This window comes from Pituophis catenifer, unplaced genomic scaffold (genome assembly GCF_029215685.1).
Source record: "Pituophis catenifer annectens isolate HBS135680 unplaced genomic scaffold, rPitCat1.0.hap2 SCAF_2, whole genome shotgun sequence".
Taxonomy (NCBI): domain Eukaryota; kingdom Metazoa; phylum Chordata; class Lepidosauria; order Squamata; family Colubridae; genus Pituophis; species Pituophis catenifer.
This window is the reverse complement of record NW_027256882.1, coordinates 192,562,118-192,685,253: the sequence shown is the minus strand read 5'-3', so window position 1 is coordinate 192,685,253 and position 123,136 is coordinate 192,562,118. Positions and strand designations below refer to the sequence as shown.

General features: G+C 39.6%; 2 protein-coding genes across 3 annotated transcripts; both read right to left on the bottom strand.

Annotated features, from left to right (window-relative positions):
- Window positions 1-25,754: 25,754 nt before the first annotated feature.
- LOC139311012 (3 beta-hydroxysteroid dehydrogenase/Delta 5-->4-isomerase type 1-like) lies at window positions 25,755-31,089 on the bottom strand. The gene is made up of 4 exons (XM_070935329.1): window positions 31,047-31,089; window positions 30,538-30,732; window positions 28,159-28,323; window positions 25,755-26,569 (listed from the first exon to the last, which is right to left on the bottom strand). The coding sequence occupies exons 1-4, from the start codon at window positions 31,087-31,089 to the stop codon at window positions 25,755-25,757; spliced, it is 1,218 nt and encodes a 405-aa protein (XP_070791430.1).
- An 8,601-nt stretch (window positions 31,090-39,690) lies between these two features.
- Window positions 39,691-65,239, bottom strand: HAO2 (hydroxyacid oxidase 2). Of its 2 annotated transcripts, XR_011599916.1 has the most exons (9): window positions 65,207-65,239; window positions 57,436-57,588; window positions 53,263-53,414; window positions 48,603-48,886; window positions 46,198-46,413; window positions 45,347-45,505; window positions 42,839-42,908; window positions 40,797-40,972; window positions 39,691-40,372 (listed from the first exon to the last, which is right to left on the bottom strand). XR_011599916.1 is itself a non-coding variant. In XM_070935330.1 (8 exons), the coding sequence occupies exons 2-8, from the start codon at window positions 57,564-57,566 to the stop codon at window positions 40,917-40,919; spliced, it is 1,068 nt and encodes a 355-aa protein (XP_070791431.1). In that variant the 5' UTR covers window positions 57,567-57,588; window positions 65,207-65,239; the 3' UTR covers window positions 39,691-40,916. The 2 variants fall into 2 exon arrangements, 1 of the variants encoding a protein (XP_070791431.1); XM_070935330.1 differs by having other exon boundaries at window positions 39,691-40,972.
- Between the last annotated feature and the right edge of the window lie 57,897 nt (window positions 65,240-123,136).

Genomic DNA, 123,136 nt, shown 5'->3' with positions numbered 1-123,136 from the left:
CCCCATGATCATGGTTCATACTTATGACGTTGCACAGTCCTGGGGTCATATGGTCACCTTTTGCAACTTTCTGACAAACAAAGACAATGGGGAAGCCAGATTCACTTAACAACCAAGTTACTAACTTATCAACTGCCGTGATTCACTTAACAACTGTGGCAAGAAATGTTGCAAAATGGAGCAAAATTCACTTAACAAATGTCTCACTTAACAACAGAAATTTTAGACTTAATTGTGGTCATAAATCAAGGACTACCTATATTGTGTTTTTAGCTTATTAGATGTACTTTCTAAATTTTTTTAATAACATCCCATAGAGTATGTTGAAAGTAGAAATGGAAATTAAAGAACCTTTTGAAATTAAAGTGCAAATCATTTATACACTGCAATTTTACTGATTTTTCTCTATTTATTCTATCCTATCCTAATGGTGCTAGCACATTTTTTCTTTGAAAGGTTAAAAAAGATTTGTCATAACAATTAGCATAGCTGAGGGAACTGCTTAGAATAAACTAGCAGAGCATTCTGGTTACATTTTAATATGTTACTTCGGATAGCAATTGGTGATACCTCAATTAGATATAAACAAAATATGTATTTAATTAAATGGCTACATTTCTGTGCCATTCTTTGCAAGTCAGGGACTAACAAAGTGTAAAGTGCAAAGATATATATTTAAAAAGCATTGTCTTCTGTAATGTACATGTATTGTTCCATGCCTAGAAAAGGACTAAAATTTTGCTGCTTCTTTTGCAGGTGGCAAAATAAAACACTCTTGGGTGCTTGCTTGCTAAGCTGAGCCTACCCCAAAATCAATTTTTATTTTCTGTCCTTTCATTTTGTATGTTTGTAATTGATCAGTGAAGATTGAAAGCAATCCCCTTAAGAGCTGAAACACTGAAAATGGCCTTGAGTGTGAATTGTTTTCCAAGGACCTTGCCCAATAACCACAAATACAATTTGTCTTTAATTCAAAGGCATTTATTTATATCATGTCTTCTCCTTTCAGGTGCACATCTGGAACTGGACTGGTCAGTCCCTGTGTACGGACTTATGTACCCTGAAGGCGGAGTCAAGGTAAGGAGGGGTCAAGGGAAGGGCTAGGTGATGAAGGTGGGGTTAACCCATGCACTGCCATATACAAAGTTAGGCATTTATTCATAACAAATCCCCCTCTAAATGTCTAACATTTGGAGTTGGCTCCGTACAATGCATAGCTACTCCTAGTTTTGATGTCAGGTATGTGTGTTGTTTATTTGGTAATGGTTTTGTCAGAATGTCTGCGATTTGTTCAGAAGTCTTGCAATGTACGGCTCTGATGAAGCCTACGTTCGATAACTGTCTGACGTGCTTGTGCTTGATGTCGATGTGTCTGGATCTTTGGCCTACTGCGTCCGCGTTGGAAATGTCTATGGCCGCTTTATTGTCCTCGTGAATTGTTATTGGATAAGCTGTTTCGGTCCATATGTTGGAAAGTAGATCATCAACCATACTAAATTGTTAGCCGCTTTTGACAGACAGATGTACTCTGCTTCCGCTGTGGATGTGGCAACCAAATTCTGTTTTCCGATGTACCAATGTACTGGGCAATTATTGATGAGAAATATATAACCAGAGGTACTTTTTCTGCTCTTAGTGTCACCTGCCCAGTCAGCGTCCGCATAGCAGGTCAATATGGGTTCTTTGGAACTTGTCGGTTCTAGACATAGGTATGCGTCTATGCTATATTTCAGATACCGTTTTACACCTTCCCAGTGGTATATTTTGGGTTCACTGACATGCCTGGATAACAGGTTTACTGCTAAGCTGATATCTGGCCTTGTCCAATTGGCAATATATAGGAGGGATCCAATGACGGATCTGTACAGAGTGTTGTCCTTAAATGACTCCCTTTCTTCGTGCATATGTTTCAGGAAGTCTGTTTGCATGGGTGTTTCACATGGTTTAGCATCCTTCATGTTACACCTGTGTATAAGTTCTAATATTTTTTCTTTTTGTGATACCTTGAACCCATTGTCTGTTTTCTCGATTTGTACCCCTAGATATTTGTTGACTCTCCCTAGGGTCTTGAGTGTGAAATGTTCTCCCAGTTTCTCGGCAAATTCATCACATTTCCGTTTGTGTTGTCCTAAGTATAGAATGTCGTCTACGTAAATGAGTGCGTACTTGACTGATGTGCCCTCCCTCTTGACGAAGAGGCAGAGGTCCGCTGAGGTGGTGGTGAAACCCATGTCCCTGAGCGTTTTGGCTAGACACTCATACCATCTTTTTCCTGACTGCTTTAACCCATACAGGCTTTTGTTCAGTAACCAAGTGTCTCCCTTTTTCGTGTCCTTCCCTGGGGGTGCCCTGACATAGATTTCTTTGTCTAGCTTTGCATGGAGGTAGGCAGTCTGAATGTCGAATTGATAGATTTCTAGGCCTAGGATGGATGCTATTACTAGGGCGCTTTTGACACTTTCTGCCCTAACTGTTGGTGAATAGGTATCCGTGTAGTCGTCTGGATACCTCTGTGCAAACCCCTGGGCCACGAGCCTAGCCTTATAGAGAGTCTTGTTGTCTTCGAGTTCCTTAATTTTGAAAACCCATTTTGTACCTATGAGTGTTTTGTCGGCTGGGACCTTAGAGGGGGTGTACACATTTAGTTCCCTTAGGCTAGCCATCTCCTTCTCCATAGCCTGTTCCCACCTATTTCTCTCTTCCTGTGGCAGACTGATTACTTCCTTGTATGAGTTGGGGGTCATTTTATTTGGGTGTATGGACATAACATAATCCTCAAATCTCTTTGGCATTCTATTTCTGTTGTGTCTTATGGGCCTGTTTGGTCGTGCGTCAGTGTCGTGCATGTATTTGGCTTCTTTTTCTGTGACTGCATCTACCTTAATGATGGGGTGATCTTCTTTCCACCCTTTGGTGACTATCTCTTGGTGTCTAGGTTTGTGCCTTTCTTGTGTTTCTGTTTCTAATGTGGTATGTTTGCCCTTATCCCTTATGTAGTCTGTGTCTTCCTGTCTGATGAGTTGTATCATCATACAACTCAACTCAATCATGAGTTGAGATGTATCTTTGACCAGTTGGTGTTCTCGTGGAGCACTGCGGTCCTGGATATGATGAACCTATTGTCCCTGTCGATGAATCTGTACCCTTTTGTGCCGGACTCATACCCCATGAACCTCAATCTCTTTGAGACCTTGTCTCCCTTTCACCTCAGCTGTCTGGGGATATGTACATCCGCCGTGACCCCAAATATGTGCAAGTGTGTTATTTTTGGCTTTCGGTCGTACATCATCTCGTAAGGTGTTTTCTCTACTACGCTAGACCAGAGCCTATTCAGTGTGTAATTTGAATAGGTGAGTGCTTCTGCCCAGAATGATTGTCCCAACCCTGCATCCTCTAGAGCGCATCTCACCATTGTTTGTAGGACTCCGTTCCTTTTTTCTACGACTCCGTTCTGGAACGCGGAAAAAGGAGAAGTCCTGTAATGTATTATCCCGTGCATCTTTAACCAGTTCGAGAAGTCCCTTGACAGGAACTCAGACCCCCTATCTGTCATTATCTGTCTTATTTTTGTATTGTGTTGTGTCTCCACCCGCTTGTAAAATTCCTTAAATTTTTGAAATACCTCGCTCTTATGGTTAATGGTATACACAAAGCCATAGCGGCTGAAGTCATCCACTATTGTCAGGAAGTATCTCTTTTTGTATTTTATAGAGGGCTTCATGGGGCCCACAATGTCCATGTGTACCAGGTGGAAGATGGAGTTGGTGGTGCGGGTGGCCTTCCTAGGTCTAGATTTGGTCTTTAGTTTAGAGGATTTACATACGGAGCACTCTAAGTAGTTTTTACAGCCTTTTATTTTCAAACCATTGGTACATTCTGTCATTTTTTGGATGACTGGGAAGCTGGCATGACCCAACTTTCTATGTAGCAAGTGGGCACAGTCATCGTGAATGGGCTTACCAATTAGCAACTTCCCTCTGTGTGTTGTGTTGCGGTTGTGTCTATCTTCAGTGGCGTCATCTTCCTTGTTCCCCTCTATCTCGACTTGGGCATCGGCCTTGTTCTCTGTGCTTTCTAGTTGAGCAATTATACGGGTCTGGCTATTCCCTTTAGGATGGAGGTATGTTAGCCCTCCATCAATGACTATGTTGCCGATGCTTTTCCTGCCCTTGGTCATGTAGGCCTTTCCTTCCTTGAAGGTGGTCTCTATACCCATGTCTTTGCTGAGTTTAAGCATTGCTAAAATATTGTGGGGTATTTCGGGTATGAGCAATACCCCCTCTATCTTGTCTATCCCGCTTATGAATGTATTTCCTTTCCCTGTCACTAGGACTTTGTTCTGATTGGCTACCTTAATGTGGTAGTTCTCCTCTGTAAATGAAGTCAGTATCTTTCTGTCATGAGTTGTGTGGTTGCTGGCTTCCGAATCAATGAGCCACGCTTCTCCCTCTCTCATTTGTGGGCGTGTGTGTGTGTTTTCCCCGATCCCATACATGGATCCTGGTTGGCTCTCCCTGGAGCTGTCTCTATTTCCCCTTCTGTCCCTTGGGTTGGGGGAGTCTCTGTGTCTATATCTGTTCTCCGGTGGGGATCTATCGGGGGGCCCTGGCTTCCGGCCTTCCCTTTCCTTGCGGTAGGTGTAATCCCTTCCCCTCGAATTTTTGGGACAATCCCTCTTATAGTGGTTCTTAGAACCACAGGTGAAACATTCTAGGTGGTCTTGGTTCCTGGTTTGGAACTCAACCCTCTTTGTTGGTTTGCTGTCCCTGCGGCTGATGGAGCGGTCCCTCCTTAAACTGTCTTCTGCTATTATTCTGTTTGTCGGTGACTCAAGTGTGAGGTGGTCTAGGCTTATGCTATCCAGCTGCATTATGAAGTTATCCCAGCTAGAGTCCAGGGAGTTAATGACAATGCTTTTCATACTTTCCTCTGATATATCCTCCCCCCTTTGTATCAACTCAGCCCTTGTAGCATTCAAGTTTAATATGTGTTCACCCATGGGAGTTCCTGCCTTGGTGTCTAGCTGAGTGGAATTCCCTGGATATCTTGGATGTGGTGGCAGCGCTTTTACTGTAGAACAAGTTAAATATTTTCTGCTGTATTTCAGATACAGTTAGGTAATGGCTAAGACTGGGATATATGCTTGATGAAATACTTGCTATGACTATATAATAAGCCCTGTGGTGCAAGCAGTCTATTTCTAAAGTCCAAGGTTTCATGGGGGGGTCATCAATTAAAAATAACATGTTCTCGGCTTCCGGTCTGGCTTCCGCTGCCGCCAGACGGTCCTTTGAGACCGCCAGCCCCGATGCCTGTAAAGAGCCGCCTTTACACCTGAAAGACGGCTCGAAAAACTGCATTTCCTGACGGAAATGTGAGTTAGAGCAGGCGAGGGCAGGTAGAGCCCTCTGCGAAGTCTCCAGAGTTTTTTTTTAACTCTTGGGGACGAGCAGGTAGTGGCTCCCTATTCCCGCTCGCCGTTGCTCCGGGCTTCGGGAGGACTCTGCCTTTTTTGCAGAGCAAGGCGCTGGAACCGGATCGAACAACGAATCTAACAGATGGATTATTTAAAAAAAAAAAGATGAGACTTGGACTTGGGACCTAAACTGCAAGTATCCTTAAAGAATTTATATGCATTTTAGAGTGAAAGAGAAAAAAAAATTAAAATGGTGACCGCTGAGGCTTGGGAAGTAGAAGAAAGCCGAAAGTGAGAGTCCTTCCGTAACAGCTACAAAGTAGCGGAATATATAGTGCTGGCTACAATTTGGAAGAAAAATAGTTATTTTAAGTTCCTTTCTTCTTGGAGATTTGTACTTGATCTTGTTTGGGGAAAAGTTTTTCTCTTATTAAAAAAATAAAAAGAGTTTGCTGTCAGGATGGCGTTAAAACTTATAAATCCTGATAGACAAGCAGTGGGGGGGGGGGGTGCTCCCCCACTTACAATTGTCTGAACAAGCTTTGAGCCTACAGACTCTGCAGAATGGTTTTAACTTAAAAGAATTTCTTCAGGAGGAAATGGCAAAATATTATGAGATAGTGAACCAGAAATTTGAAAAATTAAGGCAGGAAATTAAAGAAATGATACAACTAAAGTATGATAATCTGCAACGAAAGATTGTAACAGTGACTAATGGTTTTTCAGAAGTTGTTATAAAGTTGGACACAAATATTAAATTACTAGAGTCTAAAATGGAGGAAGTTGAAGATAAGATTTATAATTTGGATAATAAAATACAAAGAATTGAAAATGATTTAACAAACATTCAAGACAATAGTTTAGAAGTAAAGTCTAAAAAGGAAGCTGGTCACGTGATTTATAATGCAGAAGATATAAAGCAAGGAATTGAAAGAGAAGTTGTAATGATGCAATACAGGCTTACAGAATTTGCGATCAGAATGAGAGGTTTACAGGAAAATAACTGTGATGATTTAAGAAAAACATCTGCTCAAGTTCTGGCTGGGATCTTAAAGGTTCATCCTGAGGAGGTATCGTGTAAAATTGACAAGGCCTATAGAGTAAATTCTTGGATTGCAAAGCAAAGGCAATTGCCTAGAGATGTGGTGATATACTTTACAGATAAAGAAATAAGAAATGATATTGTGCAAAAATCCTTCAATTCTACTCCACAACTGTATGGGAGAAAAATTTGGATATTTAAAGAATTGCCGCCTAAGATGTTAAGAGATAGAAAGAAATTTGGACTTTTGGTGACTGAGCTAAGAAAACAAAATATTTTATTCAGGTGGGATGCTCCAGTGGGTATAATATTGAGATATCAAGGAGAAAGATATCAATTAAATACTGTTGAAAAAGCGGAAGAATTTTACTACAAGGTCCTTAAAAAGCAAAATCAACAAGAGATAGAAACTCAAGAAAAACAGAAGGAGATGGAAGTAATGAAGAAACAACAAATTACAGAGGTCTCCACAGATGAGCCACTTCTGGATTCTCTCTCAGAGGTCTCAGCTGGACTATTTAATATAAGAGAGGCGGTTCCGGATTCTAATGTAATGACTTATCAAGACACAAACCAGCATCGAAATCTATCAGTTGATATACAATTTATAGAACCAGAAAGATTTAAGCCACAAAAGCAAAACCAACAAGATCAAGTTATAGATCAGTATGAAAATCAAATAGTTGATACACAATCTACAGAAAGGAATTCAGGACGGAGATCTAACCCACAAAAAGTCAAGAAAAGAAGAAGCAGGTCTCACAAAAACAAAAACTTTTAAACTAAACAACAGTGTAATGCCAGTTATTTAAGAGATGATTGAATATATGAAAAGATAATGGGCAAAGTATTGGTTTATTTTATCCTGAGGAGAGTGACAGACCTCTGCAGTGCTGAACTTTTGGGATGTGAAAAGGGCCTTAAATTGAATGGATTGAAAATATCTTTTTTTGTTTTTTGGATTTCTTGATAAATATATTACGTTTATGCTGAGTTATATGGCAAGAGAGTTATTGGATTGGGGCACGCAGAAGATCTGGTTGTTACCCTATTATGGTGGTTGGAATTAATAATCTGGACAAAAGACACCTCTATAGACATTATATGGAATATAAATATAAAGTCACTTGGGTGGTTGTTTTTTTTTTTTTTAATATGAAGATATTTGTTACTGATGGGGGCAGATGGTAATTGAAGATACCGAAAATATTGTTGGAATTTGGATGTGATGTTACCCTAACATGGGTGATGGAGTTTATTATCCAGCTGAAAGACGTTACAGAAGATATTATATGGATTACAAGTTTAAAGTCTTTATAGGATTTTATTTACATAAGGTAATTTTTTTTTCTAGTGGAGTGGGCAGAAGAATAAAGATATTAAGAACAATTAACTATGGTAGTCTTGTAGGAAAGTGGGTGGAGACAGATTAGGTTACTGATTGTTTAGCTTAAAGAAAAGGGATATTATGTTTAGATGTGAATGTATGTAAAAGATTTGAGTTAAGAGATATAACGATGGGGGGGAAGGAAATGGGTAGCTGAATTGAATAAATGTTAAATTAGGATTTATTATATAGTTTTATAGTGGAAGGTTGCTTTGAAATGTTATATTAATATATATAAAAGATTTGACTTAAGAGATATATGTATGGGGGGTAGTAAAAGGGTAGTTTATGAGCAGTAATAGTTAAATTGGGAGGTATAATAATATTATTATGTTAAATTAAGAGTTATTAGATAATGTTATAATAGAATGTCACTTTGAAATGTATAGTATAGTATAGTATAGTATAGTATAGTATAGTATAGTATAGTATAGTATAGTATAGTATAGTATAGTATAGTATAGTATAGTATAGTATAGTATAGTATAGTATAGTATAGCATAGCATAGCATAAGGGGGATATGATAATTTTATTAAAAAGAAAGGGTCAGCATAGGGGGATGTGGCGCTCCCATGTGACCCCCCTCCTGCGCGAGCTGCACTGGCTCCCGGTGGTCTTCCGGGTGCGCTTCAAGGTTTTGATTACCACCTTTAGAGCGCTTCATGGCTTAGGACCAGGGTATCTACAAGACCGCCTTCTGCCACCAGTAGCCTCTCACTGACCAGTACACTCCCATAGAGACGGGCTCCTCGACTGGTGGCCCCCAGGGGGAGAGCCTTCTCTGTGAGGGCACCTACCATCTGGAACGAGCTCCCCCGGAGATACGGAGGATCCCGAATCTGTGCGCTTTCCGCCGTGCCATTAAAACATTTCTATTCCAGCAGGCCAGCCTGGCCTAACCTCTCTTTTAAATTGTTTTTAAATTTTTTTAAATTTTTAAATTTTAAATTTGTCTTATGAATTTGGGGTGTTTTAAATTCGTTTTCCGGGCCAATTATTTAATTGTATTTTAATGGTTTTTAACATTTGTACTATATGTATTTTATTTGGCTGTTCACCGCCCTGAGTCCTTCGGGAGTAGTGCGGTATACAAATTCAATAAACAACAACAATAACAACAACAACAACAACAACAATATATTATTATTAATTTATTATATTATATTATATTATATTATATTATATTATATTATATTATATTATATTATATTATATTATATTATATTATATTATATTATATTATATTATTATATTATTAATTATTATTATTATTATATTATTATTATTAATAATAATAATATTAATAATATTATAATAATTAATAATATAATTATATTATTATATTATTATTATTATTAATAATAATAATAATATTAATATTAATAATATTAATATTAATAATATTAAGGTCAGCTAAAGAACAAGCAGGTCAAAAGCAGCCTGGAAGCAAGATACGATCTGAGGAATAAGGAGATTGCAGTAGTAATTGAAGAGCTGAAGCAGACGGTTGTTGCCATCGCTGAAAAGATTAAAAGGTATGAAAACCGAGTAACTCAGTTCAAGGAAAACTCACAGTTCAGAGCAAATCAGCACCAGTTTTATAAGAGCTTAGAAAATGGAGATGGAGTAACAACAAATGAAAAGCTTGATAAAGAGAAAGCTCTGAAATTCTGGAAGAATTTGTGGGAAAACAACAAGAAGCACAACAGAAATGCAAAATGGATCAAACAGATTGAGGAATCTATTAAAGTGCATAAAATGGAAGACGTGAAAATAACAAAAGCAATGGTGCAAAGACAGTCAAGAAAAGTGAAGAACTGGAGTGCACCTGGACCGGATGAGCTGCATGGCTTCTGGTTAAAGGCACTTACAAGTCTGCACAAAAGATTGGCAACCCAGATGAACCAGATCCTAAAAACATCTGAAAATGATGAATGGATGACAACTGGAAGGACATTTTTGATCCAAAAAGATAAAGAAAAAGGAAAGGACCCTGGAAACTATAGGCCAATCACCTGTTTGCCAACAACATACAAGCTTCTTACTGGTATCATTGCAAACCAAATCTATGGATACCTGGAAAGAAATAACTTGCTTCCTGTAGAACAGAAAGGATGCTGCAAAAACTCAAGAGGAACAAAGGATCAATTGCTGATTGACAAGCTAATCCTAAAGAACTCAAAGAAAAGACGAAGCAACCTGTTCATGGCTTGGATAGACTATAACAAAGCGTTTGATTCAGTTCCCCATAGCTGGATCAAGAAATGCCTGGAAATCTTAGGCATCAGCAGCAACATACAAAAATTCATGGAATCTTTAATGAACCTCTGGAAAACGAAACTTATGCCTAATGAAGAACTGGGTGAAGTTGAAATTAAACGAGGCATTTTCCAGGGTGATTCCCTTTCACTCCTACGTTTTATACTCTCAATGCTACCACTGACAATCATTTTGAAGAAGATGAACTGTGGATACGAACTTGCAAAGAAAGGACTGAAAATCTTGCACTTGATGTACATGGATGATTTGAAGCTGTTTGGTAAAACAAAAGCTGAACTGAATTTATTAATTGAAAACACAAAAGAATTCAGCCAAGACATCAGTATGCAGTTTGGAATTGACAAATGTGCAACAATAGCAACCAGAACAGGCAAGATCATAGAAGAGGATGGAATAGAACTAGAGAATGAAGAAATGATAAAGGCAGTAAAATCAGAAGAAGGCTACAAGTACTTGGGAATTTTAGAAGCCTCTGACTTAATGCATAATAAAGTCAAGGAATCAACTTCAGCCAGGTACATTCGGCGAATTCATAAGATATTAATGTCCAAATTGAGTGGAGGAAACATCATAAAAGCCATAAATACCTGGGCTATACCTGTGATTAGATACTCTGCAGGAATAATTGACTGGACCCAGATGGAGTTAGACAATTTGGACAGAAACACAAGGAAGCTTATGAATCATGCCTTGCACCCTAAAAGTGATGTTGACCGATTATATTTACGAAGAGCAGAGGGTGGTCGAGGACTCCTACAAGTAAAGCAGACTGTGGAAGAAGAAAAACGCAGCTTGAATGATTACATCCAGAAAAGTGAAGAACCAATGATTAAGGAAGTAAATAAAGGAAGCTTTTAAAGACAACTAAAACAAAAGCAGAATATAAGAAAGAAGTAATTGAGCAGCAAGCTGAAAATTGGAAAAGCAAAGCTCTGCATGGCCAATACTTGAAAAGTATTGAAGGCAAAGCTGACCAGAAACTAACTTGGAACTGGTTAAGATCAGGAGTACTGAAAAAAGAAACAGAAAGCTTTATTTTGGCAGCTCAAGAACAAGCCCTAGCCACAAACTGCATGAAGGCAAAAATTCAACATGTTACCACCAACAGCAAATGCCGACTCTGCAATGAGAAAGATGAGACAGTTGACCACCTGATCAGTGGGTGCAGCAAAATTTCACAAACTGACTACCTACAACGCCATGTTGCTAAGATCATTCACTGGAAATTGTACCAGAAGTTTGGATTTGAGTACAGCAAAAACCACTGGGAACATCAGGTTGAGAAAGTTTTAGAGAATGAGAAACTCAAGATCTTGTGGGACTTTAGGATTCAGACTGAAAGGCACTTGGTCCACAACATACCTGACATAACAATAGTTGAAAAGAAAAAAGTATGGTTCATTGACATTGCAATTCCTGGTGATGCACGGATTGAAGATAAGCAGCAAGAAAAAATCACAAAGTACCGGGACTTGCAAATTGAAGTTGAGCGACTGTGGAAAAAGAAATCGTGTGTTGTCCCAATTGTAATTGGAGCCCTTGGAGCAATACCCAAAGGGCTACCCCGCTATTTAGAAATTCTAAATTTGCCAGGCTTGAACATTTTGACTCTACAAAAAACACCTTACTCAGAACAGTTTACATCCTCCGACGATACCTTAACAGTTCCTAGGTCCTTGGTTAGGACTCGAGCTGCTGAGCTATTAACCAGCCTCAAAGGCTGTGAATCTCACTAAAGATTAAATAATAATAATAATAATAATAATAATAATAATAATAATAATAATAATACTATATTTTAATATAGAAATATTATGTGTGTGTGTGTGTTATTTGAAAGCTATTTTAAGTTGCTACTATAGCATGACCACATCTATCTTACTGTAAGTAGGATTTCTGAGCTCATGTCTTGTGGATAGAATCAGAAGAGGAATTGTGCTCCCTTGTGCTCCCAAACACTTCAGAAAGAGAAGACTTTTATGAGATCATAGGTGAGAGATTCATTTCTCCATATTTTTTTCAAAAAAAGTTATTTCCACCTAGTATAACACTGTTGTTTTTACCTTATGTATGGTGGTGTTTGCTCATCCTTAATGGCAAATTCATTGACCACCTCACTGTAACCATTTTTTTCCTTACTTACGCTTTCTGTGCTTTTGGGAGTGGCTTGTCTGGCCAATTGTAGTTTCCGCTGCAGAATATGGCAGGATGGTGTAGTGATAGGACTTAGTGAACCTTCACTCGGCAACAAATCCTTTTCCCCTGGTTTTTCTGGTCAGGAATGGGAAGGAGTCCAAATTTTGCCCTGGCTTGAAAGCTGAGTAGAAATTATGACTCTTATTGCACTAGCTACAATGTGAGCAAATGACATGAAAAATATACGAGATCCGCTTTTCTCTTCCATCTTTCTTCTCTCTCTACTAACCTGATATGTGGCATATAACTCAGGGTAAAACACACTTGGAGAAGGAATTAAAAGCAGAAGCAGGGAAAAGGATAAACTCCCCACCTCTATCCTTTGCTCTCTACTTTAATATGAATCTTGCCTTTGCCTCAGTTTGCAAATATTTGGCAAAGAAGTTATTGGTTAACATAAAGAATATTTTTACACAGGAGAAAAATAGATAAGGTAGTGATACAGGATTATTTTTTTTATACACCATCATTAAATTCCAAAGTGTAGATTCCAGTCTGTTTTGAACTGCAACCATTTGGGGACATTTACTGTGTATTTATAAATTCCCTTTATATGCTTCAATCAGAGCAGCATGCCTTCCTTAGGGCAATGGGTACCTTTCTCATACAGCTATTTAATATATGCTTGTCTTGGGGGTGCTGGAATAGTTGCTAGGTTTCTCAAGGTGATATGTGAAATAAAACTGAAAGGAGGAGCAAAATTGACTTCATTCCCTTAAAGCAGTGGTTCTCAACCTTCCTAATGCCACGACCCTTTAATACAGTTCCTCATGTTTGGTGACCCCCAACCAGGGGTGGGTTCTACATTTTTTTACTATCAGTTCTGTGGGCATGGCTTATTTTGTGGGCGTGGCTTGGAGGTCATGTGACTGGATGGGCGTGCCTAGCTGGTCATATGACCGGGTGGCCATGGCTATGTATATAGGGACTACTCAGAGGGCTGAAAAAAGTCATTTCTGACAGATCCTCACACTTTTGACTGGTCCTCACACTTATGACCATCCTCACATTTATGCCCGTGCAGCATTCTTAACAACCATGTCAGTCATTTCACAACTGCTTCTCTTCACCATGGTGATAAGATAGGGCAAAAAACGTAAAATGTGAGGACAGTCGTAAATTCGAGGACTGGTCAAAAGTGCGAGGACCAGTCAAAAATAACTTTTTCAGTCCTCTGAGTAGTCCATGTGCACAAAAGGACTACCCAGAGGGCTGAAAAAAGTGATTTATGACAGGTCTTAGCACTTTTGACCAGTCTTCGCACTTATGACTGGTCATCATGCCCATTGTAGCATTCTTAACAACCGTGTCATTCATTTCACAACTGCTTCTCTTTCCCATGGTGACAAGATAGGGCAAAAACGTAAAATGTGAGAACAGTCGTAAGTTCGAGGAGTGGTCAAAAGTGCGAGAACCAGTCAAAAATAACTTTTTCAGCCCTCTGAGTGGTCCATATGCATAAAAGGATACAGTAATAGAGAGGGATGAAGGAAGGGAGGGAAGGGAAATTAGAGTAGGAGTGAGGGTAAGAGAGGGAGGAAGAGAGGAGGAGAAGGAGAAAGGAAGAGGAAGTAGGAAGGAGAAGAAGAGGGGGAGGAGAAAGTAAGAAGGAAAAAAAAGAGAGAGGTGGTAGGTTTGAGGAGAAAGATTGCTGTACAATAAAAAAGATGAAAGGGAAGAAAACCAACCCCAAACAAATATAAAGATATTAAGATAAAGAATGAATTGTTAAACTTTAAAGAATAAAAGAGAACAAATATGAATAAATAGCAATAATTAGAAACACACATACAAACATACAATGTATTTTCTTTGAACAGAGTATTTGGCCGGTTCACAAATTTAACCAGTGTTTAGTCATTTCAATTAAATTTACAATTTCTATATTTCCTTTTTGCCATATTTATTCCTCATCTATTTTTTTAAAAAACCAATATTACCCTTCATCCTCATCTCTAATCTTAATCAAATTCAATTTTTCCCTTCTATTCTATATTATACCCCTTTCTATTGTCATCTATTTTTATATCCATCCTCACATTGGTTAATTATGTAATTATGTAATACAGTTGTTTAATACAAATTCAACATTTTAATATAAATCAATTAGTTATATAACTCTTTTTTGTATATCAATCAATATGAACATGAATATTCCAATTATTTCCATGCAATCCAATTTCTTACAAATCAATTAATTATATTTACCAATAATAATAAACCAAATAATTTCCCCCATACATTCCTCCAAACCACAACTTAACCATTTCTGCTTTCAACACAATATACAATTAATAGTATCTCAATTATTACAATTCCCTAGTTAAGTAGAGCTTTTTTTCTTTTGTGTTTTAAAATCTTGAACCTCCTCTTTTGCCCTAAATTTCCCATCGTTTGCAGTTTTGCATCTACCTTTTTTGGTGAGGAAAAAGAAAAAGAAATATCTCTGCCTCATTTTGTCATGTTGCAACAGAGACCCTGCTTTACTTTCAGTTTTGTTTTTCAGCATAACTAGGGGAAAAAAATCTGCTCCTCTCTTTGCAGCTAGCAACAGAGCCCTCCGCAAAACAGCTGAGAGCAAATCAGCTGAGAGTCAGAGGCTGATCAAATCTACTTATGGTAATTAACCTATGCTGAAGCTGAAAGGGGCTGTTTTTTTCTATTTTTTCAGGTACCGGTCTTCTCATTTGTTTTCTTTTAACACTGATCAGATGTAGGGCGGCCCTTTGAAGCCCCACGGCAAGAATTTAAACAGTTTTTTTCCTCTAGCCATCAGCTGGGACTCAGGAGGCAGCAATAGATTGGGAGTGGGCGGAGTAAGCGAACGGCCGGCGATCCAACAGAGCAGAGAGTGAGGGTGAGTGAAGGCGTGGGGGGGGGCGAGAGAGGGCTTTGGCGACCCCTGTGAAATGGCCGTTCGACCCCCAAAGGGGTCGCGACCCCCAGGTTGAGAACCGCTGCCTTAAAGCTTTTCTATCATTGTTTATTCATTAATTGCAGCACAGTATGTGTTTTCATAATGAAAGAAACTTATTGTAGAAAATTAAGAAAATGTTTCTTTGGACACTTAAAGGACTTCATGTTATTTTGCTAATCTTCCTACCAGGTGTTTTTCTCTCTTCAAGGAAATTGTGCAATCCCAAATGAATATGATCAGGACATTCTTGAAAGGGATGGTCCAGACAATGTGCAGGAAGAGATTTTATCCAGACAAACCTATTTACCATGATACAAAAAAGATACTGAGACCCCAGAAAGGGTGTGGAAAAGAGCAACAAAGATGTTTAGGAGTCTGGAGACTAACCATATGATGAACAGTTGAGGGAGCTAGGTATGTCTAGCTTATCGAAGAGAAGAATTAGTGGTGCTCAAGCAACTTCCAGTGTTTGAGTGACTATCATAGAGAAGAGGGGATTGACTTATTCCCCAAAGCACCAGGAGGCAGGGCAAGAAGTAATGGGTGAAAGCTTGTTAAAGAAAAATCCAACCTAGAAGTAAGGAGAAATTTTCTGATAGTGAGAAAAATTAATTAATAGAATAGCTTGCATCCCAGAGTTGTGGGTGTTTCATCACTGAGGTTTTCAAAAATAGAGTGGACAACCATTTGATTGGGATGGTATAATGTCTCCTGTCTTGAGCAGATTGGACTAGAAGACTTCCAAAGTCCTTTCCAGCCCCATGTTCCATGTTCTAAGCCCTTGAGAAGCACATTGGGCAAGGCTGTTTCTTTGATCAATCACAGGTTGAAACAACTGATCCATCAGGAATCTTTGAGATTCTCCTTGATCTCATCTCCACAACTGGAACTCCTTTGGGGTGAAAATGAAAATGTCATAAGTGATAAGCAGTAACTAATGGCTTTGCAGAGGTGGCTTTTCTTTTATAGCACTTCCTGTAGAACCATGTGGTTCTACAAAGCATTTCATGTAAAAAGAAAGAAAAAGCCAAGAGCCATAATCATGTCATTCCTCTTATCTGTAAGCACAATTTATAAATAGTTGTACTTCTATCCATAAACAACTGAGGGAACTTTTCCTGGAATAGTTGATTACAAATCTAAGCAACTGTTTTCCAGTGTGCTGCTCTGATAATCCATGCATGGGTTAATCTCTCATCTATTTGCTCGAGACTGAGTGTAATTTTTTTTCATTTCCTTGTCCACGCCTTCTGTACTCTGTTGTCTTCAGTCTTTTTCACTCAGCCTAACTGTCGAGACCCAAGTAGCTTTCTCTGGCAAATAGGTTGTCAGATTTCTCTGCTTGGATTATCAATTCTTGGACTTTTGTTTCTTTATCTGTGAGCTATGCATCTGGACTCTGGTAGGAGAGTTGACACCATCTCCTTTTTGCTGCCGGGGGTGTGTCCGGTGTCCCTGGGGCTCCAGGCCACCTTCCACTGCCCTGGACTTCTTCTCTGGTAGCGTTCCGGAATTGTGTCCCTTTTAGGGCACCTCCGATGTTTGGATTGCCGTCGGTGGGTGAGCTGGTTCACCCAGCTGGGTCAGCCGGCAGAACTGCCACCACCATTGCAGCTCCGAATTTATTGGGCAGCTCGGAGTCACTGCCTGGGGATCCAGAACAAACTCCGACAACCAGGTATAGCTTCACGGCATTCAGAGGGCTCAGAATTGCCTTTGCGCCAATTTTAAACTGACAGTAGTCCATGGTGGCGCAGAGAAGTGGTTTGCTGCTTCTGCCTGCCATTTTGAATTGTGGATTCGGCCGTGGCAGCGCTTTGAGAGACCCAGCTGTCTCGCGCCTTCAATTATTGACAGTTTGCCTGGCTTTCAGCTTAGTTTCTGGCCATCAGAGTAGTGTTTTTTTGGCGAAGCGGCGCTTAGGGGGTCGGATTTGACTCCTGCGCTTTTTTCCCTGGTATTCCTGAGGCCTGGAGAAGTGCTGGTGAGAGTGAGGCCTTTAATCACCATTTCCAGCCATTTCGAAGCAGCAACGTCAGAGGACAGGTTTGCCTTTGCTACGCCAGGGCCTTTACTCTGCTGAACTCTAAGCCCAGTCTCTTTCATAGAGCTGGCAGTGTGAGAATGGTGTTCTTGGGAGCTGCCTTTGCCACCTTTCCCTGTGGGAGTGATAGTCTTTCTGGGCCTGTTGGGACTGCAATTCCCTAATGGTCTTTCATGTTTGACTTCTCAGCAGCCTTGCTACGTTGGTATCTATTATGTATGACTCTGCTCTGTCTTCTGATATGGAGCAAGCTGCCAACTCTCCCAAAGCCCATAGATCAAAACACGCTGGTTCTAAAAGGGCTAAAAAAATCCACCAGGAATAAGTCAGTCAAGGCCAGGCCCTCATCATCAGGGTCTTCTAAGTGACCTGCAGTGGTTGACAAGGATGCTAACAGGCATCACAAAGCCTTCGAGAAGCAATTTGATAAGGCACAACACACTGCTCAGGTTGCAGAACATCAGCATACTTTTACCACTGAAGTCATCTCGGCTGATCAGACTGTTATTGTACCCCTACAACATGTTGTGGCTGCTGGGGTCCAAAGTTGGGCTCCGCCTGAGGCTGGTATTTCTTCTCAGTCATTGAAGTTGATTGATGTTACAAATACAGACTCTTTTGTGGGCCAGAGTGTAGCGCCAGTAGAGCTACATAGACAAATAGTGGCTGGATACCAGGCTCCAGAAGTTACAGTCATCCCGACCTCAGCAGGGCTTCATGTGGAGTGTGTGTGTTGTCCTGACCAGCCATTGGATATTCAAGCCTTGATCTCAGACACCCTGTCCAGGATGCTGGCGGCTGGGTTTCAACAGAGCAGTCAGGTGCCATTAGTGGTGCCCAACCCATGGCCACAGTTTCCAGCGCATCTGGCTGGCAGATCCGTTTCTCCCTTGCAATAAGACTCCTCACACAGTGATGATTCTTCGCTGGGAGATGATTATCCAGAGGATTTGGAATTCTCTGAAGATAAAGGGTTGCGGCTAGATAGGCCAGCGTTTATGGGACTTTTCCATCCCTCTGTATTCAAGTCCTTATTCAATCAGGCTAAAGTGGCAACAAATCTTGGTATTGTTGAAGACCCTCCTGACCAACCTCAGGGTTCAGCTGCTCCCCATGACAACAATCATGTTTATGATATCAAAGCAGGAACAGGAATTCATTCCTTGTCCTAAGCTTTTTTCTGAGGTCATTCAAAGGCCATGGAGTCAGCCTGGTTCGCTTGCCACTCCTAGCGGGCATGACAAGAAACTTTATTGTTCTGCTCCCGAACTTGAGGAGCTATTGCAATTACCCTCTGTGGATGCCCCAGTAGCTAGTCTCAAGTCTTCCATTGTCCTTTCCAACGATATAGTGGAAGGCCTTAAGTCTTTTAGAAAAACGCACCAAGCAGCCTCTTGGGCCATTAGGGCTGCAATTTTGGCCTCATTTTTTAACTGGGCATCCCTGATATGGCTTCGCCAATTGCAAGAAAAGCTACCACAGGACGATATCGGGCTACATCAAACCATTAATAAACTAGTAGCTGCCACTGAATATTCAGCCGATGCATCCTTAGATGCAGTAAAATTTGCATCTCGAGCCTTGGCCTCCACAATAATATCTCACTGGCTCTTATGGCTACACAATTGGAGGGCTGCTTGATATGAAGTTGAAGTGGAAACTCACTTCAGTCCCATACAAGGGCTCAGCTCTTTTTGGTGAAGCTTTAGAGTCAATACTCATCGAGAACAAGGACAAAAGGAAGGTGCTACCTTCCTCTTACAGGAGGCCCAATCGCCGATATTCACCTTACTTGCAGAGGCAGCCCTTTCGGCCTGATTCTGGATCCAGCAGGTCCTATTTCCAGTGCTCTTACTCGCAAGGGTTTGACCGACACACCGATAGGCAGGCCTTCTGGGATCGGAACAGCTTCCAACAAAGAAGCCATTTCAAGGGGGCAGTACCAAACCTTTTCGACGTGGCAAGTGATGCCAAGCCGCCCCTCCCCATTGGTGGTCAGCTCCAACATTTCCACCACCAGTGGGCATCTTCTTCAACCAATGCTTGGATTCTTCAGATGGTGGAGTCCAATTTCACCTTAGAATTCCACTCCAGCCCTCCAAACCGTTACCTACAGTGCCCGATTTCTTGCCAGCCCATAAAGAAACAACATATGGACACCGAGATCCAACATTTGTTGAATGTATAGGCCATCAAACTGGTGCCAAGGGACCAAGAAAGAACTGGTTTCTATTCCATCTTGTTTCTGGTGCCCAAGAGTTCAGGGGGTTGGAGGGGGATCTTGAATCTCAAGCAACTCAATCGTTTTATCTTGTACAGGCAATTCAAGATGCAATCCTTAAAATCGATCCTGGGATACTTACGGGAGGGAGACCTTTTACAATCAGTGGACCTCAAAGAGGCCTAGTTACATGTCACGATCCACCCGGCACATCGCAAGTATCTGCACTTTGCGTATGCCAATCGCCATTTTTAGTATCAAGCCATGCCGTTTGGCCTCTCATCAGCCCCCCGGACGTTCACCAAATTGTTGGTGGTGGTGGCAGTGACTGTCCTCATGGTTCCAGTATGCATCCTCTTTTACTTGGATGACATTTTAATTCTGTCATCCTCCCCTTTTGCAGGCTGCAGTGGACAGTGCAACGGTGATCCACACACTTCAGAGACATAGGTTTTCGATCAACCTGACAAAGAGTCACCTGCAGCCTACCACTCACATTGTCCACCTGGGAGTGGTGATCAACTCGCTCAGCAGCCAGGTTTACTTGTCACTTGACTGCCAGCACAGCATCAAGGAGTTGGTGATGCAAGTTGTCTCCCACAGGTCAGTTCCCTTGCTTCTGTTGTCACAACTGCTTGGAAAGATGATTTCCTGTATAGCGATTGTGCCCTGGGCTTGCCAATATGCTCGTCCACTACAATGGTTCTTACTACCATTCCAGAAGACAGGGTACAGGAACTCCAGGGCCAAGTTCATTGTGTCAGCCTCGTGTTCATCTGTCCCTCAGCTGGTGGACGTCGGCAGCCCTGCACAAGGTTGTGTGTTCCAGGAACCCAGCTGCATCACACTAACATCAGATGCGAGTCTCTACGGCTGGGGCGCGCATCTCCTCTCTCAGGTGGCCCAAGGCCAATGGTCCCCAGTGGAATGGAAGAACAGCATCAATTGGCTGGAGTTGCGGGTGATACACCTTGCCCTAAGGCATTTTCGGGCTGAGGTGTTGGGTCAACATGTACTGATTTTAATGGACAATATGGCCACGAAGGTCCATATAAATTGAGAAGGGGCCACTCGATCCAAGATGCTGATGGCTGACGCAGAGAGGCTGATATGTTGGGCGGAGAAATACATGCTGTCGGTGAAAGCGGAACACATCTCCGGCGCCTCCAACATACAAGTGGACTGGCTGAGCAGGGCACACCTGGATCCGGCCGAATGGTACCTGCATCCTCATACTCGACCTTTTCGCCTGTCCGGAGAACACGCAGCTTCCTAGGTTTTTCTTGCGGTTTCCGAGTTCAGGAGCAGAAGGTTGCAATGCTCTTCGCTGCCCGTGGCCTCAGGGGCTCCTGGATGCATTCCAGCCAATACCACTCATTCCACGGGTTCTTCGGAAGCTGTTAGCTGAACGAGCAGAAATCCTTCTTGTAGCGCTTCATTGGCTTCATTGGTCCTGGTTCGCCGACCTCGTAAGCCTCTCCGTGTCCCTTCCCTGGAGGATTCCCCAGGACAGGATTTCTCTCAGCAAGGGGGTCATTCTCCATCTGGAGCCACAGTGGCTCCACTTGACCATCTGGCACTTGAGAGGATCCTCCTGAGGAAGGCTAATCTTTCAGGGAAGGTAATATGCACCATACAGGCATCCCGGCATACGTCAACGAACCGGATTTATGACACTTTGTGGCGAGCCTTCTGTCAGTAGTCAGTGGTCGATCCAACATCAGCTTCCATTCCTGAGGTGGTGGAATTTCTGCAAGTGGGACTCGACAGGGGATTAGCCCCAGTGGTGGGATTCAGCCAGTTTGCACCACTTCGGGAGAACTGGTTGTTACTTTTCTGAGCAATTTGGCAAACTGGTTGTTGGAAGAAATCATTAGGGGAGAAAACCGGTTGTTAAATTACTTGAATCCCACCACTGATTAGCCCCCACGATGCTACATCGGCAAGTGGCTGCCTTATCAATGATACTTACTTGTGACTCTCATCATACCCTCTCCCAACATCTGAGGGTCCACAATTTCCTTCAGGGGGCTACCAATCTCAGACCCCCAGTGGGGCATCACTGCCCCACATGGGAGCTGCCTCTAGTCCTTCAGACCCTTCCATTTCCACCATTTGAGCCACTAGGCTCCATCAGCCTCTGTTTCCTAACCCTCAAGGTCACCTTTCTCCTGGCAATTACATCTGCAAGGAGGATATCCAAGCTAGCGGCCTTATCCATACGAAAAGACCTCTGTATTTTTCATTTTAACAGAGTAGTACTGCGGATGGATCCCTCCTTTCTGCCCAAGGTACACTCTTGGTTTCACCATGCCCAAGAACTCATTTTGCCTGATTTCTGCCCAGCTCCACACCATCCGCTGGAAGAAAGATGACACACCTTGGACATTCGGAGGGCCCGAATGGTACATTAAACGGACAGCTTCCTTTAGACAGGCCAAAGCTCTGTTTGTGTCCTTTCACTCCTTCCGTATGGGTAGAAAAGTTTCCTCTTCAACGGTGGGTCGGTGGCTGAAGGCCTGTATTTTGAAAGCATATGAACTCAAGGCAAAGCTTTTACCTGGATGCATTTTGGTTCATTCTACTCGCAGCGCAGCCACTGCGGCTGCTTGGGCTACTCAAGCATCTGTTGCAGACATTTGTCGGGCAGCCACCTGGTCATCATTGTCACCATTCATATGACATTACAAATTGGACATTTATGCTTCTGCTGAGGCATCCTTTGGGAGGAGGGTTTTGCAAAATGTGCTTTCCATCCAGGACCCAGAGATCAGTCAGGCTCCTGCCCAGTGTCCTTAAGCTTCAGTATATCCCATGCATGGATTACCAGAGCAGCACACTGGAAAACAGACGTTGGCTTTCTTGAACGTCCATTTTCTGTGTGCTGCAATGATAATCCAACTCACCCTTTAGGCTTTCTGATCCTGCCGGGGGTGAGTTTCTTCTGTTTTCTTTCTCCTGCAGATTCTCTTGTGGACTGCGCCTTCGTGAAAAAGATTAAAGACAACGGAGTACAGGAGGCATGGTCAAGGAAATGAAAAAAATTACATTCAGTCTTGAGTAAATAGATGAGAGATTAACCCATGCATGGATTATTGTCGCAGCACACTGAAAATGGACGTTCAAGTTAGCCAATGTCCGTTTTCATTGATCTTCTTCAACAAATCCCAGGAACGTAGAAAAGGAAATGCCCTGTGCCTTATGCTGAATACAGCAATAGCTTCTTGAGTACCGATATTATTGAAATATTGTATATTTAGCTTTCTTAGACTCAAATCACTAGGAAGCTATTGAGAAATTACTAAGTGATTTCCATCAAATCAATATAAGATGTCTTGCTAATACCAAGTGAAAACAACTTGAAGCATATGCTGAAGGTTTTTTGTTTTTGTTTTTTTGAGGGAGGGGTTATGTTTCAAACTTAGAATAATCTTTTCAGATTTAAGCTTGTGGCAATTCATGAAGCAATAAATAATTTGGATTCTTCTTTTAGAAAATTCCAAGGAAAGTTCTGTATTAAAATATTCACTGAGGTTCTAGCCTTTGATCTGATTTAGAAATAAGATGTGCAGATTCTCAAAAGCCTGCAACATTACATTACCCAGTTTGGCAGGATGCTTTTTTAAAAATCCAGTACAGGTTTTGTGTGTATTTTAAAAAGAAAAATCTGAAAATATTTATCAATTTCTCAGGCAAAAATTGATTATGTGTTTTTAAATTGATGTAGACTTAGTGATTGTGTAGATTTTCTCTATGATGATTTCTCTCCAATTTGGCCCTTCAGGTCTTCAGGCAAAAATTAATTTTAAAAGGTAGAAAAGTATAGAGAGATATTTCCAGTTTTCTTTCAGTTTTAAAAAGGTTGTGCACTTACAGCAATTCTGGGCTGCCTTTCTTTCAGGGTTTTGATTCAGCAGAATTTAACAATAACAAAAATTAAAAAAAAACCAAATCATAAACCAATAAGCCACAATAAAATAATAAAATGACAACCCAAACAGAAATTACGACATTTGGGGCTCCAATCTATCAGGATCTACAGACCTGGGGCAACCACCAGTCTTGACAGCCTTTATAAAGGCCAGCAGGATTGGAGCTGATTTTGTGGCAGCTTAAAGATATCCCACCAAAGCCTCAAAAACCAATCATTTTCCAAAATGGCAAGGCATGCCCCTCCCTCCTATATCCATCCCCCCAACTCCCCCCCCCTTGTGAGCCTTCCTCCTGCATCTTGTATCTCAAAGGAAGCCTCCGCAAAGGGGCAATAGAAGCTCTGGTGATAATCTTGTGCCTGCAGTCTCTGATGTTCCTGAGATACTTGGAGCTGGGTGTGGGAAACAGAGTTGTATTGTTTTTATAGAATTGTAAGAAGACATGTTGGCGTGTGAAGAAAATACATTGCATATGTTTCTAATCTCATGAGCTAGGCTGAAGCTTGAGAATTGTACCTGGGAGCTAGGATCAGAGGTCTCTGCTATGCTAGAAACCAGTCATAACCAGAATTTATTAATATGATAGTTTCTCTAGAGACAACCCCTAGGAACTAGGACCATAAAAGGAAATTGTAAATAAGGGCAGGGGGAGATAGAATTAGAGTAGTGGGAGATGTAATCAGGGGCAGAGATAATGTATTCATTTTAGACACTTTGAATAGGTTGTGACATCACAATTACTAACCCAATGAAGAAGAAGTGGGAGGTAAATTTGTAAAGGTACTAGGGAATATAAGGCAAATGTATTGATGATTTAGGGTGTGTCCACTGTCCCTGTGTGTGTGTGGTCCACCCACTTTGCAAAGTGGAGAATAAAATTACCATTGTTTTCTTTTGGAAGTTTTGGCTGGTGATTGTTTATTTCCAAACTAGACAACGAATCCCACATGGGGACAGGCTTGTTGCATGGTGGACAAAGGGAGGGAGAGACACTCATAGTGGGTCACCACTGCTAAGCAGACAGGGTATTCACTAAATTGTTCTTGATCCTTATCCCCCAAGAAAGCAACTATTCTTCCTCATCTTCTCTCAGCTGCAGGAGGTACCTTAGCTTTGCTATCAAGACAGCTTACAAGAGAAGAAAGAAGGTCTCTCATAGAAGGGTAGCACTGTGAACTACAATAGCAGGTGGGCAGGCATATGGGTACCTTACTGCTTCTTCCTGCTTCAGCCTGAATTACTGCTTGGATAGGCAATTGATGCTATCCTAGCAGCGGAGTTGAGAGAGACCCCCAGCACTTCCAGCACCCCAAAGCAGGCCCAAAATTGCAATATTTTCTGGGTGAGGAGCTGCCATTAGCAGGAAAGGCTCTTTTCAGCAAGGAAAAAGATGGAGATTTGCTGCTCTATCATTATCCTTGTACTTTTGCAGAGCTCAGTGGAAACTACAGTAGTCCTTTTTTTTTTTTTTTTTTTTTAAGAGAGGCCTAGTGATGTTTTACAAGACAACAGTTTGAAAATTTCTGATAAAATGTTACCCTGGCAGTTGCCTGTGGAGAAAGCAGGTATTGAAGGAGACTGCACAATGACTGCAGGAGATGGAACATTCCCACAACAGGCTAAAATAGAGAATTGGAGCTGGCTAATCCTTGGCCAGCTATGTCATCACCAACATTGTTCCACATTGTATCCCTGGCAAAGATTGCCTCAGGAGAAGAGGGAAAACACTATAAGTGGAAGAGATAAATATGACCTCAAGCTGCCCCAGCTGCGGACTAGGGATGAAATTAAGGCAATGTCATGAGGTTGTGTCATATAAAAACAATTACCATAGCATGTTCGGGCCATGTCTAGAGACATGTGAGCATGGGATCCTTGGATAGTTGTTCATGATGTGCTAGGTCATTTGTCTGGTGTGTGTGGACCAAAATTGGTGTGAGTGTAAAACTATATGGACTTAAAGATGCTCAACAAATTGAGCCTATCAACACCTTTCTTCATTCCCAAAGGAGAATGAAATGTTTTCACAATACTCTGTTTGGATACTCTAGAATTAGGATGTCGAATGCTGACAGGAACTCAACTTAAGTGGATATAAAAAATGGTGAGACGTCAGGAGGGATGCTCATCTGATATTTTAATGTTGCAAATATATATACAACATGGGAAATTTATTCAAGGTTTCAGTATGTTTTCCCATTTTAAATATTTTGATACTCTTAGTAATGCCGGGCTGTGACCATAATAAAAAATTATTGATTGATTTGATTCTCTTATGCCTTCCCCTCTTTGTTTTAAAGAATAGATTTTTCTGGCATTCAGTTAGTCTTGCTTTTCAGGTATGCTGCCCTCAGGGGGGTTATGTCAGCAATCCATTGACTTGTGCGCTGCTTGGATTCTTCCCATGAGTAGCGAGGAGTATAGTTAAAATCCCTTTGTGCTTTCTTGTAAGAAAAACTGAAAGGGGTGTTGAGCAGGATTACAAGGAAATGATTAATTGAAGGAACATATTTGAAGAAAGGTTTGAGCAAGAAGCTCACAATCTCCAGGAACAGAGCATAATAATATAAAAGTGTGATGGGCATCACAGGTTTGGGTTCAACACCAAACCCCAACTCCTTTGTCAGCTCATAATTGAAGTCGGAATAGCTTGTGTGGGGAGAATCATCTGAGATGTAGTAGAAACGCCCTCGGATCTGTTTCATTTTTGTTGGGTTTCTCATGGCTTTAGCCACTTGAATATGAGCCCAAGCAATATTTCCCACATAGACAGGATTTACAATCGCCTCTTTCCTAGACAGCCTCAAAAATACATTATTGTTTAGGATGCTTTCATCGAGGTGACTTAGAAGGAAAGGACTTCCTTCTCCATAGATGTACATAGACCTCAAAGCACATGTCACAAAACTATTACCCCCCTTGAGCGGCAAGCTATCCAACTCCAGGACACATTTCTCTGCCTCTCTCTTAGTTTCAGCATAGGGCTGGCCTTGGGTCATCTGATATGGGGTGTCTTCATCACCATCATAGATGGGATCTCCTCTGTTGTTTGGACCTGTCACCTCAAGGCTGCTGGTATAAATAAAATACTGGACATCATTGCGAAGACAGGCCTCCAGCAGCAGCTGTGTACCTTCAGAAAAAGGGAAACGTTAGCAACATTACAAAGGCTGAGGTGGTTGCTATTCATCCTCCCCATCCTCCCCCCCCCCGGAGAACATCATCTTATAAATTGATGCCACAAAAGGCCTCTAAGCCCGTTTGTCAGAACTCCCACCTTCTAGACTATATCATCCTCAACAAATGGAGGTAAGGATCGTTTTTACTTGGAAGCCCACGATGAGGCAGGTCTGATACTGTTGTTTTTGCAAGTATTGCTAGAAAACCCTTCTTATTGTGCATTAATGGGAGCTAAGGTTCCCAGAAGAACTTTCACAGCCCCAGAACTACAGGGAAATATTTAAAGGAGGCTTTTATATTTTCCCTCGGTTTCTTAGTGTCCTCCTCCTTTTCAGGCTTTATGTCTGAAGGACCTCACTCAGGGGTGGGTTCTACTTACCTTTACTACCAGTTTGCATCGGGGCTTTCTTTGTGTGTTTGGACACACATGTACTGTAGTCCTCAACTTACAATAGTTAATTTAGTGACGATTCAAAGTTACAACAGCACTGAAAAAAGTGATTTATGATCATTTTTCACAGTTACAACTTTTGCAGCATCCCCATGAACATGTGATCAAAATTCAGATGCTTGGCAACTGGTTCATACTTATGATCATTGCAGCATCCTGGGATCATGTGATCACCTTTTGCAACCTTCTGACAAGGTCAAAGTCAATGGGAAAGCCAGGTTCACTTAACAACCAGCTCACTAACTTATCAACTGCAGTGATTCACTTAACAAGTGTGGCAAGAAATGTCACACTAAAATGGGACAAAACTCACTTAACAAACAGACATTTTCTGTTTCTGAACAACAGAAATTTTGGGCTCAATTGTGACCGTAAGTGGAGGACTACCTGTATATATAGAGAAAGGGAGATGGGTTGACTTTCTAACCTGTGGCTAAGTGCATCAGGTAAGAAACTGGGAGACAGAGAGTTCTAGTCCTGCCTTAGATACAAAGCCAGATGGGTGAACCTGGGCGAGTAGTCACTTTCTCTCAGCTCTAGAAAGGTGGCAAGGACAAACCACTTCTGAAAAACCTTTGCAAGAAAACTGCAGGGACTCGTCCAGGCAAAATGGAATAAAATAGATGCTGCCTGCTTTACGAGGTTTGTGTGGGGTCAGATTAAAGTTACTTGTTCTGGGTTTCTTATAGAATAAAGGATGTGCATGGGGTTACCTGATCCCTGTCTTTTTGCCATGTGAGATATTAAGAAAGATATTTTCCCCCCAGACAACTTTGTAGGGTTTGTGCAAATGCATATCCACGTGTGCATGTAATGTCTTCCAGAACTTTCTTCTTAAACAGACACTTATCCACACAGAGAGAACAATCCCAGCTATAGTGGAAGGAGGAGGTGAACCCTTCTCTCAGTCTGCAATCCAGACGCCCCCCATGAAGAGAGACACCTGACTGTTATCCCTAATAAGAACGGGAGCAGCCCATTCATCACCTGCCAGTGAGTGGCTGACCTCTCTCTGTACAGTCTGAGGAGAATTTAAAATTTCTTTGCAAGCACCACTCTCTGGCTCGGCCTCAAAAGTCATCCCACCTTACCCCTGACGTTGACATCCCAGAGGGTCTGTTGATCAATGAACCCCCGGGGGTCAATGATGCAAGCTGAATGGATGACAAGCGAGACTCCTTGGACTGCAGTTTCAAGAAGCGCCACATCCCGGATATCCCCTTGTATAACTGTCAAGAGGGTATTACTCTTCACTTCTGGAAGAAGAAAAACACCCAATAAGTAATGACCTATATTTACCTTCCTTATATTCACTATAAAGCAAACAACGCAGACCATCCTTAGAGCAGGGGAGAGAAATAAGCTCTCCCCCCTCTCCTCCTCTCTCTCCATGCTGCTAAATTTTATTTCCCATTAGCCATCTAGTCAGATAACATAGAAAAACATAGGACAGGCAGAACAGCAATGGACACCCCAGTTTAGCTGCCACTTAGCTGTCTTTGCCTTTGTGCAGAAAATACAATTTTCTTCAATGCCATTGAAAGACAAACCCTGACTCAAGCCTACAATGAACTGTGGCTCTCCATCTTATCTGAAGAGAAGTCACTACATGAAGATATCTGTGGCTCCATGCACAAGGACAGGCTTGGTCTTAGCCAATGAGTTTAAGGGCAAAGGACGTGTGCTCCAAAACAAGATGTCTCTTTATCTTAGCACGTTGACTGAAGGTTGGAGCAAGTAGCAGGATTTAAAGCTCTAAGGATCATAGGAATTGCCGAGCTTCTTTTCTTATTACAAAAAGTCAGAGAAAGAGACCTTGGGCCAAGCTAGGACCTATGGAAACTCGTTGATGGCAGGGTCTGAAGCTTTAGCCCTAGAACCATTACAGCTGCAATCTGAGGGAAAAAAATCTGTGGAACTCACTGAGCAATCAAACTGAGGTTTCTTTCTTACAACCCAGGCAGTTGATAATTTTGAATATGTTTACTAATCCTCTGAGGAAACATGCATTAAACTGAGCTGTTCTGTCAATAGCATAATATATACAATGCATATTCCATACTTATAAAAACATTAGTTATATTACAGTTTATAAATGATTGTACTGACTGCATAAAATACCCCATTTATGTTTGCTGACAAAATTTCTTAGAAATGAACAAGAATAAGGAATATGTCTTATTTAATAACATTAAATAAAAATATTAAGTACTGTAAAGCCCCAGTGGATTTACATTATATCCATAGTTCATATATCCATATATTCAGCATTCTGTCTAGGAAATATATTCCAAAAATATAAACATTTTTGCATTCCATTTTAGACATGATTTTTGATGCCTGCATTTCTCTTTCCGATTCCAAAAATAATAGCAAGCTACCTGTCACTACTGATTTACAGAGTTGCAATGTTCATGCCTGCCGGTGACTTGTTTCTGGACGCAAAGCAGAAGTTTGCCAGGATCCTTTTAGTTTTCCCCTTGTGAAGTGATAGCTTTTTACCAAACTACGGGCAGTTGCTGAAGTCAGAAATACCAATGAGACTCTTGAATTTTGCTAATGATATAATAATAATAATAATAATAATAATAATAATAATAATAATAATAATATGATATAATAATTATTATTAATAATAATAATGGACAAGTATATTTCCCTGGATCCCTTACACCAAAATAATAAGGTTTTGCCAGGAGTGGGAAGAAAAAAAGGAAAGCAAACCCATTTATAGTAGTTAACAACCTTCAGGAATATGAAGGCTGAGTAGGAGCTGTGGAAATCCATATACCCAGATATATTCCTATACTACTTTAAATACATAAAGCTTACTTTTAAGCCTTTTTTCTATTAACAGTGCAAACAATATTTGGTTTTCATTTTTTCTTAATCTGGATTTGTGTACAAGCTTATGCATACCACTATTTTGGGCATCACAGAGATGATGTCTATCCTTTCTTTAAAGCTAATCTTGTAATCCAATTTGCATGTGTACACGAATACTATGTACAGTTCCTTTCAATTAAAATTGAAATGTCATGAAAAATATCCTAGATATTGTTGACAGATTTCTCAGCAGAAATGTTATATAGACATATTAATAATAAATGTTAATTATTTAATTTAGTCTGGCTAACGTTAAGAAAGGGCGGGGGGGGCTGAGCTTACACTTCTTCAGACTTGAGGCTGAGGCTCAGCTGATAAAATGCTCCTCCATAGAAGAAACGCTTCTTCTAACATGCCGAGGAAATGTTTTTAATCTAGTTTATTATCTATTCTGTGTGTTTAAAAAACTGGAGACAAAGTTTCCATTATATGAATCTTCACCAGCAGTCTGAAGTGGCTTGGTTAAGAAACTGAGATGCCACCTGAACAAGGTGGGGTCCTCTACATAAGAAGCTTCTACAATGTGGATTTGGGTATTTCTTCCTGGGCATCCATTACTCTTTCCTTTCAACAACCTTACTTACTTTCAAAATCCTGGAGTGCTTCAATGCTGATGGTTTTGTCCAAGACTCTGACTTCGGCCAAACTCTCCTTTTCTGTCAGCAGCTGGCAAACAGTCCTTTGACCCAGGAACCCACCAGCACCAGTCACTAGACATCTCATTCCTCCCAGGGACATGATGATGAGCAAGGAGATGCTGTAAGAGCCTGCCGTTCCTCCTGAAACAAAAGAAACAGAAAGAACAAATGCAGCAGAAAGGGGGAGGTTGCAACTGGCAGTCTTTGGCCAAGTGGGAGTGTCTTCATATTCAAGGCTATTCGCTTCTATCTCTTATCTTCCCTCTGCCTACTACTGCTGAGTTATTACATGTTTTTGAAATGAAATGCAAGAACATTCTAATCTCTAAATGTTATTGAACTGCACAATCTTTGGGTTTTAAAGCTTGAGATGGTAGTTGAGGACACTTTGCATCTGCAGATTGCCTTTTCTTTCTGACGCCTTCTACCTGGTATCTAGTGAAGTCTCTTCTTACCATAGATCAGGGGTGTCAAACTCGATTGCATGGAGGGCCACATCAGGGCTATGGTTGACCTCAGGGAGCTGGCCAGACGTGGGTGACTGGGTGGGTATGGCCAACTGGGTGGGCATGGCTAGTTTGACACCTCTCACTGGGTGTGGCAGATTGGGTGGGCATGGGCAACTGGGTGGACGTGGCCAGCTTAACGCTCACTGGGTGTGGCTGACTCAGGACAGAACAAGTCTTACTGGCTAACTTGATGTGGGGACAATTTGGTGCCCCACAAGCTCCTCACCTCCCCAAACTGCTGGCATCCAAGTGCGTGCGTGCACACACATACACGCATTCCAAGTTTGGAGACTTTTATCCACATAGGAAGGAGAGAGCTTTCTCCCCAAGCCCAGGAATGATTGGCAGTTTGTAACGTCAAATGTGGATAACAGTCTCCAAACTTGGAATGGTGTATGTATGTGTGTGTGTGTGTGCACAGCATGCTAAAGGATATGTTCTTCTCCCAATCCCAGACATTGTTGGCATTTCCCTGTCTGGTGCACCCTCCCAGCAAAGGAGGAGGGGGAGGACGCTGCTGTGTGGAAACGTGGAGGAGAAAGTTTGCAGGAAGCAGTTTCCTCGAGTCCAACTTCTGCCTTGGCAAATCTCTGGAGAGCAAGAGGAAGTGGCAGGGGAGCAGTGTTCCCTGTTCCTGAATGAGGGAGGCTGGCCCTTCTCGAAAGTGAATCCCTGTTTCCAGTTATGAGTGGTAAAGATGCTACTTGTTGGGGCAACCTTTCCTCATGCTGCTCCCCCACCATCCTCTCCTCCTCTCCAGAGAGCTTTCAAGGCAGAAGCTGGAGTCAGAAGAAACTGCTTCCTGCAAACTTTCACTGCATCAGCATTATGGTTGCCCTCAAAGGGCCAGCTGCATGTAAGAGTATTATATCATATTAGTTCAGGAGTGTATTAACGTGGGCTGAACAGGATTAACATTTCAAATATGAATAAATATTTCAAATAAACCTGCAAAAATAAATTTAAAACAAAGAACAAACATAAGTTTTCAATGTGCAAAAACAAATTTAAAACAACGAACAAACATAAGCTTCACCCGTGCGCGCACTCACCATTGCCTGCTGCACCGGAGGGACCACGCTCTCACATTTGCGAACCGATAGGGAAGGTAAGTATATCCCACTTCTGCTCTTTCCTAGAGCTGAGAGAGACTGATAGGCTCACAGTTGAGAACCTCACAGTTTTCCAGTGTCTAGCCCAGTGCCATAACTTCATAACCAGACTGTCTTTCTTTAATCTCTCAGATGATTTTACCTCACTGTATATAAAATTCTCACCTTCCTTAAAGCTTTGGCTGATAATATTAAGGAAGCTCAAAGCAGTTTACCTTACTCCTGTTTCCTAAAACCATATGATGAATTCTTTTGTACAGTAAAGTCTATAAAAATTAATATTGCTGATCATTCATCCAAAAAGGAAACGAACAAACAAGGGAAACAAGGATTTGATTGTGTACAGGATTCAGAGTTGAATGACATTACACATAAGAAGAATACTTTTATTTCTATACCGCCCTTCTCCCGAAGGACTCAGGGCGGTGTACAGCCTATTAAAAGCACAAGACAAACATCAATTAAAATTATTTAAAATTATTAAATAATTCAGCTCAATTTAAAACCCCAGAAATTTAAAACACCCAATTTAAAATTATTATGTTGATAGCCCGGCCTGGCGGAACAACAGGGTCTTGAATGCACAGCGAAATGCCCAGAGGTCGGAGATCTTACGCATTTCCAGGGGCAGTTCATTCCACAGGGCTGGGGCTCCCACAGAGAAGGCCCTCCCCCTGGGTGTCGCCAGCCGGCATAACTTGGCCGATGGCACCCTGAGGAGACCCTCTCTGTGGGAGTAAACTGGCCGGTGGGAGGCTATTTTACGTCTCTCTGTGGTTATCACACAGATGTTTTATCATACGTACAGTAATGTTTCATTCAAAGTAATGGGTTGAAACTGCCATTAAATTTCATTCCCACATTAACATTTTTCTTATTTAAGGCATGTTGCTTTTTCACCCCACTGAGAAAGCTATTTTGATACATTTATCCCAAAAATGCTTTTTTCAATTAATTTTTTTCATTAATTCAGTTCTAAAGAAGTTTCTTGGATGAGAAGTGAATTGTCTTCAAGGAATAACAAAGAAAGTCCAGTTGCCTCTTGAAAAAGCACCTCTGGGACAACCATGACATGAATGACTGTCCATAGAGTTTTGATATATTTAGATTTAAAAATGTATAATGGGGAAAGACCAAATTAATCTATATGTCCCTCTCCTTCAGCTAGGCAGGGGTGTCAAACTGGCATCCTGTGGTCCAGATGTGCAGGCCATGTCAACCCCAGCTCTGTGAAGGGGAAAAAACATCGTGAAACGCAACAGGACATGGTGCGTTTGACATCCATGAGCTAGACAAAGGATTATCCCAGGATGCTTTTGGATGAAAAATAATCAAAGTATAAGATTCTTTATGTTTACCAGTGTTATTACTGCTCATAGCTCACCAATCCCTTTTTGAACAGTTGGCAGAGTTTTTAATCACTGTCCTTGACTTCTGTCTAGTATTACAAGAATTACAGTATTTCTAGTATTACAAGAATTACAGTAATTATCTTCCATCCAGAGCTATACCCGATGGAAATCATAAGTGTATAGTTGGGAGATTAGAATTCATCAGAAAGGTGGATGTTTGGAAAAGTTTCCCAAGGCCAGTTAAAGAAATAATTAGATTGGCCAGAATCTGAACCATATTCTGCAGCCTGCAGAAAAGCTTGCATCTCAGGAGTGAAATACTCCTCTGGAGCAATTACTCTCTGAATTAATGATATTATGACTCAAGATAAGAGTCTTGAAAATAATCACATACTTTGTAATCCTACTCATACATGCTGCTTCTATCACCTGACCTAATGCAGCTGCTATGAAATGCTCCCACTTCCTCAGAATTTATATTGCCTGGTCAACCATTATAAATATTCACCAGCCATCAAAGGACATGAACTTCATTAGAAATTAATTCTAAGAAAAGGAATTCCAATGGAAAAAAAATAGGGTGACTGAAAATCAAAGGGAATTTCAGAAGTATGCCAGATCTAATTCCTAAATTGGAGGAAAACAAAATCTGGTGACAGATGCCCAATACACCTTTTGTATGTACAAGAAAGAAGGAAAATCTCGTTACATTATTATAAACTCCCCAGATTGAAATAAAAGATATTTACTGGTCCATCAAGTGAGGTGATGGAAGAAAAAAAATCTGTCAAAAACAGTGAGTCCTCTGAAGATTCTGGGTTCTTTCCCATGCAAACTGTTGCTTATTATTTCTGTTATTAAGTAAAGGAAAGCTGAGACAATAGTGATGAGAGATAGGAAGCCATGGCAAGTAAGGCCTTGTCATCAAACCCTCCCAATATCCTGGAATGGCAGGCACTGTCTATTCTGGTCAGTATTCCATGAAGTGTTTTCCATTATCTTTAACTGGGCACAATCCAGCTAAAATTAAGCACTATAAATTATAAATTGCACAGCATTAAATAAAAAAACAATAAATGAAAACAACAAATAAGGAGGAATGTCCTAACAGTGAGAGAAATCCACCAATGGAACAACTTGCCTTCAGAAGTTGTGGGTGCTCCATCACTGGAGGCTTTCAAAAAGAGACTGGACAATCATTTACCTGGAATGGTATAGGGCAGTGATGGTGAACCTTTTAGAGACCAAGTACCCAAACTGCAACCCAAAACCCACTTACTTATCGCAAAGTGCCAACACGGCTGTGCTGCACCCTCATGCCGCATGTGAGCCACCCGCCTTACCCCAGACAGGGGAGGGAGGAAGCGCTCCCATTGGACTGCTGGGCAGAGGGGCCACTGTGCTTCCATTTGCAGAGCACGCCTTCCACTGCCCACCCTCCGCTGGCACCCACTCCCCTGCGCCACTCCCAAGCACATTGGCCCTGCTTCCCAGTTCCAACTCCATCAGGGAATCGTTTTCCCCCCCTCCCCCCTCCCAAAGGGGGTAAGGAAAGACAATAGGCTAGGGGAGAAGGGATGGCCTTCCATCCACTTCTGACCTGCAGAGCCTCCAGCAGCTGATGGCGTGCTACTCAGTGAGGCAGCTGACGAGGCCGACCCTGATGCTGTGCCCTGCACCTGACGGGTTGCTCAAGGCCGCTCCGCTTGGCACTGGGCCCAAAGAATTGGAGCTGGATGAAGAAGAGGAAGCCAAGCTGGAGATGGTAGGCAGCGTGACCTGCCCATTGCTTTTAGAGCCAGACCTCTTTCGCACTGGAGAAGACTTCTTTTTGGCCGGCCGGCTCTTGGTGGCGCTGCTGCTCTGCTGCTGCTTTCAGCACTTGGCATGGTGATGGCACGCGTGCCCACAGAGAGGGCTCTGTTCCCCCTCTGGCACGCGTGCCATAGGTTCGCCTATGGTATAGGGTCTCCTGCTTGAGCAGAGGGTTAGACTAGAAGACCTCCAAGGTCCCTTCCAACTCCATTATTCTATATTCTAAATCTACAAGGGCTGCTTTGCTTCAATGAAGGTTTGAGCAATGCACTCCCTCAGAGCTGTCTTGTGAAGCTAGATAGACGTCTTGAATCTAAGAGCAAAGATTGGTTTGTTCTGCTCTGAGTAACACAAATGATTGCTTTGTTCTGCTTCATGAAGAATTTAGAGAAAGCTCAGGGGACACGCTTGTTATCTCCCCTGGACCACTTGTCAAAACCAGCTTGGTTTTAATTTTTTTAGTTTTATAATTGTTCTATGGAACTGCCATATCCTCTCATCAGTGGCAACCTTGCATAAAGAATTGCTTTATTTCATTATCTTATTGGTAATGAAATAAATTAGAATTGGAATAAATCCAGGATTAGAAATCTGAAAGAAAAAATGGTATAAACTGACTGAAACGTGGCTTGACATGGGTTAGTGTCTCTAATCTGACAATAGAGAAGTGACAGAGCAAACATCTGACACGCAGAGATGCATCCAGTATGGATGAGGGACCCATGAATGGAAGTAGATTTTCACATCTGCTGTGTATGCAGGGAGCCATGCATAAGAATACCCAGCCAAGCACATACAGTAGAACTGACTGTCTGGATCACATCTGCCATTTGGATGTATCTCAAGATTTTTTTGAATTAGATGTCAAGGTGGGTGATCAGAATTTTTTTAAAAAAGGTTTTCTGTCTACCACCACCTGCTAGCAGTTTCCTCCCACCCTCTCAATTTTCAATCTATCTGTGCACATGTATTTAACTTAAAGGAAGGCAGAGCCTACAATGAAAAATTCCCTACCAATCTGAGGCAGAGCAGTTCAATTGTGAAATTCAATTAAGGACGGTGATGAGTGTCCTTCGATGAATATGTTCAAGCAGAAGTTCTGGAGCTCTTCTCATGAATTCTTTCAATTAGCTCCATGCAGTAAGCAGGGGATTGACTCTGATGGCTTAAATGGCTGCTTTCAAGGATATATAGGATGTTATATCATTCGATCAATTGTCTAAGTTTGTCCAGTGATTTGCAAAAAAGCCCAAACCAAACAAAATAAGACAAAAAATCCTCCAGAGAAACTGCCATATAAGGTAGTGGTGTTGACAAGGGAAAAAGAATGGAAAAAGTACAGGGAGCGTTCATTTAGCAACTGCCTCATATAGTGGCCAATCACAGTTATGATGGTGATGGAAAAGTAACTTTGCAACCAATCCTTGCATTTATGACCTTCACAGGTTTGTAAAGCTAAAGGAAAAACTGCAGTAAGATGATAAACACAGTCATAACTGTGAATGGTCACTGTATGAGGTAGTCACAAGGACTACCTGTAATACAAAGAACCTTCTTTGCATTTTATTATTATTAAGATGATTTTGTCATTTCAATAAATGTAGCTTTAACAATAAAGTATAGAACTATTATAAAAATGAAAATCAATTGTATATGTGTATTTTAAAATTCTATGGATGTTTTCTTAAGACTAAGCTCCACTGAATCCACCTGGTTGGAGTTCATAGAATTCAAGGAGGGGAGTTAACTTTAGTCCACTTGTGGCTACGTAGGAATTCTAGGCAGATCCCTCTTTTAACTCTGCCTCCATGTTCTGCCATTTCTTTTTCTATATTTTCTGTGTAAGAAAGGAGTGATTTGCATTCTCTCTCTCTCCCACCTCCCCATCATTCAGTATTATATCTGGCTAACTTGTGCTTCAAATGTCCTCTTCATTTTTATTACTTTTGACAATGAGCACAGAGCAGAGTTTGACATAAAACTTATTTCATTTACTTGTAGTTGTTTGAAGCAAAAATAATTCACAATAAATTCCTATGGGTCTTTGTTTTGAAATAGACTCCATCTTGCGTATTGGGACTGAAAATCCAATGACTGGATCTCTCCAACATTCTGTACCTTAGCAATTTCAGTCCTTTTATTCTAATCTCTACTTTGCACAATCCACTGTGATTATTAACACAATGCATATGTTTCAAATTTATATACTGTTTCTTTTTTTAAATTTAAAAAAACCCCTTTGGACAAAGTATCAAGCTTAACCTGTCAATCACTTACATGGCAATAATGAGAACCATTGAAAGAACCTCTTTTTTTGCTGTGAGAGTTTGTTCTCATCTCTATCCTATCATTTAAACATGACTAGTCGTTTTTAGAGAAGAGCTGGGGGGAGGGGCAACCATTTTTGCTTAGCTTTAACAAAGAAAGTCAGGTTGGTCTTGTGGTGAAGGGACTAGGCTAGAACCTGGGAGATTGTGAGTTCTAGTTCCATTTTATGTGTGAAAATCAGCTGGGTGGTTTTGGGCCAGTCACTCTCTCTCAGCCTAACTCACCTCACAGGGTGGTTGTGGGGAAAATAGTAGGAGGAAGGAATATTAGATATGTTTGCTGCCTCAAGTTATTTATAAATATAATAACACATCTAATAAAATAAAAATAGACATAATTTGAACCAAGTACCCAGGTCCTTCCTGCTGTCTTCATCATTTGCTGCCACAGTTGTTTCATTTAGTTCAGTCTGAAAAATCAGAGATCTGGACTTGGTATTTCTGTGGCTGTCTCTAATAACGATGGACAATTAAAACCACATCTTCATATACTTGTCCTCCTTTTTCAAAGAGCTCAGTATGTTTCCCCCTATCCCTCATAAATCCTTGGGGCTACTTGGAAAGTTTTGTCACTGTGGGAGATCCTTGACATCTATTGGATGGGCTGATAAGTGATAAGTCGTTTTCTTATCTAAGGAGTTATGAGTTGGCTACAAGGTCAGGTATCTGTGGAAGAGGCAGGCGGCCCCAAGTGAAGGCCGAGGGGAATTGAAAGCAGAGACATGGTTATCTCCAGGCAAATGTTAATCTAAACAAATTTTTACAGAAGTCAAGAGTTGCAGTTTCCTGCAAACTTAGCCTCCCAACAGTCAAACCTGGTGGAATGGTGCCACTTTCTTTGGTTAACTCTTTTCTGTTCAAACTTTCAACAGACCTCTGCCCTGAAAGCAGGGCAGGAAGCTTGGCAGATCACTCTCCGACTCCGGCTTCTTCCAGACTTGGGCAAATTCCTTGTCTTTCTATACCAGGGGTCTCCAACCTTGGCAACTTAAAGCCTGGAGGACTTCAACTCCCAGAATTGCAATTCAATTCAACTCCCAGACTTCAACTCCCAGCTTTGCTGGCTGGGGAATTCTGGGAGTTGAAGTCCTCCAGGCTTAAAGTTGCCAAGATTGGAGACCCCTGTTCTATACTGATTTCTACTTAGGAAACTGGCTGCAGCATAGGGCCAATCTGTTTTGTGTGATCCCATTCCTGGAGCTTAAGGAAGACTTGTATCACACAACCTGACTTCTGGAAGGTGCAATTCTGGGGCAACATCTCAGAAACTTTGCTCTTCCTCAGACTGAAAGGCTGGCTTATAGCCGGATCTAGGAATGCCAAGGGACACTAGACTTCTTGCTAACCAAAATGACAGCCAAACAGTTTGTGTTTTGGTCTTTATTCCAGACAATAATATATACTTCAATGAATTCAGGATTACAAGCAAAAATTCAGTATTGTGTGACTTTGTGAAATCATTTTTCTGAGCAGCCTCCTTTAACCACAGTAGTAAAACTTAGAGGCATGTTTTGCTGCAGGGTTAAACAATCTCTTTGCAGTTAGGGAGTGCATTTTCTTTTTATTTCAGAGTTTTAGGCTGCAGGGTTTGTGATATGATATTTTTCCCTGAGTTGGACTGTTAGAGCAGAATATAATACTTTACAATAGTTTCAAAAATGAAAAATCACTCCATTGAAATTAGATGGCTTTACTATTAAATTTTGGCAAGATATTCTGGCAATGCTTACCTACAGCTTACCCACCCATTTTATAGGTAAAAAGTCACGATGAGCAAATCCTAGCTACAGTTATAATTTATAAGGCTTATGCTCAGTACTTGGATTTTAAAAATATGCACATAATATGCTGATTTAATTTCTATTATTTGAATAATAATGAGTGATTGATTAGATTCTCTTTAGGCACAGGGGACTGTGACTATTTAGAATATAGATAAGAATGAACTACTTGATGGGTTTTGAAAAAGACAAGCCCAATTTTAGATTATATAAACACAGTACTATATAGTATAGTTTATAAACAACAGGACTTGTTCTATTTTATTTTGGATTAATCAGACACCCCTTCAAATACAGTATGTTCACTTTTGATATCTGGTAATTGGTTCCCTTTAAGAATTCAGGAGAACAAGAGATTAGATTAGATTAGATTAGATTAGATTAGAGAAAGTTTCTATTGAGGAGCCCAGAGACCAAGCCCTGTGAAGAACAATGAACATTGCTAAACATGCTAAATTTTGAGAAGATTTTATTGAAAGGGAGATACCTATAAGAGTGCTCTCAAATATCTGAATAAGTGTCACATACTGTAGATGAAGCCTAGATATTCTCTATCATTACAGATGGATTTGTGCAAAGCCAATCAAAAATGAGTTGTACTCCCTGGTAATTGTATGAAGCCATTATTGGGTTTTACCATCACACAGGTCTGACTTCCTGTTGCCATATTGATGTCACTGTAGTTAAACTGAGAACTTCTTCCCTCATCAGCAAATGTTTTTACAGTCTTGGGGGGGGGGACACAGGTAGTTTTCCCTTCTAACTGGAAGATGAATAGAGATTGGCTGATGCATTTCTGGGATCATCTATTGACCAGGAATGGTGAGTTCTGATTAATGGAGTGATTGATCCTCTGGGACCACTTCAGAGTTGCAAAGACAGGTTCTAGTAAGGAAAAAGAAACCTAATGAAAAGAATATTTAATCTAGCAAGTTGGTTGTTTCTCTTTTGTTGAACGTATTCAAACAGATGCTGGATAGAAACCTGCCAGGGATGTTTTAATTAAGATTTCATCACTGAACTGTACTTGGACTCCGTAGCCTAATATTGCCATTCTAAGTAAGTGATGCCATGATTTCGTTTTATTGCATTATTCAAAGTAAAACACATAAATCATTGGATAGTATGGCATTTCACACACTTAATTCAGGGAGGAGAATGTAGTAAAATTGAAAGTTTTTATGGAATGTTTCCTAGCTGGGTATCATGAAGACAGGCATGCAAAAGAATGGGGCTCCCAGTTATTCACAGTTCAGTATAGGCCAGTCCCATTTATTTCAGGGAAATAGCAAAAATTTCATCAGACAACCTTTTGACATGTGGTTGGTGGCCGAAGTCTCCCCCTTGCTTTTAATCATCCAGAGTTTTTCTTTTCTTTTCTTTAGCTACCATGCTACTACTGGTCTGGTGAGTGTTGCAGAAGAGTTCTTTACAATTTGGAATACTGAACAAGATGCCGGCCAATTTCTGAGACATTTTTACAGCCTAAGTGAAAAGAAAATATGCAAATGGTTAAAGGAACCTAGTATACCCAGAAAACAATTAAGGCTCATCATGAAAAAAATTTAAAACAGATTCAAGTTTCTTGTTATGAGCTGATGAATAGAAGTACATTTAAACATGGAAATCTAATTTTGCATCCACCCCACTCCCTGACTTTCAAATAGAGTTAGTCCTCGATTTACAACACTTTACTTAGTGACCATTCAAAGTTACTGAAAACAATGGCTTATTACCGTTTTTCACACTAATGACCATCCCTATGGTCACATGATCAAAACTGATTGCTTGGCAACTGACTAATATTTATGACAGTTATAGCATCCTGGAGACATGTGATCACTTTTGTGACCTTCTGACAAGCAAAGTCAATGGGGAAGCCAAATTCATTTAACAACCGTGTTACTAATTTAACAATTGCAGTGATTCACTTAACAACTGTGGCAAAAAAGGTTGTAAAATGGGGCAAAATTCACTTAATAAATATCTCACTTAGCAACAGAAATTTTAAGCTCAAATGTAGTCGTAAATTGAGGAATATCTATACAATTACTTTTCAGTTGAAAAACACTTTCCTCTGCAAATTTACCTTATGAATTTTGAAATTGAATATATCAATTTTATATAGAACTTTGTCCCCTGACTATAATAACTACGGGATTTTGAAATCTTAATAATGTATTATCTGCAAATAAATGTATTTTAGTTTTCTTCTGTACACCAATTCCTTCAATCAATGAATCTTCCATAATTGCATTTGCCAAAACCTCCATCAATAATGCAAATAAAACGGGGGATAAAGGGCAACCCTGTCTCGTTCCCCAGCTTAAGGTTTTTGTCTCTGTAACACCATCATTTATAACTATTCTCGCTTTATTCTCTGAATATGGTTGATTTATCACTTTTCTAAATTTTTTGGAAATTGGGATATTCAAAGAAATGAGTGGTATAAAGAAATATGCAGTATGGCAACAAATAATAAATTAACAACAGAAATTAAATTTTAAGAAGGGACGATTAATGTAAACAATTATAATGAAGTAGAGGGGGGATTTTATAAAAACAAAGGGCAAAGGGAATAAGCCTAGTCAAGAATACATGTTGTTTTGGAGGGGATAAGGGCACAATTGGAATATATTGTATATCTTTTAGTTGTTATAGAAGAAATATAAGAAAAAAATACATTAAAAAAAAGGTCTTCGGGGGTATACACTGTAATATTTATATTTTGTATTTGTATTCCCCGCTTTTTATATTTATATTTATATGGATTATGTTTGTATTATTTATATTCAAAATAAAAAATAATAAAAAACATTATATAGAACTGAGCTGCACAGGTTGCCAGTGGATTTCCAGGTGCAATTTAAGGCGCTGGTAACTACCGGTACTTATACCGGTATAAGGCATAGGCTCCGTTATTTGAAGGCTTGTCTGATCAGTAAGATTGAACAAAGTTGATACCCTTCAAGTACCTTCAATCAAAAAATGCTGTTTATTGGAACCCAAGAAATGTGTCTTCTCAGTCATGAAACTGTCCTCTGGTACAAGACATCTCCCCTCCCACAGAGATCCAGCTTCCACCCTAACAAAGTTCCAGAAATTTAAAAACACAGCTGTTTTCCCAGGCCTTGGGATGGGTGTTTGTGTAGCCTTGTCAGTGTTTATATTATATATGGGATACAACTGAAGAACTATTTCAGATTCTATCTTTTTTACCTGTTTTATACTGTAAGCTGCTCAGAATAGTTCTAGAGTCAAGTGGCCTTCCAAATCTAATCAACACATAGAGATATACCAATCAAAGAAATGAAAAAATAAAATACAACAGTAAATTAAAAATGTTTTTACCTGTGAGAGCCATTGACAGACAAAATTCATCTTTTAAAATCTTCAAAAGTTCTTGAAGTCCTTCTTTACCCTGTTTCAAAAACGAATGGCATTGTAAATGACGTGGCAAACCTAGCTTGAAGATGTAGAGAATCCTGCAGAATCCTGTTACTGAAAGCCTTTTCAAATAAAAGGCTCTCAGTAACAGCATTTTCTTTCGTTTTTAATCAGAATTGTCAGTGTTTAAAGCTATGTAAAACCTGTTGACCCTATCTGAGCAAGATGCTAGTGCCTTGACTGGGGGAAAAGGGATGTAGGCTAACTATATTCCATTTCCAGTTCTCAAAAAAATATTACTTGTCTCTTAGCCATTCCCAAGAGTATTTGGGAATCTTCACTTTCTCTAACAGCATTGTTGAGAGACCAAATAAATTGGCACAGTAGGGAAGTTTGAACTAGTTATTAGATATGTATGAATCTGCTTCAACCATTTCATTTACCATCCAGGTTTCTTGGTACTGTTTTGGGTTGCAACATTTTTTCATGGATTAAAATAAATCCTTAAAATCTGTCTCTGGTTTCATTTATATATTTAACCTCCATTCAGACTTTTCATATGCTAGTTCCACCGAAGTACATAGGTGCTCATATAAAAGCATTGAGAAGAAATTTTTAAAGGTGCAAATTGTTTCTATTCTTTTTTTAAAAAAATAATAAAGCTATCTGATTTTATATACATTTTTCAAAACCATTTGCTGTTTCTCAGATGTGTGTCTTAACAATAAATTATCTGTGAATTTTTGAGACCAGAAAAGCATTAGTGAGCTACTTTCAGTATAATTGTTTCTGCTTAGTGGAGTAAATTTTAGAATCTTGCAAATTTGATCTAAGGATCATGGAATTATGTTCCTACTAATTATTATTATGTTACTACAATATTTTATTTGCAACATAGCTCATAACCAGAAAGAAACTGAAACCAGTGTAGAAAACAGGGATCAATTCTGGGTTAGGCGAATACAAATGTCTGGTGGCGCAGCAGACTAATAGCCTGTTATTATAATTCAGCTGCCTGCAATTACTGCTAGTTTGAATCTCCCCAGGCTCAAGGTTGACTCAGCCTTCCATCCTTTCTAAGGTAGGTGAAATGAGGACCCAGTTTGTGGGGGCAATAAGCTGACTTTGTATAAAATATACAAAAGTATGAAGGCTATTGCTTAACGCATTGTAAGCCGCCCTGAGTCTCTGGAGAAGGGCGGCATATAAATAAATAAATTTAAAAAACAAACAAACCTGTCAGGTGGATCTAGAAAAAAGATAAGGTTTTATTTATTTGTTGGATACCAGAAAATGGGGACACTGGGAGGGGGAGAGCCAAAAAAATCAAGATGGCAATTCTAATTATACAAGCAAGATCCTCCCCCTTTTAAATGTGGAGAACATGTGTTCTGATCTTTTTTTTTTTTGTAGCTTTTTTATTGTCTCTTGAATGATGTATAAACGTGGCTGATCTCTGCCTACTGATGGCTGAAGCAATATACATACTTCACCCAGGTAAAAATAAGATTTAAATAGTCTTTGATCTTATGGAAAACACTTGGAATGTTTGAAAACTGCTGGTGTGCATTGTCTTGTTTCAATTTTTCCATGATCTACTTTGTTTCTTAGTTTTAACCTGGCATATCAACATTATAAAATATCTCCATGTTTTAACTTGTCCAAAAGTTTGTATTGCGACCATGCTTAGTTCATGTAAAATGGGCCAAGGCTTTGATTGTAATCATCATGGCTACCAACTTGACTTTTTTGACCCTTTTGCAGATGTCTTCAAGGAGAGCATAATTTTCTCCAGAATGATTTGATTAGAACTTTCATTTTAGTGCAGTTCTAGCAACCTTATAACATACCATCGCTTTCTTCTTTTCCATTTTTTTCTAAACTTCCATGCCTCCAGCTATCATAAAATTCAGTAAAGCGTATTGTTGTGGCTATAATTAGGGTTATCTTTATAGGAAAGGGTATAATGATCTATAAAAGGCAGAGATGTGCTCAAGCACACGAGAGACCAAGACTAAATGCTAGCAGAATTTTTTTTTATGTCTGACCAAGAACTTGTTTGTAAAAACTCAGCTTTTGCTTTCTGAATGCCAGCTTTTCCTATGGTGAACAATCAACTTGATTTAAAACTCCCATTTTGCATAGAAATTTTTCTCCACTATCCTTGCTTGAATTATAACTTGTCATGCTAAGAGCCTGCTGCATCAGAGACCTGAAGTAAATCTAAAAATGTGTGTATATGGGTCTATGTGAATGTGAGCAGACGTAATGAAGCTTACTGAATAAATCAAGTTTGTACATTAAGCTTGATCGTTAGACAGGCATGCAGTATGAAATCAAATGGGAAGCATTATCTAGTGAGTGCAAATCTAAAGAAAATGGGGAAGCTGACTTCAGTTGTTCACATAAAGAGACAGCTATTTATCTTCAACTTTTTATCATAGCCACTCGTATGCAGAGAGTTATGTTCACCTTATAGGCCAAACCCCACATTGTGGGTCTGCCGATGAAGACACATTTTGCTCCAAGTGCCAATGCTTTCAATACATCATTCCCTGTTCGTATTCCACCATCCAAGTAAACTTCGATTTTGCCTTGCACTGCAGTAGTAACTTCACCCAGAGTAGCAATCTGCAAACATGATCAATCAAATTAATTATTACAATTGCATGGGATGGGGTGAGTGTGAGTTCTTAACTAAAACAAATAGACCCTTTTTCAGTTAGTTCCCAATAATACAGGTTCCAGGGCTGAAAAAATCCCAAATGATTGAAGACAAGAATATCTGAAGGACATAAACCTTCTGTTTAACCTGATTGTCTATTCAAATTATTGGCCAAGAACCTCTTGCATATCTCAACAATCCCCGATATCCATTTGATTGGGAGGAGGAAATGGATCTTCAGGGGCTGTACTTAAGCTCAGGAATTCCTTTCCAAGAGCGACCCCAAATACATTAACATCCTATTAACAAGTTTTGCAAAAGCCGATTAAAACATATATTTATTTATTTATTTATTTATTTATTTATTTATTTATTTATTTATTTATCAATAGCTACTATAATGATTTACTGTCTATGATGCAGAGTAACAATTTTATTGCTGCTTTGCCATATGTTATACTATGATGTTTATTCTGTTTTTTATTTTGTGAAGCTTGGAGTTTGGGAATCTAGCAACTGGATGGATGGAGCTCACATTTTAAATGGTGTTATAGTTTTCTAACTTTAACTTTACTCAGGAAGGATCCTTATAATGAAAATGCACCATTGTTTGCTATAGACAGATTGCAAATAGGATAAATAATGGCTCATGACTTACAGTAGGAAGGACTCCATCTAGCTGTCTTCCCCCATGGTTGGATACGATAATCCCTTGAACCCCATGTCTCACAGCTAGCTCAGCATCTTCCTTTGTCAGAATCCCTTTGATGATGATTGGCAGCTGGGTCAGACTTTGTAGCCAGGTGATGTCATTCCAATTGATAGACGGGTCTATGGATCCAGGGGGCAGACCATATTCAGTCTGGTCTTCATCCTGAAGGAGAGAGGAAGACGGAAACTTCATTGTTCATTGTATGCATACGTCTGTTTAAGTAAATGCTAGCTTACAGGTCCGGCAATATTATTATTTTTTATTTGATTTATATAAATCAAATTATTATAATTTAACACTTCTCCAGTAATATGATTAGGTTTGTATATAATTTATTTTTCCTATCATTGATGTATTCGTTAATATCTGCTGTTCCAAAATAATTATCTTTTTATAAGGCGCTTCCAAGTGTCTTACATATGTCCCACGGAACGCTTGAATTCACCTAAGAACTCTCCAGCATGCTGTAATAGGTGCCTTCTGTTTTGCTGACAAGAAGATCAGGGTACCAGACTCTAAAGCTGACAAATTTCATGAATATCCTCCAAAATTTTCTGGTGCTTCAGGTCTCAACTTCTAATATATCAGTAGCCTTTTGACAATATTTTGCCATTCCTCATTTTGCTGTAAGGAAGCCTTGTAAGTTTGCAAGAGATTGTAAGGGTTGTGACAATGAAGGTTAAAATACCCTCTAGGAACACCAGCACCCCAATTAGCCTCAGGATGCCCAAGAACATGTCGCTTCAGTAGCTAACCCAAGGAGAACCACAGAAAATGGGAGAAAATAGCAGAGTGAGCTTCCTTCCCTGGGGAGATAGAGATAGATATCCAGGAAAAGGAAGGGCAGGATGTAATTTAGTGATGAGGAAATGCCAAATACCCTTTCATAGTTCAAGGGGATTTCTTTTTTTCCTGGTCATTGCTTAATACAGTCTGGTAGAGAGTGAGCAATTACCCCAAGAATTCATTTACTGTAACCAGGAAAACTTCTTCTCGTTTGGGATTGCATTGCCTTTCCATGACCCTTTTCTCAAGTAGAGGAAGGTGGAAGTTGGAAATCCATTTCTCTGCCCCCTCCCCATGGTTAGTCACTAAAGGTTTGGCATTTCCATCTTAAACAGCTGATGAAGGTTTTCCTCACCAGGACTTTCAAAACTTGCAGAGTTTAAGAGTCGCCTGACTTTCCATAAAAACAAACAGTCTTTTTTTCACGTTGACCATTTCTATAGTTTGAGCCAAAAAAAATATATCCCGCAACAAACCCCTTCCAGCAGATGCATATTTCTGACTATCAAGTACAAATATGCAAAGTATATTCTAGAAATCTGGATTTGGATTCATCCTCCCTCCCCAGCTAATCAATCATACTTGAGCCTATTTTGAGGAATGTCATAGATTTAATTTTGGATAGCTCAGGCTTTTATTACATATTATTGTATATATAATGGTCTTGGTCATTTTCTGTGTGAATAATTAAGACCTGTGGATCACAAAGAACTATATTGTCAACCATTGTGATGTAGTGTTCACACAATGTAGTGTGAAAAAGTCCAGATAGGTGTTTTCTTTTTTTAGCCTATAAGGCCCTTTTGGTAGTATTTCTGGTCTAAGGCCAAAATGACAAAGTAATGGTTGGGAAATGTTGAGTTTCAGAATTTCCACAGGAAAAATAAAAATGAAATGTCCTTCATAAAACCACATGTACTCATATTAGTAGTAAATATTACACATCGTTACTTAAATATCAAATATTAAGTGCTACTAATGAAATATCTTTATTAGAATATTTGCCTAAGAACAATACAATATAATGGATAATTTCCTTCCAGGGGTGAAAGGAAATTATTCATTCCTGCCAAATATAGGAATCCATTATTATAGCTTCCTCAACTGGTGGTCATTCAACCATCTGTGGAGCAGTCAGACAAAATTGATCAATAATTAATATTGGTATTTTTAAAATAATTTTCAGAGAGAGATAATTTAGTCATCTGTTAACATTATAGGTTGTTAGTAATTCAGAAGATAATACCTCAGAAATGAATTCTGTAGATGTGAACTTGCTACGTTTAAACATCACATGAAGTTGTCCTTCCGGAAGCTCACGTACAGCTGTTTAGGGTGAGGTTTTCACGGTCACATCATTAATTCAGAAGATTCAGTCTTAGAAACAGTTTATGCCTCAGTAGTGGAAGCTGCATAGGTAGGCAATTCTAAACCCTAGTTTACAGACTGCACATTTCGGAAACTCAGCCAGGATTCTAAAATGTGCAAGCATGTTTGGATTCTAAGATCCACCATCCTTTTCTTCACATGCTTTTTTAAACTGATGGGTTTTAGGAGTTACCAACCTCAAAAGCTCCTTTAAAGTTCTTCACTTGAATGGATTTCAAGAACTGGTAATTGTTGCGAATGTCATTCCGTCTCTTGCCAGCATAGGGAACGTCAACTGTGAGCACCAGGGCCTGGAATCCTAATGCATTAACCCGTTGTACCAGTTGCTCTGAGAACCTCCTGTTCCGATGGAGGTAGAGTTGGAACCACCGTAAACCAGTAGGTGCAGCAGCAACAATTTCTTCCACAGAGAAAGTGGAATAAGTGCTGGCTATGTAGCAGGTATTCATAGCTTCTGCCGCTTTAGAAAATACGGAAGGAAGGGGGAAAGGATCAAAACTGACTTTTATAATTAAGTCCCAGCCTAATCATCTAGTGCTTCCCATGCAGCCCATAAATCCCGATTTAAGTGTGGTGTCCCAATTAAAGACTGTGGTGTGGGGAGGAGTCAATTGGTGCCACTGTAATTGAAGCTCTGTCCATTTTGTATGTACATCAACATTGTGTGACAGATACAAAGAGGCAGGACTAAAATTGCCTGTAGATGCTGCTGTTCTAAGAGGGACAGCCCCAGCCTCTCTGAAGAGTCCGATTCTTACTGCAATTTCTTGGTTATTCTAGAGATTTTGCATCAGAAGAACTGAATGCTTGGCATACACGTTGCTTTGAGAGATTTCAAAAATCTTTGGAATAGTTTATTAAACAATAAGGCTCTTCTTAATTTGCTGCTGTTTCCATCATCCACCTAATAAAGAGCCTTGGTGGCGCAGTGGACTAAAAACTGCTGTTAAAGTAGCATTTAGCTGCCAGCTGCCTGCAATTACTGCGAGTTCAATTCTCACCAGGCTCAAGGTTGACTCAGCCTTCCATCCTTTCGAGGTAGGTAAAATGAGGACCCGGTAGGTAAAATGAGGACCCAGGGGCAATAAGCTGACTTTGTATAAAATAGAACACCGCTTAGGGTGGGCCCCAAAAAAGCCCTACTAAGCAGGTATATACAAAAGTATGAAGGCTATTGCTTAATGCTGAGTCTCTGGCAGCATATAAATCGAACTAATAAAATAAATAAATAAATAAATATTAGCAATATGACCTTATATTCCCTTGTTCCTCCTGAAGTCTACCTGTTCATTTGCAATTTGTCTTTCATATACTCTCTTCTGAAGGATTTTCAACAGCATTTACCTGGCATGTGGTGGATGTATTGTTAGAGCTATTATTCTATAGTTAAAGCATTCCTTTAAATCTCCCATTTTAGGAAATTCAACAATTTTAGATCTTACTTCTGCATGGAGCCATGCTGCTTCCCCCCCCAAGTTTGTTCATAGGGGGCTGACTTGTTCTACAGTATATTGCTTCCATCCTAGACCCTTTAAGAACTCTATGGAGATTTCATTCACTCTTGAGGCTTTTATATTTGCTCGCAGGTTTATAGTTCATCTGACTTGCTCCTCAAGCTCATCCTCAGATTCTTGTCTTGACTATGGTCTCATCTGAGTTGTTTTTCTTATACATGTTTTTCATTAATTCCTTCCTTCTTGTTTGTTTCTTATATCACTGAGATGGGAAGCTTCTGATGATTCTTCTAATTTTCTTAAATAGATCCTTTGTGCTTCCTATACTGTTGTTTTTTCAACTTATCTGTATTCTGAGTTCAGGTATACTGGTTTATCACTTCTTGGAAGTTTGTATTAATCTCTTTAGTTTTCCCCAAACCAGTGGCTTTTGCTAGTTCTATTTTTCCTATAACTTTATTTGAAAAGAGTTTGTCCTTTAGGGAGATTCTCAGTAATCCAGGTCATGGTTGTCCCAAAGGTACTTTTTCAAGGGGCAACTAGACTTTCTGGCTTTTCTTTGAAGATATTTCGCTTCTCATCCAAGAAGCTTCTTCAGCTCTGAAGTAGCAGTTACGCCTTGAAAAAGTGTGTCCTTTGTTTCTTTCTGGCTCTTATTATACGTTTTCTAGCTTTCTCCTTTTTTATGATCATTTTAATTTCTCCCCACAATTCTTCAGGTACTCTATCCACAAGGTTCCAGACTTTGAAACTGTTTTTAGCTTCATATTCTTCAGAAATGTATTCAAGGTTATATCTCATTAGTTTAATCCTTTTTACTGTAAGTCTCTTTCAGTCTGATACCTTTCTATGATTAATAGCCGATGGCCTGATTCACAATCAGCCCTTGGCAATGCTTGCCAGTCAGCAGAGAACTTTTCCATTTGCTGCTACATCAGATATAATATATTTTGTTATGGCATTGCCCACTTCAAGACATCTTCTTAGATCGCTGTCATTTAGGTGACTGAAAGAAATGTATTAGCAGTGGAAAGAACATTTTCTACATAGAAAATACATTATCCTACATTATCCTAATACATACATTATCCTACATTGTTGCAAGTCCTGTCCATATTTTCCAAATTCTGAGTGCCTTAAAAGTCCAGCCCCATTTCCCTGACAGTAAGCAGCAGTGCAGTTAATACTGGCATGGAACCAAATGAAATGCCTTAGCTGGACTTTTGACCAGGCAGTTACAGGCAAGGTTGGAGGAAGAAAGCAGTGGATGGATGGATGGAGGGAGGGAGGGAGGGAGGGAGGGATAGACATAGTTCACGTATATACCCACTCACATATTTACGTGTGCACTTGTATATAAAAGTAGTACGTCAGAATTCTGTGTTAAAGGAATGAATACAAAGCCAAAGTAGAAAGGCGCCAGATTGTATCCCCTTTGGGATACTTGCCACAACAATCTTCATGGCACAAGGGGAAAGTATAGCAAACACCTGCCTCCAAAAGTAAGTTAAGCAGGAGCAGCTCAATCCTTCAGCTCTTTTTTTGTCCTCCTTTAGCTATCTATTTGGGGGTCAAATTGGTTGCTTAAGGAACCTTGCCTCCTGGAGTGCCATATATTTTGCATGCAGCAGTTCAAGCCCTGCATGTGATTCCCTACTAAAAGAAACTGGGTGGACTCACAGTGCAGGTACTCTGTGGGAAACAAGTAGTGTGTTCTGTTGTCTCTCTCTATAAATTTACAATTACCATTTAGGTTTAGTAGATGATAGCAATAGCACTTAAACTTATATACTGCTTCACAGTGCTTTACAGCCCTCTTTAAGTGGTTTACAGAGTCAGCATATTGTCCCCAACAATCTGGGTCCTCATTTTACCCACCTCGGAAGGATGGAAGACTGAGTCAACCTTGAGCCGGTGAGACCTGAACTGCCAAACTGCTGGCAGCAGAGGTAGCCTGCAGTACTGCATTCTAACCACTGCACCATCGCGGCTCTTTAGATGATAGATAGATAGATAGATAGATAGATAGATAGATAGATAGATAGATAGACAGACAGACAGACAGACAGACAGACAGACAGACAGACAGACGGATGGATTTACAATGGATTGTTTTCTTTTGAACCCCCATACCCAGGGGTGAAATGCTCCCGGTTTGGATCGGCTCAGGCGAGTAGGTAGCTATGGTGGTGGGCAATTCAGAGAACTGGTAGCAAAAATCCCTGCCCCCCATGCCCAGCTGAGCCCCGTGATCATCAGAGCCTTTTTTTCCTTTTAAATGGCTCTGAGCAGCCAAGGTCTGACATCCCAACTGAGTTGCCTGCTAATCAGGCAACTCAGCTTGGATCGCCAGAGCCATGTAAAAGAAAAAAAAGTTTCTTTTTTTCTCTCCCCCACTCCCAGCCTCCAGCTTGCTTACCTTAGCTGCTGATCGCATGACGATCGCAATCCATGCATCAGCAAGCAACTGAATCTCCCTGCCTGCAATCAAGCTCATCAGTGAGCAGCTCTTTCTGCCTGCCTGCCTTCCTGCCTAGACTTGTGGACTTCAACTCCCAGCAAAGCTGGCTGAGGAATTCTGGGAGTTGAAGTCCACAAGTCTTAAAAGTTGCCAAGGTTGGAGACCCCTGTTCTATTGGGTAAGTTTTTTTCCCCTTTGGGAGCTTTAAAAAAAAATAGTTAATTGGGGTTTTTTTTAGTTGTTCTTTTTTTAGACCTAGCCATTTAAAGTTTAGGAAGTTTTAAATTTAGCTGCTTTTATATAAAAAATAAAATAAAATAAAATAAAATAATATTTGTGCAGCTTTCTGAGATTTAGTGTGTTTCTGTAGTGTTTCACTCTAACTACACAAACACACAAAATCTCACAAAGCTGTATGTGGAATTTTGTGTGTGTAAAGTGTGAAAGTTGGTTTTTTGGGGCTTTTGTGTCTGTGTGAGGTTCCTGCTTGTTGCAGGGGCCATTTTGGGTCTAGCACAGCTGCTTTTACATTGTGGGTGAACCAGTTGTGTTGTGTTGTGTTGTGTGTGTGTAAAGTGTGAAAGTTGTTTTTTTGGGCTTTTTGTGGCTGTGTGAGGTTCCTGCTTGTTGCAGGGGCCATTTTGGGTCTAGCACAGCTGCTTTTACATTGTGGGTGAGCCAGTTGTGTTGTGTTGTGTTTTGTAGGTTAAAAAAGGGCAAAGAAGTGACATTGACTTGGCCACGCCCACCCAGTCACCTTGCCACCATGCCCCGCCCACTAATTAAGCCACGCCCACAGAACCGGTAACAAAAAAATTTAGATTTCACCCCTGCCCATACCATAATCCCATAGACCAGGAACTATTTCAGCAAAATTATTTTTGGCCAATAAAGTTGCTAGGGAAAAAGATTCTTGCATACCTCGAGCTGTGCTCTGTTCTCCATCAGGACAGGCCAAACCGTGGAAGCCAGTGGGAGCAATCCCCACTGGGAAGTCAATTTCAGAGCCAAGAATCGTGGTCCTTGGATCTATTGTCGACATATCCCGCAGCACACGTGGCCGCAGATAGATTCTGTGGGATGAAGAGAGAGCAGAAGCAGCAGGGCTGATAGGAGTAAAATTACTGAAGAAAGTCCAGAAAAATGAACTCTCCCTATCTGTCTGCTTATCCATTTAATTTTCTATCCATTATGCAATCTACCATAATAACCTCAATCAATGTCCTAGATTTTGTCATGTATCCTGAATTCTGCAATGGCTGAGAGCAACCAAATGAGTGCTGCAAAAGTGGTATGTGTGTCATTGCTGCCATCTAGTTGTCCAGATGTTTTCAGTGCAGATCTGATAGTCCTGCAGTGGCACTGATCTTGCTCAGTTTATAAGGCCTATGAAGAAGATACAAATGCCTATGCAGCCTTGTGAAGGAGAGTGTTTTTGGTGTCACTAGTCTTGAACTTCTTGTGACTGCATGGAGAAGTCCCTGCTGTTTTCTTGGGAACATTTTCAGAAGTGGCTTGCCAGTGCCTTCTTCCTATGCTTGAGAGACTTGCCAAAAGTCATATATCTGGCTTCCTGCCTAAGGGAAAATTGGAATGGGGTTTTCCCACTCCTGGGTCAGCACTTTAACCACTGCACCGAATGGCTTTTGAAGGAGAGATGCCATAGTCTATAGACACAAGTTACCCTTGCATTTACCCAGCTATATCCTTCAGTTAACTCTTTCAGTGACAGACAATGAAGAGTAATCTTGTTGAACACTGAGAAAACACTAGATCAGAGAAGAGAGAAACCAGCCATCTTTCTTACTTGGATATAAAAGTTGCAGTCAGTCAGTCCTTTTATTATGTAAGCTTAGTTTTCCCATCCTAGTGCCCACAGAAATGTAGGAATTATGCTGGCTAAGAAACAGAGATTTGTAAGTATGCTATAAATAATCTAAATGCATGCCATGCCTCCACTGGGCAAATGCTATGAGAGTCCTTCTATTTTGAAAGGCTGGGTGTTTCATGTCATGAAAATGGGACCAGGAACTATTTCAGCAACTCTGGGGTAACCAGAAACTCAGGTTTAACCATCCAGGAGTGATTGCTGGTGCTCACAGTAGTGATCTGCTGATTGTAGCAAGCTAGGCTGTGTCACACACTTCTGTGAGAAGTGGCCAGAACACTAATCAAAACTAGGGTGTCATCAGGGGCTTCCGTTTGACATTGCAGCGAGATTGGACACAAGGAGTGGGTCTCTGTGCTTCTGTGCTGAGTTTTCCCCATTGGTGGGCTCCGAAAGGAGCCAAAACCACCCGGTAGGGGCAGTGAAGCAAAGAGGGGTGCCCTGTGAGATCATGGAGAGTCGCAACTCTCCTGTCTAACCCAGGGTTCTTTTTCCTCTCAGCCACGGCGAGAAGAAGAGCAGCCAAAAGATGGCTGCCACGAAGCTGGGACAACTGAGGAACAACTAAGACTGGTGCTGGAGCGAAGTAGGTGAACAGTGACTAGAACTGGGGGAGAGGATTCCTTTTTACCTAACCCCAAGGAATAATTTAGAACTATCTGCTCAGAATTGCTTGTTAAAGCAGTGATTAAGCATTCTGAGAAAAATACCAGACCGGAAGAAAAAGATCTAAAGAGAGAAAAACAATAATTTTCTAAAAATACAGAAAATTGGACTCTTAAACTGGGAAGATGTGGCAATGAGAAGGCATTTTAAAATGCTGGAATTATTTACTTTAAAAATTTATCCTGTTTCTATAATTGAATTACAATTAAAATTACACTCAAAATAACTAAAATTAAACTGATTAGTGGCAACACTGAAATTTAAGTTGGGAGTGCCACCTGCTGACAAAAGGAAAATATACAAATATACTGGGAATACTTACATGAAGGATTATGAAAATATTTACTGAGTTATATTTAACTACCCCACGACTACTGGAGACTCAAATATGAGAACAAGGAAGTTATTTAATTAAAGTGACACCTGAATGTTATACTAGAGGATTGAATCTGTAAAGGGGACGTAAAGAGGCTTTTGATAACTTCTGGAAATATTTAAACAGTACTGACTGATTTCCTACGGGATACAAAGAACTGTGATTAGTGTACTTTTTGAAGGGCAATTTTAGGTCTGAATAAATGGTTCTTGGACTACTGGACAAAAGAGGGATTTTTAAAAACAAAATAAGGAAGAAATGAGTGGAACTTTGAAGGAAATGGCATTGATTTTCTAAAGCACAAAGGACATCGTGGAGAAAGGATTTAAGGAGATTATGGAAAAAATGGAAAATACTGTATAAGGGATGATGGGTAAAGATCTAGATGCTCAGAAAAAGGAGGAACTAACAGAAGGAATGGAGGAAAAGATAAAACCAAAGAACCAGTGAACAAAAGAAAAAGACAAGGAGGAGATAATAATAAAAATAGCAGTGATTGATGAATTAAACCAGGGGGAAAATATTTTAAGAGAGTTGAAAAGAGAATTGGAGATACAGGAAGATACTTTTGAACAGGAGATAGAGGTTTGGGCAGATACTTTGGAAGCTAGGCAGTGGAAGAGGGTAGAGATGGGAGAAATACTTGATTGAATAGCCAAGAAATAGATGCAGACAGAGATAAAGATCCAAGAGAGGAATATGGGAGGCAAGTCAAAAAAAAGCATAGCAACTAAAGCAGTGGTGGATTTCACTTACCTTTGCTACTGGTTTGCTTGCACATGTGCACTTGCTTTGCTTATGTGTGCTTGCTTCACTCATGGGCACACCACTTCTGCGCATACACACCACTTCTGCGCATGCACAGAGACTTCTGCGCATGCACAGAATGTATTTGATGATGTCCGGGTGGGTGGGTGGAGCCTCCCGCCACCTATGCCCGAACCGGGGTGAACCGGTAGCAACCCACCACTGAACTAAAGTACTGAAGCAGCAAGAGATGAATAGAAAGGAAAGGGTTTCTCTTTTTTTTAATGTTTTGATTTGCTTTTCTTTTTCTCTTTCTTTCCCTTCTTTTTTAGAATGGTGACATGATTAGAAGTTAGGTGGAAATAAGAGAAGGGGGAAACATTTGTATATACATACTTTTATATAATGGAATAAAGGTAACACTAAAATGGGAAAACTAGAGATTGAATGATGGCATTATTAAGTACGTTTTAATAATATTGTGATTGGCATTGGAATAATATATTGAAACATTGAGCAATTAAATAATGAAAGAACATACTTTAATATAAACATGTGTATTACTATCAGAGTTATATAGATTTGATTATTCTAAAGAATATGATTGGAATAATTTTGTACGTCTAAATAATATTTGAATTGGTATTAGAATTGTATATTGAAACATTGAATAATGAAATAATGAATGATTGTATCTCAATACAAATAGATGTAAAGAGTGAAATATGGGAGGTAAGTTAAAAATGAACAGGATTCAAAGCACCAAAGTGGGCGAGAGATGTTGGATAGAAAGAAAACGTCTTTTAATAAAATGGTAACATGATTAAAAGTTGGAACAGAGATAGAAATAAGAGAAAGGGGGAATATTAATGTATACATTTTTACATAATAAAATAAAAGCAATAACAAGGGGGAAGCTTAGAAATTGAATGGCGGTATTATTATGTATGATCAAATAATATGGTGAGTGGCATTAGAGCAATATATTAAAACATGGAATAATTAAATAATGATAACTACAACAATACAAATGTGTATTATTATTAGAAATGTATAAATTGGTTGAATGTAATAACTATGATTAATTTTACTAGTTTTATTTGTATTAGAATGTAAGGCACCCAGGTGTCACACTATTCACACATTGATATGTATACATAAAATAAAATGAAAAACTTGAAACAAAAAAAAAAACCCTAGGCTGTTATCAGCTGTTAGCATATTCACAGCCAATTTCTTTTCTCAAATCAAATTTCTAGTCTAGTGAATACCAGATCATTCATATCTATCTGAGTTTGCATCAGAGAGTGAATGAGGAGAATAAAATTCAGTTGGCTTGGTGCTACATCTCAAAGTGGATATATCTGACTCAGTTATGAGTAGCTATCTTCTTTCAAAGACTTACTTTATATCCTACCTTTTATATGCCATGAGATTGTCATCCCGCGTATAACATTCATCAGCACCTGCTGCAAAATAATCCCAGATAGGCTTGGGAAGATGCTTTTTAGCATATGCTTCAAAATCTGACAAACAGACAAGAGTCATTTCAAAACAAAGTGAGACGAACCTGGTAGGAAGAGAGAGACTGAATTAATATAACAGGTTTTCATTTCCAGATGAAAATCCTAAAATAAAGTTGAAAAAGAAATAGTGGTATAAGCAAGAACCTACCATCTAATGAACAAGATCTCACAAAAGCATCTGGAGTTCATTTAGGTCAGGGCTGTCAAAACTCGCGGCCCGCGGACCAGATGCGTCACATGCTGGCCCCGGTCCCGCTCAGTTTAGCGAAGGGGGGAAAGTCCTGATATGTCATGTGATGCCGCCATGACTCCACGAATCTGACACCCCTGATTTAAGTGATCTCAGAAATATAAGCCAAGCAAAATGTGTTATAATTCCAAGTAATTCTTTTATTATATATGGTATTTATACTCATCTTCACCCAAAAAATGTGAAATCCACTTCCCTGCCTAGTCTATAGACCTGGTTTTCTTGCCATCATCTATACAAGCAATAGCCATGTCCAACCTAATCACCACCAAGATAAACCTATTTTATTGAGCATGACGATAGAATTCACCACTGTTAACTTTTTTTGTTGTTGCTTTTTTTCCCTTAAAGAAAGGAAACTGTTAAGAACTTTTTCATTTTTGACAGAATCTGATGACTTGTGTAGGCATAGCTGCTTATTCTGTGGAAATAAAACTAGCCAAAGATTGGAGAAACTATATATATAGATGACCTTGTGTGGGAAGGCTCTTTTGGACGGGAGAGAAATGATTCATTCCTTTCCCTATCTGTGGCAGGCAGTTTCAATTAAAATGACAGAAATTGCCATAATGTCCTTTGGTAAGAAATGGCCTATAAGGAAAGGACAGGTATACATATTACTCTGCATTATTGTATTGTTGAAGCTGATTTGTGGGTCAGAAATAAGTGCCAAAGTGCTCAGTTTTCCCAAATTCTCCATGCATAGTCACCTGAATTGTAACCTGTGAAATGCTCAATATATTCTAGAATAGGAAGGGATATAATAACTTCAACAAGTATATTTTTGAAAGAAAACCATTATAGAATGCCAATTATGTTCTATGCAGAACAACATTTCATTGGTCTCCAAGAATGCCTGCACTGATGAATATCAGAAAGTGGGTTGGAGCAGAGGACTTCTAATGAGGTAAGCTGTTGCCAACATCTGTCTCCATTGCTCATGAATTGCAGGTGTCACGAGTGTTTCCAGGATTGCTGTGGCTACTTGCCTACTCACAAACAGTATGGTTTTAATCAAGCCATCTCCTGTTGGCAATTACCTGCAAGCCTTCCCTGCCCTAGTTAATTGCAGGTTAACTCCCCATATAAGCAAGGACCTTTTCGCTTGCTACTCGGGCCTAGACTCTGGTTTAGGCCTAAATGCACAGCTCCTGCAGGAAGCTCAGTGCAACGCCGCAGATGGGAGAAGAATGCAGATAAGGACTCCAGACGCTGTTGCAGAGAAACTCCCATGGATGCTTGCCTTTTGCTGTTTTGTAGCACGCAAGCTATCATCGGGACTGCTGTTGCTGGACCTTCTTCCTCCCACAAGCTTCAAGCAATGTTTGCTGTTTGAACTGTTTTTACTTCAAGTGACTTTTAGCTGTGAAGTTTGTGCTGCCGCCCCTTCTATTACCTCGATGATGTATCGACGCCGAAGCTGCTTATCTTCATATTAGCTTTATTCTCTTGTGAACTGTTTCAGTATTGTGGAGAGGAATCTAGGGAGATAGCCTTGCTTCACATACCCAGATAAGACTTTCTTTTTAATGTGCTTTCTTAAAGACATAGTACTTTTTAAATGTTTTAAAGTAAATTATATTTTTACACAAGACGCCTCTGTCAGATTTATTTCAGTCTCAGTGTGTTTGCTCATGAGCTGGTTCACGGTCCGGGTTACCCCTCAACCCCATTTCCTAACAGCAGGGCATTCTAATGAAAAAGGCATCTGGAAGTGAAACTTCTTTGCCAAAATTCTCTCTAGAATAAAGAGAGCTCTGGTAATTGCCCACATCTCCTTCAACACAGCTGATTTTTGTGATCAGATAGCAGAAACCAACATTTTTGAAGTCATCAACTGGAAGTCATGGGTTTCATTGTGTTCTGAGTCAGAAATGCAGCCTTTGTGGACTCAAGGTTTGATAAAACCTCACCTTTTAGATTACTTTGGCGTTTATTTTTTATTGCTTATTTAAAATTGGCAATAAAAGCTTTCAGAACTGCAAGCCTACAAATTACTGGGTGAATTTCTCTTCAATCCATTTAAAAAACTACATCTTTTCAGCTTTGTAAAAATTTTTTTTGCATACGTGTATATTTTTGCAATATACAGCAAAGGAGTGACTTCAGAGTTGTTTTAAAAAAAGTTTAAATGCTTTGTAAAACTGATTTAAAGAAAAATTAGAACAGAACAGAACAGAACAGAACAGAATAGAAGTTTTAAGTGTACATTAAGCAGCATATATTAAAATGAAATTTCGTTGTCTTCAGCTCTCAAAAGATAACCATTATGCATATACCCACATACACACACATATATGATACAGAGAAACATCACATTCTAGTTTGAATGTATACATATACATGGTGAAAAAAAAAGAATCCTGCGAATAAACAAGATGGATGGCATAAGGAGGCTTCCGTCACCGCCAGACGGTCTTTCAGGACCACCAGCCTCGTTGCCCATAAAGAGCCGTCTCTACAGCTGAGAGACGGCTCGAAAAACTCTCCTTGAGGAGACGTGAGATAGAGCCGGCGAGGACAGGTAGAGCCCTCTGCGAACTCCCCAGAGTTTTTTATTACTCTTGGGGAGGAAGCAGAATGTGGCTCCCTATTCAGCTCGCCATTGCTCCGGGCTCGGGGGAACTCTGCTTTTTGCAGAGCCAGGCGACGGGACCAATCCAATCAATGAAAACTAACAGATTGTCTAAACAAACAGGATGGAATCCGGATTTGGGACCCTAAATCGCAAGTATTTCTAACGATTCTATAAGTGATTTTAAAAGCGAAGAAAAAAAGTTTAAAATGGCGACTGGCTGAGGCTTGAGAAGAAGAAAGCTGAAAGTGAAAGTCCTTCCGCCTGAATAGCTTAATACGTTACAAAGTATCTGAAATAATAGCACTGGCTAGAATTGAAGAGAAAAATTTCTACTTTATGTTTCTTCCTTCTTAGAGACTTGATATTGATACCGTTTGGAGAGAAGTCTTTTTCTTTAAAAAGAGTTTGTCTGTGTGGCAGGATGGCGTTAAAATTGACAAAGCCAGACAAACAAGCAGCTGGGGGAGGGGGGGCTCCCCCATTTACAAATCATATGAACAAGTTTTGAGCTTGCAGACTCAGAAGAATGGTTTTAAAGACCTAAAGGAATTTGTTTTGGAGGAGATGGCAAGACATGATGAGATTGTGAACCAGAATCTTGAAAAATTCAGGCAGGAAATTAAAGAGTTGGTACAACGAAAATATGCCAACCTGAAACAACAGATTGTAACAGCTTTGAAAACTTTTTCAGAAATAGTTATAAAAATGGATAACGATACCAACTTAGAATTAGAGTCTAAAATGAAGGAAGCTGATAATAAGTTTTATAATTTGGACAATAAAATACAAAAAATTGAAAATGATTTGACAAATATTCAAGACAATAGCTCAGAAGTAAAGTCTAAAATAAAGGAAGCTGACCACAAGATTTACAATGCAGACAATATAAAACAAAGGATTGAAAAAGAAGTCATAATGATGCAATACAGGTCCATGGAATTTGCGGTCAGAATGAGGGGAATACAGGAAAATAACAGAGATGACTTGAGAAAGATGTCTGCTGAAGTTCTGGCTGGGATTTTAAAGGTTAGTCCTGAAGAGGTATCCTGTAGGATTGATAAGGTCTACAGAGTGAATTCTTGGGTTGCAAAGCAAAGGCAGTTGCCTAGAGATGTGGTGATTTACTTTACTGATAGAGTAATAAGAAATGATATTGTGCAAAAGTCTTTTAACTCCACTCTGGAAAGGAACGGAAGGAAGATTTGGATATATAAAGAGCTGCCGTCCAAGATGTTAAAAGATGGAAAGGACTTTGGATTTTTGGTGACTGAGCTAAAGAAACAAAACATCCCATTTAGGTGGGATGCTCCAGTTGGTATAATATTGAGATATCAAGGAGAAAGATATCAACTAAATACTGTTGAAAAAGCGGAAGAATTTTACTACAAAGTTTTTAAAATGGATCCAACATCTCCATGTATGTCATCAGTGTTAGGAATACAGGAGGGGAATAAAGAAAAGCAAAATGAACAAGAGATTGAAACTCAGGCTAAGCAGATGGAGATGGAGGTAATGGAAAAACAACAAGTTGCAGAGGCCCTTTTGGATGAGCCGCTTTTGGATTCTCCTTCAGAGGTTATAGCTGGATTACCTATAAATACAAGAGAGGCGGCTTTGGATTTTAATGTGATGTCTTATCAAGTTATAGACCAGCATGGAAATCAATCAGCTGATATGCAAGTTCTAGAAAGGCAACTAGGATGGAGATCTAAAACACAAAAAGCCAAGAAAAGAAGAAGCAGGTCCTACAAAACTAAAATTTTTTAAACTAAACAACAGTCTAATGCCAGTTACTTAAGAGACGACTAAATATAATAAGCGGGATTTATAGAAGGCTGATACATGAAAATATAACTGAGGCAAATTATCGACTTATACTATTTTGAGAAGAATAACAGATCTCTGCAATGCTGGTGCTTTTGGGATGTGGAAGATGGCCTCTGATTGAGTGGATTGGAACTTTCTATTTTGGACTCTTTGAAAAATGGACTATGTATATGTTGAGTTATGTGGCAAGAGATCTATGGGATTGGGGCATGCAGAAGATCTGGTTGTTACCCCAATGTGGTGGTTTGAATTAACAATCTAGATAAAAGACACTACAGAAGATACTACATGGAATATAAATATAAAGTCACTCGGGTGGTTTTTTATATATGAAAATACTTATGACTGATGGGGGCAGATGGTAACTGAAGATACTGAATATACTGTTGGAAGCTGAACTTGATATTACCCTAACATGGGTGATGGAATTAATAATCCAGTTGAAAGACATTACAGAAGATATTATATGGATTACAAATTTAAAGTCATCTGAGGATTTTATTTATATATGGAAATATTTTTTAGTGGTGTGGTGTGGGCAGAAGAACAAAGATATTAAAAATATTATGTATGTTAGACCTGTAGGAAAATGGGTAGAGATAGGTTATTCATTGTTTAGTTTAGGAAAAGGGATGTTATGTTTAGATATAAATATATGCAAAAGATTTGAATTAAGAGATATATGTTTGGGGGTGGAGGAAATGGGTAGATTATGAGTTGAATAAATGCCAAATTAGGATTTATTATATAGTTTTATAGCTGAAGGTTGCTTTGAAATGTATAGTATAGTATAGGGGGGATATAATAATAATGTTAGAAAGAAATGGTTAGCATGTGGGGGGTGGTGTAAAAGGATGGTAAAGTATTATATAATTTGATGTTAATTTGGATTTTATTTTATTTATCACTTATAAGCAGTATCCTGAATAATGGGAAACGAGCTTCCTATAATCTTCTCAGCTGTCCTTACTACTCTCTGTATCGGCCTTCTAACTGAGGCACTGCTACCACTAAACCAAACAGTAATGTAGTTTGTTAAAACTCTCAATCATGCCTCTGTATAATGTGGCCAGGACAGAAGGAGAAAGATGTGCTCTTCTAATCTGACGCAGGAAATGCAAACGCTGGTTTGCACGCTTCAAAAACTTTGAAACTAATTAGAAATATTCCTCCTCTGGGAAAAATCTCTCTATTTTACATTTCAATGCTAAATAAGATTTTGAAGGTCAATTGCTAAAGTGCATGATGGCTACTTTGAAAGAAACATTTGATTTGTGAGCTGATGAAGTCCTTGAGTTCTTAATTCTTTCCTGGAATTAAAAGTTGATGCTGAAGATAAACAAACTTTCTTGAACACAACTGAAATGGACTTTAAGATGGATTTTAAAAATTACAATTGATAAAAAAGAGATGGCATTACTAAATGTACAAATGGAATTGAAAGATAATTTAAAAATCAAAAGGGACATAGAAATAATATATCTATAGAGTGATGTGGACTATCCTTTTAAACTGAAATATTTACTGATGTTATTTCATGGAAATTACAAATGGATTTGGATAAAGATGATAAGAACTTCAAGAAAAGAAATGAGATTGGAAGGAAACAGGAGTTAAAATTTTATCTATGGAACTAAGGGATGGTTGGGAGGAGAAGGAAAAAAATAACATTGATCTATTTGACTGTGGTTAAATAATAAATAATAATAATATCGTTGGTGATATTGATGAAGATTCTCAATCATCCAGATAGAATTGTCTGGAAGCTGCTTGGATGGGCAGTGAAGTCTCAAATCAACAAGAAAATAAGTCCAGTTGCCATGACTGAACTTCCATCAGATTTCTTTAGTTATGTTTAATTGTTACCTGGATTTGATAGTTTTCTTTCTTTCTTTCTTTCTTTCTTTCTTTCTTTCTTTCTTTCTTTCTTTCTTTCTTTCTTTCTTTCTTTCTTTCTTCCTTCCTTCCTCCCTCCCTCCCTTTCCCTCCCTCCCTCTCCCTCCCTCCCTCCCTCCCTCCCTCCCTCCCTCCCTTCCTTCCTTCCTTCCTTCCTTCCTTCCTTATGTTTGATGATGCTATGAATTAGTTTGTAATATCTACTTCATTATTTTTGGATATCTAAATAACAAGTTATTATTTCTGGTATGAGAGCACTGAGGAGGATTTAGATTAAATGAAAAGGAGGATCATATACTTATATTGTTAAGTATTTTTATTAATTAATGAGAGTTGAAGATATAGAGATTAGTTTGTAGAAAATTGGGTGAGGTATGGAATGAAGAGGCATCTGGTTGTATTTCAAGATTTATTTAAATTAATTAATTGTAATTAAATTAATTGGGATTTAATTAAATAGTTAATTTAAGGTTTATTAAGAGTTTCAAGATATTTTGAAGTCTAGGAATTAATTTCAACAAACGTAAAGAGAGCTTGGGAAGGATTCCATTGATGAAAATCTAAAAGGGAAAACAACCCAAGAAGCTTGGGAAACTCCAAAAAAATAAGATTATAAAAGCCCAGTCCAGTACAAAACCACTGAAAAAGAAAAATAAGAAATTCAAGAAGAAACTAGCATCATTGCACAAAGTATTAAAGAATGGAAAGTGGGACACATAACTAAGGCAGAATATCAACACATAGTCCGAATCTGCAAAGACGTTAGGAAAGAATGAACTAAGATTTGCAACAAATGTCAAAAATAATAAGTTTCTTTTAAAATATAAAACATAATAAAAAAGCAAAGAAACAATTGGTCCGCTAATAGGAGATGATGACAAGGAAGTGATGGGCAATAGAGAGAAAGCAGAGCTTCTTAATTCATGAATGTGCTTATGAATAGGAAGATGGAAGCCTAGAAACCACAGTATATCGCAAGGCTACCAACAGTCCATGCATTCTGAGCTTCAACATTAACCATTCACTGAAAAGAGTAGTGTCAAAACATTATATGTCAGGGTGAGAACACACTGTAGTACCCAACAAACAAACAAAGAGAGAGAGTACCTACCTGAACAATTTAGGCAGAATAGGTAATCACAAGAGTTTATCACAAGATGCAATATCACAAGGTGCAATATCCTGCGGAGAGAAAGGAAGAAAGAAGGTACAAGACCAATTATGTGGCACACCCTGCCATCCATCAAATATATTTCAGAATCAAGTAGAATGCAACTTCCGAGATCTACCAATGGGCATTGCCCACTGCCCAGAGGCTACCATACAAGGACAAATCATGCACTACAAAGATTGTTTGCAGGTGGGAGAAACTTCAAATACAAGTTACCGGACTCTCTGCATGGATTGCCACTGCGACTATGTGGGATAGACAGGGAGGAAGCTAACCACCCGATTGTGAGAACATGAGCGAGCAGTTAGTCAAGGAGACCCAAACTCATTGGGAGCCTCATACTGCAGTCAACAAGGACATACATTCCATTTCACAGCTATTACAACTGTGGGCCAACCAGGGACAAAAATAGCCAGAAAAATGATTGAAGCCTAGGAAACAGGTCCCTTATCAATCAAAAGGAGTGCTGATTTACCATCAGTTTATCAAGTACTTAGGAGCCAAGCAGAGCAGGACAAGGAAACAACAATCAATGACTTAATAGCCAACTATCAACACCCTAACTAACAACTAAAAGCTACATACAATCATGCACCATATAAATACAACATATAGAAAAGCCTAGTGCACATACTCTAGAGCAATGGTTCTCAACCTGTGGGTCGCGACCCCTTTGGGGATCGAACGACCCTTTCACAGGGGTTGCCTAAGACCATCAGAAAACACATATTTTCAATGGTTTTAGGAATAATTTTATGGTTGGGGGTCACCACAACATGAGGAACTGTATTAAAGTGTCGCGGCATTAGGAAGGTTGAGAACCACTGTTCTAGAGAGAGAAAAGTTCCCTGATGATGGGCTCCAGCAAGAGCCACATAGCTGAAAGAAAAAGCTTTGGTCCTGGTGACCAATTCAGATTAGATCCTTCAACGTTATGTTGGGACATATATATTTGCCTTCATTTGCAAAATAAGTAGAATCTGCCAGTAATAGTTAAGATTGAATTTTCTGGTTGAGCTCCAGGGCCCTACAATCTCAGGAGCTCCACAATCTGAGCCTTTGAAATATCTGGCAGATCATGGAAGGAGAAAAGGATTGCCATGGAAGGGCGCCACAGGTTAAAATGCCCAATGGGCATAAATCTTTTTTCTGAACTTAGTGTCCTCCCTGATTAAGTTACTTTAGCTGTAATTTGAGAGATAAAAGGGTAAGCATAAGCTTTTGTGGTTTATCTAGAAAAATAAATACAGATGCTCCAAAAAAAAGGAAGATCTCAAGGAGGGAAATCTAGTAAGATCTTTTTAGATCTTGTGTCTATCTCCCTTGGTGATCCTAAGTGGGTCACAACAACTGCTTCACAATCATTTACAAAATAACTGTTGTTACTACTGGATACCCTTTTTGGCTTTTCTGCTGACACAGGGCTGAAATTTTTGGAGGGGGGGATTTGTTTATAGATAAGAGATGGGATAAAGAGATAAATGTTTGTAACTTTAGATAGAATGAATGGTTATTAAACTTTTTATATTTATTGTCATAAAGGTTGGATGTCAGTTCTTTATATATTTCTTTTCTCTTTATTATACTCTTACACAGGATGGAATGCTAAGTCAATCTTGAGCCAGTGAGAATTGAACCCCTAGCAGTGAGCAGAGTTAGCCTGCAACACTGCATTCTAACCACTGTGCCACCGTAACACTTTTATTCCTATATTCTCTTTTCTTTCTTTCAGTTTAGTTTGTATTATATTTTACTATAATAATAAATTATAATATGTACATATACATATGCATATGCATATTAAAATGGAAGTGATCCTTTTCATTCATTTCAATCAGACAAGTGGAAGACTCGTAAACGCCATTGCACAACCCAAATTACAAATTGTTCAGCTACATCCCTTGCCTCCATCATCCATTTTCCTCCCATACCCTTTCAAAAACTTACTTTTAACACCAGAATAGCCGCAGGTAAAAGACTTTGCTTCAGCAGGGATTTTAAGAGAATATGGAATGTATACAAGCACTTTGTAAGAACAGGAGTTCCTTAGTTTATGGAGGATAAATGCCAGAAATTTAATAAACTACTACAAGAGATTAAAGCTTAACTTCTGCAATAAACTTTGTACTGTTTACCCTGTTCTGAAAATGCTCTGACCATGCAATGTTAGTTGCAAGACCCTGGAAGTTTTACAAAAGCAAGGATGATGAAATCATTATGCAGTGTAGAAAAAATGTGGGCAGTACTCTTGCATTTTACAATGGAGAAGGCCTGCACGTTTTCAGAGCATGTATGATTGGCAGATTTCTTCAGAATCTATTTCTCAATCCCAGACATTCAGACTTTTACGAATTAGTTAGCATACATATTTATACCAATTAAATGGTTCCTTATGTCATACATTCTCCCTGCTAGAAACTTGCTTGTTAAGACAAGAGGGGCTTTTTACAAGCAGAATTACTAGAGGAAAAATGCCATTATAGACAAAAGAAATCATGTACCTTTCCAAGCAAGAGCAGGCAAGGAAGCAAATAATGCAGTACCTAAATTCAGTGGTGGGATTCAAGTAATTTAACAACTGGTTCTCTGCACTAATGATTTCTTCCAACAACCAGTTTGCCAAACTGCTCAGAAAGTTAACAACTGGTTCTCCCAAAGTGGTGCGAACTGGCTGAATCCCACCACTGCCTAAATTGCATGTTAATATCTCTTGTTAGATTATTATTCATCTGCTATTAGTACATGCAGAGAAAATGGCACCAATTTCATCCCTTAGATTCTGCCTACATTCCCTGGAAAATGAGCATTCCCCTCATCTCCATCCCCACTCTGACCTTGTCTCAGACCATTATTTACATTTTATTTATTTATTTGTTTGCAAGAACTCTGTTTCCCAGAATGGCCAGAAGGTCAATGTTCCATTGCAGGGGCATTGATCATACTTTCTTTCTTAAAATTTCATCTCTTAACAATAATAAGCCAACTGTTATGCAAATGAATGAATCCACTTTTAGAAGATGGATGAGTTTTAGATGCAGAGTGTGATTTTAAGAACTTTTTATACAATGGAGAAAACTCATGGCTGTATACTCTCCCTTATTTTTTTGTTCAACCTACACATTAATATATATACTGCTCAAAAAAATAAAGGGAACACAAGCAGAAGACATCTGAGATCTGAATGAATGAAATAGCCTTATTAAATACTTTGTTTTTTACATACAGTAGTTTATACACTGCTCAAACAACTAAAGGGAACACAAAACTACTGTATGTAACGAACTAAGTATTTAATAAAGCTATTTCATTCATTCAGATCTCGGATGTCTTCTGCTTGTGTTCCCTTTATTTTTTTGAGCAGTGTATATTGAGGGAACCTGGACTGGAAGAAGATAAATGTGACTTTACAATCGGAGGAAGAAAGATCAATAATCTGGACTATATTGATGACATTACTTTGACAGCTGAAAATAGAAAAGATCTGCAAATACTATTAAAGATAGTCCTTGAATTACAACTATTCATTTAGTGACCATTCAAAGTTACTGTGGCACTGCAAAAATTTTTTTATTTATGACCAGTTTTCATCCTTATAATCGTTGCAGCAACCCCATGATCACCTGATCAAAATTCGGGCACTTTGCAACTGCCATATATTTACGTTACCACCATATGTAATCTTCCCAGCTGGCTTCCGACAAAGAAAGTAAACGGGGGAAGCCAGATTTATTTAATGACTGCATGATTCACTTAACAACTATGGCAAAAGGGTGGCAAAATGGGGCAAAATTCACCTTACAGTTGCCTTGCTTAGCAATGGAAAGTTTGGGTTGTAAGTCAAGGACTACCTGTAATGAAAGCCGAGGAACATAGTGAAAAATGAGAGTAAGGTTAAATGGAAAGAATACCAAACCACTGACAATAGCAACCAGCCTTAGAATTGGCAATGAAGTGGTGGAAGCTTCTGCCTTTTAAGACTGACTGGAGTTAAGGAACCAGCAGTCAGGAAAAATGCCACAGAGATTAATATTTGGTAAAAGGCCTTGGCAAATTATTCAGATGCTGCGATGTGCCCATATCTACAAAGATCAGAACTGTGCAGGCAATGGTTTTCCTTGTGATACTCCATCGAAACAAAAGTTGGATTTTGAAGAAACAGGTTAGGAAAATTACTGACACTATGGTGAAGACTTCTGAGAATATCTTGGATAGCCAAGAAAATAAAAAGTGGACAATTGAATAAATCCAGAATTCTTATGCAACGCATAAATGGGCATATTATGTGAAGACTTGCATCCTTTTCTGTGGGATGTTTACTGTTGTTTTATGTTTGTGCTTAACATCTCCCCTGTGAAGAAAAGGGCTTGTTGTAAGTGACTTGATTGTGGACTTTGGGTCCATGGAGTGATCTGCGGGGGGGGGGGGGGGAGCCACGGGGGGGGGGGGCGGTGTCGGCTGGGTTACAACAGTGCTTGGTGCCTGAACAGAATGAACTCTAAATAGATTTCATTTCCAGCTCCTGGGATTCTGATAACAGAAGAAACACTGTACAGTACAGAATTGGTCTAAGTAGCTTCAGGCCTTTCCATTGTATTGATTGCTAGCAGGTCGAGCAGAGAGAAGAAAGGCTTCGGAGTGCTTTCTTGAAATTTTGCTGGCAAAGAGACCCAAGAAATTTGCAACATATTTCAGTTTCCAGAGAAAAAGATAATCAAAAATTGCAAATGCCCAATAGAAAAGTGCTTGTATTTTGTCCTTAGGAGAAACATTACTTTTGCCAGGAAGATTTTTTTTTTTTTTTTTTACACAAACTCAAAGAGTGAGGGCTGACTGGCATGTTTTGGAGTTGAACAGACTCAACAATATAAATTTAGGGAATTTATATTGAGTCTCTGATAAAGGATACGGTGATATGTTAAATACAAAAGAGAGGCTGCCAAAATAGTATCACCTGACCCTGGATAAAATAGTTGTAAGCAGATCAGTGTAATCTTGATGTTTCAAAAGCAAATTTAGGCTCCTCCTCAGAGTGAGAGCTTAGCTTCAACACTTTATGGGCAGTTGCCACGACTACAGAAATCTATAGATATTTTGGCTAAGTCAGGAGTTAATAAGGTTCCAGGAGGAGTGATAGATAGTATGTTTATATGGAAAACCTTACATCACAAACTAGCCAGCATTTCTTATAAATGCTCCGGCAAATGTGTATGGTTCCAATACACTGCACAGAAGGCATGCCAAAAAAATGATTTGGATTTGTATGTTATTAGAAGAGGAAGGGAATGTTTGTTAGATAGTGAGTAAGCACAACCAGGGGAAAGGGTGATTGGGGCCCACTGGATATGTTTATGGGTATGGGTGCTGTTAGCTGGACTAGTCCTCTGTTCTTGTTTATTATTCCCTTTGTTATTCCTTTGTTCTTAAATTGTATACTTTGTATTTTGTTATTGTACACTGTCCAATGGTCAGTTTGGAGTTGGGTGGTGCGTAAATTGAGTTTTACTGACCAACACCGAGATGGAGAAGGACCTTCAGCTTTGAGGCTAAATCTAGCCCACCACTCACCTTGCCAGGCAGCTGCCTTGAAATTCTAGGTTTGAATAGGCTAAGAACTTCCAATTGTTTCCTTGCAAACCACCTCTCCAATCTCTGGGATCAGTGCTTCCCAAGAGCTTTGCTCACTCCCTTATTTTCCCCTAAATCAGAACCAGGTGCAATCTCCTACTTCCATCTATGCAAGATGATTTTTTATTCAGGAAGTCCAAGGCAATGGTTCAGCAATTATGGTGTTTGTCAGGACATTCTGGTTGAATAGGTTTGCCAGCCTGTTCTTTTCTTAGAGGTGAGACTATCGCTGAGAGACACTCGTAGAAGGAAAACAGTTTGTTTCTCCAGTCACTGAAGTTATCTTTCAGCCCATAACCAGTACATCTTCACTGCTGTCTTGTGAGACACCTGTTATCTTTTCTTGACCTACTCTTTAAGGAGGGAACAAATCTTAATACTTGAGCCAATTAAGGGCATATAATTTGCCACTCAAGGGCAGAGATTGAAGATCTGAGATAGAACAGAATAGAGCTGGAAGGGACCTTAGAGGTCTTCTAGTCCAGCCCCTTGCTCTGGCAAGAGACCCTATACTATTTCAGACAAATGGCTGTCCCCCTGCTCTTCTTAAAAACCTCCAGTGATGAAGCGGCCACGATTTCTGGAGGCAAGCTGTTCCACTGGTTAATTGTCCTCACTATTAGGAAGTTTCTCCTTAATTCTAGGTTGCTTCTCTCTCTGATTATCTAGAAGTCCAATTTTGGTCTGCACAAGCACAGAATATCTCCTGTTGGTTTGAGCTCCGAGCTTGGCAATTTGGTTGCAAATGTTTTGTCACCATTCTAGGAGACATCATCAGGCGACAAAACGTCTGAAACCAAATTGCCAAGCTTGGAGCTCAAATCAACAGCCTAACTAACAACCTGAGCTACTAATATTCAAATACATTTCAACAGAATATCTCCTCTGTACCAATCATCACTCAAAGAACTACATGCTTATCCTGTTTTGTATTGTTGTTTATTCTTGTCCTGGTTTAGACCCACAGAAACATTTGAGAGTGTTGAATTTTCCATATTATTGAAGATATTTCAGGAATAAATGAACCACTAGGTGTCACCATAACTCCACAGATCTGTTTTGGTAGCCCACTATTATGTAGGTTGTTGGGACACAGGATTACCCATTTGTGTAAATTAATCCCCTAAACAGGGATTTACTTAGCTTTCCTCACTCTATTGTTGCATTTGATTATATGTCCTTTTCCCCATCTTCTAAGAATGTTCGTTTTAAATCACATCTCATCACAATGTTCCCTCTGCAGCTCATATTTCTTTCTTTGGTTTCCTTTCCCATGGAAGCTTACAATTATGCCGGTAATATTTCTGTTTTAGGGTCTCTCTTGAACATTCTTTCTTTCAGAATGTTTGGCAATTTCCCCATAAGCACAAAGATAAATTTCACGAGATTACAAATGTTAAATGACAAAACAACAACAACACACAAAGTCATAAACAAAATGACAAGCCCAATATATGGTTATGTAATATATAAATGAAAATAAAAACTTCAAAAAATATAACATTGTGTGGCAAAATGTTTGGTAGAATTAGATTATTTTAAAGTCTTTATATTATTGTTTAAAGCAGAAGGGTCAAACTTGATTTCATTGAGGGCCGCATCAGGATTGTGTTGGACCTTGGGGGGCCGGGGTGGGCGTGGCCAGGCTGGGCATAGCCAGCTTGACTTCACTCATTTCAGGGGCGCCTATGGTGGCCCATGTGTTCTGCCAGTAAAAATGGGTTCCCAATCTCCGTTTTCAGCTGGGACGGCCTCCTGCAACCCTCTGCCAGTGAAAATGGCAGAGGGCACGCGCCACACTGCCCTCCCGAGCTCTGTTTTCGCTGGCAGAGGGTTGTAGGAGGCTGTCCCAGCCGGAAACAGAGATTGGGAGCCTGTTTTTGCTGTTAGAGGCACCACGGGCCAGTCCTTTGCTGTTTCCAGAGTGGCCCCGCAGGTGAGATCTAAGCACTCCACGGCAGATCTGGCCTGTGGGCCTTGAGTTTGACATCCCTGGTCTAAAGCTTCTGCTTCAAATGTCTACTAAGAGCATGTATTGTTTCCTGCAAATCAAGGTTTATTATTCTATGCAGTTCAACAGTCCCTTTACTTGCATTTGATATTTGAATTAAAAACTTTCTTGTTTGTGCAATGAATACAAAATTAACATTTCTGTTGTATTAATCTCATTTTAAAACTAAACGAAGTTAATTTTACTATTTTTTACTAATATTCTTAGAATAAAAAGTTTTCAGCATATTCATTTCCATGGATATTAATTATTTCTTTTCGTTGGATCTATTTCTTCAGCAAGTTATACTGTTCATTTCCATATGCCAATTATGAATGGTAAGCTATTCCTGAATAGGTAACATACAGAGATAAACAATCTTTCCTGCATTAAGATTTCAAGTTACATATTGTGCATTGTATACAGACATTGGAACTATGAATAATGCCACATCTCTGCACTTATGTACACTCTGTCCCAATGTGCAATCCACGGCAGCACAATAATGTCCTGGCATGCCAATCTTTCTTCTTGATCACACAAGTTTTACCTCATCTGGTCCCCACCCCATAATTTGTCATTTAAGGTAGAAGAATAAAAGCATCCTCCTTCCCCCCCTCCCCTACTCTCCTTTAATTGGATGTTATCTGACCATAATATAAAGTGGTGTTTCTCAGGCTTGGTAACTTTAAGATATATAGACTTCAGCTCTCAGAATTCTGGGAGTTGAAGTCCACACATCTTAAAGTTGCCATGTTCAAGAAACACTGTGATAAAGTATATAATGCATTGGTATGCCTCATCTTGTGGGTGAAGTCAAGTTACCTGTTGTGGATGTGACCAGAGATGTATTCTGAGTTTGTTGAGAGAAATGGACATGCCCCTGTCCTTTCATCACTACCTATTTTCACCATAGACTTTTTTCTCACTGTCTTTGCCATCTCAATTATTTCCTTTCTCCATATTTTTCACCTTTCTTCCTGATGGTAGATAATCCCTTTAAATCACTAACTGACCTTAGCTGCAAATTACTGATCCAAACTAGACTGCAGAAAATACGACTTCAGCAACAGAGTGGTCAATGCCTGGAATGCACTACCTGACTCTGTGGTTTCTTCCCCAAATCCCCAAAACTTTAACCTTAGACTGTCTACTATAGACCTGACCCCATTCCTAAGAGGTCTGTAAGGGGCGTGCATAAGTGCACCAACGTGCCTACCATCCCTAATGTTTTCTTTTATTTGTATCTTTTTCATGTATTTATAATGACACTGGTATCTGTCATAAAATGCATGCTTGATGAAAATAAATAAATAAATAAAAATAATAAATAACCCCCCTGCTCAAGCAGGAAACCCCTATACCTGCGTATCATGTCATATCTGTTCTCCATGTTTCTGGTTCTAATATTTGGCTCAATAAAGTAGCCTGGATTTGTTTTTCTCCAGCTTGGTAGAATTTCTGCCAAGCACATTCTTTTCAATCTGTATCAGGTCTTGCACATCATTTGTACTTTCACATTTGCAATTGTACGCTGCAATTAGACTTTAACACAGGCGCTGTTGCCGTAACCAAATGTGCAACTGCATGCTGTCTTAAAGGATGAGCTTGTCAAGAACAGAGACAACAATCAAATTCATATATATTCCCTCCAAAAGCCGAGAGTTAGACACTATAGTTTTGAAGCCAGCTGGTTTTCCCAACAGATGTAACCTTAGTTATAGCTTGCATTGTAGAGCCTCTATATATTTCCATGAAGGAAGGGGTAATGGCTTACTTGAGCTTAAAGACAGGATGAGGCAAGACTTTGGTTGTTATGTCCTTATAAGGACACCCGCCCGGATTGGCTGCCAGCCATCGGGCGGGAAGTTTGAATAGCTGTCTAGGGGCGGTGCGTCTGCCGGAGTGAATATAAGGAGAGCTCCGGCAGCGCACAGCCAGTCTTGTTACTGTTGCAATAAAGTTGCTAAATGTATCGAGCTGGTCACGTCTTCATTTCCTGTGCCTAATCCAACACTGGCGACGAAGGACTAGAGAAGAGAACCTGAGCAAGACTCATGGCACGATCGCCTAACCGAGCTGAAGTCACTCAACCGCGGCACCGCACAGAATGGCAACCCCGCAAGCACCGATCGCTTCGCTGAATCCATTCGACCCGGCAAGAGAGAAATGGAGGTCGTATATGGTCAGGTTCCGGCAATTCCTCTGAGGGAACGGCTACCAGAACCTCGACGATGAATGCAAGAGAGCCCTGTTCCTGGCCCACTGCGGTTCCGACGTCCTGGAGATGGCCATTGACCTCATGGCGCCCAGGGATATTGAAGAGATGTCCTGGAGTGACCTGCAGGAAGTCCTGCAGGAACACTACACACCCACAGGCACCCCGATTGCCAACAGATTCACCTTCCAGCAAAGGAATCAACGGGAAGGTGAATCCATCAAAGAATTCGTGGCGGCGCTTCGCCAAATCGCTGCCAATTGCGAATTCGACAACGTGGATAATGCCATCCGGGACCGGATTGTCTTCGGGATGCGAGATGTGGGGCTCCAGAAGAAGTTCCTGAGCCGCAAGAGAATTCCGCTCAAGGAAGTCCTCAAAGAAGCCACAGCCGCTGAGATATCCGAGAAAGCGGCCGCCGTGATGGTGAAGGCCAGAGGGGTCCACAAGATCCACAAGTCGGGCCCAAACTCCTCAGATGACTCCGCCATGCCATCGGAATCCGAGGAGGAAATGGCCGTCCACAAGGTTTCCCGCCCCCCCAGGCGGGAAAATCCTCAACATGGCGACCGGGGGGAACGATGCAGCAGTTGCAAAGGTGACCACCCCAGGGCAAACTGCAGATGGAGGGACGCGACCTGTCGCCGCTGCCTGAAGAGAGGACACATAGCCAAAGCATGCAGAACAGCAGATCCAGCCCCGGAACCTCCCAGGCCAAGATTCCGTGAAAACCACAGAGAAACCCAGAGGACATCCAAACGGTCCTCGAACCAGTCCAGGCACGGGGACGATGAATATTCCCACAGCAGAGCAGTGCACCAGACCACAATCGCCCACACAAGCGACGACGGTGCCACCAAATTCAACGTGACACTGCTGGCAGAGGGGTCACCGTGCACAATGGAAGTAGATTCAAGTTCCATCTACTCCATTATGGACTGGCAACATCTGAAGCGCCTGAAGCCATCCTGTGAAAAGAACCACCTAAAACCCCTGAGGTCGAGACTCGTGGATTTCAGCAGAAACCCCATCGGAGTCCTGGGCAGAACCACTCTCCACATCACCTTCAAGGACTTCCAAGGCAAGCTTCCCATCACAGTCGTGGAACACAGCCGACTGAACCTGCTAGGAGTGGAGTGGTTCAAGCCGCTAGGGTTATCGATCGGAGGCATCCATCAAATCCAGAGGGATGAACTCGACAACCTCATCGAAGAGTTCAAAGAGGTCTTCGATGGTAAGCTGGGGAAATTTGTGGGGAGGCCAATCTCCTTTAATTTGGACAAGGGAATCACCCCAATCAGGCTGAAGCCCCGCCGGGTTCCGTTTGCCTTGCGGCCAAAAGTAGATGAGCAGCTAGATAAGCTGATCGCCCAGGGCGTTCTGGAACCTATCGATCATGCTTCATGGGAAACCCCCATTGTGACCCCAATGAAGCATGATGGATCTGTGCGCATCTGCACCGACTATAAGTGTACAATCAATAAGGCGTGGCACAGAGCGCATACCCAGTCCCAGTGGTGCAACATCTGTTGCATTCTCTGGGGACTGGCTCAATTTTTGCCAGACTGGACCTGGCCCAGGCTTACCAGCAGCTGCCAGTCGACGAAAAAACGGCAGAGGCCCAAACAATAGTCACCCACAGGGGGGCATTCAAATGCAACCGTCTCCAATTTGGAGTCAGCGCTGCCCCCGGAATCTTCCAATCAATGATGGAATGCCTTCTCCAAGGCGTTCCAGGGGTGGTGCCATACTTTGACGATGTACTAATCTCCGGAGATTCTAAAGCACAACTCCTTAAAAGACTCAGGCTCGTCCTGCAGCGCTTTAAGGCCAAGGGCTTGAGACTCAGGAGAGATAAATGCATCTTAGGAGTCCAGGAGGTCGAGTTCCTGGGCTATCTCATAGATAGCACTGGCATCCACCCCACCAAATCAAAAGTTAAAGCTATCCATGAAGCTCCTAGCCCAAAAAACAAAACGGAGCTTCAGGCATTCCTTGGATTGCTTAACTTCTATGCCATGTTCCTCAAACAGAAAGCCACGGTTGCTGAGCCACTCCACCGCCTGCTGGGGAAAGCGGCTTCCTGGAAGTGGGACCAAGAGGAGGAAGCAGCATTCCGGGCCGTCAAAGGACTCTTAACATCCAAAAGCGTCCTCATACAGTACAACGAGACGCTCCCAATCAAGCTCACCTGCGATGCATCACCATACGGGGTGGGGGCAGTCCTCAGCCATGAACTCCCTAATGGCTCAGAAGCCCCAATAGCTTACTTTTCCAAGACAATGTCCAGCGCGGAACGCAACTACAGCCAGCTGGACAAAGAGGCTCTGGCCATTGTCGCGGGAGTCAGACGGTTCCACGAGTACGTATACGGGAGGAGCTTCACCATAGTGACTGACCACAAGCCGCTCCTGGGACTCCTCGCAGGCGACCAACCAACCCCGACCTTCATGTCCCCGCGGATGACAAAATGGGCCATCTTCCTAGCTGGCTATTCCTACAGGCTCGTGCACCAGCCAGGCACAGCCATAGGAAACGCCGACGCGCTGAGCAGATGCCCATCAAAGGATCCAGTGGAAGACCCAGCCCCCACGCTCGACCTCTTCCACATGACAATGACGACAGCTGCCCAGTCTCATCTGCAGATGTGGCCGTCCACACTCAAAAGGACCCCGCACTCCGCCAAGTGAGATCCTGGATCCTCAGAGGGTGGCCGACCGAGAAGGCAGAGGAAAAATTCAGCCCCTTCATCAGAAAGCAAAAGGAGCTGTCCACCATGAGAGGCTGTTTGCTATGGGGAGACAGAGTGCTGATTCCCAGCACTCTGCAAAGAAGAACGCTAGAGACCTTGCATAATGGGCACCCCGGCATCGTCCGCATGAAAGCCCTGGCATGGAGTTACGTCTGATGGTCATCACTGGACAGAGACATAGAAGAATGGGTCTCCAGATGTGACCCGTGCCAAGAAGTACGCCCAGCGCCACTTCAAGCCGAAACAACGAAGTGGGAGACCCCCAGCAGCCCCTGGTCTAGGATCCACATTGACTTCGCGGGTCCGATGCAGGGGCGCCACCTACTCATAGTTGTTGACGCCTTCTCCAAGTGGCTCAAGGTGGTACCCATGGCATCTACCACAACTGAAGCGACGATCCGGGATCTACGCCGCCTTTTCGCCACCCATGGACTGCCGGATGTGCTAGTCTACGACAACGGGCCCCAATTCACGTCCCTGGCCATGGAGGCATTCCTGGCTGGACTGGGCATCCACCATGCCCTGTCCGCCCCTTACAGGCCAGCTGGGAATGGACAGGCTGAATGGATGGTGAGACTCACCAAGGAGGCACTCACCAAAATGGGCACGGGCAACTGGCAGGAAAAAATTGACAACTTCCTCCTCACCCAGCACATCACGCCACATGCCACCACCCACAAGAGCCCAGTGGAGATGTTGATGGGCAGAAGGCTGAGGTCACCACTGGACCGGCTGCACCCACAATACAGCCCAGAAGTGACCGCAACGGCCAGCCGCTCACTTCGCGTCTTCAGCACAGGAGATCCGGTTTTCGCATTGAATTTCCACGGCTCTCCAAAATGGCTGAAGGGGAAGATAAAAAGCTCAACTGACCCGAAGTCCTACAGAGTGGAGCTGGAAGATGGACAGGTCTGTAGACGTCACATTGACCAGCTCCGGAAAAGGTGGAGGGAAGTAGGACAAAACCAGCCCGACGAGGTAGCCTTGCAACACCCTGACGAGGTAGGCCTACAACACCCCGACGAGGTAGGCCTACAACACCCCGGCGAGGCATGCCTACAACACCCCGGCAAGGCAGGCCTACAACACCCCATCGAGGCTGACCAACAACACCCCGGTGAGGTCGGCCCACCAGATCCCAGCAAGGCAGGCCAACAACACCCCGGCGAGGTGGGGAAGCAACGACCCGACCAACCAGGGCAGTGGGATGCCAGAGAAGTAGACCGGGGACTTCTCAATCAGGGCGAACCCCGGCCACCCGGCTGGGGCAACAGACGGGCCCAGAACACGGAGGACTGCCAGCCAAGGACAGCAGTAGACTGGGGACTGCCCGAGGTGGGCACACCTCAGCTCATGGGTGAAGATGGCACACAACACCCTGGCGAGGGGGACCTCCACCCAGCACAGAGGGCAGCCCAGCAACAACATCCCAGCCCGGAAGCCACCGACCTGCGGTAGACCAGGGACTAGGGCGAAGGGAAGACCAACAACAGCCCGGCCAGGGAGGCCAGCGCCAACCCAGCAGGGGAGACCTCCACCGCCCCGCAGAGGTAGCCCCTCAACAACAACCTGACCAGGACGACCACTGCCGACCCGACGGGGTATGCCAACGCCAGCCCGGCAAGGAAGGCCTCCGCCACCCCGACCAAGGAGGCCTGCACCACTCCTGCGAGGTCGGAGCACATGACCAAGGTCAGCACCACCCACCGCCAAGAGACCGGACCCGAGGGCACCGATCCGAGACATCCCCCCGACAACGGGGAACCGAACCGCAGCCGAACCACGGAGCCCAGGAGACTGGGGAGGAGCAAGGGTCAACCAGAGACTTACCGAGACTCAGACGCTCTTCCCGGGTCGGCACCAAGCGGCCACAGCGAGACGACCGATGCACAGGCCAGGAGGAAGACCATCAGAACCAGCAATCCGAGGTCCAGGGTTCGGCCGGAGGTGCCGAGAGTGACCCCGCACACTCGACAGCCAAACCAAGTCCGGTTCCAGGGAGGGAACCAGGAGACACAGAGGCCCCGTCCATCCAGGTCAGCGTCGACGAAGAAGTGAGACTGCGCAGGTCAACTAGGGTGCCGAGGCGTCCTACGTACCTGCGCGATTACGTGACATTCATTAACTTTGAGTGACTGTTTTCTAACTAGGAGGGGAGGAGTGTTATGTCCTTATAAGGACACCCGCCCAGATTGGCTGCCAGCCATCGGGCGGGAAGTTTGAATAGCTGTCTAGGGGCGGTGCGTCTGCCGGAGTGAATATAAGGAGAGCTCCGGCAGCGCACAGCCAGTCTTGTTACTGTTGCAATAAAGTTGCTAAATGTATCGAGCTGGTCACGTCTTCATTTCCTGTGCCTAATCCAAGACTGGTGTACACTGCTTAAATCAGCAGGGGAAAAAACAAACCCCACCAAACTGGGCCTAACAAGGATTGGCTTCTAAGTTTGCCTGTGAAATGTATTAGTGAGCTTTAAGTTAAGACATAGGAGGTAGGATGGAGCAAGCATTCCTGTCTATGGGAATCCATCCTGTCCCAAATTCCATGGAGCTCCAGTATTGAGATGGAAGAGAATCACCTTGGGAAGCCAAAGAGAGAAAAAAAAATTGAGACAGTGATGCTGAGTGGATACAAATACAGCAAGTGATACAGGGGGGGGGGGTCTATACTATATTTATTTATAGTAATAAATATTTGCCTTTTAGAGTTTTCACATATTTCATTAAAATATTAGTACCTGTTTTGAATGACAGCAGTTACAGGGCTGTTCTTCATTGCTTTTCTTACATCCATGAACTGGGCAGAAATTATCCAAGCACGACATTTGCTTCCCCATTGCCAATCTCTATCCTGCCTCTACAGCTTCTGTTATAGATCACTGCAATCTGACTTCTTTCCAAGATACAGTGACAAACCCAACAGATTTTAAGCATGTTAAGACTGCCCTTGGATGGTGTTTGAACGGGGGGGGGGGGGGGAACACAGCTAAGGGTCACTTAAGGTAGTCTCGTTCCTGAAGACAACTATCATAAGTACAGAGCAAAATGAAAAAGAAAGAAAGAAAATGTTGTGCCAGTATATGTTTGTGTCAAAGCTAAATGTTGGGGTAAGGAGAGAAACAGAACTGATGTCCTCTCTCTCTCAAGATGTCCACCCTAGCATCTTACAGGCTCTTTCAGCTATTGTTGAGGCAATAGACCATTCTTACAGACAAGTTTTAAAACCACCACTACTATACCTGAACATTTTATGCTGATACTATACCACTCTTTATGTTGGGAACCTACCTATCTGATCATTTTAATTTAATAAATTTCATAGAAGCCAGAAATAATGTACAGTGCTTGCTCTTATTCTGAACTGACTAAAAGCCTTTGAGGATCAACTTACACATACTGTGTGAGATTCTGGAACAGAAAGTCAAATCTTTCATATTTTGTTTATTCACATTTACCATAACATAATGGCTGCTCAACAATTTAGGTTCAGTATGAGGCTTACAGACCCAATAATAAAATGTAATTTTAATAGTACCCATGGTTTCTGAAACAGAGCACAGGAGTTTCCTACAACTGTCCTCTTTCCTTAGTTCAGTTGAGGGAACATAAAAGTCAGCAGAACATTCAATAATTTGTATTCTGAATACGGACATTACCTACTTCTGTTCTTTTATTGATTTTTCCTTTAGATTATTCCCTGCCGTCATAAATCTCCAATCTATTGTTAATCCTTCTTCCTCCATACCAATATCTAAGTCAAGTGAAATCATGACCTTTAGAAAATCAATATTTTTATTTCCCCTAAAAATGTCTCTTGGTGGTCCATCACTCTGAAAGAGTACTGATGCCCACATCTCTCCACATGTGCAGATACGATAGCATGGACTCAGAAAGACACTTTGCAAGCAGAAAACAAGGTTTCTATAAGAATAAGCAATGTTCACAGACACTATCCCTAATCCGTTTAAATCCAAGGGGCAGAGACCCTCATAACGTGCAGTCAGGTTACCATATGCCAAAATAAGTGTCCTGGCACAGAAACATTGAGCTGGTAAATCTCTGTGGGTTATTTGGCTTCAGGACTTCTTTTATAGCCTGAGGCCCATTAATAGAACATGGCTCTCATTTGGGGCCACACTGAAATAATAGGTCCAATACCTTTCCTTCAATCTCAGGGGCAGGAAAAGTGAAAGCCAAATGAAGCAGGCTTTTAACTGATTTGCCAATGAGACAAATAAGGCCTGAGAGAAGCTGGCTGATTTGAAGTCATCACTTCAACATGTAGGTAGTGTTGTATGATACAGCAGTAAGGGGACTGTTATGAGGAAAGGTATGACCACTGTGATCTGTTCCTCATGCTGCCCAGTCTGCATAAAAGTGGTCAGAATAGGGTAAGTTTGTAGCTATCGGTGTCTGAATAGACTAAATGAGTGAAACATCCAAATGTGTAAGGATGTGCCCATGTTTAATTTTGTTTGAATGCTGTCTGGATAGTTTTACTGAAAAAAAACCACATCATAGGTTTAAATAAGTTTTAAAAAAAATCCTCCAAAGTTTCTTCTTTGGAGATTTTTGTTTTCCTTTTAGCAGAGAATAAGTACCAGTACATAAAATTTTTTTGTCCCTAGGAAGAAAAATCCTTTTGATTTTACATGGAAGCTTCTTTTAAGAACTACTGAGACCTTTCTTACATTCAGGCTGATGGCTCCATAGCTAGAGTTATGTTTCTCTTTTATTTATCATATCTACCTTTCTCCTATCTACCTGTCTCCTATTCTATCTATCTATCTATCTATCTATCTATCTATCTATCTATCTATCTATCTATCTATCTATCTATCTATCATCTATCCTATCTCATGCCAGAATAAACTTTTCAACCAGGCTTCATTTATTTTCTTCTTGCATTTCAGAGAATTGTCCCACAATCCAGACCGTTCCCCATTCCTCCTCCTGGCTCCAATATGATCTGAAAGAAATATGCAGGTTGCATTCAGCCAAGTTTTCATCTCGGGTCTTGTGTATTAATGACATGCAGCCAGGGGTGGGGAGGAAGGTTAAAAACTCCCTCTGTTGCACCTCCAAATTAATCATGTTTACATCTGGCTTGAAACAATGTCAAACAAAGATATGTTTCTTGTTAAAGCTTTAAGCTATATCACAAAAGCCGAATGTCTATTTTGCTAATAGCCTGTATCAATTTTCATGCCTTTTAAAGCCATAAATATTTTAAATATCAAAGCATTTCTCTTTGGTGTATGTTGGTATCCTTTTCTCCTAAGAGCTTTCCTGTAATGGGTTTTATTTTTTCTTCTGCTTTCTTCTGTTAAGCGAAATTGATGCATGATATAGTCTGTAAATGGCCGATTAGCTTTTACCTAGGCAATATTTTTATACCTACCCTGCCCCCACTGCACTGCCCCAATGTGTTTGATTATTATGGCTCTTATTTCTAAACTGCAGGTCTTGAAAAGATTATACCTGTAGATTAAATAGTTGGTATTAGCAAACTAAATCTACATACCCTGGAAATAACTCCCACTGTATTCAATTAAGCTGATTTCTAGCTCAGTAACTGCATATGGATAGCAGCCTTAATCTTCAAGAATTATAACATTTTGGGAACTTTTTAATGCTCCCCAAATGCTGTGATTTGTTTGCTTGATAAGGAGAAGCTTTCCTTTACCTTTCTATGAGGCTTACCTATTTCATACAATCGGCTCTTTAAAACACATTACAATTATCAACTATTACAGAAGTGTAGCAATAGTTAAAGATTTTTTAAAAAATATCTTGCTCCATCGGTGTAAAATGTGAAGAATTAAGGTAAGAAATATTCAAGTAATACATACTACCCTATGAAGGTAAAAAAAAAAAAGGATTTTTCTTTTGTGTTTTAGCTGAACTAAGCATAGTCGCAATACAAACTTTTGGACAAGTTAAAACATGGAGATAATTTATAATGTTGATACACCAGGTTAAAGCTAAGAAACAAAGTAGATCATGGAAAAATTGAAACAAGACAATGCACACCAGCAGTTTTCAAACATTCCAAGTGTTTTCCATAAGATCAAAAGACTATTTAAATCTTATTTTTACCTGGATGAAGTATGTATATTGCTTCAGCCATCAATAGGCAGAGATGAGCCACATTTATACATCATTCAAAAGAGACAATAAAAAAGCTACAAAAAAAAAAAAGATCAGAACACATGTTCTCCAGCAGCCAACACCCAGATAAGCAGGGATTAACAACAGAAATAGAATGTCAGAAAAAAACCCCTAATCAAGTAATACTAAGGAGAAAACCATATCCCCAACAACATAGCATGGCAAGGTACTGTATATAAATAAGGAGCAAGCCCCATATTCACTAACACTGATAATGTTACCTAATCCTACCTTCGTATGTTTGATTTTTACTGGTAATTATTGTAAATAGTTGAACTTGATGGCTGCATGATATTTCTTTCTTCAATACAGTTTTATATACTGTGAATATACAACATACATACAGATCAAATTTCTAGTTTCTATCATATCTCAAGACCTAAAATGGACACCTAACATCAAAAATATCATCAGAAAAGCACAACAGAGAATGTTCTTTCTGCACCAACTCAGGAAGCTCAAATTGTCCAAGGAGCTGCTGATATAGTTCTACAGAGGAATTACTGAATCTGTCATCTACACCTCTATAACTGTCTGGTTTGGTTCTGCAACCCAACAAGACAGACACAGACTTCAGAGGATAATTAGAACTGCAGAAAAAACAATTACTACCAACCTGCCTTTTGTTTACTGCACGAGTCAAAAAGAGGGCTGAGAAAATATTTACAGACCCCTCGGATCCTGGACATAAATTGTTTCAATTCCTACCCTCAAAACGACGCTATAGAGCACTGCACACCAAGACAACTAGATACAAGAACAGTTTTTTCCCAAACGGCATCACTCTGCTAAACAAATAATTCCCTCAACACTGTCAAACTATTCACATTAGGCTGCATTATTATTGCTATTTCTCAGAGTTTGTTGCAAAAAATAAATCCAAAAACACACACAGATAAATTGATGCAGCAGGATTCATTAACTTCTTTATATACACAATAATACATGAAGTAAATTTACAATACCAACAGCAGATTCACAGTTTCATTTCAGCAGAGCAGACAGCATGCACGCACACACACACACACACACACACACACACACACACACACAGAGGTTTCAGTTTCTCTTCTTTTTGCACAGACTCAGAAGCTGCAGACTAAGACATGTCCTGGCTCCAGTCTGTCTCAGCTCCCAATTGGCTGACTTAATTGCTATGCCTATTCATTGGCTGACCTTGTTACCATGTCTTCCCAGTCATGAATATTCTAACACTATTGGTCTTCTCATCGTTCCTATCACCCATCTCCTCCCACTTGTGATTGCATGACTGTAACTTTGTTGCTTGTATCCTTGCGATTTATATTTATATTGATTGTTTCCTAGTATGATTTGATTGCTTATTGTACTGTATGACTGTCACTGGGTGTTGTGCCCTGTGATTCTTGATGAGTGAATCTTGTCTTTTTATGTACACTGAGAGTATATGCACCAAAGACAAATTCCTTGTGCGTCCAATCACACTTGGCCAATAAAGAATTCTATTCTATTCTATTCTATTCTATTCTATTCTATTCTATTCTATTCTATTCTATTCTATTCTATTCTATTCTATTCTATTCTATTCTCTTTCTACCACACTATCCAGGGGTGGTAGAAACCACTTACCTTTACTACCAGTTCACATATAATGCTTGCTAAGCTTGCCAAAGAACTTACCATATGCTCCAATTGTAAATTTATTGCTTTGGTTCTAAGAGCTTCTTTGGATAAAGAAGATAGATTCTTGGTTGCAGCAACTTTGCGTGCAAGTCAGAATGGATTTTTAAGTGGCACCAAGTTTTTGCAATAAGATTCTTAACTGTATTCTGATCTATGGCTATATTAAAGATTTGAAGATTTTATATGATGAATGGTTGCAGGAACTGGGTATGTCTAGTCTAATGAAGAGAAGGACTAGGGGTGACATGATAGTAGTCTTCCAATATTTTAGGGGCTGTCACAAAGAAGAGGGGACAACCTATTCTCCACAGCATCTGAGGGCAGGACAAGAAGTAATGGATGGAAATTTATCAAAGAGAGATCCAACCTAGAACTAAAAAGAAATTTCCTGACAGTGAGAACAATCAGTAGAATGGCTTGCCTTCAGAAGTTGTGGATGCTCCATCACTGGAGGTTTTTAAGAAGAGATTAGACAGCGATTTGTCCTACTTGAGCAGGGGGTTGGGCTAGAAGACCTCCAATGTAATTTCCAACTCTGTTATTCTGATTGATTGATAACTGATGCCATTGCTTTAACTTAAAATAGACACTTGAATGTCTTGGGACACTCCTTGGGACACTGAGCAGGCTTTGGGCGGGGTGGTGGATATTTTCCTAACATGAAGAACAGTTTGACAATGGAACCAATTATTTAAACAAGTTGTAGACTCCCTTACATGTGTTTAGGCAGAGGCAGGATGGACATCTGTCAGAAACACTTTAATTTGGATTCTTGCAGAACACATGAAGTCAGACAACAGCAGAAATGGCCCTTTCCAATCAATGACTCTGCAATTCTATTCCATGCTATTAAATAATATTATTTGGGGGAATATCCTTCAATATTTTTACTGCATAAATTGCTTATTATCTGCACTAATGTCAAGCATTTCATTAGGTATTAAAGTAAATAACCCAATAACCCAATAATCTTCCACGGTTTGCCACCAGTTCGCTGCTCACGCATCCACAGTGCATGCCAAATGTGTGCAGTGCACATGAATCACAATGCATGCCAAACGCACGCTGTGCACATGCGCATGCAGAGTGCGCACCAAATGCACGCTGTGCATGGAAAAAGGAGGTTTAAGAAGGTAAGTAGAACAGCGAGGGGGGGGAAACAGCTGTGCCGCGTGATTTAGATTCACTAGAAAGCAGAATTTCCTGCTTTCTAGTGATTTTAAATCGCGCAGCACAGCTGATTGTAGGAAATACCAGTTTGGACCAACCAGTAGCTTTTTTTTACTACCGGTTTGCCCGAACCGGTGCAAACTGGTAGGATTTCACCACTGAATGTAACCACGGTCCTGATTGGAAAAAGAGCTTTAAAATTCTCTCTGGACTCATTTTGAAAGTTATTATTTTGGCACCACCAAAATCCCAGCAAGTATTGTGATGTTTAATTGCATATAATGCAAAATATACTTGAAAAATCCTTTTATATGTGCACAGGTCACATTATAGGGTAAGCCCAATTAAAATAAGCTGTGAAATCTGCATTGATGCAAACTTGGGTAAACTGATCCTTTCACAAGGTTATTATTTTGGTCCAATTTACTTATAAAGAAATCGTTTTTAAAACTCCTGTAAAATTTAAAACAGCTCTTTTTAATCTCAAGTGTTCTTCTTGGCTCTGTTCCGCAGCTGAAAGAATTACATGGAATGGATATTAATAATTTCTGTCACTTTCCAAGTTGAATATCTTATTCTTTTAAATTAGTTGAAGGTTTCTTCTGCTTTGATTTTAAAATGACGTTAATGCAGAAAAAGTGGTTTTGTGTATATTAGCCATCTCAGGGACTGTTGATTAAGGATTGGCTGCTATTCATGTGTTGGATCATAAATTCTCTGGCTTGGGCTGTCCTATAATTGCGTATTTTAAACTGAAACCCACAGGATTGTTAATAGGATCTACCAATTATTGTGTCTCAAAGATAAATGTGCTTATTTTGGGTATGCATCCAGTATATGGAATAGGTCAAGAACTGTGAACATGGAACTGGACAAAAGAATTAATATGCATCAGTAGAAGAATAAATCTAAATATAATGTACAAGAGTGGATTGTTGAGCTATGCTGTTTGTCCCCATCTGAATTATTATGAAACTTAATACTGATGGTGTTTTATCATTTAAATTAACATAAATTTAACTGCTTTACCTGGACTGTTTACATGCAGTAGGTTTCTCTGTTACTTGGGAGATATTAGGACAGAAATTTGGTGTCTTACATCTGAAGTCGGCAAACAGGAGTCATTAAATTGAAGTTTAATGTAATATTTCAATAATGATGCAAAGATGAGAACTTTCAATCCATTTGGTCAAACTTTGTGAAGTTCTTTTATTTTTCCCAATCTCTTTCACTCTCACATTTAATGTTACATCAGAGAGATACTGTCCCTATTGGAAGGAGGGGTCAAGCAGGGAATCAGTCTGGAATTGATAATGTAGACATAAGGGGGCAAGGTCCAAACCACCACCACCCTTGAATGCAAATGAACCTTATTTGGTCTTTCCCAAGAGCAATTTCCCAGTCTGAGAAGATTGTCATGAAATAGGCATTGAGCAATAGTTTATACTCTACACCTGTGGGCCAGGGATGGGTTCTAAATTCTTTTACTACCGGTTCTGTGGGCGTGGCTTATTTTGTGGGCATGGCTTGCTGGGGGGTAATGTGACTGGGTGGGCGTGACCAACTTTTTTTTTTCTTTTACTTTTAAAAGCATTTTTTCTACAATCTTAAGAGGTTGCAGAAAAAAATGCTTTTACAAGCCTCTGACAATCAGGCAACTCAGCTGGGATCACCAGAGGCTTTTAAAGGCATTTTTTTTTCTACAACCTCTTCGGCCAAAGAGATTGCAGAAAAAAATGCTTTTAAAAGCCTCTGGCGATCAGGCAATTTAGCTGGGATCGCCAGAGGCTTTTAAAGGCATTTTTCCCCCTACAACCTGTTCGGCTGAAGAGGTTGTAGAAAAAATGCTTTTAAAATCCTCTGACGATCCCAGCTGAGCTGCGTGATTGTCAGAGGCTTTTTTTTTTACTTTTAAAAGCATTTTTTCAGCTGAAGAGGTTGTAGAAAAAATGCTTTTAAAAGTTAAAAAAAAAAAGGCTCTGATGATGTGGGCAGTGTAAGCGGACCGGTTCAGGGGCATGGCCAGCCAATGTTATTACTGGTTGTCTGAACTACTACAAATTTTTACTACCGGGTCTTGCGAACTGGTGCGAACCGGGAGCAATCCACCACTGATGTGGGTCTGGTTATTTGTGCCTGACATTTTAATATTTATTAAGCAATATGAATGTCTGCCTTCTTTTTTATTCTATTAATTTGATTTTAAAAAGGATTACAAACAGTCCTCGACCTGTTGCTGGGTGAGACAGTTGTTATGTGAGTTTTGCCTCATTTTAAGACCTTTCTTGCCATGGTTCTTAAGTGAATCACTGCAGTTGTTAAATTGGTAACACAGTTGTTAAGTGGCTCTTGCTTCCCTACTGACTTCATTTGTCAGAAGGTTTTCTTTTGGTGATCATATGATCTCGGGATTCTGCAACAGACATCAATACAAACCAATTGCCAAGCGTCTGAATTTTGATCATGTGACCATGGAGATGCTGCAAGGGTTGTAAGTGTGAAAAATGGCAATAAATCACTTTTTCTGGTGGTGTAACTTTGAATAGTCACTAAAAGAACTGTTGTACATTGAAAACTACCTGCATTTAGTAGTTAGATGGATGTTCTGTCATCCATACTAGCTTAGGTGGGTAGGTGTGCTTCACTTCACCATTCTTAAATGTTGTCATCTGATAAAAGAGAGATACCTTCTTGGTGGCTGCCCCAGCCTTTTGGAAGAGCCTCCCATCTGACATCATAGGATCCCTACCCTTTTAGCTTTCTGGAGAGCTGTGAAGACCTTCTCCCAAGCAGTTTGCTAGGATGGGCTGTGAGGATGTTAGGTCTGACATCCAGATGGAAGAGTATCTTTGTTTTTAAACTATGTTTATGGATTGCAGTGAACCCCCTAGAGCAGGGGTGAAATGCTCCCGGTTCCGACTGGATTGCCCGATCCGGTAGCGATGGCAGAGGGTGGTTCGGAGAACCAGTAGCAAAAATCCCTGCCCCCCCCATGCCCAGCTGAGCTCTGCCATCATCAGAGGCTGGTTTGGCCGAAGAGGTTGTAGAAAAAAATGCTGTTAAAAGCCTCTACGTTCCCAGCTGAGTTGCCTGATCATCAGAGGCAGGTTGAAGAGGTTGTAGAAAAAATGCTTTTAAAAGTTAAAAAAAAAAAAATTGGCCATGCCCACCCAGTCACATTACCCCTCCCCCCACCAAGCCATGCCCACAGAACTGGTAGTAACAAATTTTACATTTCACTACTGCCCTAGAGTCATTGCATGAGATAGGGAGTCATATAAGTCCTGCAAACCAGTGGTGAAATCCAATTTTTTTTACTACCGGTTCTGTGGGCGTGGCTTGTTGGGTGTGGTGTGGCTTGTTGGGCGTGGCTTATTGGGCATGGCACAGGAAGGATACTGCAAAATCTCCATTCCCACCCCACTCCAGGGGAAGGATACTGCAAAATCTCCATTCCCATTCCACTCCAGGGGAAGGATATTGCCAAATCCCCATTCCCTCCCCACTCTGGGACCAACCTGAGGTGGTATTTGCCGGTTTTCTGAACTACTCAAAATTTCTGCTGCCAGTTCTCCAGAACCTGTCAGAACCTGCTGGATTTCACTTCTGCTGCAAACTAATAATAAACAAACAATCCTGAAACAGATTATAAGAAATCCTCCTCAACCTATAGAGAACCTCATTGTTAAACAGTTAAAATAGATATTTTGGGTGTAGGAAAAATGTTGAGATTTTGAATCTATTTGTATAGAACTGACACAGCGTGTTAAATTTGTCTTGAATCTAATAAATCTAGGGAGCCATTTTAAATTCTGAAACTTAGCATAATAGTTTTGCAAGTCTTGACTTATCTGCAAGTCAAAACTACCCCTCCCCCAAACTCATATGCTTGCTGTTTGAGGAATACTATCTTGCATTCCTTTTCCACCACAGGTGGTAGAAATTGGATCACAATTTCCACCACAGGTTGGTCCAAGCTTAAGGTGAGTTAGTATTGTATAAAAATATATTGTATATAAATATAAGGTTATTAATGTATTAATTATACTTTTGTTTAAGGATAAATGCTGGTCTTTGCTATAACCAGAAATACTAAAATTTAACATGTGAAAATGATAGATTAGAATAGATGAAGGAAAGAGAATCTGTTTTGGCAATTGCAATTCTGCCAAAATATGATCAGATTATCTGAGTAAGAGAATTGCAAACAATCTGGCACAGATAATCAAAAACATGGTTGGGAAACAGATGTGGTATGCTTCAGAGAGTCTCCTTGAATGCAATGGAAAAGGTCTCAAGTAATAAAATGGAAAGGATCCTGGCAAGAAATATAAGGTGCTGACACTTTTACGACCTGAGATGCTTACAATATACAGAAACAGCGTTTTGTTTGCTTTCCATACACAGCTTGATATCACATGCTCGGCAATCCGTGCTGCCACTTGGAGTCAGGAAGGACAATATATTTCCCTTTCCAAATAGACCTAGTGATTCTAGTCAGGTGTAGAAAGAAAATAAATTACAGGATACATTTTATGTCTATTAATCAACTGGTTTGTCATTTTCCAACCCTTGATCCTCATGAAAGAAAGTGGCAATGGGTAAGGGGGAATGTAGGGAACAAGCAACAGAACAGAGATAAGTCTGTCCTAAAGGAAAACAGAGTTCTTGTTTGAGAGATTGGGCTCCAGGATAAATCTATGCATTACAGGTGAGGAAGCTTCACTGAAACAATAAAGAAGCATGATGTTATTGTGCTTTTCAATTATGCACATCTCACACAAATAGGATGTTAAATAATTATTTATTAGGCGCACCAGATTTAAAACAAGGAGAGCCCCTGCCCTGCACAGTACATGTGTAGGCAGGCCAGTGGTCAGGCTGTGTTCCTGCACTACTTTGTAGAACACATTTTGAACTATTCTTAACAGCAATTTACAACACTGAAAGTTTGAAATATAGCACAGGGATGTTGCAATTGCCAACAAAAGAGAAAGAATGGAGAGAAAGTTACATTAATACAATACTGTATAATTCCCAGGTAAATGTGTGATCTTATAAACTGAATGAAAGAGATGCTAAAAATTTTATATGAAATAGGTATGCCTGAGATGGATGAATCCTATGCTAAGCTTTGTTATATCCGACAATTCCATACGGGATCAGGATTCAGGCAATGATATGAAAAATGAATTACTTAGGAGTTATGGGAATATGTAAAAAAAGCATAAATTTGCTACACAAATTGCAAAATAGCCTTAGTAAACTTTGCTCCTCCCTCATTCCAATTAGCATATTAAAAATAATAATGAACGCATTGCTAGAGAAATTGTATTAGATATTATTATCTTTAGCAATTTGCTTAATTTAGTGTTATAAATAGCCATAAATATAAACACGCATACAAACTTGATGGAATTATGTGCATACCAGTTTACTTATAATAGATTCTATTCAATATTTATAAGCACCCTATTATCTTGCTAAATATCCTACAATTTTATAACATTTTCCCAAATTAGTATTATTAGTCTTATTTAATATGAAGAGCTATTGAAGTTATTTTAAAAGCCTTTGGATTCAACCTTTTGGGGCACTGAAGAAATTTAACATGGCAGCTAGATCCATTGGTTTGGCATATTTGCCAGACCAAATATTTCCCTGCTGGAAAAAAATACGAAACATTATTCTATAGAATATGCCAATTTTTCATCTAATAAGTTGTGACAGCAGCGGCAATACATAAAAAAGCTTATAGATTGATAACCACAAGATATTTTTACAAGTGTTAGAGGGATTTTATGAAAGGGGAATGGGGTGGAGAATTTTCTCCATTAAAATATTGAGACTTGCTCTGACACATGCCTGGCTCATTCCCCAAGGAATGGAAAACTTGAAAAGGAACCCAAACTGGCCTCTTTTTAAAATATTTTGGCAATAGGATAATTAGTTTTATAAACTTTCCTACATCAAGATCTTTTCTAAACATGAGTAGCAATAGTATAGCAACAGCATTTAAACTTATACACCTCCCCATAATGCTTTACAGCCCTTTCTGCGTGGTTTAGTGTCAATATCTTGCTCCCAACAATCTGGATCCTCATTTTACTGACCTCAGAAGGATGAAAGGCTGAGTAAACCTTGAGCCAGTCAGGACCAAACTCTAGACTATGGGCAGAGTTTGCCTGCAGTACTGCACTTTAACTATCATGCCATCAGGGCTCCTATGAATGGTAATGATCTACTGCTTTCCTCTCTCTATATATATATGTTGCAATATTTTCTGGATCAGACTCAATAATAACAATAAGAGTTAAAGGTTTAAATATACTTCCTTTTAATTATAACAGGCATTCTATATTCACTGAATATTCACAGATAGAAGCAAGGAAAATGGTGAAGGTGGCTCCTTATATATACAAAGGGTGGAGCCACGAGTGGGAGTGGTGAGTTATGAATACATTAAGAATCAAAGAATAAGTTAACCCCTGATATCCCATTTATACACTATTTACACATTAGGGAATAAGGCATTTACACCTGACAAATCCCCCTCTAAATGCCGATTCGCTATACAACACCAATTACATTCAGATTCAGGACAATACAAGACATACAATTTAGAAGTTAAATATTTGTGCTGTTTTGAATGTAAAGGCTTCGTCAATATGTCAGCTAATTGTTCCGAAGTATCACAATGCACTGCTTTGATAAATTCATCTTGAGACAATTGTCTCACATGTTTAAATTTTATATCTATATGCCTGGACCTTTGTCCAATGGCATCGGATCTAGATATTTCAATGGCTGCTTTATTGTCTTCATGCATAACAAAAGGCAAAGCAGGTTTTTTCCAAACATCTGAAATTAAATCATTAAACCATACAAGGTTATTTGCAGCTTTGGATAAACAAACATATTCCGCTTCTGTGGTTGAAGTGGCTACTAGTTCTTGTTTACCAGTGTACCAGTAAACTGGACAGTCATTTAAGAGAAAAATATAACCAGAAGTACTTTTTCTGCATGATATGTCTCCAGCCCAATCCGCATCTGCGTAACATGTAAGCTTTGGTTCTTTATTATCACTAGGTTCTAATACTAAGCAGAAATCTAATGTACTTTTCAAATATCTCAAAATTCTTTTGACAGCTTCCCAGTGATACATTGTTGGTTTGCTGACGTGCCTTGATAATAAATTGAGTGGTAATGCGATATCTGGCCTAGTCCAATTAGATATATAAAGAAGTGAACCTATGATTGATCTATAAAATGTGTTATCCTTGAATTCAGGAGAAGATTCATCAGTATTTCTAAGAAAATCAGTTTGCATAGGAGTGTCACAGGGTTTGGCATTGTTTAAATTGCATTTGTTTAGAAGTTCAATAATCTTATCTCTCTGAGTAAGTTTGAATCCCCTTCTAGTCTTATTAATTTGGACACCAAGGTATTTGTTTACTTTACCTAGAGATTTCAACGAGAAATGTTCATTTAGCTTATTTACAAAAGTTTCCCTTCTCTCTTTGTGTTTTCCTATATATAAAATATCATCAACATAAATCAATACAAATTCAATGTAATTATCACTCTTTTTGACAAAAAAACAGTTATCAGCAGTGGTAGCGTTGAAATCCATGGTCTTAAGTACTTTTACCAAGCAATCGTACCATCTTTTACCAGATTGCTTTAATCCGTATAAGCTCTTGTTTAATAGCCAAATTTCATTTTTATTAGTGTATTGACTGTGAGGTGCTCTTACATATATTTCCTTATCTAGTTTTGCGTGTAGATACGCAGTCTGTATGTCATATTGAAATACATCAAGATTGAGTGCAGATGCTACTACTAGAGCTGTTTTGACACTCTCTGTTCTTACTGTGGGGGAGTACGTGTCAGTATAGTCCTCCGGATATTTTTGTGCATAACCTTGTGCAACTAATCTAGCTTTGTATAGAGTATTGCCTCCTTCTAGGTTTTTAATTTTATAGATCCACCTGGTACCAATAATAGTTTTATCTTTAGGTGCAACTGCAGGTGTAAATACATTTAATCCTTGCAAACTTTCCATCTCTTTTTTCATAGCTAGTTCCCATTTTTCTTTTTCTTCACGAGGGAGTTTTAATACTTCCTCATAAGTATTAGGCGTTATTTGTTCATCATCCATATGCATTATGTAATCTCTGTATTTACTTGGTATTTGGTTTCTGTTGTTTCTAATGGCTCTTTCAGGTTTGCTATTGTTGTCATGCAAATATCTTGCTTCCTTTTTTGTTAGTGTGTCTGTTTTTATTTTGTGTTGACTATTTGTCCAAGTTTTGGTTTTGTTTTTATATTTGTTGATATTTTGTTTTTCTATGGTCCCTTCCTCACGAGATTTTGTATCTTTGCATTTATTTGGAAATATTTCATTAAGATGTAATTTAGACCAGTTGGCCTGTTCATGGAACACAGCTGTTCTGGAAACTATAAATTTGTTATTATTATCAATGAATCTGTACCCTTTGGTGCCAGTTTCATATCCCATGAATCTGAGTCTTCTGGATACATTTTCTCCCTTTCTTCTCAACTGTTTAGGTATGTGTACGTCTGCAGTGACTCCAAATATGTGCATGTGTGCTAATTTTGGTTTCCTATTATACATTACTTCATATGGTGTCTTATTCACAATACTGGACCAGGTTCTATTTTGAGTGTAATTTGAATAATGTAAGGCTTCTGACCAAAATTGTTTGCTTAAGCCAGCATCCTCTAATGTGCACCTAATCATGGTTTGTAACGTGGAATTTTTTCTCTCTGCAATCCCATTTTGGAACGCAGAAAATGGACTAGACGTGTAATGTAGCATTCCTCTATCCTTTAACCATTGGGAGAATTCTTTAGACATGAATTCACATCCCCTATCTGTCATAATTTGTTTTATTCTGATATTGTGTTGTGTTTCTATGCGTTTGTAAAATTCCTTAAATTTTTGAAAGGTTTCATCCTTGTGTTTTAATGTGTAAACAAAACCATAGCGACTATAATCGTCTACTATTGTCAGGAAGTAACGTTTTCTATAAGTGATTGATGGAGTTAATGGGCCAACTAGGTCCATGTGTACTAAGTCAAAAATTTTGTTAGTTGATCTGGTGGATTTTCTTGGCCTGGGACTAGTTTTTAGTTTTGTAGATTTACATACTGAGCATTCCAAATAGTTATCACAATTTTTTATTTTGACACCTTCTGCGTGTTCAGTCATTTTTTGTACTACAGGAAAACTTGCATGTCCTAACTTCCTATGTAAGATGTGAGCACACTCATCATGAATTGGTTTACCTATTTTTGGTTTCCTTTCATTGTGTGTATCTGCGTGATCATGAGATATTTTACATTCATCATTGTCACTGTTACTAATATTTTCATCATCTGCTTCAATACAATCTTCCATATTTGAATCAATGTTATGTAACCATTTTTCTTTTGTTATCAGATAGGGTAGGCCTCCTTTAATCATCACAGTGCCTACATTTGTTTTATTCTTTTCTAAAGTTGCCTTTCCCTTTGAGAAAACTATATTAATGTCAGAATCTCTACTTAGTTTTATGGCACTTAGTATGTTATGAGGTATTTCTGGTATTAACAATACCCCCTCTATTTTTCCTAGACCAGGCAAGGTCACATTCCCTCTGCCTAATACTTGAACCTTTTCTTGATTAGCTACCTTTATTACAAATTTATCTTCTGTAAATGAAGACAATATATTTTTGTTATCAGTGGTGTGATTAGTTGCTCCAGAATCAATAAGCCAATTATTGTTTTCATTTTGTTGTGTTTTAGTGCTGTCTTGTTTATTTAGTCCATTCAGTGAACCAGACTTTCTCTCTTTTGAATTTTCTCTGCCCCCTCTATTTTCTCTGTAATTTGGTGGGCTTCTATATCTATGTCTATCTATGGAAGACTGTCTATAATTGTATTTATTCCTATATTCTGACCTATGTCTTTCCTTTGAAATTTTGGGACAATCTCTTCTATTGTGTTCCCTGGATCCACAATTGTGGCATTTAAACGTTTCATTATATTTTTCTTGGAAAGCTACTCTCCTAAAAGATTTGTGCTCAGTGTGATTGCTAGAACGATTTTTTCTTGAATTGTCTTCTGCTATCAATTTGTTAGATAGACTTTCTATGGATAAATATCCTAGATTGATGGTGTCTAAATGTGACATAAAACTATCCCATGACGAATCAAGTGAATTGATAATAACACTTTTCATTGTTTGGTCTGAAATCACTTCCCCCCTCAAATGCAGTTCAGCTCTTATTTTGTTTAAAGATATTAAATGCTCACTTATGGAAACCCCTGGCTTTACTCTAGAAGAAAAGAAATCCTTAGACATTCTTGTGGTGGTAGCTACACTGTCGCTGTGAAACAAATTAAACATGCATTGAATTATTTCTGAAACAGTCAAATTTGGTTTGATGCTATGATACATTGCAGGAGACACACTAGATATTATTAGGAAAAATGCTCTATGGTGTAAACAATCTATTTTTAAAGTCCAAGGTCTTCTTGGGGGACTAGTGATAAAAAATAGTAAATTTTCTTTCATAAAGACAACCTGGAGCTGTTGATACCATTCTTGCAAATTAATGCCATCAACCCTTAGTTTTGGGAAGTCACTGGGTAAGTTCCCCACATTATTTTGTCCATTACTTACAACCTGAGGTAGTCCGTGGTCTCGCAAGTGTAGGAAATTGCAAAACGGCATGGGGATGCTCGCAACGAGTCTGCGTGGTTCTCTGGCCAGTTCATGTCTTTCCGGACCATCTACGTAGTTTCGCACATGCGCGTTGTTCATTTCTTCCTTGGCGTCGTCGTGGAAGGTTCTCTCCATTGCGGCTCGCTCGCTCTGCTCTCCTTCCGACGAGTCGGTCTCTGGTTCGGTCTTAGGAGTTCTGATGACGGCGACTGCTCTTCTTTTTCTTTTGGGTGCGTTGGCACTTGCTTCGGTCTGTGGTGTAGGGCGAAATCGACATGGCTCTCTGGGTTCGGGCGTCGTCGCTCTCGAAGTCAGGATGGGAGCGCGCAGGTCTTGAGGTGTCGGCTTGTTCGCTTGCTTCTTCGTTGGCGCTTTGGAAATTTTTAATTTTGGCCCAAATGCAGCAAAAAGCGTCTTCATTGCTGACTTTACTTGAGATTTCGTTAAGTCATCTTCACTTTCTGATTCTGGCTCTTCCGAGGAGTTTGAATCCTCCTTTTCATTTTCGTTGTCTGATAACGTTTTTCGCGCCAGAAATTTTGAACTGAGCATTTTGATTGGCTCTGCTTCGCTCACCTTGGAGTCTTGTTGAAACCAAGATGGCTGCCATTCAAAATTTCGCGCGGGATCACATTTTTTCTTTTTCATAATGACTTTCTCTGTAGTCATATCACTCACAATTTTTTGGTCTTTAGGTTTCCCTTTGGTGATGTTTTTCTCTCTCGCTGCTCCGCTGTTCTTCAGCATTTCTTGGAGGTTCGCGATGAGGCTTTCATCATTCTTCTGGCTTTTTAATAGTTTTAATATCTCTGACCTGAGTTCGTTATTTTCTATTTCGATTTCCTCCTGGTCATCATTTTCATTTATTAATTCTTCTTCTTCAGTGGTGTATTCTTCGGATTCTCTCGAAATCGCGTTTGTGGATTCGTTGATTATTTCTTGTTCAGTTTCTATTTCTTTGCTGTAGGCCCTGGTGTTGGGCCTATCTTTCTTAGACATTTTTAAGTATTTATTGAGTCAATTAACCATCCTCTGCTACCAGCTTGTTGCAATATTTTCTGGATCAGACTCAATAATAACAATAAGAGTTAAAGGTTTAAATATACTTCCTTTTAATTATAACAGGCATTCTATATTCACTGAATATTCACAGATAGAAGCAAGGAAAATGGTGAAGGTGGCTCCTTATATATACAAAGGGTGGAGCCACGAGTGGGAGTGGTGAGTTATGAATACATTAAGAATCAAAGAATAAGTTAACCCCTGATATCCCATTTATACACTATTTACACATTAGGGAATAAGGCATTTACACCTGACAATATATTTAGTGTGTGCTCAAAAATTGTATCAGCTTTTAAAAGTTAAATAATTAGCTTATTCTTGATGTCAGGGTTTTTAACCTTTGGAGTGACCAATTCCCCAAAATGATAAACAAACTTATGGGGCTTCCCCCTCACGCATAACCAATTCCTTTATTGGGACTTGAATTGGGCATGAAAGAAGGATATCATTCACACTCAACAATCAAATTCTATTCTATACACTTTTATTATAAAAGCAATAGTCTCAGGTTTTAAAAAATATTTGGTTAAATAAATATACTCTTTGTGTGCATGTATACGTATTTATTTATTATTGGACTCCTCCGAGGATGTTCAAAAAATGTTGGTTACATTTCTTCCTGTATTAGAGATGCAATAAATTTAAGGGAACATTAATGCATATGTTTTAGTTATTCCCATTGATAATTCTTTGTTAGATATTGCTAAAGTGCTGAATCGGGTTGTGGGTAATAATTATACTTCAAATGTCTTTTTCGACCTCTGAAGAACTTTTATATCAAGTTTTACCAAGTTTGGAGTATGATGAAAAGGGTGATTCTATATTTTTAGAAGGATGAGTACATACCAAAATGTAAATTAATCTGAATTAAATTTGTCCACTCTTAGCCTTTGAATTGACTTTATATTCCCAGAGAAGCAAGATTAGAGAATATGATTCCATATCTTCTTAGTTTAATTTGCTGTTTGAAAATTAGATTTTCCAAAACATGTCACTTTTTAAATGCTTTGGAATAAAATCTATGAATTTGATAAATAGTTGCTACCATATGTACTGTTCAAACATTCAGTGATAAAAATCATGAATTAAAAGTTCAATCCAAATACCAAACAAAACAAGAATAGAATTCTGCAACTAGACAAAACAAAACTTTTCATTGAAAAAAAAAAATCAGTAAAATACTTAATTCAAATCCACACCATTAAATCTAAGTGTCAGCACTTCAAGCTGCATTTACTCCAGTGCTGACATAAGAAGGAGAAGCGGAGGCGTCTGGAAAGGGATGTTTAACTTTTCACCTACTTATTTTCCCTGGCGATAATATCCCCTAGGAGATGGGATGGGAGGGGGGAAATTCCTTTGAGCTGGAGCGGTAGATTAGGGGTAGAATGACTTGGAAGATGGCCAATGAGTGCAGAGGAGTGGGGAACGGAAAGGGAGGGTTTTTGGGTCTGGAAGTCAGTATTGGCTTCGATGGAGTCGGATTTTAGAATGTTGTGCTTAATAAATAGGAGTTTTCCTTCAAAGACTTTGTTTGAAATGCAATTTATTTGAGACGACCTCGAAACCTGACACAAAGATAAGTCTGGTCACCTCCACACCATACTTGAAATCCAGGCCTACCTTTGAGACAGTCTCTTTCACTCCCTACCTCACACTCGCCATGGATCAACGTGCTCACTGCAGTAGCAACCAGCGAAAGTCTTACACCTGTCCAGGCAAAGAGAAATTTCTAACAACTACATCTTCAAACCCTCACTAAATTCATGAATGTCCCTCAAATTAGTTCATATGGGTAATGACCAGTGGTGGGATTCAGCCAGTTTGCACCACTTCAGGAGAACCAGTTGTTAACTTTCTGAGCAGTTTGGTGAACTGGTTGTTGGAAGAAATCATTTGCCAGGCTCAAGGTTGACTCAGCCTTCCATCCTTTCTAAGGTAGGTAAATTGAGGACCCAGTTTGTGGGGGCAATAAGCTGACTTTGTATAAAATAAACAAAAGTATGAAGGCTATTGCTTAACGCACTGTAAGCTGCCCTGAGTCTCCGGAGAAGGGCGGCATATAAATATAAATCAAAAATTAGGGCAGAGAACCGATTGTTAAATTTTTGAATCCCACCACTGGTAATGATCCATTGAGAATTTCTGCTAAATAAGTTGAAAACGTGATGTGACTGTTCAAAAATAAATGTCAAACTGCAGATTAAAAAGTCTCCTGTTCAAATCCCACAACAGCTATGAAATAATTTACTGAGATTAAGAAGTTAAGTTAAATAGTTAATTAAGATGTTCTAGCAAAATGGATACAAAGAAGGATTCCAGCTGCTGACAGTAAAAATACTAAAGGTATGATTTTGGTCTTAAGTAAGGTGACCAGATTTTAACATTGGTAAAGAGGGACATTGTGGGCGTGGCTTATTTTGTGGGCGTGGCTAGCTGGTCATGTGACTGGGTGACCATGGCTATGTCTATAGGGTAAGGTGAACAGATGTTAACATTGGTAAGAAGGACACCATTGTGGGCGTGGCTTATTGTGTGGGCGTGGCTTGGAGGCCATGTGACTGGGTGGGCGTGGCTACCTGGTCATGTGACCGGGTGGCCATGGCTATGTGTATAGGGACTACTCAGAGGGCTGAAAAGTCATTTCTGACAGGTCCTCGCACTTTTGACTGGTCCTCACACTTATGACCATCCTCACATTTATGCCCATGCAGCATTCTTAACAACCATGTCACTCATTTCACAACTGCTTCTCTTCACCATGATGACAAGATAGGGCAAAAATGTAAAATGTGAGGACAGTCATAAATTCGAGGACTGGTCAAAAGTGTGAGGACCAGTCAAAAATAACTTTTTCAGCCCTCTGAGTAGTCCATATGCATTAAAGGATTACAGCAATAGAGAGGGATGATGGAATGGAAATTAGAGTAGGAGTGAGGGTAAGAGAGGGAGGAAGAGAGGAGGAGAAGGAGAAAGAAAGAGGAAGTAGGGAGGAGAAAAAGAGGGTGGGGGGAAGAGAAAGTAAGAAGGAAAGAAAAGAGAGAGGTGGTAGGTTTGAGGAGAAAGATTGCTGTACAATAAAAAAGATGAAAGGGAAGAAAGCCAACCCCAAGCAAATATAAAGATATTAAGATAAAGAATGAATTGTTAAACTTTAAAGAATAAAAGAGAACAAATATGAATAAATAGCAATAATTAGAAACACACATACAAACATACAATGTATTTTCTTTGAACAGAATATTTGGCTGGTTCACAAATTTAAACAGCGTTTAGTCATTTCAATTAAATTTACAATTTCTATATTTCCTTTTTGCCATATTTATTCCTCATCTATTTTTTAAAAAAACCAATATTACCCTTCATCCTCATCTCTCTTTTTTGTATATTAATCAATATGAACATGAATATTCCAATTATTTCCATGCAATCCAATTTCTTACAAATCAATTAATTATATTTACCAATAATAATAAACCAAATAATTTCTCCCATATATTCCTCCGAACCACAACTTAACCATTTCTGCTTTCAACACAATATACAATTAATAGTATCTCAATTATTACAATTCCCTAGTTAAATACAGCTTTTTTTCCTTTGTGTTTTAAAATCTTTTTTTTTTTTAATTTTTTATTGAAAATTATTAAAAAATACAGAAAAAAATATAATAATATGGATAGAATTGCAGAGAGTAATACAATACATATAGAGTTTTAAAGTATCAATTTTCGCCTGGAGAAAGTACAAACTTCCATTAAGCTAACTCATCAAAAGAAAGGAAGGTTTAACCAGAAAAAAAATTCTCAATCGTCATGCAGTACTCCTGGAAGTATTTACCCACGTTCACATTAAGGTTAATATTTTCGTTCTTCTTAAGATTTCTTTTTTTGCAGCCAAGCATACCATCTATCCCAGCTCCTATATAACCCTGATTCTTGTCTATCTCGCAAAAGTCCAGTAAGCTTGTCTGCTTCTGCACAATCCATGATCTTTGCAATTAACGTAGCCTCCGATGGGATATTTTTAGATTTCCATTCTTGCGCGAACGAGATCCTGGCTGCAATGATGATGTGGAGAGCGAGATACCAATTAGATTTGTTTAAATTCTCTGGTTTCATGCCTAGTAAAAACGTTTCCGGGTTCAAATCTATTCTACATCCTATGATTTCTAAAATCCATTTTTGAATTCTAACCCAATATTCTTTTGCTCGGGGACAGGTCCACCAACTATGAAAGTAAGTTCCCATAGCGGCGTTGCATTTCCAGCAAACCGGAGAGGTCCCCGGGAACATCTTCGATAATCTAGCCGGGGGCAAGTGCCATCTATATAGCATTTTGTATATATTTTCCTTATAGGAAACTGACATTGTTAATTTTAAGGTTGTCCCCCAGATTTCTTCCCATTTTTCAAGTTTAATCGAGTATCCCAAATTTCTCCCCCAGGCAATCATTGAGTCTTTGATGACCTCCTCTCCAATCCAGTCCATTAAGAGGAATTGATAGAGTTTGGATAATACCTTCTCATCCTTCCCCAACAAGATCTTATCAAGTTCCTGTAGAGAATTATAAATTCCTCCTTTATTTTTATCCTGAGCTGTCCTGGATTGGATCTGATTGTATGACCACCAATCTAGCTCATAGCCTAATTCCCCCAGTATATTTCGAGATTTTACTTTGCCTGAAGGATCCAACAGAGCTTGGTAGATTAGTGGTTTATTTCTGTTGTAAAGAGTCGGGTGTGTCATTGCCTCTAAAGGGGAAAGCCAAATCGGAGTCATCAGGTAAAATTTATTTCTTATTCGATCCCATATGGTCATCAAAACCTTTCGAATAAAGTGGTCCATAAAATATTTATGTTTTTGGGCCTTTCCTGACTCAGATAATAGTGCCACCCCTGTTGCAAATTGTGGCCTTCCAAGCTAAGGATTCTCCTCCTCCTCAAGGCAATCCAGTCTCTGATCCAAGTTAAGACAGCTGCCTGATGATAAAGCTCCCATTTAGGTAGGCCAAATCCTCCCCTGGAAGGGGATTCTTGAAGCATTTTCAATTTAATCCTTGGTTTTTTATTCTGCCATACAAATCTATGTATACACTGATCTAAAGAATGAAAAAAATTTGTATCTACTAAAACTGGGGCTGTCTGAAAGAGAAAAATCCATTTAGGCAGGATATACGTCTTAACTACTGCAATTCTACCTAATAATGATAGCTGTAAACTTTTCCATCCTTCCAACATTTCTTTAGTTTGACTAAGTAGTTTTTGGTAGTTGTCTTCTTTAATGGTCGAGCATTTAGATGAAAGCCAAATTCCTAAGTATTTTAGTTTTTTGACTATCTGGATCCCTAGTTCTTCCTCTAACTGCGCTTTTTGATTCTTCGTCATATTTTTAATTAGGATCTTGGTTTTATCTTTATTTAATTTAAATCCCGCTACTTTCCCGTAAGCCTCCAATTCCTGTAGCAGGATTGGTCCCGATTCCAAAGGTTCTTCCAAGACAAATATCAAGTCGTCCGCAAAGGCTTGGAGCTTAAACTCTTCCCCTCTGTTTCTTAGCCCTCTAATTCCTTGATTTCTTCTGACCTCATTCAATAATAACTCTAGGGTTAAAATAAATAAAAGTGGAGATAATGGACATCCCTGTCTAGTACCTTTACTTATATCAATTTTTTCAGACTCCTCCCCATTAATAAGTATTTTCGCTGTCTGTTTTGCGTATACTGTCCGGATTGCCCTGGTAAAACTTTCCCCGAATTCCATTTCGCTCAACTGTGCAAAGAGAAATTTCCAGCTCACTCTGTCAAAGGCTTTTTGTGCATCCACGGAGACCAGGGCCACCTGTTTATCAGAATTACACTCATAATATTCTAATATATTCATTATAGTTCTCACGTTATCTTTCAATTGTCTATGAGGTAGGAAGCCATTCTGGTCTCCGTGGATGTACTCATTCAGGAAAATTTTTAGTCTCTTCGCTAAAATCGCAGAGAATAATTTATAATCGGAATTAAGCAGGGAAATCGGTCTGTAATTTTTAATCAGAAGCGGATCAGTGCCTTCCTTCGGAATTAGTGTGATATATGCTTCAGACCAGTAGGGTGGCATTTGACCAAAGACCAGAACCTCATTAAATACTTGAGTCAAAAATTCCCCCAAAGTCTCAAGGAGGGCCTTATAAATTTCTACTGGCAGACCATCCGTACCTGGGGTCTTTCCCCCCTTTTGTTCCCTTAATACTAACTCTACTTCCTTCAAGGTAATCTCTGCATTCAATATTTCTCTCATTGGGGGTGGGACCATTCGGGGATCCGCTCTAGCCAAATACTCTCTAATCTCCTGGTCCTGTTCATCTCCGGCTGAATACAAAGCAGTAAAATATTCTTGTATTATTTTTCCTTTCCCTTCCTTATCCGAAACACATCTTCCCCTTTGGTCCTTCAAACAAACTATCCTATTTCTCTCCTGTTGCTTCTTCAGTCTATAAGTAAGCCATTTTCCTGCTTTATTTGCATGCTCAAAATGCCTTTGTTTTGCCCATCTAATTTTAGTAGCCAATTCTTCCTGATCTAATAGGTTTAACTGGTGTCGGGTTATTTTCTTCTTCTCAACTAGTTTTAAGTTCCCTGGGTCTGTCTGCAACCTCGCTTCCACTTTCTCCAATTCACACCTCAATTTACTCCGTTTCAGTCTTTGGGTCTTCCTCTTTCCAATTATATGAGATGATACTACTCCCCTGATCACCGCCTTCGCCGTATCCCAGATAATCTGTGGACTAGTATCCTCTTTCCTATTGACCCTAAAGAAAAAAACCATCTCCTCTTTTAGTGTTTTAAAATCTTGAACTCTCCTCCTAAATTTCCCATTTTGTTTGCAGTTTTTCACCTACCTTTTTTGGGGAGGAAAAATAAAAATAAAAATAAATCTCTCTCTGCCTCATTTTGTCACGCTGCACCAAAGACCCTGGTTTCGGTTTCGTTTCTGAAGCTTAGCTAGGGGAAAAAAAAACTGCTTTATACTGATTGCCTGTAGGGTGGCCCTTTGAAGCCCCGGGCAAGAGTTTAAACAGTTTTTTTTTCTTCTAGCCATCAGCTGGGGCTCAAGAAAAATCGGGACTTTTTTGAAACGCTGCGGGACGCGGAACAAATTGCTCAAAAGCGGGACTGTCCCGCCAAAAGCGGGACGTCTGGTCACCTTAGTCTTAAGACATGAATTTATGCTGTGCGTCTACCTTGAGGTAGATATAGGGGCTCTTTCTTCCATGACACAAAGCATTATCTGACATCAGTGAAGGGATCTCAACAAAGCCGTAAGAACAGGAAAGAGTGCTCTGTAAGTGAAAATGGGCCATGGCTGAGATAAATTATGAATTAATATTTGCATGTTCTGAACTAGACAAATAAGCTGAAAAAACTGAACAGTTCATGAACCCTAGACCAGGGTATCAAACTCGATTTCATTGAGGGCCACATCAGGGTTGTGTTTGACCTCGGGGGGATGGGGTGGGGCATGGCCAGCTTGACATCACTTGTGTCAGGGACGCCTGTGGTGGCCTGAGCGCTTTGCCAGCAAAAATGGGCTCCCAAGCTCCGTTTTCAGCTGCAACAGCATCCTGCAATCCTCTGCCAGTGAAAACGGAGCTCGGGAGGGCCGCACGTGGCCCTCCTGAGCCAGTCCTTTGCTGTTTCCAGAATGGCCCCACAGGCCAGATCTAAGCACTCTGTGAGCTGGATCTGGCCCCCAGGCCTTGAGTTTAACACCCCTGCCCTAGACCATTCCAAAATAGCAATTTTTGAAAAGGGTAGATTGCTAGTGGGAACTATTTCCCAGGGACAAGAAGTAACCTGATTTTTATTTTTATTTTTATTTTTGGCATAGTTTGAAGCAAATTGCATAAGAAAATTTCTTTTAGAAGCTCTTCTACAAAATAAAACAGAGAAAACCCATTGGTGAGTGGCTATGCCTAAAAACAACTACTTGTACTTTTCATGATTTGAAAAAAGATTCAGGGAAGATTTATTTTAGTCAAATTGATTTAAATCACCTATCAGAAGGAATGAATTTTAATATATCCACTAACAATCCTTTCTAGGAAAAGTGCAGTCATGTTCTATATAACATGAATAAAGATTTTTCTGGATTCAAAATTACAATTTTTGAGTTTTATAAAGTACCGACACATAAAGTAATATTTAGTTAGCAGTTTTCAGATTAATGTTCATCACATAGTAGTCTTAGTACTCAATAAGCAGAAACATATTTTGATGTCATTAGGAGATGAAGTAAGTTGAGTTCATTGAACAGAAGAGAGCTTTTGCCACAATGAGCTAAGAATAGAATAGAATAGAATAGAATAGAATAGAATAGAATAGAATAGAATAGAATAGAATAGAATAATTTTATTTCTATACCGCCCTTCTCCCGAAGGACTCAGGGCAGTGTACAGCCTATTAAAAACACAAGACAACATCGGTTAAAATAAGTTAAAATTATTAAATGAATTCGGCTCAATTTAAAATCCCAGGAATTTAAAACCCAATTTAAAATTGTTATGTTGATAGCCCAGCCTGGCGGAACAACAGGGTCTTGAGTGCACAACGAAATACCCGGAGGTCGGAGTTCTTACACATTTCCAGGGGCAGTTCATTCCACAGGGCTGGGGCTCTGTGAGAGAATGTTGACAGATTTTAAAACATACAAATAATCTTGTATGTCCTGGCTAGCTTTTTCATCAAGCAGTATTCACAGACTAGGACAGTTCAGCCAAGTCAGCAGAAGAAACTTAAAATATTGGCTAAGTGGAAAATTCAGACTCTACAAGACATGCAAGTCACTAGTGGGGACATCCCCAATAGTCTGTTCCACCTATTAAGTTCTTATTTTTTTTCCTTATGTCCTTTAACAATGTTCTTGAAAGGCTTGTCAGTTTTTCTTGGTTAAAGTGTCAGAAATAGGTTGGTGGTGCTGGACTCTCAATCATACAAATGGTGTTATATAAACAAATTAAGGCATTTTCCATCCACAGCTTCTTGCCAAAAACTTTGGGTTTTACTTCAAAATTGTGTTTGCCTATTTCTGCAGCTCTGACTGGTTTATAAAATATGTGCCTGAGCATTGCTTTCAGAGAATTAAAACAATATACATTGACAATAATAATGACGGTGATAGTACTGAAATGGTGCAATAATCTGGACAGGGCCATCTAAATCTATCATTGCAGCTAGTGACTGTTTGTCTGACATAACTAAATTCTGCACTAATAAATGTAGACCAGGATCTGCCTGTTTGAGGTGTGCATTTTAGGTACATAATGAAATCGCAATTGTACTTTGGTTGGAACCTCAAGAATTCCGTCTCCAGTGCATCTTTGGTATTCATGGTTAGTGTTCCATTTTGTTTTAGAAAGTTATTGAAAAGGAATTGACTCCCTTGTTGTTTTTCTTAGATGTAACCATGAAAGCCTCTATACCTTGGAAACTGAATATTACATTTACTGGAGGAAAAAAAAATAGATGTGGTGCCAGAAAAAGAGTTTTCTTGTGATACTTGAGAGATTGTCTTACCTCAGTTGTTTTTACCTGTCTGATACAGTTAGTCAGGATGGGCATCCTTCATGTCCTGTTGCCAAAGAATGCCAGTTGGCTCACCTTATGGAACATTCCTCCTCCAGAATGACCCCACCCTGGATGACCCCACCCTGCGGACCTTTTGTAAAGCCCAGAAAACCTGGGCTTGGGACTGGGCCACTGCAGGTGTGCAGGGACCAACTTCGTGGTTGTATTAATGATCTATCCATAATGGCATAATGGCTGCATCAATATTTGAAAGACTCGATATTTAATAAATAGCTTGATTAATACAATATAATGCTTCCGATTCTATATTTTCTCAAACCTTTCTTGCCAAAAGCCCTCCTAGAAAACACATTTGTTTCCCTTTCTTCTGCCATTATTTTGTTCCACTTCCAGCCCTCTGCCTCTGTGCCACTCTTTCCCTGCCAAATCCATTTCTCCCAACTTTATTGTGGTCCCATATCTATGGAGACAGGCCACATATGGCCTCCACTAGCTAAGGGTTGCTACTTCAAAAATGCCCTTGAATCAGTGTTTATAAATATGTTTGTGGGCTTTTTAAAACTTTCTCCCTCTTTTCTTTTTCTCTGTTTATTTCCTTTTTTTCTCCTTTACATGATTATGTTTATTTATTTGATTGGATCAACAGTTCCATAACTGTACAGGAGCAGGGAGAAGAAATCCACAGATTGTATACAGTGGTGAAATCCAAATTTTTTTACTACTGATTCTGTGGGTGTGGCTTGGTGGGCATGGTGTGGCTTGGTGGGCGTGGCAGGGGAAGGATACTGCAAAATCTCCAATCCCACCCCATTCCAGGGGAAGAATACTGCAAAATCCCCATTTCCTCCCACTCCTGGAAGAAGGATATTTCAAAATCTCCATTCCCATCCCACTCTGGGGCCAGCCAGATATGGTATTTGCCAGTTCTCCAAACTACTCAAAATTTCTGCTACCGGTTTGCCAAACTGCTCAAAATTTCCCCTACCAGTTCTCCAGAACCTGTCAGAAGCTGCTGGATTTCACCCCTGATTGCATGTGGACCTCAATGTCCCTTCTACAACTCCTAGAATACCTTAAACGTCTTTGACCAGCTTTAAATGGGATAGTATCAATCTTTTTTATCCTTTTTATGTTTTTAATGGAGAAGATGTTATGACACCTATTTCACTTCTTAAAAACACCCCAATTCGGCCAACTTTAAATAAGCCAAACAAGTGAAATCGCAAATACAGGAAACCACATAAGCCAAGAGACATACAAGTTAGCCGGGATCTTGGCTGAAAGACTGAGCACCCAAACAGGCAAAAATGCATGGCTCCCTCATAAGAAATGGGCACTATTTCAGAACTTAACAGTTTTTATCTTATATATATATCTGAAATGGGAGGAAATAGCTCAATGCATTTTCTTTTTCTTCCAAACAAAAGTATTCAGTTGAATTTCAGGTATTTTAAAATAAATATGGAGGGTATAGAATAAACTGTACCATTCTTGGCTCTATCCTCATTCTCATTACTGACAAGTCTAGAAAGTTTCTGGTTTCAGGAGAGAAAATATTGTGAAAGGAACATTTTCATAAGCCTCAGTAATAACAGGATGAAAAGAAAATATTCAACTTGCATGTGACCTGATTGGTGCAATCGATTTTCTTCCTCAAATTTCACATCACCTTTCATGATTGTATAAATGCTTCACTGCAGAAATGGTTCTCTGGAAAAAAGGTTTAATACAGCTCATCAAATATTGCTTACCAGTAAAGCTCAACATATTTTTTTATATGTTTTTGGCATTTTATTCTGGGGGTTATAAATCTCCTTGCATATTAGTTGTTGCCCTGTTTAAACACTGATATGTTGTCGAAAGATTTCCCAAATATATAGATCCATTTACAATGGCATGAACTGTACTGTACTGTAAACATGGAAATCTAAATGCTGAAAGTGAGAATTCTTTAAATTTTGTAAAAAAAATAAATGCTAAGGAAACAGAACAAACATATCATTAAATAGTATAATGTAAATAATTAAAAGTGAATTGTAACAATTGTCTTTGTCTTAAAATAAATAATTAAATGAATAATAATGATAGCATCTCCTTATCCCAGGTCCTTGGGAAGAACTCGATAGGTGAATAAAAATGGCAAATCTAATCTAAAAATCTGGCTGACTGTAATGAACCATAATAATTTAAATTAGTTTGATTTTTTTTAAAAAAAATGCACATATAGAGACTATAAGAAAAAATGGACTGGATAAATATAGTTGTTAAAGTATTATTATTCGATGTTCTTCCTATATGCTAACATCTAGGTCACTAATGGCCCCTACATACCTCTGTATTACTTTCGTGTTTAGATGAAAGTCTCATTATGTAGTCACAACAACCGTAATTGCTAAACCATCTGCTTTATTTATATATATTCATATATATTCATATATAAATTTTTACATATAGCATCCTTATGAAATATATCCTTCTAGAGTTATAATGATTGTTATCTGGATGATTCACAAACTATGTTTCTCCATTAACTACAACATTCTCATGGATACTGATAACAGGTTTATTTACAACTCAACTCGTTAAAAGTGGGATAGACTGATATTTGCATTTGAAGGCTTACTGAACACTCCTGTATACTTCTGTGCAGACCCCTTCTCAATTATAAAACAATACTTCGTCAATGGCCAAATGTAGGGATATCCTCAACTTCAGTCTCTGTAATCATAGATATATGGACTTTAATGGCCAGTCTCCAGCATTCTGTGCTCTTAACAGCAGGAGACCTGTGATTCTTTATAACATGTTAGCTTTAAGAAATTTATTGTTAGAATCTCTCCAATTTTTGGAGTGCTCTTGGGTGAGTTTTTCTATAATAGTGAAAGAAGTAGCCGAATCAAGCAACTTATGTGTTTCCAATAATACAATTGTATCAACTGGGTGGTCTAAGAGCACAAACTCTCTACCTGGCCAGGTTTTTTTTTAAAGATTTGAAAATATTCATGATTCTTTTGGTTTTTTAGTGGATGGAGAATTCATACTTCCCAAGAGCTGCTTGTCTTTCTGACCCTTGCAACCTCTTAAAGGGCTGTTGGCCAAGATATCTGGGATGTCTCTGTGGACATGCTCCACACAGTACTTGCTGCTGGGAGCAACGCAATCTGCATTGCAATGGAGGTTTGTGGTGGGGGTTCCTTTGTGATGGCTACAATTTGGGATAGAAGGAGATAGTAATGTTCACTCACTGGAAACACATGTGCACTGCACATGCAGAAGAAGCTATTGGAACCATAAAAAGACCTTGCAAATTGATAAGAGCTAACCCAGAGTTCCTTTGTTAATGTTAAAAACTTGTTTCGATATGCATTTTTATTTGCAGTAATAATACTTACACTATGAACTAAATCTGTATTTTTCCCACCAACCAGTATATTTCTAGAGAAAATAAAATTATATGGCACTATAAAAATCATTCATTTTCAAAGGTGAAGGAATAGATTTGCAGCAATTCTTCTATTTCCGTCTAATTGCTGTTTCCTCTTAGAATCTGCTTCAGCAATTTTTTTTGGGGGGGGAGCTTTGAAGCACATTTTAAGAGGGGAAGGTGAAGTGGAAAAGGAATCACCAAGAATCATCATTTCAATGATGAATTTCTTCTATTGGCAGAGAGACAAACCGGCTGGATACCATCCAATAGAATAATGTAAAGATTAGCCAAGCCCTCTATTTGTTACAATTTTATTATATATTTCCTCATTTAAACAATTTGCGTAATATACAGTAAGTATATTTAGAAATATGCTGGATTTAAGATAATAAGTTTTACTTTTAACTCTTATTGTTTATTTCTGGATTTGGGGTCAGGGGAAGATCACTCTAATGTTGCCAAATACTGCTTCAACCCATTCCTGTATCATTATTTTAAATCATCATCAACAACAATAACATCATCATCAACATCATCAGAAAAAACAAGAATTTATATGAATATTTACCAGTTGTAGATTAGAATTACACTTCTAAATAGTCTTCCAGTTGAGATTCATGACAGTAGGACATTTTTTCCAACTATGGGACTTCAAACTATTGTAGTATTTATGGGAAATGCTTCCAAAGTATAGGTTCAACATTTTTGCAATCAAAACAGCACATTATATTCTTTGGCAGCTAAACAAAAATAGAAAGTTACAGATGAAAATCTGGCCCCAAAGAAACCACATCATATTAAATATGATCTCCATTCTTGTAAAATGAGCACCTATATAAGTTTGAAAAATAAATAAATAAATAAATAAATAAATAAATAAATAAATAAATAAAATGAACTTTGAACAATTCTTCAGTAATTAGCTGAACACTTAATCGCATGAGTTTTATTGATTTTGACTGTGGTTTATATTTGCTGTTTCATACCTTGTTTCAATCTGCTTTTGAGCTGATCCAGGACTGTAATAAACAATATTGTCTTTCTTGTCTTGAACCCTCATTTTCCTCCTATAGGTTCCAATATATTTAAAGTAATAATAGTGGTGGTAGTGTTGTTGATGATGATGATGATAGCATTTTGTTGAATGAACCATGATCTATCCATTGAAATATAATTTATAGATGCCAGAATATTTTTCATTGGCATTGATTTATTGGACATTCCAATTTCATGCCTCCCTTCAGTCCCAATTTCTAGTGACATGTATTCCATAGCACATGACATACTCATGTTACAAACGTCTGTTACTTATTCTATATGCTCACACGATATTAATACTTTGTGCGTGCATGATTCATATTTGAATCCCGTTCCTTCTTCTGGGAAAATTCAAATATGGTAACTTTGTCACAATAGTATTCATTTCTTATTCAGAATCCTGGCACCTGGCAGGATAAATATAGACAATTTTATTTGCAAAATGCCATGCAAATTGATCACAACAGGAATTCTGACAAGTAACCTCCTAAGGCTACATGGAAAAGATTACCATTCAGAGAAGCTCCACGGGACTGAGTTTTCAGATATGATTGATGATGGAAAATTTTAACATTGATAATCTACAGATTTGGTAACTGAAAATTATATCCTCAATTCCTGCGCCCATCTCTTTGAATTTGCTTCCAAACATTGAATAAACACTGAAGTGTGTCTGGGTGTGTTTCAGAGGAGATTGAATTGTTCCTATTTTCCTGCAGTGTTAAGAGACACCTAACTTGTTGCCTGCTTTGTAGTCAAACTGAGGTACATTACACATCATAATGTTTTGCAGTTCATTGTAGGAGTTGATTTGTCAAGCTTTCCTCAACAACTTTACTGGGAGTTATATTATGGCGTTGACATTTAAAATCTGTTAGAAGTCTCACCTCAGTACCTCTATAGAGTTATAATTTTCAGTGCTGCTCTGATAGAAGAAATGATTCTTAAATTGCTATGTGTATATCATAGGAATCTCTAATAAAGAAAATAGAAATTTAAAACATATTATAAAAAAAAGTATTTAAAAATGTATTTAGTATTACCATTTGTTGAAATGAAAGATGGATGCAAGGTCAGAAAAATATAACATGGCTGCCCTATGAGAAATTAGCTCCTAGCTTCTCAGTTTGGCTCTACCAAAAGCACCGTGGCAGCAACTGGAAGTATACTAAATACGTTTTCCAGATGTAGTCATATTCAAAAGTTTATGTGTACATATGATGCTGGCCATCAATGTCCATAATCCATATTTCATTGTGTAATTTGTTTGTTTGTTTGTATACATAGCAAATAGTTGAGTGCTATCCAAATAAAATTATTCTATATTATAAAATTCAAGATGAAAGTACCAAAATACCTAGCACTTAATAGTACAGATCACAAAAATTTGACCGGGAGGTCAATAAGTGTGCAGAGCTGAGAAATTTTCTAGTGGCCAGTGTCCATATTAAATTTTAGTCTAAATGTGGCCCTCAAACAAACATAATGGAAAGAAATATTTCATATAGATAGATTAAAAGGTAAAAGTTTCTCTGTCAGTCATGTCCAAATCTAGAGTGCAGTGCTCATCTCTGTTTCTTGGCTGAGGGATCCAGCATTGTCTGAAGACAACTTCTGTCTTCAGGAAGAGGTGGCCAGCATGGCTGTACACCAAAGAGGCTTGAAACGCTATTACCTTTCCACTTAAGTGGCACTTATGAATGTATTTGCATTTGCAATGCTTTCAAACTGCCAGGTGGACAAGTAACAGGAACTCCCTCATTGTGCGGTGCTCAGGACTTGAACCCGGGCTGTCAGCTTTTCAGCTAGCAAACTCAGTGTTTGCTGAGCTATCATACCCCCTATATAAGAGTTATCCTACCCATGTTATGAAAAGGAGAATATCCACTGCCAAACTGGATATTTCTAGGGGGTCACATTTATCTTCCTCCTCCCCCTCTTCCTTCCAACTAGTATGCTGTCTTTGTTAAAATCATCACGTTAGAATCATACAATCAAGTCCTTTTTTTTAAGAGATAGAGGCTCCTTGAGTGACTTTAGGCAAGTTTCTCATTCTACCTTACAGTACTGTGCTTGGGAAAATGAAAAAGGGAGTGCTTACCATGATGTTTGGAGCTATGAGAAAGAAGATGAAATATAAATCTAACAAATAAATTACATATCCCAATTTCCTAAGTGTGCCTCTGACTCAACTCCAGTTTCATCCTTACAGCAACTCTTTGGGCCAAAAGAGAGTGACTGGACCAATGTCTCCTTAATCCTAGTCTAGCACATTAAACATGACATATTCTACCAGTTCAGTCCTTGATCATTTGTTCATCTGTGCTTTTCATGTGGAATTTCCCGATCCTTCTAGTAATGTGTATAGAATACATTGGGTCCTAAGAGCACAAATATTGGCTGTTTTTGACCTAGGTGACAACTACCACCTGTAATCAATACTGTGAAGCTTGCTGTTGTTTGTTGGTTTGTTGTGTCCTGTTGGTTATTGGTTGATTGCACTCTCTATAAGTGGAACTTTATTCTTAGCTACAATCCACCTTACTATTTCTTCTGGAAATTAAAACTGGGTCCCATTGGTGAGAGTAACCATCCAGTAGGCCTTACTTGGAAATATGATGCCTGCAAGTGGTTGACACTTGTGATACTGTGACTCTTGGGAAAATTTGTTAACCTTCGAAAGAGGTCTCTGAGGCAGAAATACTTTCAAGTTTTACAAGATGGTGAAGTCCCCTTTGGTTCTTTTAAAAAGTATTAGCAGAGGTCAGATTAACAAGTCAACACTGTAACTGGAGATGAGCAGGATTCCTCAAACTGGGGCTGAAAAGAAAAGAGTGAGGGAGGGGATTGGGTGTGAGGATGAAAAGCTCCCAAGATAACCTGACTCTGATCCTTCTCCTTGGTTGGGCCTGGGGCATACTAGATAAGGTGAAGGGAAATTGTAAAATTAGACCTGGCAACCTTCACAGAGAGGCCCAGCACAAGCTCCTTCGCCTGAGGGAAGCTGAGAAAGTTTGAGGAATTGTGGGGGAAAAACATCTTGGCAGGCTAACTTCCTGTGGCGGCATCCAAGGCTAATTAGTTTTCAGTGTTCTGTGTGTGCTTGAATGGAAACGAGCCAGCACTGAGAGGCACTAGATGAGGAAATCAAAACCACATGGACTAAAAAAGAAGAAGAAGAAGAAAAAAAAAAGGGGGGGTCCTTTTTAGCTACATTTTCTTTTTTCCAAAGGGGGAGTCAGACCGTTTCTTTTCATGAACACTAAATCACCGCTGCTCCCCTGTCTATCACATCTCACATCTGCCTCAGAACTCATTAAACATCAAAAGGCAGCTCGATCAGTTCTGCTTAGTTAGAAGTCTAAGTCACTAGAAGTCTAACCAGAAAAGATTTTGTGTGTTTTTAATAATAGCTTGAGGAACTTCTTAGCACTCTATAAATTACTTAATGCAACAAACTCTTCCTGTGGACCAGCAAATGTTTTATAGAGAGAATAAATACTGCCTTAACATGCTTGTGGTGAGCCCACAGCCATAGATAAGGAGTTTAAATGAAACTTTAATTCAAATTTCAATTCATACACAGTATTTTATGTACAAGTATGCACTTGTGTGGGTGGGTGTGAGTGTATTCTCTTCAGAATTCTTGAGGCTATTCATGCTTATTATTATTATTATTACTATTCCAAATTGACTTTTTCTGACTGTGATGCTTTATATCTTTTCTCTCTTCATTCTGTCAGATTTGTAAAGTAATCTGCAAATAATTCCTGAATTTATTGAATAGAAGACTAACATTTTCCCCTCAATAATTCATCTTTGAAATAGTAGGGTCATTTTATGTTTGTTGACAATATGGTAAACAAGGCAGATGAGTTTTTCTTTCCTATTATTCTTTATATTATATATATATAATATTTATATAATATATATTATATATTATATTCTAAATATAATTCTTGTTGGCCGCAATACATTTCTTCTATAACCTATAATACCACACTATTAATTGGCTATACAGTATGTGACAAATTCAATTACTCTCCACAGGGTAAGCAAGGACTGAAATATGGCATTTCTTGGATAAAAGCCTGCCCAGTGATATTTAAGAAACAAAAGAAAAACTGCCATGGGAAGTGGCAAATTTAAGTGGAGAAGTTAGAAAGGGAGAAGGGTTGTTTAACACGGGTTTTTTGTTTTTTGTTTTGCTTTCCAGTTGGATATTCCCTTCTCCAAGGGAATATGGGATTCTGCTTTTTAAGGAAAAAATATAACTACCCTATTGGGAAGAGAAGCAGCTGGGACATATGGATAGAGTACAAAAGATTATGCAGTTCTTGCAAACCAATGGACTCACTTTAAGACTGTAAACTCACAGTTTTATTTTTTTCTTTAAAAAATAGACACACACACACACACACACACACACACACACACACACAAACATACAACTATATATCCCCTTTAATTTTAATCAAAGAGAGTATATAAATGCAATTTATAACAGATAACAAAACAATGCAATGAAGCAAAGGAGTTCTTCATTTGTGCCAATGGCATTAAATTCTACTGAATATAGACCAGATGCATACAATATGGTCAAAAATGCATTATTCAGACTATTTGTGATGAATTTTCATATCGCTCAATGATTCTTTTCTAATGGCTATTTACATAAGTAAATGCTGGTTTTCCAAACCACAGCGTTCATGACAGAGGCTCAAAATTTATACTGTTATTTGCACTGACATCCAGCATGTGAATATCAGGGCAAGCAAAGGAAAGTTTCTCTGAATGCAAGCTGAGGTTTGAGAGTCGAAAGATTTGCCAAAGCATAGTGTGAAATCAAATTATATCATTAAGCCCTCCAAGAAGAATAGTTGGAAGATTGGCAGTGACTTAATAATTTGTAGAGGCTGTTGCCAGATGAATTTTTCATTAATGATGTGGAATAGATCATCACATATATACATGCACAACTACACACTCCTCTGGATGTTTTCCATTTCTCTCGCCCCCCCCCAACTTTATTTCATGCATGAATTAGGCTGGTATTCAGTTTAACAGGGAGAGAATCCTGGAAAAATTCAAGTTCACTATGTTCATTACTTCATATGTAAAACAGAAAGAAGAGTATGACAGAGGAGAAGATGACAGCCTCTTTCTTGGTGGAAAGCAAAGAATTTAGGCACCATTCTTATTGGGGTAGTAAAATTGTATTTAGGCTGAATCACTTTATATTATTAAATCTTCCATATGAAAATGTCCTTCTTTTAGAAAATTGTTCTATCATGAAGTCTTCTATGTTATTTCCAACACAGAGACACAGATTTAATTTGTTTGTTGAAATAGAAGAACACTCATCATGTTAATCTTCACCTGATGTCTTACATGGCACAGATCAAGAAATCTACATCATAAAGGAAGACCGTGGTGCCCTGGTCAAAGAAAAGAGACCAAGGGGAAAGTTGGGAAAGAAACAGGGATGCCAATCACCAACACTTCTCAGAAATTGTTGTTAAAATTTTTGATTGGGGGCCACCCAGAGTTACAGGATGAGCAGCTATGTAAATCTTTTAAATAAATCCATAAATAAAATGCCAACAGAAATAGGATTTTTTTCTGAGAAGCAAAAGGAAGATGCAACTTGTCTGGAGAAGAGGACATTCTTGGTTAAGTCAATGAAGATTCTCAGTCATCCAGATAGAGTTGTCTGTAAGTTGAGTCATGGCAACTGGACGTCTTTTCTTTTTGGTCTGAAATGTTTCACTGTGTTTCAAACCAAAAAGAAAAGAGGTTGCCATGATTCAACTTCCAAATTCCTGGTTTAGACCCCACAGCCATTCCTGGTCCATTCCACATGCTATGCTGCTTCCTCCTGTCCTATAAAGCCAGAAAAACTCATCTTTTGCTGCTGTGTCAAATGCAACTCCTCCCTCCTTTCCAAGTTCCATAAAATGAAAGCAGGTCTTTCCTGAAAACATCTTGTTGCCTGAGACCTTCCTGCATCTTCTCTTGTCTGACCCTCTGCCATAGGGTCCTAACTATAAGAAACCTAGAAAAGCAGCAGGAGCAGGAGAATTGTGGGTGTTCATGGGGTGTAACAAAGGATATAGTAAAAAAAAAAAAAAAGGAAATAGAAATGTGAAGAAAGAGTAGTTCTCTCCAGCTGGATCTACTTCTGCCGAGGTACACCAGTCATTTCCCAGAAAGTGCATAAATCCTGGGGATGATACATGAAAGTAACCAAAAATTGGTTCTTGCTGTAAATAAGTTTTGCAAATTATGAAAATGCAACTCAGTCATTCAAGTGATAGTTCAGACAGCAGAGGAGATAAAGCTCCAGGATCTAGTTTCCTGATCCTACCTCTCCATTCCTCTGAATAAAGGTAGTAAAAAAGTGCAGATGGAACATTCAGCTTGGCAGAATAGAGTGTGAACCTGCAATTTAAAGATGCTGTGAGCCCCTGAAAACAGAACAACAAATAACTTGGGCAGTTTGTGGCAGTGTGAAAGAGTGGATGACAGGCCTTCTCCTGGAATAAAGTGAGACATGAGGTATCTGCAATGATAGGACCCATATGTTCCCAGAAAATGTGAGGGCATACTAAATCCCCACTTGTCTTTGAGCCAGTCCCAATTCTTAGTCCAACCTCAAGTTCACAGGACTTTAATTGTGAAAATAAAATGAGGGGAGCTCAGTAATAGTCTGTGGTCTTTCAGGGTTTGAAGCATGGTCTTGGTCGGTAATATGGCTACTTGTCAACTTGTATAGGTGGTCAGAACACCTCATCCCTTTAAAGAGGCTGGAACTGCTCCCTCTCAAAAAGACATATACAACCTCCTGGCCAGTGGTGGGTTTCAAAATTTTTTACTACCGGTTCTTTGGGTGTGGCTTGGTGGGCGTGGCATGGCATGGTGGGCATGGCATGGTGGGCGTGGTAGTGGAAGGATACTGTAAAATCTCCATACCATCCCCAATCCAGGGAAAGGCTACTGCAAAATCCCCATTTCCTCCTGATCAGCTGGGGTTTGGGAGGCAGAGAATAGATGGGCGCAGGGCCAGTCAGGATTTTTACTACCGGTTCTCCAAACTACTCAAAATTTCTGCTATCGGTTCTCCAGAACTGGTCAGAACCTGTTGAAACCCACCTCTGCTCCTAGCACCAGCTGTATAATCACTAAAATGAGAGAGAGAAAACCCATTATTCTAGAGAAATACTGATGCCAATAAGGACAGAGGCAGAATTCAGATCTATGAAGTTGGCACAATATTCAGAATAAATTATAATGGTGACTGGTATCACAGCTCTTGCAGAATATAGAAGAATATTCTGGGAAGAATAAATGAAAATGTTCCACTTGTGGTCCCACCATACTTTATCTAACGCGTGATGTGATGGTGATGTGTCTATCCTACCCTACTCTCTGTACAAATGGTAGGGAAGTATCATGGAAAATGGCTCCTGTCACTCATTGTTTTTCTGCTGTGAGCCAGCCCTAGAACCCTTTCACTTCTCCAATGCTTTGTTTCACTTATGCACAAAGCCCCCAAGTGAGTAATTCCTTTCATGTCTTTCTTGGGATTCTTCAGTCTGAGCTGTGAAATTCTACAAATTTGTTCCTAAAAAGGCCATATGACTCAATAGAGGCATACAAACCTCAAGAAAACTGAAAATATTGTGTTGTCTCATTTCATCTGTCACCAGCAGTAGAATTCTGCACCATACCAAGATGGTGATGCTTCGTTTGACGTAGGGCTCATGGGGCAATCTCTTCAATAATAAGCTAATTGCATCAAAATATATTAGACGTCATTTCACATAGTCAGAGTGTTAAAAGTTTCACACATCATAAGGTAAGACAATAGCCCTCAGAAGCAGGCTCACTGGAAGAAAAAATTGGCAGCACTTCAAAATGGCCTTATTTCACCTGTGAAAGGAAGTTAAGAGGAAGCCAATGAGGGCCATGTTTCAGGGACCCTGGTCAGCAAGGTTTTTATAGATTGTGTGTGATGGAGTTGGAGCCTGCAAGGAGGCAGGGTAAAGTACACTGCAGGAAACCTTTTCCTGTTCACAGCAAAATTTAAGGGCGATTATAGGAATGGTTATAGGAGTCTTCAAAAATCTCTATCATGACAGCAGTTGCTGTGTAAAGATTGGTAGTAGAGCTCCTGATTTTTTTCAACATCGATACTGGTGTTAGACAGGGCTGCATGTTATGTTATCACCCTTTCTGTTTCTCCTCACCATCGGTTTATGGGCCAAATGCTGAAATTCCCTGGAAGAATCACACAAGACTCACAGATCTTGATTTTGCTGACAATGTTGCTACCAACTTAGACAATGAGCCTAGAAAGTATGACTACGTATTAGTGCAGATAAGACCAATCATGTTGATTGGGAGTCACCCTCCCAACACATTAATCACAACTGTCTATCAGCCAATAGAACCTGTGCAACAGTTTACATATCTCGGTAGCATCTTATCACAAGATGGCAGCATAGATGCAGATATCAAACACAAAAATTGAGAAAGTCTCAGCAGTATTCCAGGGTTTATGACCTACCGTATTTGGTCAGCTCCAGCAATAGATAAGAAGACCAAGTTACAGCTTTATAAGACAATTGTTGTGCCGACAGTGATCTATGCCAGTGAAACATGGGCATTAACAGCATGGACAGCACAAAAGGTCTGTGTATTCCTTCAATGTTGCCTACAGAAAATTCTGGGTGTCACTTGGCATGACTGTGTCATCAATGAGGAAATTTTCTGGCTCAGTGAATCCAGGAAGTTGCAAGAATTGTGACAGAATGTCAAATTCACCTAGCTGGCCATAATTTTTTGCTTGCCAGAACATTGATACCTGAAAAACGCTGTAAAATGAGAGCTGCCAGAGGGAAAGCAAAGACCACACAAAACTTGGCACCAGACATTTAAAGATGATTTATGGACAAATGCAAAGATGCTAAAGATGCTGCTGCTGATAGGATTCATTGGAAGAAGTTGATGCCCTATGTGTTTTGTGCAAAAGGAACCAATGATGATGATGATTGATAGGAATGGCACTGCTTCAGTCTCAATCTCTTTCATTTTTCAGCTTTTCTAACCGGTCCAGGTTTGTCCGATATGGCACAATACTCTTGTGATGCCACTCAGTCCACAATAGAACCGTGACACTGCAGACACAGCTAGCTAAACCGTCCAGTTGTACACCTTCCTTCTCAACTAACAGTCCAACTTTCTCATTTCAAACAAGTCAACTTTTTTTCATGTTTCATGATCTGCAAACCCTCAATGTTGCTCAATCTTAAATTCAAATTAAACACAATCGTAAGTAGATTACCTGGCAATAATTCACATAGAGTTAACAATTAAAATCCTAAGCAATTATTTCCAGCACTAACTTGGAGCCAACAATTAATTTGTTTAATCTTTAAGCAAATAACTAATTATCCCTTTTTTAACTGGAACACTGAGATTTCCTTTCAAAAGTTTTAAATGAAATGAAATAAAATGAAATGCAGTTTCTAATCTATTGTATTTCTACAATATGCTGACTAGAGTCAATACATACCTTACTTTGATCTCAAGAGCAAATTGACATTCGATCTCCTCTCTGGTCTTAGGTAATGACTGCAGATCTGGAAAACTTAAGGCTAAAAGCTCATTGGAATTTCAGTATCCTTCTTGTGCCGGCTACCAGGGAGCATCAAGTCAGATCATGCAAGTTATAAGATCGATCCAACTTAGAAGTTGAGCAAACTTCCCAGTTGCCCAAGATCTGGCTATGGGTGTGCTAAGATAATAAAATTGAACTCTCCTTCAAGTAGAACTCATTTCCTGGTGACTTCATGAACTTGTCTATGATTATGTAATTTTCTTGGCAGCAACACGAAAGTGGTGTGCCATTTATTTGTTTTGGGAAGTTTCTATCAACTTGACAAGTTTATCTACATCTCTTGAATTCCCCTGAGATCTCCCATTCACATATACTGTACTAACTTTGAGCTTCTAAATCCAGAGAAGGTTGGTCAGATGCTGCCACCTGCTGAGACTGCCAAGATAATGCAGCCTGCTAAAGGCATGCCAGACTGCAATGAAGAGCATGGCACTTTTCAGAGATCCAACCTTGCCAAGATGGAACTAAAAGTAGTTCTTCCTCTAAAATAGGATAAGTAACTTATAAGGATGCTCATATAAGTTGTGTACTGACTATACTTGTGAGCAAAATTGAGCTCAACCACAATAACTACTGATACATCTTGCTTCCCCTATCCTCAGGAACGTACCTTTTTAGTGGATGAAAATAGTGACAACAAAGATGGCACAATGGACTTTCGGATGTTGGTGGAATGATTTTTTTCTTGCATAAAAATGGGGGTTCATGTCCTAGAAACTAACAACAGATGTGTTATATGAAGACTCTCTAGCAAGGCGCAAGGTTA

Excerpts from the sequence above, each read along its gene's own strand:
- HAO2 (XM_070935330.1), bottom strand. The coding sequence starts at position 57,566 with ATGACTCTTGTCTGTTTGTCAGATTTTGAAGCATATGCTAAAAAGCAT. Across the intron at positions 46,414-48,602 it reads ACTTTAAAGGAGCTTTTGAG|GATGAAGACCAGACTGAATA; the intron begins GTTGGTAACTCC and ends TCTCTCCTTCAG. Across the intron at positions 40,973-42,838 it reads TCTGTCAATGGCTCTCACAG|GCTGTAAAAATGTCTCAGAA; the intron begins GTAAAAACATTT and ends CTTTTCACTTAG.
- LOC139311012 (XM_070935329.1), bottom strand. The coding sequence starts at position 31,089 with ATGTGGCCCTCCATGCAATCGAGTTTGACACCCCTGATCTATG. Across the intron at positions 30,733-31,046 it reads TTTGACACCCCTGATCTATG|GAGGAACGGCAGGCTCTTAC; the intron begins GTAAGAAGAGAC and ends CTTTTGTTTCAG. Across the intron at positions 28,324-30,537 it reads AGCACTCCAGGATTTTGAAA|AAGTGAAGAGTAATACCCTC; the intron begins GTAAGTAAGGTT and ends TTCTTCTTCCAG.